Source organism: Cervus canadensis, chromosome 19 (assembly GCF_019320065.1).
Source record: "Cervus canadensis isolate Bull #8, Minnesota chromosome 19, ASM1932006v1, whole genome shotgun sequence".
NCBI lineage: Eukaryota > Metazoa > Chordata > Mammalia > Artiodactyla > Cervidae > Cervus > Cervus canadensis.
Genome location: NC_057404.1, coordinates 7,297,519 through 7,412,246, shown reverse-complemented (window position 1 = coordinate 7,412,246; position 114,728 = coordinate 7,297,519). Strand labels below are relative to the sequence as shown.

At 37.9% G+C, this 114,728-nt stretch overlaps 2 protein-coding genes and 1 non-coding gene across 6 annotated transcripts; 1 reads left to right on the top strand and 2 right to left on the bottom strand.

The window, feature by feature from the left end:
- Positions 1-8,473: 8,473 nt before the first annotated feature.
- Positions 8,474-81,956, top strand: UBE2K (ubiquitin conjugating enzyme E2 K). Of its 4 annotated transcripts, none has more exons than XM_043438203.1 (7): positions 8,474-8,740; positions 49,896-49,989; positions 54,199-54,257; positions 65,753-65,835; positions 74,439-74,538; positions 77,125-77,253; positions 77,973-81,956. In XM_043438203.1, the coding sequence occupies exons 1-7, from the start codon at positions 8,678-8,680 to the stop codon at positions 78,045-78,047; spliced, it is 603 nt and encodes a 200-aa protein (XP_043294138.1). In that variant the 5' UTR covers positions 8,474-8,677; the 3' UTR covers positions 78,048-81,956. The 4 variants fall into 4 exon arrangements, with proteins under 4 accessions (XP_043294138.1, XP_043294139.1, XP_043294140.1 ...); XM_043438201.1 differs by lacking the exon at positions 8,474-8,740 and adding an exon at positions 11,822-11,953; XM_043438205.1 differs by lacking the exon at positions 49,896-49,989 and having other exon boundaries at positions 8,611-8,740.
- LOC122422260 (40S ribosomal protein S20-like) lies at positions 32,553-32,969 on the bottom strand (the record flags this gene model as incomplete). The annotated part of the gene is made up of 1 exon (XM_043438619.1): positions 32,553-32,969. A coding segment is annotated over one exon (417 nt), but the record flags the coding sequence as incomplete, so codon positions are not given.
- Positions 57,809-57,931, bottom strand: LOC122422416. Its single transcript, XR_006263822.1, has one exon. It is a non-coding gene; the product is annotated as a U6atac minor spliceosomal RNA (small nuclear RNA).
- Positions 81,957-114,728: the final 32,772 nt, after the last annotated feature.

The window sequence follows — 114,728 nt, the reverse complement described above, 5'->3', positions numbered from 1 at the left end:
CCATCACCAACTCCTGGAGCTTGCTCAAACTCATGTCCATTGAGTCAGTGATGCCATCCAACCATCTCATCCTCTGTTGTTCCCTTCTCCTCCCACCTTCAATCTTTCCTAGCATCAGGCTTTTTCCAATGAGTCAGTTCTTCACATCAGGTGGCCAAAGTATTGGAGTTTCAGCTTCAGCATCAGTCCTTCCAATGAACATTCAGGACTGATTTCCTTTAGGATGGACTGGTTTGATCTCCCTGCAGACCAAGGGACTCTCCAAGAGTATTTTCCAACATCACAGTTCAAAAGCATCAATTCTTCTGCGCTCAGTTTTCTTTATGGTCCAACTCTTACATCCATACATGACTACAAAAAAAAACCATAGCTTTAACTAGGTGGACCTTTGTCAGCAAAGTGATGTCTCTGTTTTTTAATATGCTGTCTAGGTTGGTCACAGCTTTTCTTCCAAGGAGCAAACCTCTTTTAATTTCATGGCTGCAGTCACCATCTGCAGCAATTTTGGAGACCAAGAAAATAAAGTCTCTCACAGTTTCCATTGTTTCCCCATCTATTTGCCGTGAAGTGACCTTCGTTTTTTGAATGTTGAGTTTTAAACCAGCTTTTTCACTCTCCTCTTTTACTTTCATCAGGAGGCTCTTCAGTTCCTCTTCACTTTCTGCCGTTAGAGTGGTATCATCTGCATATCTTGACTCCAGCTTGTAACTCATCTAGCCCAGCATTTCTCACAATGTGCTCAGATATAGGTTATATAAACAGGGTGACAGCAGACAGCCCTGCCATACTCCTTTCTCGATCTTGAACCAATCACTTGTTCCATACAGGGTTCTAACTGTAGCTTCTTGACCCATATGCAGGTTTCTCAGAAGACAGGTAAGATGGTCTGGTATTCCTTTCTCTCTAAGAGCTGTGGAAACAGTTTGTCATGATCCACACAAAGGCTTTAGCATAGTCGATGAAAAGAGATAGATGTTTTTCTGAAACTCCCTTGTTTTCTCTGTAATCCAGCAAATGTTGGCAATTTGATCTCTAGTTTCTCTTCCTTTTCTAAACCCAGTTTGGATATCTGGAAGTTTTTGATTCGCATAATGCTGAAGCCTAGCATGCAAGATTTTAAGCATGACCTTACTAACACGGGAGAAGAGTGTAATTTTCTGATGGTTAGCACATTGTTTAGTACTACCCTTCTTGGGGACTGGGATGAGGATCAACCTTTTCCAGTCCTGTGGCCACTACTAGGCCTTCCAGATTTGCTGACATGCTGACTGCAAAACCCCTTCATGGATCACTGCCTTGTTGTGGTGAAGGAGCTTGTGTAATTCAATGAAGCTATGAGCCACGCTGTGCAGGGACACCCAATACTGATGGCTCATGGCAGAGCTCTGACAAAACATGATCCGCTGGAGGAGGGAAAGCAAACCACCCCAGTATACTTGCCATAAGACTGTCACGAATTGTATAAAAGGCCAAAAAGATATGACACCAAAAGATGAATCCCCCATCTCTGAAAGTGTCCAATATGTTACTGGGGAAGGTCAGAGGAGAATTACCAATAGCCCCAGAATGAATGAAGCGACTGGGCCAAAGTGGATAAGAATTCATACTACTGGCTAATACATCAAAATCATTTTAAAGAGAGTAAAATGTAGTTTTTACTGAGCACAGTGCTTTTGCTGAGATGTTTATATAATAAACATGCCTTCTGATACTTTAAATCATGATTTTCCTTATGTTTCTTTAGTGTGTCTAAGTCATGGGGCTTGCTAACTTCAGGACCCACGGGGGAATTCTTTTGCATATGCTTCCCCAAGCCTCTGGATAGAGGCTGAATTGTTAACCCTGGAAAGGAGTCACTTCTTAGGGATAGTACAGCTGAATGCTCAGCTATAGAGAGGGGAAAGCGGGTGTGAATCTCCATTCCAGGGAGCACCAATTAAGGGAAAGATACTGATCTGTTGTTCATAGGGCAATGCCTCAGCTGACCCTTCAGAGTTTCACCTTAGTGGGGAGAACTGTAACTTTGAGTTCCTTGAAATAATCCTGATTTAGAGACTGTAGAGTAGGAGAGATTGATTGGTAATTTTTCTAAATAGCAACCACATTCAGGAGAGTAGGGAATTATGGTTGTACCTTGGTCTATCAGACAGGGTCCCGGCAGGAAGTCAGTGGTTAAAGAGAAGAATTTGTTGAAGAGACTGTTTACAAAGGTTAAAAGAAGCTAGCAAAGGCTAACAACAGCAGGAGCTCTTGGTGCCTCCAGGCTTGGAAGGATAGGAGCCCATAATTCCTGGAATCTTGAAGGAACTATAGCAGTAGCTGCAGCTGTAGCTGGAGGAAAGAGCTATTGAAATCGTGGCCTTTGGGAGGGAAAGGCAGCATTGTTAACCCTTGGCCTCATCTCCTGCCAAAGCACCCCACTGGCTGCGTTCAACTGGAATCCAGAAAGTAAGAAAGCTTTGTACATGTAGTGAACTCCATGGCAGCCCATACTTCCAGCATCTAGGTGCACAGGGCAGAGAATACTGGAGAGCGGATTTGGAGGAGCAAACAAAGAATATCTGGCCAATTTAATGAGGCTTATATGATTTGTCAAAATCTGTATTCTAAATGAATGATAGGTAATTGACAATCGAGGGGCTAGGTAGGTAGAAGTTAGTTGTGGATTTTAGTTAGCAGGAAGTCCCATGTTGACTAGTTCAAGGTCTTTGAGACAACTAAAAGAAAAGGAATTTGAAGAGTGGCCTCTGGAGGATTGGGATCTTTCACTGATTCTAGTGTCTAAAAGAGAGGACTCTGGTTTAGAGGGCAGAAAGGAATTCACGAACTCAGCAAAAATAATTGGGATGATCAGCAGAGGGCAGTCTACCGGAAAGGTGGCTGGTATCTTGACTGTGAAATATGAAGGTCTTATAGCCATGTCCCGCTGTAGTTGCAAATTCCTTGGACAGAGTGGAATTATGAGGTCCTTTCCTAAAAAAGCTCCCACCTAAACAGCCTCTGTGTCCAACAGGAAGAAAAGGTAATTTAAGGCAAGGAAACATTATTCTGTGCTATTGAAACAAGCTTTCCCCGCCATGCTACAGATATTCTGAAAGCCACAATGGTGGGGGTTCTGATCTATTCTCTATCTTTGAGAATACAGTGTGCATTACAATCAATACTGTGGTGTCCACTGGCCTGGAGCTAGGTTCAGCAGTTCAACTGTGGATCTGAATGTTGGTTTCCACTCTTGCTGCTAGAGTTCCTCACCCCCGCTGGGGTGGGTAGGGGAGAGGAGCTAACAAGATGGGAAGGGTAGGACTCAGTGAAAGAGGGGGAAAAAAATGCAAACTGACCTTAGAATTATGACTGGATGTTTCAAAAGGAGAGTTAAGTGAGAGGCTTGGATAGAATAGGCAGTGGTGAGAGACAGAGGAAAAAAAGTCTCAAAAAACTGGCAAAACACAAGGTCAGGAAAGGGCTGTAGGAAAAAAAAAATTCCTCTACATATACAACAGGATATTTGAATCTGTAGAGCAGTCATAGTAACTAGTAGGCTCTACAAAAAGGAAGACTTACATGTTTCCAATGTAGGGGAGTATTATTAACGGTCAGTAAAGCACAATTATGCCTTGCCACATTTCTTTTTATGTGAATCAACGTATCAAAACACATTGTTCTGTTAGAGGCAACAGAGAGTTAGCAGATGAACTTTCCTCCATCCATCTAAAACCAATTTCACAAACTTCAAATAAATAATGTTTATATACATTATATATTCTGAAAGTGGAGAACTTTTTAGATCTAAATCTCATGCTTAAGCAGCACATTTAAACAGTTGCAGGCACCAGGTACCAAGTGGTGTGTGCTCAGTCGTGTCTAACTCCTTGTGACCCCATGGACTGTAGCCCACCAGGCTTCTCTGATCGCAGAGTTCTCCAGGCAAGAACACTGTAGTAGCTTGCCATTTCCTACTCCAGGGGATCTTCTGGACCCAGAAATCAAACCAGTGTCTCTTGGGTCTCCTGTATTGGCAGGTGGATTCTTTACCAACTGTGACACCTGGGAGGTAGTACAGTATGCTCAAATGTACTCCATTATACTCTTAAAGAATATATTGAGGATTCCAAAAAGCATTTGTTTACATGGGTTAAAGAGCATTGTGTTAGAAATTAAAAGTAAGAAATTACTGAAATATTTACTAATAAATAACTATAATAAAATCCATTATATGCTTATATAAATAGTATAACTTCAGTGAAAAATAACTATTTTCCAAAACAAAATCTCTTTAATGCTGGCTTAATGGAACGCAGCTGCATTTTAATATATGCCTTTGCATTCAATATGTTGCACATGTTGCTCTGATTGAAGTACATAAAGAAAATCTAGCCTTATGCAGATTGGAAAGGGAAGGAATATTTTAATAACCTTTTCAGATAACTGTGGATATTATTAACCCTACACTAAATCTAGACAAATAGTAGTTTCTCAAAGGTTAGCTGAAATGTTATGAATTTTTTGTACTGTTACATTAAAATCTATCAGTCTGTCTTGATCCTTGAATGTATGTTTTCCCCATGATGATTTTGTAACACTATGCATCGATATTTGGACCAATTATTACCTCTCTAATTTATGCAGCTCTTCCAAATGTTGACATACTCCACTGTATGATTTCTAGTAATCATATTTGCCAATATCACCCAATTTAATCAGAAAGGTCTTTAAGCATATTGGGAAGCTATCAAGTCACAGTGGCAGGCATGTTTTGTAAAACTTTAATTTTCAGTTGAAAGCTTGAATTTATCATGTTTAACAAATTCTGTCAGTTATTTTCCTTGATGTGATAGCTTACGTTGTTCATTTTTGATAAATCACCTGCCAAATAGCCAACTCTTAAGAAAAGTTGTTTGTCTCAATCATTAAGTGAAAATGGTGTTCCATGAAAAAAAATGATTAAGTCCAGGTTGCAGCTCAACCATTTGTACAAGTGCTTTACCATGAGCTTTGGTATACAAGTCCTTTATCTATCCTTTTCCTGTGTGTGTGTGTGAGAGAGAGTCGCTCAGCCGTATCCGACTCCTTGCCACCCCATGGACTGTAGACCGCCAGGCTCCTCTGTCGATGGAATTCTCCAGGTAAGAATACTGGAGTGGGATTCCCTTCTCCAGGGGATCTTCCCAATCCAAGGATCAAACCCAGGTCTCTTGCATTGTAGGCAGATTTTTCACTGTCATAGCCACCAGGGAAACTCCCTTTCCATGTATCATACAAAACATCAAGACTTCACTTGAAAGTTGAGGTTTAATATAATTAATAATCCCGACTGCTTCAGTGAAGACATTCTAAAGTGAAACAGTTTTTAAATAGTGAGTGGATGACTTTAGTAACATTATTACTAGCACAGTGATTTTTTTGCTCACGACTGCTTTTACAGCACCAATACACCATTTTTTTTTTTTAAAGACTTCCCTGTAGCTCAAACGGTGAAGTCTGCCTGCAATGCAGCAGACCAGGGCTCGATTCCTGAGTTGGGAAGATCCTCTGGGGGTTGCAAACAGTTGGACGAGACTAACACACACACACACTGCTTTTACATCATCAGTGCATATGTCAACACAATAAAAAGGAAAACAAATCTCTTAATTTTGGTAATAGTTCAGGCATCGCAGACCTCTCAGGGACCCCTCTTCCCAGGGGACTGCAGACTATCCCCTGAGGTGAGTATTTCCTTATCCTTGCTAGAATGTAAATCCTACGATTTGAGGGTTTTTTTTATCTTGTTCACTGGTATGCCTCCAGGGATTATTAGATCATGCTTGGCACACAGTAGGCATTCAATAATTATTCATTTAATTATTTAATGAAGTAATCAGCACTAACTTATAACAGTGAAGAGATTATAACATGCATTATGGAAATTCATTTTTAAAAATTCAGTGTTGAATGGGTAAAATATACAATACCATACATGATGAAGTCTTCCACTTTGCCTTCCCCAAGGAACTGAAGTTGCTATCTCAGAGATTACCATTGCTGTCAGTTTCTGAGGTATTTTTCCAGTGATATTTTATGGATTCACAAGCATATACACAAACATATTCCTTTCTTCCCTCACATAAATGGTGGTATACTATACATAATCCAGACAGAATCTTAATTTTTAAAAAACAGTAATTATTTATTTATTTGGCTGCACTGGGTCTTAGTTGCAGCATGCAAGATATTCAGTTGTGGCATATGAACTCTTAGTTGAGGCATGTGTGATATAGTTCCCCGACCAGGGATCGAACCTGGGCCCCCTGCATTGGGAGCACCAGGAAAGTCCCAATAATGATTTTTTAAGTAAACTTTTTCTTTTGGAATAATTTTGGATTAACAGAAATGTTTCAGAGAATCTTGTACACCCTTTACTACTATTAATGTTAGCATCTTACATAATCATAGTACCATGTCAAACTAAGAAACTAACAGTGTTACATTATTAACTAAATTATAAAATTTATTCAGATTTCACTAATTATGTCCTTTTGGTTCCAGGGTCCAATCCAGGATACCACATCCCTTTCAGCATAATGTTCTTTTTCTCCCTAAAATATATTTTGAGGATTGCCTCATGTCAGTTAATTGGCAGTTGCCTCGAATTCTGTAAATACGAAGGACTTTAATAGGACTGTAAATAGGAAGGACTGTAAAAATGTAGCGAAAGTGGAATTTCAGGGCCAGTGATTATGTGCATTTAAAAACCAAACTTCTCTTCCCCAAAGAAATTAGCATACCTTTCTAATTAGTTCTCCTGTGATTTGACTGTTTTAATTTCTTTGAAGCGCCAAGATGAATATTGGGGACCGAATGAAGTGATAAAGGTAAAGTATTCAAAAAGTTTTTACACATATTGAAATAATTATTTTTAATGTACTGGCACAAATACAGATAGCATTGCAAGACTTCTACATTATACCATATTTTATTGTGCCATGACCCACATGTATAGTTAGTTCGCCTTAGGACCACTAGGGGGCTCTGCTGGAAGGGTTTTTATAGTTCTTCCGTTCAGAGCAATGTTTCCAGATGATGCTTTAGAATTCTAAACTCTTAAAACTTGGAAGAGATCAGCTCATCCAGCTTCCTTATTTTGCAGAAGAGGAAATCAAGGTTGAGAGAGAGCTGGTATGGAAGAGGGCTGGAATTTAAAATCCCCTCTTGGTTCCTGCGGCAGTTCAGGAAATTCTTTTTTTGCCATGTGCCTCCACTGAATGACTCATACCCAGGGGCTTATTTTTTTTTACTGCCACAATTTTAGTAATTTTTGCTAAGATGGTGTATTTGTGATATCTTCCTAACAGGACGCTTTACTGATTAGTTAGGTGAAAGAAGTGCATGAAATATAAACTTCTAAATAAATATTACAAAATGTTTTCTACTCAAAGCATCCCTTAGTATCAAAACCATATTACTGGCAGCCCTAGCAATCACTTTTAAACTGCCTTTCAAACTTACTTCCCGCTTAAAACATTTACTGTTTACTCATTTATTTATTCATTCAATATTCATTGAGTGCCTACTAGCACCAGCCACTGTTGTAGACTCTAGGCGTACAGAAGTAACGCTGCCCTTCCTCCCCAAGAAGCATAGGTTTCTCTAGTTTTCCCTTTAACATAAACTATTTTCGCATATCTTAGTTCAGTGGTTCTCTGCTGTGGAATCTGAACCAGCAGAACGAGCAGCCGCACCTGAGAACTTGATAAAAATGCAAATTAGGCCCACCTTACACTCTTTTTTGTTTTTTCTTAAGCTCTCAAGGGATCCTGATGTACATTCAAATTTTAAAGCTATGGTTTTAATTCCACGGCTTGTTATTAATTATCTAAGTAGGCCAAAGATCAACATCTGGCTTCTAAACCCATCTCAGGCATCTCCACTGAGACCCGGGCTCAATTACAGCTGAGATACAACAACGACCACACTTAATTTAATGATTTGTTGTACCTGGAAAGATCCTGGGATGTCTGCAGTAACAGAACTGTAACGGCTGCAGGACAAAAACGAACCGCAGTGGCTTTTCAGAACCAAGAGAAAATGGGCCAGACCGAGTTCCCGGACAGTGTTTTCCGACACTAGACACAGCCGGATACATTAAGCCCGCGGTCTGGCTGAGTCAGGGCGACGCTCCAAGCCCAGAGGGGGCCGCGTGAACCCGTCAGGTTGGACTCGAACCTTCGGTTAGAGGCGACGGTCTGGAAGCCTCCACCGGACCACCTACGTTCGTACAGGGGCGGAGGCGCCGGAGACGACCCGTGAGGCCCGGGAAGCCCCGGCCCGCGCGGAAGCCGCACCCTCCCGGCCCCAGACGCCGGCGGGGCGGAGCCACGCGGCCGCAGCTCAGGCAGAGACGCGCCGCACGGCGCGGCGCAGGTTCGCGGCTGAGGCGTATGGGGCTACAACGGGAGCGGCTGCGCCGCCCGGCCGGGTCAGCGTCGTGCGCATGCGCGGACCCGGCGCCATTTTGGTGGCCGGGCGCGGAGGTGATTCCACACTGAGGATAGCGCGGCGGTCGGGCTGGCAGTGGCAGCGTTCGTGTGCTCGGGTGTGAATCGCCGGCGGAGGAGGCGGTGGAGGGAGAGGTGGCGGCGGTGGCGGTGGTCGTAGCGGTGGCGGAGGAGGCGGGTACGAATCAGCTGCGGGCGGAGACATGGCCAACATCGCGGTGCAGCGAATCAAGCGGGAGTTCAAGGAGGTGCTGAAGAGCGAGGAGGTCAGAAATGAACTCCCGGACGTCCCTCACATCAGCCCAGGGCGGGAGGGCCCTTCCGGTGGCAATCCCAATATCCCTGGTAACCCCCGGTTGGCCTGCTTTGCGGCCGCCCTCTGCCTGTGGGGAAGCAGCAGTCTCCCCCTCCTTCCGCCGCCTTCCCCTCCCCTCCCCGGGCCCTGGGGTGGATGGTCTCGCGGGCGGGGGGTCTGGGGAGGAATAAGGTTTAGGGGGCAGATGGAGAAAGGGCGCTTATCGGCGGGTGTGAGCTCCAGAGAGCGCCCCACGGCAGTGGCAACAGCTGGAAGTGTGACTAGGGTGGGGAGGTAGCAGGCCGAGCCTGAGAAAACCCGGGAAGTGGGTTGGGGGAAGGGGAAAGGTGGTAACTGGATCCGGAGAGCCGCGCGGCTCAAAGGCCCACACTTTTCAGGGTATTCTGGGTTATAGCCGGTCTGGCTGCCACCGTCCTTTCCTTACGGAAGGAGTGATTGATGAAAGAAGGACGTTCGGAGTTAACTCCCTCTCGGTTGGGTGTTGGGAGAAATGAGAAGACATAATGGGGTACTAGCTTATTTGAGTGGGCGATAAGGAAATTTTCACCTGAGATAGAAAATTAATTCCGTATTAGACCATTATTTCTCATTTCCACTTACTCCGACATTCTAGGCCTCTTTTTCGATTGACATCTGAAGCTTTTTGACTGGGTAAAAGCACGTTCGGTAAATTAAAGACGTTTAAATATTTTTAGCTAGGATTAGGAAAAAATTGTGGAGTGTATGAGTAGCTTATTTCAAAATACTGCTTACAAGTTACAGATGAGAGGGTCTGTCCTAAGACAATGCCTTTGTGACACTGTTGTGTTGTGCCATGAAACTTCATTATGATGTCCCCATAGTTAATTCTTACTTTTGAAAAACTGTCCTGCTTAAAAACATGAGATTTCAGATTAATACATTGTTATGTTTCCTTATTAAGTAGGTTTATTCCAACATATATCTGAAATGATTAAAAATGTTTTTGTTTCAAGCTACTCTTGAGTCCTGTAGAAATTTTAGATTCATTGATATTGGCCACATTTGTTAATGTATTTTAAATGTTCTGGTAATTTGACTCAAAATTATGAAAGTATATTACAGTTAGGTTTTCACACCCAAAATCAACAAGAATGTTAGTTTGTTTTTCCTCCTTGGACTCAACAAGGATTAAAAATACTGAATGGTTATTTTCAAGATGTCACATTATCATTATCAAATATATTATTGCTATTTGTGTTTTTCTCTTACGTTGGTACTTTAATGATCTCAAAGATTTGTGAAATTCAGCACTCTTAAGTATGTGATGAGTTATTGACAAGTCTGATAGCAAGCACTTGAACTTTATTTGTGCCACTGAATCTGAAGTGATTGTGTATCTTTACAGTTAGACGTGGAGAAGATTCTTTAAAATTATTTAAAAATGCCAAATCCTAGCAGATTTATTGAATATAATAGTATATAACTAATGATTAGTTTTACAGAGCATGTGTATGAACTCTGACCTCTGTATTTGTTCAAGTGCCAAAACTCTGAATGGAAGGATGACTTTGTGTTTTTGTGGTATAGTGCAGAAAAAGAATCATAAATACCTGCACCGTGATACATAGTGAGACAGTGATTCTAAATTTTTCTTTAGTAAGAAGATATTTTCCAGGATACTTGACATATATCTTCCTAATGAAAGTTTGCAGCTAATATTATTGCCAGTAGCCTAGAACATTTCTTCTTTAATACAGTTGTACAAGCCTGAAACTTAATATAAGACTTTAATGCTTTATTTCCTATTACTTAAAAGTGGTCACTGCTCTCATAATTTGTATAGTGTCTACATTACGTGAGGTGACTTTTCACCATGATATTCTTAGTACTTGAAGTTTAAAAGAAATCTTGTATTGCTCTAGGAATGCATATTGTTAAAATAATACAGCTTTTTATATATAAGCAATGATGAAACCTTGTTTCAAGTAAGTGGTGTAGTGTTTCAGAGGAAGAAAACAAAATCCAAACAGGAAAATTATTTTTTTAAGAACAATGCCTTTATAAATCTGGAATGAAACTTCTTCCAGAAAGAACATTTAGGAAAGGGTCAGATAATTTAATATTGGAAAATATAACCAATAAATAGCTTCATTTTCACCAATATATTTTATTTCATTGATACTTAACAAGTCCAATTCTATAGGTGGATTCTGTTGATTATTTTCAGTATATTGAAGTACAGTCCACATGTTTCCTTTTTGTGTATGTAAATACAGTATTTGAGTGGCTGGTGTAATAGTCAAGTATTTCCTCGTGTCATCTATGTAAATCTTCATTTTACCGGTTTATTTCATATTTTTGTGTTTACTAAGAATCTTGGTTGATTTTAAGGATTTCCCCTCCCCCTCTTTTAAGTGTCTTTGTAAAGATAGCTTATATCTGGTGGTAAGAAGTTGTCAATGGCCACTGTTGGAGTGTGTTGTTAATTAAAATACAGCCTCAAGATAAATTAAATGTGAAAAGTACAGGGTAGAATCAGAATAGTGAGAGGAGGCCACCATTAGTGTCAGAAGTAGGGGAGTATGTGTATTTGGATAGGTGAAAGGATGAATGAGAACTTGGTAACATTGTTTCTCTGTAGGAGAATTGGGTGTCTAGGGCAACAGGCATCAAAAGAGTCCTTTTGAATTTTGAGTCATGCTAATATGTTATTTACTAAAAATAAATAAACCATGTAGGCCTTTTTTTCCATGAGACTGTGTTTGGCAATCTATCACTTGTCTGAGATATTAATTTATTTAAATCTGTGTAAGTTAAAGTAATATTTCAAAGTTGCAAGGAATAGAAAATTGATTTAAAGTACACTTAATAGGTGTTTTTTTAGTTGAATTACATAAGTGAATTGTAGCTTATGAGGACAGAGTAAAGCTATGATCTGTACTCATAGGTTATATTGTTATTTACTATAAATTGTTACTGGTGTTAACAACCATCATTTGTAAAGGAACTAGCAGCTCCATCTGTTTATATACATTACTGCTAATTCTCAAGAACAGATTCTTGAATGAGATTTTTTATTTCTTAGATGAGAACATTGAGATTCAGAGAAGTTAAATTATTTGTCTGCAAACATGCACCGTTGGGATTTAGATCTAAGTTTGCTGGTGTTTATGTTGTACCATGCTCTTCTGACTTGTCAAGTGTAGGTATACTTTTAATTATTTAAAAATAATTGAACCTGGTTTGTATTACTGATTAAAAGATTTAAATGCAGCCTAATTTAATTGTTTAAACATTAAGCATTGCCTGTAATTAAAGGTTTGCTTGCATTTCAGTATGCAAAATATTTTTAAATTTGAAGTTCACTGAAGTAAAATGCCCGTAAATCAGTTCACATACCCTTGTTTATTCTCTTCCTGTGTGGTACCTGTAGTTTTTTTCATATTGTAACTGCATTTTGCTAAGATTTTCTAGGATTCTCATAGGGAATATTTAAATATGTGGCATTAACAAATTGGTTTTATGAAAACTACTATTGTATAAATTTCCCTTAGGATTTTTGTACCTGTTGTCATTTTCAGTTTTATATACTTGACTATTCTGTATAGGACTAGTTACAAATCTTTACTTGACTGTTCTGTATAGAACTAGTTACAGATCTTTAGCGGGAAGTCTTTTAGTTTCTGTTGACCGCGGTTTCTCAGCCTCGGCACTGTTGGCATGTAGGACAGGTGATGGCTTCGTTGCTGCGGTGGTTCTCCTGTGCGTCGTAGCACGTTCAGCACCAGCGCTGACTAAGCGCGCTGGATGCCAGTGGCACCGGCAGTCTCCTCCCACCTCCCGACCAGGTCCCTGCCATTGTATCAGCTACAAGTGTCTCCATTCTTCGTCAAATGTCGAGAACCACTGCTGTAGACAGAACTCTTTAGAAGAACATTTAAGACGGTTAACTATATAGAGCTTGTAGTATAATTCATCTAAAAGATGAATGGACAGTAACGGTACAAAAAATTAATATAGCATGACTACCACTAGCTTTGAGTGTTCTGTTTTTAAGACTTTGCCCCTGGTTTATCAATTAATTATTATCCTTTTCTTTTAAACTTTTTCCTTTCTAGTTTAAAGACAAAGGTGAAATTTCCTGCTATAAATGAATGTAACTAGAATTTGAACAATTTTTTATGAGTAGAAAAGCGATTTGTTTTTACAGCTATGTAAGTTTTTAGTTCAGTGTAGCTTAGCCTTATGAGGTTCTGGGTGTGTGTTGAGCAAGAAAAGTGTTATTGACTGAGTTAAAAAAATTAAAAGCCAAAAAAAAAAAATTAAAGGCCTGTCCAAGTAATGCTGTTTGGGGTGCATTTCTTTTTTTAATTTTTTTAAAGGCTTTGATCTATCTATCAATCATCTGGGATTCCTTTGCAGATCATCCCTTTGTAAAGAATATGTTTTTTTATTTCTCAGTAAGTATGTTGTCAGCATTTATTGAGAATATTTGCAAACAGCCCTAAAAGACTTACCTGGTTGGAGACAGATAAAAATGATGGAGAGAATCAGTGCTGTGGGAATTCTGAGGGTGTGTGTGTGTAGGAAGAGAGGTTGTTGAGCTCAGTTCCAAAGGAAAGTTAAGACTGAATTTCAGGAGACAGTCTTAAAAGAATTACAGGAATACTGTATCAGTAAATGACCTCTTCTGTAGACTCCTGAATTGGAATTAGGGAGCAGGAGTTGTAGACAAAATGAAGCTAGGAACATTTATATGTTAATAACAGAAAGGTTGCACAGGTCTAATATACACAAACGTAGTTGTGGAGTTAGAACACATAAGTTATCTTTGGGGGAAAACCACCTTTTTCAGATCAAAATAATAAATGGTAATATACAAAGCACATATGATAAAAGTGTGACCAGCACCCAAAACAATGTTAATATTACCAGCATCATCAGAATCCCCACACCCACCCCTTTCCAGTCAATTTCCTGATTTTTAATAACACGGGTTAGCTTTGGATATGTTTGAGTAAAAGGATAGACATAAGAGCATATACTATATGATTTAATTTTAAAGATTTTTAAAAGCTGCCTTTCAAAGTCTTTGTTCAGAAAATACATTAACAGTGTCTAGAGAATGTGTTGAAATGCATTGAATGTTTTAGTTGAAAGAGACCTTAGATCTAGGTGAAAAATCTCATCTGTAAGTTCAGGAAACGGAAGCCTAGAGATTGATTGTTGCTCGGTGACACATAGATTTGGTTAATGGTGAACTTCACCTGGGTTGTGGTTGTTTTTTGTTTTAGATTTTTGTTTTTTGGTTGTGAGTCTTTGTTGCTCGATGTGGGCTTTCTCTAACTGTAGCGAGCGGGGGCTCCTCTTCCTTGTGGGGCTCAGGCTTCTCATTGCCGTGGCTTGTCTTGGTGAGGAGCACAGACTCTAGGCACACAGGCTTCAGTAGTTGTGGCACATGGGCACATTGCCCCGCAGCATGTGGGATCTTCCCCGACTAGGGATCGAACCTGTGTACCCTGCATTGGCAGGCAGATACTTAACCACTGTGCCACCAGGGAAGCCCCCTCGTCCAGGTGTTTTGTATACCAGTTTTCTCCAGCTGTTATATATGGTTGCTTTATGAGATGATCTTTTTCATAAACAATACTATAAAAGTTGAATGCTAATAAGACTAAGTATCATTGCAACAGTGGATAACATGTCATTCAATATTGAGAATTGCATTAATCTTTAAACATATTCTGCTTTTCTGTCTTGGTGTGAGAACTTCAGTTTGCCAGGAGGCAGAGATACTTAGTTTTCCAAGCATAATGTAGTAAGTTTACCTTAGTGATTAAGAGTGTGGGCTTTGGAATTTCAGTCCTGGCTTTTCAGCTTAATACCGACAGCACTATTTCAGTTTTCTTCTCTGAAAATAGGAGATCAAGAGAGTCTTTTCATGCTTAGAGCAGTGCTAGGAATATTCAATAAGTGGATAGTTGTGAAGATGTCTGAATTAATTATACTTTCATATTCTACTTACTGTTGTCCTTGGATCATAAAAGTTTCCTTCAATGGTTCAGTGATAGCTCTATGTGAATGTGGTTCCAGAAAAGGTTTAAGGTGATGAGGGACTTTAGTATTGATACTTCTGATAATGTTTCTTTGTGTGTAAATAACCTATGGGGACTGGTGGTGAGGGGAATACAAAAGTATATTTGGACTTGGTTCTGAAAATGTTGGTTAGTCTTTCTTAAGGAGACAGTGGGATTATTTTGGATTTCTTCACATGACTCTGGTCTCCTTTAACTGGACCATGGAATCCAGATTCTAATCCTGTGGTGTGTAATTTTGAATTCCTTTGTAAAATCCCTATTTTAAAATTGGGTCTTGGAAGTTAGAAAGTGGTAGTCACATCCATCTGACATCAATGGTATGTTCTGCTATGTAATTCTGAAAAGGGGAGGCAAGTTCATTGCGTTCAAAACCCTTGCCATTTCCCTCCATTTAGTTATTTTCTTTTATCGCGAATTTAAAATAACGACCTATAGTTGAATGCCTGCTGTCTGGTATTTTATATCTATGACAGCCTTCTGAGATGGGTTGCTTCTGTTACAGATGAGAAAGTTGTAGCTCTGAAGAAGTTAACTTTCCACAGTGTCAGGTAACGTGGTGGTGGTGGTGGTGGTGCTGGTTCAGTTGCTGAGAGGTGGCCGGCTCTTTCTGACCCTGTGGACTGCAGAGCTCCAGGCTTTTCTGTCTGAGCAGGGGTTTAAAGCCAGGTCTCTGACTCCATTTAACTTGGTATGGTGGAAAGAATAATCTTATCTGCTGCTTGCTTCCAATCCATTATTTCTAAAGATGCTTTTAAAAATTACATTTTAGACTTAGAAGTTTAGAAATAATATATGAACCTTTATATCCATGGTCCAGATTTAATAAATCTTAATCCTCATACTGGCTTTAGCCCCTCCTCAACCCCCCAAGAAATAAAACCTACAAAGGAAACTCACTTTCTAACCTATTCTCTATTCTGTACTCTCCTTGGAAGTAACCATTATGCTGAAGTTGAGTATATCCCTCCCATACATATTTTTTACTACTGATAAACATAGTGTTTTTGAGTGTAAGGTCACTTTTGTGTTCTAAAATTTTTTTAAAAAACTTCGTAGATGGTTATAATATTCTGCATCTCCTGCAACTTTTCTTCTCAGCGTTGTTTTTTAAGGTTTATCTGTGACAGTGCATAAATTGCTCTAGTTCTTCAATTTTAAACTGCAGTTGACCAACATGGGCTTGAACTGCATGAATCTACTTACATGTGGATTTTTTTCAATAGTAAATACTGCAGTCCACAATGATTGACTGTTGGTTGAATGGGTAGATACGTGGAAACTGTATATGGAGGGCCAACCATAAGTTATACTTCGATTTTTGTCTGAGCAGAGGTTTGGCATCCCTAACCCCCTCATTGTTTAAAGGTCAACTGTATAGAGTATTTTGTGTCCCAGTTTTTAAAATTCATTCTCCCGTTGATGGCATATAGTTACAAAAAAGACACATTGAACATTATTATAAAGGTTTCCTTGGGTATTTTTTAGGAAGTAGATTTGCAGGATCTGAGTGTATTTGCATCTTTTCTGCATGATTGGATATTGCATTTTTGTTCTCCCAATGGTCGTATCAATTTACACTCCCTCTAGAAATACGTAAGAATTCTAGTGACCTGACATCTGCAAAGTTTAGATTTTTGTCAGTCTGATGGATATGAAATGGTAGCTTAATTTTCATTTCCTTTGTCAGTAGAGATATTAAGCGTGTTTTTGTGTCTATTGGCTGTGAGGCTTTCTCTTGTAAATTTAGTGTTTTCATTATTTACCTATTTTTAAGAATTTCTGTGGTTTGTATTTTTCTTACTGATTTGTAAGAGTTCTTTATAATTTTGTCTACGTCTATTATGTGGCTTAATTTCAACTTAAAGACAACTTTTGTCTTACCTTTTTTAATGCTCTTTTTAAAAATTGTGGTAAATACTCATATAAAACTTTCTACTTTGTGTATTTTTAAGTGGACAATTTCAGTGGTGTTAAGTACATTCACATTGTTGTACAATCAATACCACCATCCATCTCCAAGACTCTGCATTTTGTAAAATTGAAACTGTACCCATTAAACACTTAACTCCTTACTTCTCCTATGCCCAGCTCCTGTAGTCAGCACTCTACTTGTTGTCTCTGAATTTGACTACTGTATTATACATTATTTGTTTTACTGGCTTATTTCACTTAATGTTATCACATCTTTGATCTACTGAGTTTACCTTTAAAGTAGTCAAATTTGTCTGTCTTTTCCTATGTGGTGTGCTTTTTTTTTTTTTGTATTGGATTGGCTAAAAAGTTCTTTCGGGTTTTCCCATAGCATCTTTTTTTTTTTTTTTTTTAAGTTTTATTAAAGTATAAAGGAGATAGAGAAAGCTTCTGACATAGGCATCAGAAGGGGGAAAAAGAGTACCCCCCGTAGCATCTTTTGTAAAAACTTGAAGGAACATTTTGGCCAACCCAATATTTTGTTTAAGGAATATTTTCCTACTCTGGTTATCATAAAGATATTCTCATGTATTTGGTTCTTAAAAGTTAATTCATTTTTGTTTGTTTGTGGTTGTGCTGGGTCTTCCTTGGTGGGCACGGGCTTTCTCTAGTTGTGATGAGGGGCTGCTTTTCCTTACGGTGCTCGAGGTTCTCATTGTGGTGGCTTCTCGTTGCAGAGCACAGGTTCTAGGGTGTGGGTTTTAGTAGTTGCTGCATGCAGGTTCATTAGTTGTGGCTTGTGGGCCCTAGAGCCTGTGTGTTGTGGTGCGCAGGCTTTAGTTGCCTGCAGCATGTGGAATCTTTCGGACCAGGGATTGAACCCGAGTCCCTGCATTGGCAAGTGGATTCTTATGCACTGTACCATCAGCGAAGTTCTAATTCATTCTTTAACTTCTGTACTCAGGCTTCTTCAGTTTCTTGTCATATTGAAATTACTTTTTCAGGCATTGCTAACAACTTCTAAATTGTTAAATGCAAATATCTTTCTTCAGCATTTCCAGTTCTGTCTTAGAGCTTTCCTTTTTCAGTTGCTCTGATACTAAATTTTGGTTTTTCTTTAACTTCTGTTATTACCCTTTGTAGGTTTGATTTCATCTCCCATCCTCCATATGTCTTCTGAATCTTTGTTTCCTCTTCTGTGTTCTTTTTGTTAATTGTCTTAGATGAGGCTTTCTTAGATAAACTCTTTATATTAAAATAGTTTGCTAATTTATGTTTAGTTCTCTACCTTTAGTCTGTCCCAACTTTTAATTCAACCCCCCTGGTGCCATGCTACTGGGTTATTTATTTATTTTTTAAAAATAATTTTTAGTCCTCACCATGAAGCACGTGAAATCTTAGTTCCGTGACCACAGATTAAACCTGTGCCCCTTTGTATTGGAAACATGGAGTATAAACCTCTCTGGGCCACTGGGGAAGTCCCTGGATTTAGTTTTTAAAACGTGATCTTGTCATTTTCTTTTAGATTGTCTACCTCTTATTGCGGGAAGTCACAACCTTTTCATTTCTAGCCTACCTTTCTTGACCTCCTTCCTGTCAAGTCTCAACTCAGCTGCATGCCTAAACATACCTCAGACCCTCAGCCTCCCTCCAACCTTTAGCTAACTTAATTAATTGCTTGCTATTGAGTTGTTTTGTCTGCATGGACTAAACCCTTATCTTCTTTCTTTCAAAAAACTCATTCTAAAATGCCATTCCGAATAAGCGTTTCTTGAACACAGATTACCTCTTTTTTCTAGTATCACTTTGTCAGGATCTTTTTAGAGCAGTTACTGTATTGTTAGTGATTGTATATATGTCTTTCTGCTCCTGCCAGATCATTGAGCTCTTTGAGGGTTCTTATTATTTTTCTTTTCAGCATCCAGCATGGTGCCTGAATTGTAATAAGCTTAATGACATTTAAGTGAAATGAAGTCGCTCAGTCATGTCCGACTCTTTGCGAACCCGTGGACTGTAGCCTACTAGGCTCCTCTGTCCAGGGGATTCTCCAGGCAAGAATACTGGAGTGGGTTGCCATTTCCTTCTCCAGGGGATCTTCCTGACCCAGGGATCAAACCCAGGTCTCCCACGTTGCAGGCAGACTCTTTACCCTCTGAGCCACCAGGGAAGCCCCAGTAACATTTAAAGTATGCCCCAGATCTTCAGAAGGTGTCTAATCTTTCAGAGCTTTTGCTTAAAGTGCTCTTTGCCTAGGTTTAGAACGGATCTGTTTTACTCTGTTCATTATTTTTAGCCTTTGTGTGATTATGAATTTTTCTAGTAATTACAAATGCAGGGCTAGCTAGCATGTGTAGTCTTTTCTCTCAAGTGACTGTGGGATGCTTTACTTTTAGGTTTCTTTGTTTTATGTGAACCATCCTGTTTGGGATTGGTGTACTTAATTGTGGATTGTCTGAGACTGTTGATTTTCAGCAGCGATAGAAAATATTTTGTGCTTCATTTTTCTTAAAATATTTCTGTAGTAGTTCCTTTATTTTTAAAATGTGTGTGTGTGTGTAGTATACTACAGTTTATGCATTGGATATTTGGTTTATTTCCAGTTTCTTGCTGATGCATATGTGCAAGAGTTTAGGGTATATGGGTATTTGGATGAAATTTTTTAAGTGGGTATGTCAGACTTTTTTTAAAATATCTCTTGGCTTGGTCATATTTTGATTATATCCTCAGGTGTTTACTTAGGTGCTTTGTCTCCGTCTGCCCGACGTGAGTCATTGAGGACAGAGACCTATCTTCCTGATTTTCTATTCTCCATTGCTTAACACATTGCCTGGTAAGCAAGAGGCGTTTGTTTTCCTGAATGAGTTTAAGGATTTCATAAGCTCCAGGAAGCTAATCCCCAAGCACTAGGAAAGTAATACCTTTCATCCTACTTCTGGTACTAGGAAGAGTTGAATATACTGATAAAGATGGCCTCCACTGAAGTTGAGTTTCTTTTGATAATGTAGTTAGGTTCTGAGTTGGGGTGATACCAGGTCTAAGTCCAAAACTTGGAAATAAGATGGTGGGAAGGGAATTTTTTTTGCTATTTTTTGTAGTTCTCCTTTGATGATCTCAGGGGGCATCTATTTAGTATTATATATGACATCATCTATACTTATTGTTTAAGCTTTTTTTGGTGCACTTCCGGGCACACAGAACTTCCCCGACCAGGGATCAAACCTGTGTCCCCTGCAGTGAAAGCAGAACATCTTAACTACTGGACCACTGAGGAAGTCTGATGGTTTAAACTCTTTAGTAATTCTACATTTTCTTCATTTATTCAACAAATAATTATTAAAGGCCACTTATGTTTGTTAATAGGATAGACATGGTCCATGCCCTTTTGGAGTAAATTATGGTCCAGTAAGACAGTAAAACATTGAACAGGTAGTTGTGTGTGCTTGTTGAGTTTAAGGAGAACTGTGAGGATGAGGTAACCTAAACTCAGGGGAAGAGTTCCTTGGAGATGACCCTTAAACTGATACTTGGGAAGATAAAATTAACTTAGTCATACATTAGGATGATCAACTCTTACATGCACATAGAAAGCTAATAGTCATTATGTAGTGAAGAATGTAAACAATATAATTGCTTTTCTCTTTTAAATAAACAGTCAAATTCTGTGAATGTAAAAGTAACAAACATTAAACTTTGATAAATATGGGGAACCATATTCAAGTAAAAATAATCTGTAATTTCACTCCTAGAGATAATTCTTTTTTTTTAAACAAAGTTTGTTTTGTTTATGCAATATTTCATATATACAGAGATACATCTTAATTTTGATATTCCTTTCATTTTATCTATGTATGTACATATGTATGCATATTTTGAATTTGGTGTTGGGGGAAGTTTTGAATACAGTTCCCATGGGACTTTAAACCCAAATCTGTAATTTTTTAAATCATCTGAAGCTGTTTTTCCCTATGAGACTCCAAGCTTCTCACGGGTAGGCATCATGTCTCATCCATCTTTGTATTATCAGTACCAAGAGCTCTTTAAAAGATACTTGAGGGCTCCCTCTATGCTAGGCACCGTGATATGTGTTGGGGATATAGCAATGAATGGGGCAAGGGAAGACAAACAAGTAAGTAATAAATGCAGTGCATAGTAGTATAATAATATTGTACAGCTATAATAATAATACTGATGAAAATAAAATTGATAAAATAATACTGATGAAATTAATTCGTTGGTTTTGATTGGTTGTTCAGAAAAGACCTCTCCTAGAATTGTAAACTTAAATTGAGATATGAATGATAAAAGCATGTCTCTAGGTGAAGAACAGTCCAATTCATAGGAAACTGTTAAAGTCTGTAAAGTTGGGAATGAATTTGCAATGTCTCAGCAGCCAAAAAGGTTGTTGAGACTGGAGTATTGTGGGTAACGGTGGAGAGTGATGTAAGATGAATTTGGAGATGTAGGCAGGAGCCAGATCACATACAACTTTATAAGCCCAAAGTAAGGAGTTTGGATTTTAAGGAACTCTGAAAGCCATTTGAGGATTTAAAGCAACAGACAGAATTTTGTGTCTTTTTTTTTTTTTTAGAATTTTGTGTCTTTTTAAAGATCACTTTGGCTGCTGTGAAGAATGAATTGACACTGAAGATGTAAGGAAAGGTTTAGTATTTAAAGGTTGAGTTTTGCTGGATATAACAAAAGAAACACTAGTAGTGATTTAAATAAATAGGAGTGGGGAAAGCACACTGGAGGTTGAGGATGATAACTTTGTTTTGTTCTTGTTAGGTTTTAAGGCTAGAAAGTAACAAGCAGTTGATTATGTGAATCTGGAAGTTAGAGCTGAAGAGAGATCAGGGCATCATAGGTATAGAGATGGTATAGTTTAAAACTTAGGCTGGGTGACTTAACTCTAGTAGGAGAATTTGATTAGAAAGGAAGGGGTCTAGGACAAAGTCTGGACTTTGTCTCGGGTCCCTGGCATATGTTGAATTGATGAGAACCTACAAAGGAGAGTGTGATGTCACTGAGGCTAAGAGAAGACTGAATTCCAAGAAGAGAGTTGTCGACTTTGTAATGCTGCTGAATAGGGGAAATGACCATTGAGTTTGCAGTGTAATTGTTGGTGACCTTGACTGGAGTATTTTCATTGGAACGGTGTGCATGTCTTATTGGAGTGGATTGTGAGAGGAATGAGATGAGGAACTAATTGGCAACTATGGATGGTCAGCGTTTTTAAAGGAGTTTTGCTTTGATAGGAAAGGAGAGAAGATAGGGAGCTGGAGAAGACCATGACTTGAGAGATCTTTCAAACAATTTTCTATTAGCTTATTAGAGTATATTTGTATATTAATGAATGGGAGAAATTGATTATGCTAGAGAGAGAAGGAGTAATTGAAGGTGCAAAGTCCTGGAGAAGAACAGGGGGCAGTGTTCCAAATATAAGTGGGAGGATTAATCTTTAATATGAGCAGAGATACTTAGGGCAGTGTTAAGTTTCTACTTGGGATTTATGGTTTTCACTTGAACAGGAGACTTATTAATGCTGGTTGTTTCTTGCCCTGCCCCCAACAAAGCTGCTAGGGGTGGATGCAGGGAGTTTTGTTTGTTTGTTTTTTAGTTAATTGGGGGAATGCGTTTAATTAGCATTGGGGCTTTGCCATATGAGTACACTGAAGAAAGGAAAGTATCAAGTTTGTCAAGAGTATTTGCAAAGGATTGATTATAATGAATGTCCAAGGAATCAAAACTGGTTAAGAAAGGAAGTGAGGACAGTAAAGATGATTGATAATGAGGGAGAGTGGTTCTGTTTTGATTAAGTGAGCTAATAGCTGGGTTTGAAGTATCAAAGTGAATTTATTTAATCCACAGAAGTTGGGAATTTGAGGAACTTAAAATGAGTTTTGGAAAAGATGCAGGTTTAGGTGATGGCAGATGCAAATAGATGGGGAAACAGTGGCTGACTTTATTTTTCTGGGCTCCAAAATCACTGCAGATGATGACTGCAGCCATGAAATTAAAAGACGCTTACTCCTTGGAAGGAAAGTTATGACCAACCTAGACAGCATATTACAAAGCAGAGACATTACCTTGCCAGCAAAGATCCATCTAGTCAAAGCTATGGTTTTTCTAGTAGCCATGTGTGGGTGTGAGAGTTGGACTACGAAGAAAGCTGAGCGCCGAAGAATTGATGCTTTTGAACGGTGGTGTTGGAGAAGACTCTGGAGAGTCGCTTGGACTGCACGGAGATCCAACCAGTCCATCTTAAAGGAGATCAGTCCTGGGTGTTCATTGGAGGGACTGCTGTTGAAGCTGAAACTCCCAATATTTTGGTCACCTGATGCGAAGAGCTGACTCATTTGAAAAGACTCTGTTGCTGGGAAAGATTGAAGGCAGGAGGAGAAGGGGACGACAGAGGATGAGATGGCTGGATGGCATAACCAACTCGATGGACATGAGTTTGAGTGAACTCCGGGAGTTGGTGATGAACAGAGAGGCCTGGCATTCTGCGGTTCATGGGGTCGCAAAGACTCGGACACAACTGAGCGACTGAACTGAAATGCAAAAAGGCCAAATGGCATCTGAGGAGGCCTTACAAATAGCTAAGGAAAAAAAGAAGAGAAGCGAAAGGCAAAAAGAAAAGGAAAGATATAGCCATCTGAATGCAGAGTTCCAAAGTAAAGCGAGGAGAGATGAGAGCCTTCTTCAGTGATCAATGCAGAGAAATAGAGAAAGACAATAGAACGGGAAAGACTAGAGACCTCTTCAAGAAAATTAGAGATACCAAGGGAACACTTCATGCAAAGATGGGCACAATAAAGGACAGAAACAGTATGAACCCAACTGAAGCAGAAGATTTTAAGAAGAGGTGACAAAAAGACACAGAAGAAATATACAAAAAAGATATTAATGACCCAGATAGCCTTGATAGTGTGATCACTCACCTAGGGCCAGTGTGAAGTCAAGTGGGCCTTAGGAAGCATTGATGTGACAAAGCTAGTGGAGGTGGTGGAATTCCAGCTGAGCTCTTTAAATCCTAAAAGATGGATGCTATTAATTTGCTGCACTCAATATGCTAGGAAATTTGGAAAATTCAGCAGTGGCCACAGAACTGGAAAAGGTCAGTTTTCATTTTAACCCCAAAGAAAGGCAATGCCATGTCATTTCACATGCTAGCAAGTTCAGTTGCTCAGTTGTGTCCAGCTTCAAAGTAGTGCTCAAAATTGTCCAAGCCAGGTTTCAATGGTACGTGAACCGAGAACGTCTGGATGTTCAAGCTGGATATAGAAAAGGCAGAGGTACCAGAGAGGAAATTGGCAACATCCGTTGGCTCATAGAAAAAGTAAGAGAATTACAGAAAAACAACTACTACTGCTTCATTGACTACGCTAAAGCCTTTGTGTGGATCACAACAAACTAGAAAATTCTTAAAGAGATGGGAATACCAGACAACCTTACTTGCCTCCTGAGAAACCTGTATGTGGGTCAAGAAGCCACAGTTAGAACCAGACATGGAACAATGGACTGGTTCAAAATTGGCAAAGGAGTACATCAAGGCTGTATATTTGTCACCCTGCTTATTTAACTTCTATGCAGAGTACATCGTGAGGAATGCTGTGCTGGATGAAGCAGAAGCTGGAATCAGGATTGCTGGAGGAAATACCAATAACCTCACATATGCAGATGACACCACCCTTAGGACAGAAAGTGAAGAGGAACTAAATAGCCTCTTGATGAAGGTGAAAGAGGAGAGTGAAAAAGTTGTCTTAAAACTTGATATTGAAAAAATGAAGATCATGACATCTGGGCCTATCACTTCATGGCAAATAGATGGGGAAACAATGGAAACAGTGACAGACTTTGCTTTCTTGGGTTCTGAAATCACTACAGATGGTGACTGCAGCTATGAAATTAAGACACTTGCTCCTTGGAAGAAAAGCTATGACAAACCTGCTGCTACTAAGTCACTTCAGTCATGTCCGACTCTGTGCGACCCCATAGACGGCAGCCCACCAGGCTGTTCTGTTCCTGGGATTCTCCAGGCAAGAATACTGGAGTGGGTTGCCATTTCCTTCTCCAGTGCACGCATGCATGCTAAGTCACTACAGTTGTGTCCGACTCTGTGCGACCCTGTGGACAGCAGCCCACCAGGCTCCTCTGTCCACGGGATTCTCTAAGCAAGAATACTGGAGTGGGTTGCCATTTCCTTCTCCAATGACAAACCTAGACAGTGTTAAAAAGCAGAGACATTGCTTTGCCAACAAAGGTCCGTCTAGTCAAAGCTATGGTTTTTCCAGTAGTCATGTATGGATGTGAGAGTTGGACCATAAAGAAGGCTGAATATAAAGAATTTATGCTTTTGAACTGTGGTGTTGGAGAAGATTCTTGAGAGTCCCTGAGAGTGCCAGATCAAACTGGTCAGTCCTAAATCAATACTTAATATTCATTGGAAGGATTGATGCTGAAGCTGAGATTCTAGTATTTTGGCCACCTTATGCAAAGAACCGACTTATAGAAAAGATTGTGATGCTGGGAAAGATTGAAGGAAAAGGGGATGACAGGATGAGATAGTTGGATGGCTGAACAACAACAAAATGAAGGGTATGATTATGTGGAGATAAGAGCTTACAGTCTATCAATATTTGGAACCCAGGCAGTCCTAATCCTGTCTCCTTGCTCTTCTGTGAGAATTGAGAAGAAATGTACAAAGATGACAAAGTAGGCAACAGTCTCTTTCAACTAGAGATAGCTGTTGATGTTAACATCCTTCTTTTTTTTTTAATCAAATCAGAATCTTAGTATATTTTTTTCCTGTTAATGCATTTGTGTTTTCTTTGGGACATTAAGTACTCTTTTTAAGTATTTAATGTTTAACTTGAGCGTTAGAATTAAATAGTATTTATATGTTTAATATTTAGTACTACCTAGTGAACCATCTTTTTGTTGACCGTTTATATGTTGTTTCTGTTTTTTCCCACTGAAAGGAATATCTTTACATAATACTTTTTATATGAGATCATTTCCCTAAGATAGATTCCTGGAAAGAAATTACTAGATCATAGTATCTGAACTTAGGACCAAGGTGCTTTCTACAAAGGTGGTTGTAAATTGCTCCAGCACTGGCAGTGCATGAGGCAGCCCGTTTCATCATATTCTCAACATTTAATGCGACCTTTTTTTATAAGTCAGAAAAATTAACTGTCCAGTTTTATCTGTTTAACTTTTTTCCCCTTGGAAAAACATTGAGTTTACTTATATAAACATTTGACCAAGCCCTCATTTATCCAGTCAACTTGAGCAAGTTCTATGTACTAGACATTCTATGGACAAGTGGTGGGAAAAATTTTTTTCTAATTTTTATTTGACTTTTTATTAAAATTTTCAGTATGCTTCTGTCATTACTGCCTAGATTCAACAACTGTTAAAACTGCTGTTATGAAAACAATTCACTACTGAAAGACTACTGAAGGCTGAGCATGTAGCTCCTCTGAATGACGTTCTTTTACATAACCACAGTATTATTATTCTACCTAAGAAAATTGTTAATTCCTTAGTATCTAATGCTCATATTTTCCCATATCTCCCCAGTTGCTTAAAAAATGTCTTTTATAGCCTTTTTTTTTCTCTTTAAGTAGGACCCACTTAGGTTTACGCGTTGCATGTTGAACCTGGTAATGGCAGTGACAGCACGGAGCTCTAGCCAGGGAATGCCCTGAGGTGGTTTTTAGTCTTTTAACTTTATGATGGTTCTCCTGCAAATCCCTCCAGTTTTAATCCTGGAGATTTCCTCGTGGTGGTGTTTTAACTTGTATTTCTTATAAACTGGGAGTTAAGGTACAAAGGTTTGACTAGATTATCACATTAAACTTTTTTGTCAGGACTCCAATTGTAATGTGTAATTCATGTTTGAATCATGTTAATATATGTGTGTAATACCGGGTTTTCTCATTGTTAGTGATATTAGGTTACTTGGGTAATAACTTGATTAAGGTGGGAGCCACAAGATCTGTCTGTGAAGAGATATGTTTTATTCCTTTTACAGTTAGCAAGTAAACTGAAGTGAGTAAAGATATGATATAATAGTCACCTCCAGTGGCAACAGAGGATTTTCTTCTCTTTTTAATCAGAGTGTGGATTTGTTAGCTGGTGCTGCCAGCAAAATACCATAGACTGGGTGGCATAAACAACAGAAATTAATTTTCTCACAGTTCTAGAGGATAGGTACTTAAAGTTACAGCTTTGAAAGTAATTTGAGATTGGTGTCTGTTTGAAAATTCTTTGTGGTTAAAATACAGTTTATGCAAAATAAGTTTGTGTTTAATTTTATAAAAGAGTTTGTGTTTAGGTGGAAGGATTTTTGTAAGTGGTAGCAGTAATGGCAGATACCTCAACTTTAGATATATATTGTTTTTCAAGTTAAGACTTGTATTTGTCAAATTAAGGCATTTCCAAATACCTTTCTGATAAAAACTTTTATGGAACAAGGTTCTTGGATTCTTGGCGTGGAACTCTCTTGGTCGCAGTAAATGTTGTTCAGTTGCTCAGTCGCTTCCAACCCTGTGCGGCCCGTGGGCTTTACCTCTGTTGCGGTGTGCTAACCAGGGGTTTGCTGAGAATTGTGTGTCTTTCTATGGCTTCCCTGGTGGCTCAGATGGTAAAGAATCTGCCTGCATTGCGGAGATCCAGGCTTGATCCTTGGGTCAGGAAGATTCCCTGGACGAGGGCATGGCAATACACTCCAGTATTCTTGCCTGGAGAATTCCATGGACAGAGGAGCCCGGTGGGCTGTAGTCCATGGGGTTACAAAGAGTTGGACACGACTGAGTGACTGACATACTAGTGAGACTAGCGAATATTTGTTCAGAATTGTGCTGGCTAAGTTTGCGGGATCAAACCATTATTTGTCTTATAAAATGTGTTTGACAGAGGATGAGGTGGCCGGATGGCATCACCCACTCGATGGGCATGAGTTTAAGTAAACTCCGGGAGTTGGTGATGGACAGGGAGGCCTGGCGTGCTGTGATTCATGGGGTCGCAGAGTCGGACACGACTGAGCGACTGAACTGAACTGAAAATGTGTTTGTAATCATTCTCTTTCATTTTTTTTTGAAACAGTGTGAGATCTTTGGTTGGTTGGTTGGTTGGTTGGTTGGTTTTTTTAAGTGGGATGTATGTTTGAGGACCAGGTGGCTTTTTAGAATGTGGCTGCTAAATTTTTGTCAGTTGAGGCTTTAAAAAAAAATCTCTTATTTAAAATGTACTAGATTTCATTTATTAATTATGGTCTGTTTATAATATGTAATAGACACAGGATATGGTTTAGCTTTTTTTTTTGCTTTATCTCATTTTTTTGTTTCTTTTTTTAAAATTTTATTTTATTTTTATTTTATTTTGTTTTTGTTTCCTTTCTTTCTCCTGCCTCTAGTTCACATATTCTCTATTTTATCAGTTGAGCCTATGACTTTTGGTTTTTATTTTATTGAGTCACGGTTTCATTGTTTGTCTTCATTTTTGTTTGGTTCAGTTCTCTTCTTTAATTTTTTTACCGACAGTACTTTGAACCCTTTAAACTTTCTTCTTAAATGATACAGAAGTTTGGAAGGTTAAAAAAGAATTTTTTTTTTTATGGGTACAGAATTTCATTGTTAAAAATTTTCAATTATAGAAATATAGAGTAAAAGTTCTTGTTACCCATCCATTCTTTCCTTCCTTCCCTCTCTTTCAGAGGGACCCTTTAACAACTTTTTCTATGTGTTTACATATTCAGAAAACATAGGAACTTCTAGTTTGTCGACTGAAAGAAAAAGCACAACCTAAAAGTTGAGAATTCTATTTCCTTTGGTGGGTTTTCTGAGGATTTAAGCATGGAAGACTCTCGGATTGGTCTAAGGAACTGACTCAAAAGTACGGGAGGAGCCAGGGCTTATAGGAGTTTTGCAGATAGTCAGACATGAAAAGCTTACTATCAGTTAAAGAAAACCAGACATCGCAAGCACTTTTCTAAGTATGGGAAGATGGGAGAGTCTGGACTAAATGAAATCATTCCTTTGTTATGTACCTTAACTATTTAGGGGCTTCCCTGTGGTGGCTCAGACAGGAAAGAGTCTGCCTGAAATGCAGGAGACCAGGGGTCGACCCCTGGGTCAGGAAGATCCCCTGGAGAAGGAAATGGCAACCCACTCCAGTATTCTTGCCTAGAAAAATCCCATGGATGGTGGAGCTTGGCGGGCTACAGTCCATGGAGTTGCAGAGAGTCTGACACGACTGAGCGGCTGACACTTTGACTTTAACTATCTAGGAACTGTATCCTGCTTTTTTTATCCTGTATTTATTATTTATGAAAGTTCCTGAACTTTTATCAATACAGACAAGAGTACAGACAACATTAGAAGTTTTTTAGGGCTTCACTGGTGGCTCAGTGGTAAAGAATCTGCCTGCCAATGCGGGAGACTCAGGTTCGATACCTAGGTCGAGAAATTCCCTGGAGAAGGAAATGGCAACCCACTCCGTTGTTCTTGCTTGGGAAATCCCGTGGACAGAGGAACCTGGCAGGTTACAGTCCATGTGGGTAGGGTAGCAAAAGAGTTGGATAACAGCTTAGTGACTAAACAACAGCAGCAATATGTTTGATGAGTTTTTTTTAATTAGTTTACCTGCAAGGAAGTGTTGAGGCCTATGATTAAAATTATATTTATTTACGTTTTGTATTTCTGCTTGTTTTTTTATGCTAGCCAAATAAATATTACATTATTTTTGATGTGCTTGTTGTTTCTCAGTGCTTTTTAGATGATAGGTAATGGCTACTGGCTTTTGTTTTTAATACATATATAGTGACACATTTGAAATTTCTAGTTGTTTAGATATATTAATATGTTATTTATCAGTTAATATTCTAGTATTCTTGTCTCTCAAACTTTGTATTTGAAGCCTATTGTGTCTGCAGATATGGTAATTGTGTGATAGTTTCAGATCCTTCAGGTCTTGAAAATACTTAAGTGATTCAAGGATAATTTTCATCTTGCATTTTCTTTATTCAGGAATTTTAAAGCATATGTAGCTTTTAAATTTTAAAGCATATCTTACCTTTTTAGCCTCATGTATAAATGTCTTCCATATTCTCAGCTTATGTTAATATCTTTTTTGTTTTAATATATTTAAAAACATTTTCTTACACAGAAGTACCAGTATTACTTCTAACAAATTAACCAAAACATCTTGATATCTTGTAATAAAGTCCATATTCAGATTTCTTCAGTTGTCTCGAAAACACGCAAAGACTCTTTCATTTTTGCTATCTTTTTAGTTTTTATTCTGCAAATTTTTGTAGTTGGTAATCACAGTTCAGCTTCTGTTTTTTTTTTCTTTACATTCATGAACACTTTTGAATGTTTATTTAGTATTCATTTTTTTAACTTAAACACTTAAAAAAAATATTAGTCTTAGGTTCACACAAAATAGAAACATACAGAGATTTAGCATAAACCTCCTGCCTCCACATGTGCATAGCCTCCCTTATTATCAACATCCCCTACCAACATGTATGTACATTTGGATGAATCTACATTGATACATCATAATCACCCAAAGTTCATAGTTTACCTTCGGGTTCACTGTTAGTGGTGTTTACTCTGTTTGGACAAATGTATAATGACATGTATTTATCATTATAGTGTCATACAGTATATTTTCACTGCCCTAAAAATCCCCTGTGCTCTGCCTGTTCGTCCCTACCTCTCCCAGACCCCTTCCAGCCACTGATTTTTCAACTGTCTTCATACGTTTGATTTTCCAAAATGTTAAAGAGTTGGGATTTTACAATATATAGCCTTTTCAGATTGGCCTGTTTCAGTTAGTTTTAAGTTTTCTCCATTTACGTGTTTAAGTTTTCGCCATATCTCCTCATGGCTTGATAACGATTTTTATGCTGTATAATGTTTTATTGTCTAGTTGTAATACTTACTCATTCAGTTGCTAAAGGGCATCTCGTTGGCTTCCACGTTTTGGCAGTCATGAATAAACCTGCTATAAACATCTGCTTACAGGTTTTTGTGCGGACATAAGTTTTCAGATCCTTTTGGTAAATACCAAGTAGTGTTATTGCCAGATAACATTATGTGAAGACTATGTTTAGTTTTTTGAGAAACTGCCAAACTTGTTTCCAAAGTATCTGCATAATTTTGTATTCCTACGAGCAGTGGATAAGAGAACCTGTTGCTCCACAAGCCTTGTTAGCATTTGCTCTTGTAAGTGTGTTGGATTTGGGCCATTCTAATAAGTGTATAGTGATATCCCATTTTAGTTTGCATTTCCCTGTGACTTGACTGGCATGTCTTTTCGTATGCTTGTTGTCTGTGTGTCATCTTTGTTGAGGTGTCTGTTTAGGTCTTTGACCCATTTTTAATTTTTTTTTTTTAACTGAAGTGTAGGAGTTCTCTGTGTATTTTGGATAACAGTCCTTTCAGTCAGTTCAGTCGCTCGGTTGTGTCCGCCTCTGCGACCCCATGAACTGCAGCTCTCCAGGCTTCCCTGTCCATCACCAACTCCCAAAGCTTGCTCAAACAGTCCTTTTTACCAGATACTTTTTGTGCAGGTATTGTCTCCCAGTCTAGTCTTCACTCCCTTGATCTTCTCTTATGCAGAAAAGTTTTAGTTTTTTACTTTAATGAAGTCTTACTTATCAGTCATTTCTTTGATGAATTGTGCCTTTGGTGTTGTATCTTAAAAAAAAACCCCAGTCACTCCCATGGTTTTTAGGTTTTCTCCCATGTTATCTTTTCGGGAGCTTTTATATCTTTTATATCTTGCATTTATATTTGTGATCCATTTTGAGTTAATTTTCATGTAGGATGTAAGGTCTGTGTCTAGGGTGCTTTGTTTTGGCCACATGGCTTGCGGGATTTCAGTCCCCAGACCAGGCTTTGAACCCCAGTCTCAGCAGAGAAAGCCTGGAATCCTAACCTCTTAGCCACCAGAGATCTCCCTGTGTTTGTGTATCTAATTGTTTCAGCATTGTTATTGAAGACTGCCTTTGCTCCATTGTACTGCCTTTGCTCTTTTGTCAAAGATCAGTTGAGTATATTTACATTGGTCTATTTCTGGGTTATTCTGTTCCGTTGATTTATTTGTTAATTCATTGGTCAATACTACATTTTCTTGAGGTCTGTAGCTTTATAGTAAGTCTTGAGTAGTATCAGTCCTTCACTTTTTGGTTTTTCTTTGATATCATTCATCAGAGTTTTGTGGTTTTCCTCATACAGTTCTTTTTCATATATTATTAGTTTTATATGTATTTATTTTTATTTATTTTTGGTGTTAATATAAGTGGTATTATGTTTTTAATTTCAAATTCTGTTTGTTCACTCCCCATATATAGGACAGCTATTGACTTTTGTATGTTAACCTTGTGCCCTGCAACTTTGCTATCATCACTAACTTGTTCTAGGAATTATTTTGTCAGTTCTTTCAAATTTCCTGCATAGATGATGATTTCACCCACAAACAGTTGTATTTTTTCCTTCCCAATATGTACACTATTTATTGTCTTATTGCGCTGGATTGAGCTTCAAGGATGATGCTGACAGGTGATGAGACGGCATATCCTGATCCTAGTGGGAAAGTGTTGAGTTTCTCACCAAATCAGTATGATAGCTGTAGGTTTTTTGCAGATGTTGTTTATCAAGTTGAGAAAGTTCCACTCTATTTTTTACTTATTGAGAGTTTTTATTGTGAATGAGTGTTGTTGGTTGTTTTTTTTTTTTTTTTTTTACTGATTATTGATTTATTAAAAAGATTGATTTAGGCATCGGCAGTAGTGACTTCCACCTCCACCCCTGGCTCAATACTGATGGAAGTGATCTGCTTGACAATTTCAGAAGGGCTGTGCAGGTCAATGAGTCGCTTGTGGATCCTCATTTGGAATCGATCCCAAGTCTTAGAACCTTCACCACGAGGAGTTTTCCTTGTAGTTATTCTCAGAGTCTTGGTAGGCATCGGAACTGGTCCTTTCACTTTGAGATTCTTTTCCTTCGCGCCTCTGATCAAGTCAGCACACACCTTCTCGAGAGACGTGACGTTGCGGCTGGTGAGGGTGATCCTAATCCGGTGAATGGCCACCTCTGGCTCCACGGGAGTCTTGCCGGTGTCTTTAAAGGCCCTGGCTGCGGCGCGGCTTCCTGACCGACTTGTTCCTCGGCGAGAGCGAACAGCGGTGAGTCAGGAACAAGAGCGGGCGGCACTGAGCTCCGCTGCCGCGGCGACCGCGTCCTCTTCAAAGAGCAAGTGTTGGATTTTATCAGATGATTTTCCTGCAGCTTTTGATATGGTCATCTGGTTTTTCTTTTTTAGCCTGTTAAATGGTATGGGTTACAGTAACTGATTTTTGAATGTTGAACCAGGCTTGTATACCTGGATTAAGTCTCACTTGGTTGTATATAATTATTTTTATATATTGTTGGAGTCAGTTTGCTAATATTTTGTTGACAATTTTTACATCCTTGTTCATGAGAGATGCTGGTCTGTAGTTTTCCTTTTGTCTGTGTTTGTCTCCTTTTAGTATTAGGGTAATGCTGGCCTCACAGAATGAATTCGGAATGGTCCTTTTACCACTATTCTGTGAAAGAGATTGTAGAGAATCTCTTCCTTAAATGTTTGGTAGAATTCATCATTGACACATCTGGGCCTGGCGTTGTTTGTTTTGAAAAATTACTATTAATTCAGCCTTCTTAATTGATATAGTCCTATTCAGAGTGTCTACTTGTCTTTCCAAGTTTTAACAGATTGTCTTTTAGGGAATCAATCCACTACATCTAGGTTATCAAATTCGTGAGCATAGTCATTTGTAATACTCTTTTATTCCTTTGATGTCCATGGGATTAGTAGAGGCAGCTTCTTTCATTTCTGATATTTAATAATTTGTGTCTTGCCTTTTGCTATTTTTTAACCTGTGTAGAGACCTATCTCCAGTACTCTTACCTGGAAAATCCCATGGACGGAGGAGCCTGGTAGGCTGCAGTCCATGGGGTCGCTAAGAGTTGGACATGACTGAGTGAATTTACTTTTACTTTTCACTTTCATGCATTGGAGAAGGAAATGGCAACCCACTCCAGTGCTCTTGCCTGGAGAATCCCAGGGACGGGGGAGCCTGGTGGGCTGCCGTCTATGGCGTCTCACAGTTGGACACGACTGAAGTGACTTAGCAGCAGCAGCATTAGAGACCTATCAATTTACTTGATTTTTCAAAGGACCTGCTTTTGCTTTGGTTGGTTTTAATTTCAAAATATTTTAAAATTTCTCTTAGTTTGTCTTATTTCACCCATGTATTATTTAGAACTCTGTTTAGTATTTTGAGGTTTTCTTGCTGTCTTTCTGTCATTGATTTCTAGTTTATTTCTGTTGTGTTCTGAAAGCAATTTTTGTATAGTTTCTCTTCTTTTGAATTTGTAAGGTGTGTTTTATGGCACCAGATATGTCTGCCTGATGAATATTCTTTGTGACCTTGAGAAGAATGTGAATCTTGCCCTTTGTTGGATGAAGTAGTCTATAAATATCAATTATAACAGACCCAGTTTGATTGTTGGTGTTGATTAGTTCACCTCTGTTTTTGTTTTTCTGCCTGCTGGTTCTGTCAGATACTGATGCTGGAATGTTGAAGTCTCTGGCTATAACACTGGACTCATCTGTTTTTCCTTCTAAGGTTCTATTGCTTTTGCCCCATGTATTTTGAAATTCTCTTGTGCTCATACAGTTTAAGTTTTTTTTTATTTTATTTTTTTGCCACACCTTGAGTTTTACAGAATCTTAGTTCCCTGACCAGATTTCAAACCTGGGGCCTGGCAGTGAATACACTTAAGTCCTAACCAGTGGGCTACCAGAGAATTTCCCAATTTAAGTATTTTTAACATTATATTGGATAATTGACCTGTTCATCATTATGTGATGTCCCTCTGGTAATTTTCCTTGCTTTGAACTTATCTGAAATTAAAATGACTACAGCTTTCTTTGATTAGTGTTAACATAGTATACTTTTCTCCATTCTTTAATTTTTCTCCCCCCAAATTGTGATAAAATACACACAAAAGTTACTATCTTAACCATTCACATTGCTGTGTATCCAGTCTTCAGAATATTTTCATGGAGCAAAACTGAAACTCTGTACCCAGTGGACAATAACTCCTTTTTCCTCTCTGTCCCTAGCCTGGGCAATTACTATTTTACTTTCTGACTCTAAGTAAAGTCATACAATATTTATTTTTCTGTGATGGATTTCACTTAGCATGATGTCCTCAAGGTGCATCCATGTTGTAGCATGTGTCAGATTTCCTTCCTTTTTTTAGAGCTGGATAATATTCCATTGTATGTATAGACCACATTTTGTTTATCTGTTCATCCACCAATAGACAGGTAGCTTCTACCTTTTGGTTTTTTGAATAATGCTGTCATGAACAAGAGCATGCAGATTTTCTTATTTGAGACTCTGTCTCATTTCTCATGAGTATATACCCAGAAGTGGAATTGCTGGATCACATGGCAATTTTGTTTTCAATTTTTTGATGAACCATACTGTTTTCCATTGTGGCTGCACCATTTTATATTCCTGCCAGCAGTGCTCAGTGTTCCAATTTCTCCACATCCTTGCCAACTCTTGTTATTTCCATTTTTATTTCATAGTAGCCATCTCAGTGGATGTGAAGTGGTTATCTCGTGATTTTGATTTGCATTTTCCTAATGGTAACTACACAGTGATGTTGAGCCTCTTTATTTGCTTGATGACCATTTGTATATTGTGTGAAGAAATAATCTGTTCAAGTTCTTTGCCCATTTTTAAAATAGGTGGTTTGTTTCTGGTTGTTGAGTTCAAGAGCTCTTTGTGTATTTTGGATATTAATGACTTGTCATTTATATGATTTGCAAATATTTTCTCCCATTCCACAGTTTGCCTTTTCACTCTGTTGATTGTATCCTTTGATACACAGAAGTTTCTCATCTTGATGTAATCCATTTTATTTTTACTTTTGTTGCCTATGTTTTGGTGTCATATTCAAGAGGTCTGTGACAATTCTGTGTCGCAGAGCTTTTCTTTTGTGTTTTTTCGACTTTCAGTTTTTTTCTTCCCTTTATTGCTATTGTAGCTGTGTCTGTATTTAAAGTGCGATTTTTACGGACAACATAAAGTTGAATCTTTTTTTATCCACTTCAGTAGTATATTGTATTATTATATTTATACCATTGACATTTAAGATTATCATTTATTCTATTCGATTAGTGCCTACCGTATTTTTTAAATGGTTTTCTGCTCCTTGCCTTGTTCTTTCACCTTCCATTCTTTTCTGCCTTACCTTGCTTTACTTGATTATTTTATATGATTCTGGCTTTTTTCTTCTTAGCATAGCAATTGTGCTTTTTAAAAGAAGCTTTTCTAGTAGTTACCGTTGAATGTGCCGTATACACTTGCTTAAAAGTGTCCTCCTGGAAAATCCCTGGTGGTCCAGTGATTAGGACTCCATGCTTCCATTGCCAGGGTCCTGGGTTCCATCCCTGGTGGGGAACTTAAGATCCCACAAGCTGTGTGGCACAGCCAAAAAAAAAGTGCTCTTCCAAATAACATTACATTACTTCATAGGTAGTACATGTTTTATTTTATCTTCATTTATTCCTTTCGTAATGCTGTTCCTTTCTTTATCTACATTTAAAGTTTATGATCTATATCATTACCCTTCTTTCTGAAAAATTTCTTGTAACATTTCTTGCAAAGCAGGTCTGCTGGCAACAGATTCCCTCAATTTTTTGTTTGCCTGAAATGTCTTTATTCTTGATTTCTGAGGGATAATTTTGTTGTATATTAAAATCTAGGTTTGTGGGACTTTTTTCTTTTTAAAAATTTGTTTTTAGTTGGAGCATAATTGCTTCACAATATTGTGTTGGCCGCCTCATACATCAACATGAGCCAGTCATGTGTACACATGTGTCCCCCGCCCGTGACCTTCCCCCCACCTCCCACCCCGTGCCGCCTCCAGGTTGTTACAGAGCCCTGGTTAGACTTCCTGAGTCATAGAGCAAATTCTCATTAGCTGTCTGTTCTACATGTGGAAGTGTGTGTGCTTCCGTGTTATTATCTTCACTCATCCCACTCTCTTCTTCCTCCACTCCCCTCCTGTATCCATAGGTCTGCTTTCTGTGTCTGTGTCTCCATTGCTGCCCTGTATATGGGTTCATCAGGGCCATCTTTCTAGATTCCCTGTATGGTATTTGTTGTTTCTTTTTTTTCCCCTCTATCTTACTGCAGTCTGTATAATAGGCTCTAGGTTCATCCTCCTCATTAGAACTGACTCAGATGCGTTCTTTTTTATGACTAATATTCCATTTTACTTATGTACAACAGTTTCTTTATCCATTCATCTCATGATGGACATCTAGGTTGCTTCCATGTCCTAGCTGTTGTCCTAGTACTGCAGTGAGCACTGAGGTACATGTCCCTTTTTGAATTTTGAATTCCTTAAGGTATATGCCTGGTAGTGGGATTGCTGGGTCATATGGTACTTCTACTCCCAGTTTTTTTGAGGAGTCTACATGGTGTCTTTCATGGTGGCTGTATCAGTTGACATGCCCACCAACAGTGCAAGAGAGTTCCGTTTTCTCCACACCGTCTCCAGCGTTTATCATTTGTGAATTTTTTGATGATGGTCATTCTGACCAGGGTGAGGTAATAATATCTCATTGTAGTTTTGATCTGCATTTCTCTGAGCGATGAGCAATGAGCGATATTGAGTATCTTTTCATGTGTCTGTTAGCCATGTATATGTCTTCTTTGGAGAAATATCTCTTTAGGTCTTTTGCCTGACTTTTGATTGGGTTGTTTGTGGTATGAGCTGCTTGTATAATTTGGAAATTAATCCTTTGTCAGTTGTTTCATTTGCTATTATTTTCTGCCAGTCTGAGGGTTGTCTTTTCACCTTGTTTATAGTTTTCTTTGCTACGCAAAAGCTTTTATGTTTGGTTCTGTCCCACTTATTTTTGTTTTTATTTCCATTACTCTGTTTGGGTCATAGAGGATCTTGCTGTGGTTTATGTCATATAGTGTTCTGCCTATGTTTTCTCTAAGAGGTTTATAGTTTCTGGTCTTACATTTAGGGCTTTAGTCCATTTTGAGTGTATCTTTGTGTGTGGTGTTAGGAAGTGTTCTAGTTTCATCCTTTTACATGTGACTGTCCAGTTCTCCCAGCACCACTTATTTGAAGAGCCTATCTTTTCCCCATCATATATTCTTGCCTCCTTTGTCAAAGATAAGGTGCCCATAGGTGAATGGGTTTATGTCTGGGCTTTCTGTCTTGTTCCTTTGGTTTGTATTTCCGTTTTTGTGCCAGTACCATACTACCTGGATTGACTGTAGCTTTGTAGTATAGTCTGAAGTTAGGGACGTTGATTCCTCCAGTTCCATTCTTCTTTCTCAAAATTGCCTTGGCTATTTGGGGTCTTTTGTGTTTCCATACGAATTGTGAAATTTTTTGTTCTGGTTCTGTGAAAAGTGCCATTAGTAGTTTGATAGGGATTGCATTGAATCTGTAGGTTACATTTGGTAGTATAGTCATATTCACAGTATTGATTCTTCCTACCCAGGAACATGGAATATCTCCCCCTGTTTAAGTTATCTTTGATTTCTTTCATCAGTGTCTTATAGTTTTCTGTATACAGCACTTTTGTCTCATTAGGTAGGTTTATTCTTAGGTATTTTGTTCTTTTTGTTGTGATGGTAAATGGGATTGATTCCTTAATTTCTCTTTCTGATTGTTTATTGTTAATGTATAGAAATGCAAGTGCTTTCTGTGTATTGATTTTGTAACCTGTGACTTTACTAAAATCACTGATTAGCTCTAATAAATTTGTGATAGTATCTTTAGGGTTTTCTGTGTATAGTGTCATGTCATCTGTGTACAGTGAGAATTTTACTTGTTCTTTTCCAATCTGGATTCCTTTTAATTCTTTTTCTTCTCTGATTGCCATAGCTAGGACTTCCAAACTTATGCTGAATAATAGTGGTGAGAGTTGACACCCTTGTCTTGTTCACTGATCTTAGAGGGAATGCTTTCAGTTTTTCACTGTTGAGAATAATGTTTGCTTGCTGTGGGTTTGTTGTATAGGGCCTTTATTATGTTGAGATAGGTTCCTTCTATGCCCATGCCCATTTTTTGAAGAGTTTTTATCATAAATGGGTGCTGAATTTTAGGGGGCTTTTTTTTTTAAACATTTGAAATATATCAGTGTTTTCATGTAGTTTTCATGAATTCTAAAGAGAAGTCTAATGTAGAGCAGTCCTCTGTAGGCAAGGTGCCTTTTTCCCTTTCGCTTCTTTCAAGGTGTTTTGTTTTGATTTTCTTCAGTTTGAATGTTATTCCTGCCTTGGAAATCCCATGGACAGAGGAGCCTGGTGGGCTACAGTCCGTGGTGTCTCAAAGAGTTGGACACGACTTAGCGACTAACCAACCACAACAACACACTTTGGTATCGATTTGGGGGAGATTTAGCTTGGTTTGAACTCTTGTGTTTCCTGAATCTGTGATTTGGTGTCTATCGTTAATTTAGGGGAAATCTCAGTTATTACTGCTTCAAATATTTCTTCTTTTCTTCTCCTTCTGGTATTCCCATTACTCTTATTTCAGTTGTGGACATTTATTGACATTTCTTCTAGCTCACTGATTCTTTCTCCATGTTTAGGTACTAAAGAGTTTATCAAAAGCATTTTTTTATTGGTTAGACAATATTTTTGATTTATTTACTTTTGATCCTTAGAGTTTCCATCTGTCTCCTTACATTATCTATCTGTTTTGGATGTTGTCAACTCTTTCTCTTAGAGCACTTAGCATGTTAGTCATAGTTTTAAATTTCCAGTCTAATTCCGACACTTCTGCCATATCTGGGTCTGGTTCTGATGCTTGCTCTGCCTTTTTAAACTGTGTTTTTTTGTGTTTTAGTATGCCATGTAATTTTCTTCTTGAAAGTGAGGCATGTGTATCTGATAAAAGGAACCATGTAAGTAGGCCTTTAGAGTGAGCTTTTATGTTTATCTGGCTAGCGATTAGGCTGTATGTACTATTTGCAGTAGCTGTAGGTGTCAGGCTAGAGGGGGCTGGAGGATACTGCCCCCTCTGTCAGATGAGTTGGATCTGTTAAAACCCCAGTTGATGTTACGCTCTGGCAAAATAGTTTCTCTTGAGGAGGGCAGGCCTTGTTAGGAACAACCGAATACTCTGGGTTTATTTCTCAGTGAGAAAAATGGCTTCTTTCTCCCTTCCCTTGCCAGAATCTTGAAAGGAGTTTTCTCTGATCTTCTCTCAGAAAACCTTATAGGAATCCTGGCGGTAAAACTTCAAAAAAGTGGTAGAGTCTTCTGGAAGTTTTTCACTCTCAGACTTATCCCCACTGTGCCTCCAGCAATGTCAACTATAATTTAGGTTTTCATTCTTTGGTAACGGTTCAAGCAGAGATGCTTGTGATCTTTCGTTCTGGTTTGATTCTCTTTTTCTGCCCATTTGTCTCTATTTTGGAGCCAGTGGTTGAGCCTGTAACTTCCAGTCTCTGGATCTAAGAGTAGTTGATTTTCAGTTTGGGTATTTATTATTCTCATTCAGGAGTTCACCCATTCTAGCCAATTCTACCTTCTTCGTTACATTATCTGTCATCCTTATTTTTAATTTCTCAGCCCTCTACCGTAGCTATCCCATGAGCATTTAAACATAATGCCTAATGGCTGTGTTGTGAAGAAAATCAACCTTCTGCCCTCTTTCTCTGTCCAAACTACTGCTTTCTTTCTCACTTCCTCCTTTATGGTCAGTGTTTGGAAGAGTTCTGATCATTGCCCTTCACTCCCTCACCTTTCATGTATGATCAGGTATAATGGGTGCTTTTATCTTTTCACTGTGCAAGCACCTTCCTGCTGCTGTCCATCAGGCTTTTAAAAGTGTTCTGTATCAAAAGTTGTATGTGTGTGTCTTTAAAATATTTTTCAAACAGCACCATAGCCTCTCATTTATCTCAGATTCATAGTTCTTTAGAAGTATCCCTGCCCTAAGGCATTCCTACCCCCCCCCCCCCCCCCGCCCCATTGCCAGTTTGTTGTGTGTGTTTTCAGAATTGTGTGTATACATGTTTAGGGCTTTCACTGTGAAGAAAATAATGTTTGCTTATTTTTCTTTATGTAGTCTTAAGAGTGATGTATGTAAAATATGAAGTCTCTTTGAATTTGTGTAAAGTAAAAATTCTAAATGAGAAAAACTGTGTCATAGTGTAATTTTTTTTTTTTAATTGGCAAACAGTGTGGCATCCTGTAATTGATGATAATGAAATAGAAAGTATATGCCGTGTCTCCTACATCACTTTTGAAACCGGGCTTTGCTGATTATTAGCTTTGTGTGATCTCTTTGTGTCTTAGTTTCCTTATTGGTAGACACATGAAATTATTGTGAGGATTAAATGAATTATTACATATAAATCAGGATACAACTTATAAGGTATAGTAGCTATTATTATTATTAATCTCTCAGCAACATTAGCTACTCTTTGAAACATTTTTCTTTCTTTGGTGCCAGTGATAACAGATTATCCTGAATTTTCCTCTTGCTCACCATATCATCAGCCCAGATCACTCTGAATTTTCAGCTGTCTACTTGACATTTTGGATTTTTGTAGACATCTTTTTTCAACATGTCTAAAATGGAATTTTTTATTTTCTCTCCTCTTCTTTTATTTTCTCTTCTCTCTTTCCCTTTTTAATTTTCTCTCTGACCCTTCAATTTCAAGATTCCTCATCTTAGTTGTTTCACCATCCACCCAGTGGAAAATCAAAACCATAAGAGTGATCCTTGTTTCCCTCCTTAAGATCATACACTTGCGATATGTAATAACTGAGTCCTATATATTTTACCTCCTGCCTCTCTTAATTCAGCTACTTCTCTTCATCTCAGTGAACTTTCTAATAATTCTTGCTGGATTCCTAACCTTTTTCTGTGTATCTACTTTAATCTCTCTCCAGGCATTTCCCTCCCACTACAGACAAGTTGTTTTAAAAGACCCAAACCTTTTTGTCATGCCACAACTGTTTCTCTCACTGTTCTTCATGACCCTGCATAATCTGGCTGTTGCCTACTTTTCCTTCCTCATTTCTGCTCTTTTTTTCCCCTGCTTTTATTCTGTATATTTTAGTTACATTGGTGACTTTTCAGTTCCTAAACTTGCCAAGTCCTTCTTTGCCTCTGTTTTCTACAGGATGAACTTTCCGCCTGAAATGCTGTCATTGGCCTTACCTAAATTAATTTTAATGATGGTTTCCTCAGGGAATCTTCTTCATGACCCTCCTAGTATCCTACACTTCTTTTAAAAATTATATAATTTATTTTTTGACTGTGGATTGTGAAAACTGATAAACATCTTTTACTGTTGTGATTATGTAAAAAAAAAATTAATTTGTTGTGTAATACCTTAGAATGAAAATTTGTTTATGGCTTTAAGTTATGTTAGAGAACATTGCTGTTGATGCTTTTACCACCAGTACCTATTTGCTTTGCAGATAGTGTGTACTCAGTAAATATTCATGAAACTAATAGGTTCAGAACCTTAGTTATTCTGCATCTATATTGTGTCAAGTGTGATGACAACAGTCCAGAAAGTAAAATTTTAATGGCACACTGTTGTTGTAATTGGAGAGGCTACTGCTTCCTGGTTCTGTGGAGCTGCTCTGTCTAATACTGTACCCACTAGCTATATGTGACAATTTTTCCTTCAAATTAAAAGGGGAAAAAAAAACTACTCTTTTGTATAATTCAGTGATTTTTAGTATATTCACAGGGTTGTGCAACTATTACCAGTATCTAATTCCAGAACATTCTCATCACCCTCAAAAGAATCATTACCCATTAATAGGTTCTTCTCATTTTCCCATCCTTCCCCAGAAACCAGTATTTTACTTCCTGTTTCTGTCAATCTGCCTGTCGCATGTGGCTTTGGAATACTTGAAGTGTAGCTGTTCCAAATTGAAATGTTTTGTAATTGTAAATTAGATGCTGAATCTTGAAGACTTAGTATTATAAAATGTGAAATGTCTCTGAAATTTTAATGGCATGTGAAAATAATTTTTAATATGTTGGAAGTAAATATTAAAGTTAATTTCTCCTGTTTCCTTTTACTCTTGTTAATGTGATTACTACAAAGTTTAAAAATGCGTTTATGTAACACTCTCACACCATACACAAAAATAAACTCAAAATGGCTTAAAGACTTAAATATAAGACACGTTACTATAAAACTCCTAGAACAGAACATAGGTAAAACATTCTCTGACGTAAGTTGTATCAGTGTTTTCTTAGGTCAGTCTCCCAAAGGCAAAAGAAATAAAAGCAAAAATAAACAAGTGGAAACTGATCAAATTTAGAAGCTTGCATAGCAAAGAAAACCATAAAGAAAGCAAAAAAGCCACCTATGGACTATGAGAAAATATTTGCAAATGATGGAGCTGACAAGGGCTTAATTTCCAAAAGATACAAAGAGCTCAGTAACAAAACAAAACAAAAAAACCCAATTTTTAAAAATGGGTAGAAATCCTAAAGTAGCCATTTCTCTAAAGAAAGCATACAGATTACCAGTGGGCACATGGAATGGTCAACATGGTTAATTATTAAGAGAAATACAAACCAAAACTACACTGAAGTAAAACCTCACACCAGTTAAAACTGGCCATCATTAAAAATCTACAAATTATAAATTTGTAGGAGAGGGTGTGGAGAAAAAGGAACCCTCCTTTATATTACTAGTGTGAGTGTGAATTGATGCAGCCACAATGGAAAACAGTATGGAGGTTGCTTAAAAAATTGAGAATGGAGATGCCATATGATCTAGCAGTCCCATTCCTGGGCATGTATCCAGACAGAACTATTGTACAAAAAGATCCGTGCACCCCATGTTCATAACAGCACTGTTGGGTTGGCCAAAAATTTGGTTCAGTTTTCTGTAAGACAGCTCTAGTAGCGCTTAGCTGTCTTTAACTTAAATTTGAAACATTTTAGATTGTACTGTGACAGTTGTCATATCACTGTGCATTTAAAAAAAATCAAAATTGGTGAATTTTTGTGGAGCCATTTTAATATTGAAGATGGAAGAAAAAAGTAACATTTTCAATATATTGTGCTTTATTCAAGAAAGGTAAAAATGCAACTGAAAGAAGAAAAGATTTGTTCAGTGTATGGAGAAGGTGCTGTGACTAATTGAATGTGTTAAAAGTGGCTTGTAAAGATTCTGGCTGGAGATTTCTTGCTGGCCAGTGCTCCATGGTCAGGTAGAGCAGTTGAAGTTTGTAGCAATCAAATCAAGGTATTAATTGAGAATAACCAACGTTATGCCAGGCTGGAGATAGCCAGTATATTCAAAATACCCAAATCAAGCATTAAAAATCATTTGCACCAGCTTGGCTATGGTATTAATCACTTTGGTTTGGGGTATAGCGTAAGTTAAGCAAAAAAAAATTTCTTGACCATATTTCCACATGTAATTTTCTACTTGTAAGGAAAACATTCCGTTTTTAAAACAAATTGTGCCGGGTGGTGGAAAGGGGATACGGTACAATAATGTGAAGCAGAAACAGATTGTGGGGCAGGTGAAACGAACCACCACCAACCACATTTAAAGGCCAGTCTTCATCCAAAGAAGGTGATGTAGATGGTAGGATTGGAAAGGGAGTCTTCTATTATGAGCTCCTTCTGGAAAACCAAATGATTAATTCCAACATGTACTTCTCCCACCGAGACCAACTGAAACCAGCACTCAACAGAAGTGTCTGAAATTAGTTAACAGAAAACACACAGTCTTCCATCAGACTAACACAAGGCTGTCCGTTTCTTTGACCAGGAAAAAACTGTTACAGCTTGGCTGGAAAATCCTGATTCATCTGCCATTTTCACAAGACCTTTCACCTTCAGATTTCCATTTATTTTGGTCTTCACAAAATTCTCTTAATAAATATTATAGTTCCCTGAGACTGTAGAAAGCACCTGGAAGTTTTTGTTCAAAAAGATAAAAAGTTTTGGGAAGATGGTATTATGAAGCTGCCTGAAAAATGGCAGAAGGTAGTGAAACAAAATGATGAATGCATTGTTCAATAAAGTTCTTGGTGAAGATAAAAAATGTCTTTTATTTTTACTTAAAAACTGAAGGAACTTTTTAGCCAACCCACTGTTTACAATAGGCAAGACCTGGAAGTAGCCTTGATGTCCATCAACAGATGAATGGATAAAAGAGATGCGAGATACGTATATGTATACATACACACACATGATGGAATACTACTCAGCCATTAAAAGAATGATATAATGCCATTTGCAGCAACATGGATAGACCTAGAGATTATCATACTAAATGAAGTCAGAGAAATACCATTTGATACCACTTACAGGTGGGACCTTAAAAAAAAAAAAAGTTACAAATATTGAATTCCCTAGTGGTCAAGTGGTTAGGACTCTATGCTTTCATTGAGGAGACCCAAGTCGAATCCCTGATTGGGGAACTAAGATCCCATAACATGCATGACGTGGCCGAAAAAAAAAAGCAAATGAACTTATTTACAAAGTAAAAACAGGCTTACAAACATAGTGTACAAACTTACAGTTATCAAAAGAGGGGGTGGATAAATTGGGAGTTTGGGATTAGTAGATACAAGCTGTTGCATATAAAAAGATAAAACAAGGTCCTACCATTTAACACAGGTAATAACTATGTTAAATATCCTGTGATAAGCCACAGTGGGACAGAATATGAAAAAGAATATGTATGTACAGCTGGATGGTTTTGCTGTGTACCAGAAGCTAACACAACATTGTAAACCAGCTATATACCTCAATTTAAAAAAATACAGCCACTTATGAAAAACTGGAAAAAAGTACATTTGTGGTTTATGTTATATTTCTGTTGGACAGCCCTGGTCTAGAATTTGTTTTTTTGTAAGTACCACTAATGCATCCCCATGGCCACAGTTTCCCATTTTTCTTAGTTTCTCTGGTCTCTTAGTTTCCATATCAGCCCTGCTTTGAAAATATGACATGTCCTAAGCTTCAGGTTTTTTTTTTTTTTTTTTTTAGCTTCAGGTTTTTAATTGCTTAGAAGGTAGAAATCTTTTTTTCTTGAGCCCTGGAATAGTAGGGAAAACATAAGTTATGAGAAAATAATGGCAACTATTAAATCTTTTTAAGCCTCATTTCCAACAAATAAGGAAGCATTGAATTTTATGTTTATTTACATGATAGTAATAAGCAGTGTTCCTGAATTTTGGTAATTGTGATTTGTCTAGGGAACAAACTAACTTTTTTAAATAGCATATGAGAATTATCAGTAACTTCAGGGGTCATTTAGTATTATATTTGCTTATCTGAAATTTGGATTTAAATTGTATTTTAGAAAACTTTTCCCAGAATAAGGAGAAGAGAGACTCCTGTGATAAATTATCCCTTTAAAGTACAGTTTCAACGTTTTCTGCTCCAGCATCATCATCAAAAGTCAACATATTGTAGTGTTAAGTGACTGCTATACATTTAAACATTTACTGTTGGGCTGGCATTATTAGTACTGTATTCATTAAATTCCCCCATGAACTGTATATGGTAGGTCCTATTATAATCTGCAGTTGACTGAGGATGAAACTGAGGTTCAGAGTGGTTATTTAACTTGCTCAGAGTCAGGTAGCTAGTGAGTTTTAAGTAGGTTAGACAAAAGTAGCTCTATACTTGGTGCTTTTGTGATAAAATCTTTCAATTTTTAGTTTTTCACAGGAGACTAAGCTTCAAGTGGGCAAGGGCTTGGTTTTGTCACTTAGTTGTTTCACTGACATTTAAGATATAATATGTAGTAGATCCCAGGAAGTATTTGAAAGAATTTTGTGATTTTGATGATGTCAATTCATCAAGACACTTGGTTTTGAGAATCTACCAGAATTGCTTTAAATTCTGCCCTGTTGCTCATTAGCAGTAATGTTTGTTTATATACCACTTCCAGATTAACTTCAGTATTGTGTACTGTTTTGCATACTTCATGCATGTTATATCAATAAAATAGTTTATTGAAAAATTGTTTATTAGGAGCTGTGGCTTCTTTTCATCTCTTTTCCTTTTATGTGTTGGAAATGTATTGGAGCCACAAGGAAACATCAGAAACATCAAGACAACTAGAGGTTCCACTGGGTTTAGATGAGTTGGAAGAAGAAAGTATAGTGAAGCACCTTCCAGCTGTCCTCAGAAAAAATGTATAATGATAGCATCATTCTTGAAGGTTTTATCCAAAAGCCTCAGCCTCTCTTGGTTGTTTTGGTCATTAAAATTTAGAAACATGTTATTTTTAGAAATTGCAGTTTCCATTCTTAGTTTGAAAACAGGCCTATGAAATAATTTTTATAAAACAGGGCTTGAAATCAAAGGTTTTTGTAATTAATATTTGTAGGGGAAGGGTATGTGTGCTACTTCTATCCAGGAAATTTTCATTTAATTCTGAAGTATATTCTCATTTTATAATAAAATTGAGAGTTAGATGGTAAGTGACTTACCTGAATTAACATCACAAGTAAGTGGCAGAACTGGAAATTAACTTTCTGTCTGAATCCAAAAGTTGTAATTTTTAAAAATATTGTCTGTCATTTTGCTATTTTCTATCTTTCTCCCTTATAGTTCTGAGTCTTAAAGTGGGATTTTAAGTTGGTTTGTGTGGGCAGTGGTCTTGGAGTTTTGGATTGTGAAATACTGGATGTTTGCATTAAAGTATGAATGTAATCAAGAATAATTGGCATGATATAAAAATTAAGCTGTGAAAAATCTTCATCTTTAAATTTCCATAAAAACCGACTCTAGAACACAGAGTCCTTCTTTACAATGGGATTCTTCATGGTGGCGTGTTTTCTTGAGCTTTTGTAGTAAATTTTTATACACAAAGTTTTCTTTCCCTGGAGTGAAAAAAAAAGACCTATTTTTCTTTGAGTTATAATTTGGGGGGAAATGAGGACAGAAATAAGAACAGAGGCATGACAATAATTCTTTAGCATTTTACTGATCAGACAGTTGGGGCAATCTGCAGGGCAACTTTTCTAATTTGTGCCTGCTTTCTACCCTCCCCCCCCTCCAAAAAAAAGAGTGTCCTTTAGTATCCTGCGGTTTTAGGGTTATTTACTTCTTTGGAGGAAGCAGATAGTGTGGGGTGCTATAGAGAGCTTTGAAAGCATTCATGATTTGCAAGATCCATTTACTCTTGTTTTCCTTAGAAGTCTTAGGGCAGAAAAATAGATGTCTATAAGTTACACTTTTGGCTTCTTAAATTGGTCAGTGAACATCTAATACCTCTGATTTTCATTTTAACATTCTTCATTCCTGTGCTTACTCAACAAAGTATTTTACCATTGCTAAAGTTGTACATTTCATCCTTTTCTGCAGATATCAATGATGATAATGAATGACTTTTTTTTTAGGGCATAGGAGGAAGTTCCCTATTATGCGTATTTATAATTAAATCTAATTTGGGGGTAAGATTATCTTCAGAAAAATATGAAATACTTTAATCTCAAATGCAGAAATGGTTGTGAAGCTAATTCTAGTTAAAATGCATAAAGTAAGATTTTTAACTCTATATTCTTACTAAAAATAAGATAAAAGTCACATTAAAATCTTTAAAATTTGGATTTTAAAGTTATATTTTTTTCTGTACTTAACATTCGATAACTAAATTGTTTAGAAGAAGTGAAAATGATGGTATCTTCTTTTGGGATGGGGGCAGTTAAAGACCTTAAAATAGTAATTCTTAAATTTTTCCATCCTGTAAGCAAGATTAAGAGGTACGTTCAAAAACAAAAATTTTCTTTTGAAATCTTATGGGGCTCTCTTTTGTAAGAGTACATGTGTCAGTTAGGTATAAAGTGTAAAGTACAAAGTAAGTTGTTGTTTAGTAACTAAGTTGTAGCTGACTCTTTGTGACCCCAGGGATTGTAGCCTGTCAGGCTTCTCTGTCCATGAGATTTCCCAGGCAAGAATACTGAAGTGGGTTGCTGTTTCCTTCTCCAGGGACTCTTCCCGACCCAGGGATCGAACTTGAGTCTCCTGCTTGGCAGATGGATTCTTTACCATATGGGAAGCCCCACAAAATAACTAAATGTAGATAAATATAAAAATCCTAACCAAGAAAATGAAAACAAAACCTGTATTTTGAGGAATTATGGTTTTAAACATTGAGAAAAGGGGAGGATTATTGTGTTAGGTGAATAGACCAGTAAGATACTAGTGAAGGTTACAAAATCTAAGTAGAGAGCCCATTTGCAAGCAAGTGCATGTGACCAATGAAGTGAATCCCACTGGAGGGTTTTCTGACACAATCATTATTTACTATGAGAATGGATTGTTAAAGATCATTGAGAGATTGAAGTGATAAGATTGATATGACAGTACTTTGAGAAACGTACAAAATATCGTAGATGTAGATAAATATAAAAATCTGTTTTTAAAAGTAAGTAATTGCCACTGAAGTAAACTAAGCAGAAAAACAGATTGAGGAAGGCATTGGAAGATTCTAGTGAGACATTTAGGCTTCAGGAAATTGTGTGGAAAGGGATATTAACTAGATGCTTAGGGCTTACATCATCCTGCTTGATGGTGTAATATTTTCAGTTAATCTACACACCTAGAAATTTAAATGAGCGTGTATAGCCTAAATGAGTTATAATGACCCTGAATTTTCTTTTTGTCTCTAACCCATGTAGCCCAGGGTATCAAATGGCAGTATTCATCTATAGATGAGTAGAATTATCACTTTGGATCTAATACACATGAATTTGGCAGGTATAAAATAGGTGTTAGCTAGTTTTCTCTAAGCATTCCTATAATAAAGTCAACAGGACATTGTACTATTATTCAAAGTGGTGTAATGTCATTAAAAACATTGCAGTTAAATTTTGTTAGTGTTTTTAAGTATTCTTCAAATTGGCTCATTACGTTCTTGAAGATGACAATATTATTTTTACTAGAGTAGATAAGCTTATGAAAGAACGGGTTTCAAAAAATTTTTATAGGTAATACTTTAATAAAAATAGGTTTTTTCCTTGGTGATATAACTAACATTTATTTTCTGTTTATTTTTAAGACGAGCAAAAATCAAATTAAAGTAGATCTTGTAGATGAGAATTTTACAGAATTAAGAGGAGAAATAGCAGGACCTCCAGACACACCATATGAAGGCAAGTACTTTTTTCTGTATCAAAATATTGTGCGTATTAGAACTTATCTGAAACACTAAATCAGAATAATCTTAAGCATTTATAAACTACATGGAAGGTAACTTCATTTGGCTTAAGGATATATACAGCAGTTTTTAAATAATAAATTCAGATACTTAGCTAGACTGATTTTCTTACTGAATTTTAGCTAACTTTTTTCTTTTCCCAAAACAGATTCAGTAGAACTAAGCTACAGGTTATATTATGTTAGAATTTAACAGTGTAAAATTAAATTTACATCTAGCATGTTAAACCTTTTAACTTACATGAACTCTCAGTTACCCTTCATATGGTATCTGTAACAAACTTTGTCTTAAATTTCTGACTTAGGTTTATTTTTTAAAGCAAAGTTCCTCTTCCCTGTTTGTCATTTAGCATGTAATTCACTCATATGTCTTTATACAGGCTGTATTCCAAATATTTAATCTTCTTTATTCAGGAAAGCTTTTAAGTGGTCATTTCAAGCACATAGTAAAGAAAGGAGGCAGTTTTCCTGAACTCTGTTCACAAATTAAGTCTTTATACTTTAGACCATGGAATTGGGGTGGTAAGATACAGAAAGAAGCTTTGTAAGCTTTTTATCCACTCATTAGGCAGATCTTCAGTAGTGAATAATATTATATATTTGAGTTTATATGGCATAGCCAAGATTCTTGCATGTAGTAGGCATTCACATATTTGATAGAAGTCCTGTAATATTGTAGTCATAGCATTTATTGAGCTTTTACTTATTAGAGGTTTATGTGTCTTTGCTCATTCAGTCCTTAAAACATATCTTATGAGGTAAGTACGGTTATCACTGTTTCATAGATGAGGAAACTTAAGCTCAGGAAAGTTAGGTAACTGTTTAAGACATCTCAGCGCACAGCTGGGATTTGAGTCCCTAATAGCCTTTGACTCCAAAGCCTTTTTTCCTAATCTCTTTCTACTCTTGAATAAATCAGGATTGATTGAATGTTGGAAGTGGTGGTGATGTCTCTTTTGAATGTAGTGGTTCTATAATTCTGTAATGAACAATAAGTTAAAGTTTTTCAGAAAAATCCAGCGTCCTAGACTATTTGTTTTCATTTGAATTTTTAAAGGCCCTAAAATATCATTAGCTCATTCTACCAAATCTGAAACGGTATAATTTCATTTTTTGTTTTATAGTTCATATGAGCCATTTCTAGACTTACTTAATTTTTTATAGTGTATGCCAGGCCTCATCTGAATTCTTTCATGAATGGCTATTCAAAATATTCGTGTAGTCCTTTTGACAGTTGTTAGATGGAGAAGAGATCTTGAGTTATCTTGCAAAAATCAAGTTAGTCCTTAGTAGCAGATGTTACTTATGATATACTGGCTTCTTCTGAAGCTAACTTCTTCTGAAAGCATACATGATAAATATTCTTGAATTGCTTTTTTTAGGTTGTTTAGGTATGTTTTTAAAAGATAGTAGGGCAGTAGCATTATCACCCTGCAGCTCTTCCGGTGAATTGATATTTATAAACAAGAGAGCTCCTGAACTAAACAGAGAGTTTGTTACCTTCTTAGCAACTCTTAATAAAGGTACATGAAGTTTTTAAAAATTGGACAGTACACACCTACTTGCAGGATGATTAAGTTATAACTATACCACATTCATTAGTTAGAAACAAGCTTGGTCATTTTTAAGTGCTTATTTCTGCTGCTGCCACTGAGACATTAATGTTTGATAACATTAGTTTTAATATGCTTCTTGGATATGTATTTGAAGTAGATTAACTTAAATTGTATTCTTATAAAACTATTGAAGAGAAGTTCATTTTGTTTAAGAAAAACATCAGTTGAGCAATGGCATTAGCTTAGATACTTTTTTTTGCAACATGAATGGGATAAAATATTTTGATAATGTGTATCTCAGGGCTCTTGCTAAATTTTGAAGGGTTTTTTTTTTTTTTTTTTAATCTCAATAGCTAAAGCAAAAGTTTACATGGGAATGTTAAATTGTTAATAGCCATCATTAAGAAATCAGGCAGCTATTTTATGTAGTGTAGAAAGTAATCAGATTGAGTTAAAATGACCATGTTATTGTATATGTTACCTCAATTTTCTTTTGCCTTAATGGCTCAGTGGCAAAGGAACAATTTAGTTCTTGAGCCTTTCTCCCTAAGAGCTGTTTTAAATTTACAGAATCATTCTTGATGTTTAAAAAAAAATCTCACTGCTACCCCAGCTTCCCTTTGGACTAAGTTAAATTTAAAGATAATAGATGTTTAATATTAAAAACTATTCTTCAAGAAGTAAATATTTTATAGTGAAAGCTGTTATGATAGTAATGTAGTTATTGAATATTATAAAGCTCTCTTAGTTGTGTTGTTCTGATATATATCAAATAATGTTGCAGTTAATGCTGTATTGATTATATATTGAAGTTGTCAATAATGTGAGACAGAGCATACTAACAGCATATGGAGTAGAAATAGAATTTGGGGGACTCAAGGGTCCAGCATTATTTCTGTAGTATTTCAGGGCTCTCATACTGCTCCTAAGAGATTGTTTTGGACATTCAGGAAGGAAGAGCCTTATATGAAAAGTTATAGAGACAGTAATTTGAAATTTAATAGAAAAAAGTAAAGTTCCTAGGAAGGAAAGAGAAGACTCTACATATTACTCAGGCCAAATTTATTTTACCTATATTTGAAGCTAACATTTATAGCTCTGAACAGAAAGCTAGCTCTATATACACGAACATTTCCTGAGGTCCCGCTCTCTCACCTGTTTTTTCCTTTTGTTTCTTTGACTTCTTTGCTTCCTGTTTCACTGCTGTCATGTGCTCTGTGCCTCAGGCCTCTAGTTCTGCTTGTGTATCAGTCAGTCTGAGATTCTATTAAAAAGAATAAGCAGGAAAAGAAGAATTGGAACCAAAAAGGGCAGAGAAAGTGGTACCAAGTGAACTGCTTCTTTTATTTTCAGACCTGCACTCATTTATTCCTAAGAGTGAAAGAAGTGCAGGATATGCTGAGGACTGAGTGTATCGAGTGTGAAATCGATACTGTTCCTAGTGCACAGTTACTGCTTGTATTTTATTACTTTTTACCGTGGAAAATTTCAGATACATACAGAAGGCAAAGAGTATAAAGAAACTTCCATGTACTCATCAGCCAGTGTTAATAGCTGTCAGTTCATGGCTAGTCTTTGATCTAAGTCATCACTTCACTATTTTGAAGCAAATCCAAGGCGTAGTTTTATATATAACTATTTCACTGGCACAGTTTTGTTTGTTGTATTTTGGAATGGTAAATACTCTATGTTAATGGAACATAAAATTTTAGAATTAGAAGTTTCTTGAGAGTTATGACTCAAATCCAGTCTGAAGTCCAGTGCAAGACTCCCCCTTCAGAGTTTCCTGAGGGGCAGTTAGCCTCCCTTTTAATATCTTAGTATGGAAAGCTAGATAAACTTTTTTAAAAAAATGCCCTGTTTAGCTGCTAGTTGCTTAAGATAACTTCATACCAGTATGTTGCCTACTGTGTATATATTACTGGTTAGAACAATCTCTTTGTAAAGTTTTGCATTTTATATACCTATTTAGAGGAAGAGAGTAGGTTTTTGTCTTTGTGCCTACCTCTTGTCTTATTGTTGAATTTTGTTTTTTAAATTTTAACGAGAAGTATTGGTATTTTATGTCCCAAATAAAAGTTTGGGACAGTTTCACATTTGAGAACCAGCTCGATATAGATTTTTTTCAGCTCATGACATAATCTGTGTATCTTTATTCTCTGTACCTTCTGTGCCTTTATACTTCCCTTCCTTCTTTCCTTTTTTCTTTCCATTTTTTTGTCTTATTTAGCAGCTTTTTTTCAGTGTGGATTAAAGGAAGCAAAAGCAGATAGAACCTGTACTCTCTAATTGTTCCAGTGAATTCTTTGGTGTTGGATTGTCTATAGATTTAATGTATTCATCCATCTCTAGTCCAATTATTCACTGATAAGCTAATATCGGTTGTATAAAATGGGTATTCTGTATGTGACCTTTATATTAAAAACTAGTAATATTTTGTCTGTTTCCTTTTTGGGTTTCAACTTTAAAGTGAATCTGTTGTAATTGAATATAACATAGTATATGTTTTGAAAAGTTCTATCACTATATTTGGCTTCACATATTTGAGACAAGCAACATTCTTAACTTTCTGTTTTCCCCATTTTTTAGGAGGAAGATATCAACTAGAGATTAAAATACCAGAAACATATCCATTTAATCCCCCTAAGGTATCGTAAGCCCATTTTTATGCATGAACTATATGTCTTGGTTCGTTTAATTAATATATACTTTAGTATTTATTAAAATTACAGATTTTTTGTGTGTGTGTGTGTTTGCTGTGTAAGTTTGGTGTGGACAAGGTTTAAGGTAATGGTGATTTGCTTCTGGAATTAGAATGAAAAGCAAGCTTACTTAGAGGCAGCTAGTAGTGTATTTAGACCGGAACAAGATATGTATCAGACAATGGCTTAAATTCTAGGTCTGGAAAAACTTGCAGTGCCCCAAATTTAGAGAATCTTATATAAATTTTTATTTGCCTCAAAGAAATATATGTGTGTGTGTGTGTGTGTGTGTGTGTGTGTGTGTGTGTGTGTGTGTGTGTATATATATATATATATATATATATATATATATATATATATATATATTTTTTAGGGAATAGTGTATTCTGGATTTATTCAACATTTATTTGAATGCTTTGTGCCAGTATAACAATAAATAAAGCTTTTACTGTCCTTGCTGTCATGGAGCTCATGTTCTAGTGGGACGAAAAAAGTGAACAAATCACTGCAATTGTGATAAATATTAAAAGAGGAAACAGAATAACCTAGGATTGTGTATAACAAGTGGAACTAACCTAAACTTACATTTGACTGAACTCCTTCCTTTACGTCTTTACTTTTGCTATCATGACCATTTTAGTTCAGGCTTTCAGCTTTATTACGTCCCCTGTTTTGCCTGTTACTTAATCACCGTTTCATTTTTACCACTAATGTTCATTCTTTGTAGTGCTGTACTGTAAATCTTCCTAAAGTGCATTTTTTATCATGTTTTGTTTCTTCTCTTTCCCTGTTAATAGTCTAAACCCCTTATAGCGATGGGCATTTAAAATCTCCTATAACGTGCCTCTGTGGTCTTTTCCAGCCTAATCTTCTGCCAGTTTCACCCACAAAATCGGTTTCATTTTCCAACCTAGATTATTTGCTGTTTGTATAATGCTTATTCTTTCACGCTTTTCTGTCATTTTCACTTGAATCATTATCCCTGTCTTTGACAGTGCTGGTTTTCTTCTGAGGTCTGGGTAAAGGATCACTCTCTCCATTAAGCTGTGCCTGTCACAGTGTCCCTCCCTTTACTCTCAATGGCATTTTATGTAATTTATGTAGTACTAACACAGTTATAGTATGAATCAAGGTATTGTATTATTTGGTGATGAGTATCTTTCACTAGCTTTTGTGTTCCTGAGGTCAAAGACCATGTCTTAATACACCTTTGTATTTTCTGTGATTCCTAAAACTATAGGCTCCCTTGAGCATATGATATTAGTCTTTCCAGAATTCATTCATGCAACCTACTGGTTGTCCTCTGTTTAAGAATAGACAAGATAATGGAAGTTTCAGGGTAAAGTTGTGTCACCTGACATTGTGAGGTGCCTGTTTCTCTGTTATTTATGTTCATCTATTTTCTGATGAACCTGATTGATTTTTTTATTATGGTAAGTAAACATAAAACTTATTACCTTAACCAATTGTAAGTGTACAGTTTAGTGGCATTAAGCAGATTCACTTTGTTTTGCATCTATTACCACCATCCATTTTCAGTACCTTTTTTCATCTACTAAATAATAACTCCCTGTTTCCTCATGCTGGTAACCAGTTACACTTGATGTATTTTGGTCTACTCTAGGTACCTCATTTAAGTGGACTCATTCAATTTTTATCCTTTTGTACCTGGTGTATTTCACTTAAATTAATGTCTTTAAGGCTCATCTGTGTTATAGTTTGTATTGGAACTTCTATTAAACTTTCATTTTACATCTGTGACATAATATTCATCCTTATCTTAGTTACCCTCAACTAGGTAATCTTGATTGTCAATATTATCATTAAAATAAAATAAGTAGTAGTCTCTTTCAGTTCAGTTCAGTTCCGTCGCTCAGTCGTGTCCGACTCTTTGCGACCCCATGAATCACAGCACGCCAGGCCTCCCTGTCCATCACCAACTCCCGGAGTTTGCTCAAACCCATGTCCATCGAGTCGGTGATGCCATCCAACCATCTCATCCTCTGTCGTCCCCTTCTCCTCCTGCCCCCAATCCCTCCCAGCATCAGGGTCTTATCCAGTGAGTCAACTCTTGGCATGAGGTGGCCAAAGTACTGGAGTTTCAGCTTCAGCATCAGTCCTTCCAATGAACACCCAGGACTTAGTTTATGTTAATTGTAGAATACTATAAGTTTAAGAGAAGATTTTAAAATGTTTTGAGATAAGGATGACCTCCAAGCCTAAAAAATACTTTTTTTAATGGAAACGAGGGAAGAAAGAAAAGATCTCAAGAGAGACTGCTCTCAAACACTGTATTTTTACCATTAAGTTAAAAAAAAAAAACACTATATTTTTAATATTAAGTTAAAAAAAATAAGTTAAAAAAAACCCACTATATTTTTACTATTAAGATGTCACTTGCATTGTGCTAAGAATTTTATATGCCTTCCTAAGACAGTCTTAATGAGGGAACTGAAGGTTAGAGGTCAAATAGAAACTAGATTTGTAAGGCCTACTGTGCTCTACTTCCTTGATCCTACTGAGGAAAGAGTAAGGGCAGAATCTCTGAAACAGTGAATGTGGCTCTACCAAGAACAAGAATCAGTTCAGTTCAGTTCAGTTGCTCAGTTGTGTCTGACTCTCTGCAACCCCATGAATCGCAGCACGCCAGGCCTCCCTGTCCATCACCAGCTCCCGGAGTTCACTCAGACATGTCCATTGAGTCGGTGATGCCATCCAGCCATCTCATCCTCTGTCGCCCCCTTCTCCTCCTGCCCCCAATCCCTCCCATCAGGGTCTTTTCCAATGAGTCAACTCTTTGCATGAGGTGGCCAAAGTATTTCAGCTTCAGCATCAGTCCAATGAACACCAGGACTGACTGATCTCCTTTAGGATGGACTGGTTGGATCTCCTTGCAGTCTAACGAACTCTCAAGAGTCTTCTCCAACACCACAGTTCAAAAGCATCAATTTTTCAGCACTCAACTTTCTTCACAGTCCAACTCTCACATCCATACATGACCACTGGAAAAACCTTAGCCTTGACTAGACGGACCTTTGTTGGCAATGTAATGTCTCTGCTTTTTAATATGCTGTCTAGATGGGTCATAACTTTCCTTCTAAGGAGTAAGCGTCTTTTAATTTCATGGCTGCAATCACCATCTGCAGTGATTTTGGAGCCCATAAAAAACAAGAATAAGAGTTCAGATCTTACAGCATTTGACAGACTTTTTGATCTTAGGCAAGTTGTCTAAGGTGTTTCTTCATTTGTAAAATCATTTCAAAGGAGTAGTCCATTTAAAAAATAGTATTTCAGTAATTCTATGAGACATTTTTTAATATTTCTCAAATCAGGGTATATCTTTTAGTGGATGAGATAATTTAATTGGCCCAGTTTTTTTCTTTCTCATCGTATATAAAATAATGGTGTATTGAATACTTGATGGTACCTGCGGTTCAGTAAAATACAATACTTAGAACAGTATGCTGTAAATATTAGCCAGCATTATTTTTTACCGAAAAACATGATGGCTAGATGCAGTGAAGTAGGTGGTAGTGCCTTAACCATATGCACGTGGTCAGGCTCTAGAGCCTCTTCTGTCTTTATCAAGGGCAGTGCTCACCTTTCCTTTCGTATAGCACATAGCAGTTCTAGATATCTACTCAACAGAAATGATAATGTGTCCTTACAACAACTTGTACACAAGTGTTCATACCAGCACTAATTCATAACTGCCAAAAAGTGGAAGCTCTCTAAATGTCCATCAACTTAATGGGAAAATTAAATGTGGTTTATTTACCACATCTATTTATAAAGATGAACAGGCTGCTATGTGCTATAAGATAGATGAACTTTGAAAACATCATCCTAAATGAAAAGGCCAGGTGTAAAAAGCCACACATTGTATAATGTCATTTACAAGAACATTAGAAGAGGAAAATCATAGAGAAAAAAGGTTGCTTAAGGCTGGAGGAGTATGAAGGAATGGGGAGTGACTACTGGTGGTTACATAATTATTTTTGAGGTGTTGAAATGGTCAAAAATTATATTTTGGTGGCGGTTGCACAACTCAATATACTTATCACCAAGAAGTGCGCTTTATATGAGGATGGATTATTGTCTCAATAAAAGTGTTTATTTCCCTCTATTGTTTTCATTCAGTCGCTAAGTCATGTCTGACTCTTTGCAACCCCATGGACTGCAGCATGCCAGGCTTCCCTGTCCTTCACTATCTCCTGGAGTTTGGAGTTTGCTCAAACTCAAGTCAATTGAGTTGATGGATGCCATCCAACCATCTCATCCTCTGCTGCCCTCTTCTGCCCTCAGTCTTTCTGAGCATCAGGCTCTTTTCCATGAGTCACTTCTTTGCATCAGGTGGCCAAATATTGGAGCTTCAGCTTCAGCATCTGTCCTTCTGATGCATATTCAGCGTTGGGTTTCCTTTAGGATTGACGGGTTTGTTCTCTGTGCTGTCCTAGGGACTGCTGGAGTCTTCTCCAGCACCACAGTTCAAAAGCATTGATTCTTTGGCACTCAGCCTTCTTTATGGTCCAACTCTCACATCTGTGCATAGCTTTAACTATATGGATATGGACCTTTATTGGCAAAATATTGTCTCTGCTTTTTGATATACTGTCTAGACTTGTCCTAGCTTTTCTTCCAAGGAGCAAGAGTCTTTTAATTTCATGGCTGCAGTCAATGTCTGCAGTGATTTTGGAGCTCACAAAGATAAAAATCTGCCACTGTTTCCCCCCTTTTCACATCTATTTACATCAAATGATGGGACCAGATGCTATGATCTTAGTTTTTTGAATGCTGTTTTAAGCCAGCTTTCTCACTCTCCTCTTTCACCCTCATTAAGACGCTCTTTAGTTCCTTTTTGCTTTCTGCCAGTAGAGTCGAATTATCTGCATATCTGAGGTTGTTGATATTTCTCTTGGCAATCTTGATTCCAGCTTGATTCATCCAGTCTGACATTTTGCATGATGTGCTTTGCATGAAAGTTAAATAAGCAGGGTGGCAATCTATAGCCTTGACAAACTCCTTTCCCAATTTTGAACCAGTCCATTGTTCCATGTCCGGTTCTGCTGCTGCTTGAGCTGCATACAGGTTCCTCGGGAGGCAGGTAAGGTGGTCTGATAGTCCCATGTCTTTAAAAATTTTCCCCAGTTTGTTGTGATCCACAAAGTCAAAGGCTTTAGCATAGTCAGTGAAGCAGAGATAGGTGTTTTTCTGGAATTCCCTTTCTCTGTGATCCAGCAGATGCTGGCAATTTGATCTCCAGTTACTCTGCCTTTTCTAAATCGAGCTTGTGCATCTGGAAGTTCTTGGTTCACGTACTGCTGAAGCCTAGCTTGAAGGATTTTGAGAATTACCTTGCTAGCATGTGAGAGGAGTAGTTGTACAGTAGTTTGAACATTCTTTGGCATGCCTTTCTTTGGGATTGGAATGAAAATTGATAATTTCCAGTCCTGTGGCCATTGCTGAGTTTTCCAAATTTGCTGGTATATTGAGTGCGGCACTTTAACAGCATCACCTTTTCGCATTTGAAATAGTTCAGCTGGAATTTCATCTGCTAGCTTTGTTTGTAGTAATGCTTCCTAAGGCCCAATTGACTTCACACTCCAGGATGTCTGGCTATAGGTGAGTGACCACACCATAGTGTTTATCTAAGTCATTAAGACCTTTTTTGTGTAGTTCTTCTGTGTATTCTTGCCACCTTTTTTTAATCTCTTCTGCTTGTTAGATCCTTGTCGTTTTTGTCCTTTACTGTGCTTGTCTTTGCATGCAATGTTCCCTTGGTATCTCTGATTTTCTTGACGGGATCTCTAGTCTTCCCCTTTCTGTTGTTTCATGTATTTCTTCTCCTTGTCCAGTTAAGAACCTCGCTTTGCCGTTCTCTGGAACTCTGCCTTCAGTTGAGTATATCTTTCTCTTTCTCCTTCGCCTTTCACTTCTCTTCTTTTCTCAGCTCTTCTAAGGCCTCCTCAGACAACTGCTTTGTGTTCTTGCCTTTCTTTTTCTTTGGGATGGTTTTAGTCACTGCCTCCTGTGCAGTATTACAAACCTCTGACCATAGTTCTTCAGGCCCTCTGTCTACAGATCTAATTCCTTGAATCTATTTGTGTAATCATAAGAGGTTTGATTTAGATCATACCTGAATGGCCTAGTGGTTTTCCCTACGTTCTTCAATTTAAATCTGAATTTTGCAATAAGGAGCTCATGATCTGAGTCACATTCAGCTCCAGCGATTGTTTTTGCTAACTGTGTAGAGCTTTTCCATCTTTGACTGCAAAGAATAAAATCAATCTGATTTCAATATTGACCATCTGGTGATGTCCATGTATAGTGTATAAATCTAAATCCAGAGTGATGTCTAGTCCTAGCTCTGTTTTAGGCACTTGATACATTATTTCATTTAATCTTTGACATCACTATTTTAACCCTTCCTCTTTCCACCATTTTTTAGAAAAATAGACTAAAAACATAAGAACTGAGGTCTGTCTGATGTTTTTGCTACTGTTGATAGCTCATGTTGCTTTTCAGGCCACTACTGTCTTAATTCCAGTTATTCCATATTGAGGTAGCTTCAAGATTTAGAAAAGTCTTCCTTCAGTCAGCCCAAATTTGCTTTTCTTGGCTTCAACCAGTTGTAGTTGGAATTTAGTATCATTTTAAATGCAGTCCTCCTCTAATTTATGGTATTATGCTTTTGCAGTAAATGGTAATTAATGTATGATAAATATGTTCTGGATATTTCCTATATTAAATTTGAATTTTTACTGCTTGGTAAATATAATGGGAAGAGTGGGGAATAATTGTGTAAATTTCTTGCATAGTTAAGTTCACATATGTTTAATACATAGCCTCAGGTTTCATTTTTTTTTTAATAATCACCTTACATGTCTTGGATGCTTGCCAATCTGTTCTCCAGAAGTCTGTTTTTTAAAAAATACTTGACTTTTGGTTGTGCTGGGTCTTTGTTGCTTTGCAAGGCCTGTCTCTAGCTGGTGAGAGGGGGCTTCTCACTGCGGTGGCGTCTCTTGTGGAGCTCAGGCTTCAGTAGCTGTGGCACACAAGCTCAGCAGGCTTAGCATGTGGCGCTTGGTAGCTGCTGCTTGTGGGCTTGTTTGCTCCAGGCGTGTGGAATCTTCCTGCACCAGGGATCGAACTTGTGTCCACTGCATTAGTAGGTAGATTCTTATCCTCTGTGCCACCAAGCAAGCCCCTCAGATTTAATTTTAAACTTTATGAGATTAAAGTATTGAAACTGTTAAATTCTCAATGCTGTGCAGACAAAATTGCACCAGATTGAACGCTTACATTGATTTATTTTAACATGGTCACAGAGAATTTTCTGCTCATTTTTTTTTTTTGCAATAAACTATTGACCCTCAAGAGCAGAAGGTTTACTTCTGGACAGAGAAGATATATCTTTGAGTCAGCTGAATATAGTGTAGAAGGAGTTTGATTCAATGCATACTTAAAAGTAAATTGTAATATATACTCTATTAATGAAAAACTCATTAAATTAGGAAAACTAGTTCAGTGATTTGTCCAACTGATTATTCGAGATTAGATTGTGAATTTTCTTCTTTTTCCTTGGTGTTACAAATACACTCTTAAATGTGAAATTGAGTATAAATACCAATGGTAATAGCCTTTACTGAGTCTTCTCTTCTGCATATGTATATTTAAAATAGCATTTTCTTTTGTGCAAGTTAGTTAAAGCAGGTTTAATATTGTAACTCTCATGAGTTCCAAGCTTGAAACTGGAAATTCCTGATGGAAATAGATTTCATATCTACCATGAGGTAGAAGGTGAAACTTTTGTTGAATTAAAGACTGTAAAAACATAGGCTGCATCCTGTAGGAGGAGATAAGATTGCTGATGATGGTTTGTTACCAATATAGCGAGTGAGGAGCAGTCTCCTCCCTCCACTTCAGTCTGCTTACATTAGGTACATGGCATTAAGATTTTTGTTTCTAAATTCTTTAAGAGCTCCTCAAAATTAATGATTGTTGTCAAGTTATCCAGATGGTGCTGTTATTGGTTTCACTTGTGAAAATAAGGAAGCTTGACTTGTTATTTGTGTAAGTATTTTAGTACTGTTTGTTTTTGTTGTTGTTCAGTCGCTCAGTCATGTCAGACTCTTTGCAACCCCGTGGACTGTACCATGTCAGGCTTCCCTGTCGTTCACTCTCTCCTGGAGTTTGCTCAAACTCATGTCCATTGAGTTGGTGATGCCATCCATCCATCACATCCTCTGTCGCCCTCTTCTTCTCCTGCCCTCAATCTTTCCCAGCATCAGGCTCTTCGCATCGGGTGGCCAAAGTATTGGAGCTTCAGCTTCAGCATCAGTTCTTCCAATGAATATTCAGGACTGATTTCCTTTAGGATGGGCTGGTTTGATCTCCTTGCTGTCCGTGGCACTCTTGAGAGTCTTCTCCAGCACCAGCTCAAAGCCGTCAGTCAGTTGTTCAGCACTCAGCCTTCAGCACACGGTCCAGCTCTCAGGTTCCTACGTGACTACTGGAAAAGCCGTAGCGTTCGTTATACGGATCTTTGTCAGCAAAATAATGTCTTTACTTTTTAAAACGCTGTCTAGGTTTGTCCTAGCTTTTCTTACAAGAAACAAGAGTCTTTTAATTTTGTGGCTGCAGACACAGGGAGCTCTGCCTGGTGCTCTGTAAAGACCTAGAGGGGTGGGGTGGGAGGGTGAGTCAAGAGGGAGAGGATATGTGTATACTTATGGCTGATTCACGTTGTTGTACGGCAGAAATCAACACAGCATTGTAAAGCAGTTATCCTCCAATTAAAAAAAAAAGTGTGGAAGACCACACAGAGAACTACTTACAGGACAGTTATATCTGTACTAGTAGATAATGGAGCAACTTTGAAAATTATTCTCTTTATTATTATCTCCAAATTCAGAGTTCCTTGTTCCTAATTGTAGATTGTAGTACAAAGAAATAAAGTTTAATAATTTCACATATTAATAATAATGTGCATATTAGTTTTCATGTAGAGTCTACTGAGAATCATTTACTGAAGATTCTTTAAAAAGCAATATACAATTTACACATCCTTAGATCATCAGCCGAAATCATAAGCCTTTTGACATCTTCAGTAGTAGATGTTTAAAATTCTGTTTTCCTTGGGACTTCCCTGGTGCTCCAGTGCTTAAGACTTCGCGCTCCCACTGCGTGGGGCACAGGTTTGTTCCCTGGTAAGGGAACTAAAATCCTGCATGCCTTGTGGGTGTGACCAAAAAAGAAATTTTCTTTTTTTTCTAATCTTGTTGAAAATACTGAAACTCAAAACACTTTGCTGTCCTTGTGTCACTGAAATTGTGGCTTATTGTTATCTCATATCATCATAAAGCTTTGAACTCAAATGGTAAAAATTGCGATGTGAAAATCATGGTGATATCCGTTACCAAGAAATGTTTTTTGTACATGAGCCCTATATGCCGGTCTTATTTGATCTTCACTATATTTGAGAAGGATAATGTTTAGCTTTTTAGTAACAAGTTTGTCTTAATGTTAATTGTATATTTATTCAGTGTGAGGCACCTCAGATGCTTGGAGTGCTCTACTAAGCAAATAGGCACCATGCATTTGAGGGAAGACTAGGCTAATGTGGGAGAGGTTGTAGAAGTGTGATCGGTGCTGTGACACAGACAAGTGTAGCGTGCTGTGGGATCAGGTCAAGGAGAGGGGTTGTGGAAGTTGAAACTTGGAGAATCAGTATGTGTTAGCCAGAAGAGGATATTAAGGTGTGTTATTGGAAGAAATGTATGAAGGCCCTGAGGCAAATAGGACTTATTGAGCACTTGCTTTGAATGTGGGGTGATAGTGAGGTTTGAGAGGTAGACTAGAGCCAGTTTAAGAGTGTGGGCTTACATAAAGGAAATGAGAAGTCCTTAAGAGGCCTTACGTGAGTAGTGTCATGAATCTGGTTTGTTTTAAAGAGCTCTTTGGTTTCATTGTAGAAAATGGATTAGAGGGAACAAAACTGAAAACAGTAAAGTCAGTAAACTGTTGAGTAAGCCAGGAGCATAATGATAGTCTCCTTTAAGGAAATGGTGTTCTGTGGGTGGAAAGAAGTAGGTATCAGTGAAAGCAGTAAGTGTAATTTTTTAAGAATTATAAAAGAACTAGGAGTGGAAAGTCTCCATTAGTTTTAGGTATTTTGAAGTCATTGGTGACCTACAGTGCTTTTTCAGATGGTACATATGTTAGTGAGTATGTGCGGAAATAGGGATAGATAGCATAGTATTCTTGCCTGGAGAATCCCAGGGATGGGGGAGCCTGATGGGCTACCATCTATGGGGTCGCACAGAGTCGGACATGACTGACGCGACTTAGCAGCAGCAGCAGCAGCAGCATAGACAAGGAGAAGGAAATGGCAGCCCACTCCAGTATTCTTGTCTGGAGAATCCCAGGAACAGAGGAGCCTGGTGGGCTTCTGTCCGTAGGGTCGCACAGAGTCGGACTCAATTGAAGCGACGTAGCAGCCGCAGCATAGACAGATCACGAGAAGCAGAAGCATAAATATTTTAGCTACTTTGCGTAAATAGCTTAGTTTTGGAGCATACATTGATGAATAATTGTTGTAAGGTACTTTTAGTTTGGCTTGTAGTAATCTATTAAGTGTTAAAGAATTTTGACTTAGGTGACTATCATATACATGTCAAATAAAACCCTCCTCCGTCTTCTCCTATTCCTCCTCCAGAAGCTCATAAGTAAGAGCTGATGAACTCGATTTCATTTCAAAGTTAGCATTTTCACTTGTTGATTTCTTGCTCTTTCATGTTAAGACAAACAGGTACATTTAGAATCTGAGATTGTGTGAGTTTGTATTTTCTATTGCTAACTAGTGATTTGATATTGGGTAAATTTCTTAGACTTTAAGCCTCAGTGCCTGGCAAATAATAGTAGACCTTTAAGTGTTAATTTTTCTAAAGTATTTGAGAAAAAACTGTTACAGAAAATCAGAAGCAATCTTTCAATCACTTACTACATCTGTTTTCACATATTGATTTTGCTTTTTCCTTCAAACCTATTCTACACCCTTTGTTGCACTAAAAAATCATCATTTGCTATCTGTATTGACTTTATGTACTACCTAAATAGATCTTAATTCATGTTACATTTCTCATAACATCTAACACTATGCTAGGTAAGTTATAAACACCTTAGTTATAATTAATTGGTGGGTTTCTTTGAGCATTTATTAAAACGAATGTATGTCATTGACAGCATTCAACTTACTGAATGCTTTGTCTTCTACATCCATCCCTTGACCTAGGCAAAATGATGTAATGTTAAGTATGGGCTTTTTTTTAAAAAAAAAAAAAAAACTTGAGGATTTCTTTTTTTTTGAAGTTTTACTTAAATTATATGGTTGTGTTTTTTTTTGCTGTTACTTAAAAACTCAAATGTGCTTTATATTCTAGGTCCGGTTTATCACTAAAATATGGCATCCTAATATTAGTTCCGTCACAGGGGCTATTTGTTTGGATATCCTGAAAGATCAATGGTAAGAGATTTTGAATTCATGTTCAAGCCTCATATGATTCTAAGTCTGTTAGAGTGTTAAATGTGTACTTGGCCTCAAAGCATAAGCATAAGCATATTATACTTTCTCTTATTTGGGAAGTAATTTTAAAACTTGATGAAATCTCTCAAGTACATTAGAGAAAATATGTTATAATTGAAATTGTAATCTATATTTAAACAGTGATTTATTAGGAAATGTCAGATGCTAACTTTACATCTTGAAAAATCTTGTATTTTGTTTGTTGTTTTGGTAATTTTCATCTTTTGCTATCTTTGAAAGATTTTTCTGAAAGACAAAATTGAAGTATTGAAGTAATCAGCTCTGACTTGGGTGGAGTGTAGGCACCAAAATGTTAGAGGTTGTGCTAATTGAACACAAGGTTCTAAGAGTCTATGAAGCACCACCTTTGTAGGTGGTGTCTTCATTTGCACAGTGCTTTCACATATTTTGTCTGATTCCCTAGCAGCATAGTGTTTAACCGTTAGGTTAAAATTGTGGCCCTGCCGTTTACTGACTTGTGTGGTCTGGAGTGAATTACCTGGTCTTTGTGCCTTTATTTCCTTATCTGAAAAAAAAAGAGGTTAATGCCTATTTCATAGGGCTATTGAGAAGCTTAAATGAGTTGTTTTATGTATTTCTCTTAGAGTAAAGCCTGGATTGAAAAATTCAGACAAGAGATAAAAAGTCATTGGAGTGGAAGAAAACAAGTTATGTGTTTGATTTGTCAAGAAAGGGACAGGATGGAAGCTGAATAAGATAAAACAGGAATGACAGCATTTAGCACATGGGTCAGTTGGTGTATTTGGAAACTGGATGAACGGCAAGAGTTGCTGGTCTTGTTTTTCCGTTCTGATAGAGCACACCTGAATGAAGCCTCTTCCTCGGTGGTCATCTCCTGAGACCCAGCTCCTTGATCTGTGTTCCACACACTTAAACACTGAGCATTATGGAACAGACCTGACTATTTTCTGGGTGTCTTCTGATTTGTGACTTTATAATTTGTTGAATTTCTATGCCTCCATGTTTTTATCTTTAAAGTCATCTCAAAGGTCCCTTGTAGCTCTTATTGTTCAGTAATCTTAATGAAAACTTGCAGTGTTAGAGACGTTGTCCTTTTTTCCAGGTGGTTGCCAGGACATCATTTCTTTTGTTCTCCCCTTCCTTTTCCCTCTCCCAGACTTAACTCATTCCTGCCTGATCTCCTGAGCTTTTGCACATGATGATATCTCAGGGTTAAGTCGTGGCCTCTGCTTCTTTCCATCTGTACTCACTTTCTTGGTGAGCTCATCTGATTTCATAACTTCAGCGTTTATATACCAGCAACTCACAAATTTATCTGTTCTGAACTCCAGGCATAGCACCTATACTTGACTATGTAATAGACATCTCCAATTTAAAACATGTTGAAACTGAACTGTTGATAATATTTCCCTAACCCAAAACTTATTTCTGCTCCATCTTAAGTTTTGGCAGCTACATCCTTAGTTGTTAAGGCCAGACCTCACCGTGATGCTTCTTTCTTTCTTTGGTACCTTTACACTCCATCTGCAAATCCTGTTACTGAAACCAACAGCGTTTTGTTAGTAGTCTCTTACTACTGGCCTGGTCCAAGTTGCATTGCCTCTTGCCTGATGATTGCAGTAGCCTGTCCCTCTGCTTTTAACTTCAGTCAGGCTATTCTTAGCAGATAGAATGAAACCTCAGCCTCTTTGAAAACAAAACTGCACACTAAAATTTTTCACTGTCTTCTCTTTTTGCTGAGTTAGCCAGCAGTACTACCGCTTCTGATTATCTTTCTATAAATAGTTGAAAGATTATGGTGTATATAGAGACAGAAAACTTGAAGTTTTGTATCAGAACACTTTTGTCAGCTATTGTCATTTTCTAAGGCAGGTCAAATAGCTGAATTTGGTCTTTTTTCATATCTATATCGTTCAAATAATAAAAGGTATCAGAGACATCAGATAAAATAGGTGAGATTGGATATCCGTGGATTTACGGGCCCTCCCCCTGTCCCACCAGCTTTGTTGAGGTAATAGACCTTCAGTGTATTTGTAGATGTCAATTTTTAGGCTAATTTGAAATAGTTATATTAGAAAACTGTTTGTTAATCTAAATTTTTTATTAGTACATGTGGATGGTGATTTACCTTTAATATTTGATGACTTGTATGTTAGTATGGTTTATTTCTTAACTTCATAACATAACCCTACATGCAAACTATTTTCTGATGTTTTTCCCCTGACACCTCTTAAGACTGAAGGTGTCTGTTTACCTGGGGAAGAAAATGGCAACACGTAAAAAATACTCATTGATACTGCTCTTTCAAAAGACATGAACAGGCAGAGAGTATTTGGATGGTTGGCAAGTTGTGCTGAGCACCATTAGTCATCAGGGAAGTGCAAATTAAAATCATAGTTAGATACCAGTGTAGTGGTTGTGGTTTAGTCACTAAGTCACATCTGACTCTTCGCAACCCCATGGACTATAGCCCACCTGGCTTCTCTGTCCGTGGGATTTTCCAGGCAAGAATACTGGAGTGAATTGCCATTTCCTTCTCCAGAGGAACTTCCAGACCCAGGGATCGAACCCAGGTCTCCTGTGCTGCAGACGATCTCCTGCATTGCAGGTGGATTCTTTATGGACTGAGCCACCAAGGAAGCCCATGATAGCACTACACACTTGTAAATGGTTCTTGTGCATTGCTGGTAATAATGTGGTTCAGCCACTCAACCAGCTGTACCTGCCAAAGCGTATACCTTCATATGGCATAACAGTTCTACTCCTCAGTATTACATGCAGGAGAAATCTGAGAGGAATGAGTGCGTATGTCCACCCGAAGACAAGAATATTCATAGCAGATTTATTCAAACTTCAAGTAACCCAAATGTCTATAAGCAAGAGAATGGCTATATAATGGATTAATCGTACACTGAAATAGTACATAGCAGTAAGAAAAAAAAAAAGACATGTTGACACAGTAACATGAATGATTCTCATAGACATGTTCAGTGACAAAAGCTAGACACAAAGAAGTACATACTGTATGATTTCATTTTATGAAATTCAGGATGAGTCAAAACTAATTTTGGGTGATAGAAACTATGACAGCAGTGGGGATAGGTAAGGGTCGTGAATAAGGGGCAAGAGGGAGGCTTTTTGAGTACTGGAAGTACTCTATATTTTTATCTAGGTGGTGATTGCTATAATGTATACATACATAAAAATTCATCTAGCTGTCAGGCAGTTTACTCTTAGTATACCTTAACAAAAAATTATAACAAAAAAGCTGCCATTCTCTTTAAGTAGATGCTCTTTAGGTAGCATTCAGTGTTTTGAATGAAAATAGATTATTTATTGATGATCTTTTGGAAGATCCTTGACAGACAAGTTAGTCAATAATACAAAAATTCAATGCTTTTTATTGTACATATTAAAGACCCCACCTAGTCCATATGATGGAGAAGGCAATGGCAACTCACTCCAGTACTCTTTTTTTTTTTTCCCAGATTTATTTATTTATTTATTTTTTAAATTTATTTTTTTTATATTAGTTGGAGGCTAATTACTTCACAACATTTCAGTGGGTTTTGTCATACATTGATATGAATCAGCCATAGATTTACACGTATTCCCCATCCCGATCCCCCCTCCCACCTCCCTCTCCACCCGATTCCTCTGGGTCTTCCCAGTGCACCAGGCCAGAACACTTGTCTCATGCATCCCACCTGGGCTGGTGATCTGTTTCACCATAGATAGTATACATGCTGTTCTTTTGAAATATCCCACCCTCACATTCTCCCACAGAGTTCAAAAGTCTGTTCTGTACATCTGTGTCTCTTTTTCTGTTTTGCATATAGGGTTATCGTTACCATCTTTCTAAATTCCATATATATGTGTTAGTATGCTGTAATGTTCTTTATCTTTCTGGCTTACTTCACTCTGTATAAGGGGCTCCAGTTTCATCCATCTCATTAGGACTGGTTCAAATGAATTCTTTTTAACGGCTGAGTAATATTCCATGGTGTATATGTACCACAGCTTCCTTATCCATTCATCTGCTGATGGGCATCTAGGTTGCTTCCATGTCCTGGCTATTATAAACAGTGCTGCGATGAACATTGGGGTGCACGTGTCTCTTTCAGATCTGGTTTCCTCAGTGTGTATGCCCAGAAGTGGGATTGCTGGGTCATATGGCAGTTCTATTTCCAGTTTTTTAAGAAATCTCCACACTGTTTTCCATAGCGGCTGTACTAGTTTGCATTCCCACCAACAGTGTAAGAGGGTTCCCTTTTCTCCACACCCTCTCCAGCATTTATTGCTTGTAGACTTTTGGATAGCAGCCATCCTGACTGGCGTGTAATGGTACCTCATTGTGGTTTTGATTTGCATTTCTCTATAATGAGTGATGTTGAGCATCTTTTCATGTGTTTGTTAGCCATCTGTATGTCTTCTTTCACTCCAGTACTCTTGCCTGAAAATACCATGGACAGAGGAGGCCTGGTGGGCTGCAGTCCATGGGGTCTCAAAGAGTCGGACACGACTGAGCGACTTCACTTTCACTTTTCACTTTCATGCATTGGAGAAGGACATGGCAACCCACTCCAGTGTTCTTGCCTGGAGAATCCCAGGGATGGGGGAGCCTGGTGGGCTACCGTCTATGGGGTCGCACAGAGTCGGACATGACTGACGCGACTCAGCAGCAGCAGCAGCAGTCCATATGAATGAATATTCAATTAGCCATATTAACTGTGCTTATTGAAGTTTGAGATCTGAGCAAAGTTAATTTACTGAAGATAGTTTTATAAGGTACTCACTCATCAGTCATCAGTTCAGTTGCTCAGTTGTGTCTGACTCTTTTTGACCCCATGGACTGCAGCACACCAGGCTTCCCTGTCCATCACCAACTCCCAAAGCTTGCTCAAACTCATGTCCATCGAGTCAGTGATGCCATCTAACCATTTCATCCTCTGTCGTCCCCTACTTCTGCCTTCAGTCTTTCCCAGCATCCGGTCTTTTGCAATGAATCAGTTCTTTGCATCAGGTGACTGAAGTATTGGAGTTTCAGCTCACTCATATCCACTGATTAAAATTAGCTAACACATTTTGAAATTTCATACTCCTGCTTGGCTGTTAGGATTGGTTTTTAATAGATTTATGTTAATGTTACACATTATATGCTAAAAATCTCAGTTATCAGTAGTATGAATTTAATCAGTACTTTGTGAAAAGAAAAATAAATGAAAACTAAAGATTGTATTTTTATTTGTATATTTTTTTCACATTACCAAGTTTAGATTCAAAATTTCATGTAGAGCAGTCAAAAAATGTACACATATCTTTATACCATCAAAGATGTTATAGTTTCTATCGTATTTAGGGCCAGAAGAATAAGTTTTGTTTTAATGTTAATTTTATTACAACTAATTTTGAAAAAATTGTTGTTTATGTTGATTTTGTGTTCAAATTTTAAGAACTTTGCATTTAAGTTTCTTTTTAAACCAATTCTTAATGGTTTATGAATACCTCCCCAACATTTATTGTGAAAGTTTTCAAGCATACAGGAGACTTAAAAACTTTTCTCATCGAGATTGTTATGAATTAAATCCAGTTAAAACTCTAGATTTTCCTTCAGTTTTGAGAACAGACTGTCCCTTTGCATTCCTACCAACAGTGTACAGAATTCCAATTGCTCCACATCCTCGCCAACAAATGTTATTTTCTGTTTTTTTCATAGTAAACCAGCCAAATGGATGTGAGGTAGTGTGTGAGGTTCATTTTTTTTGTTGTTAACAAGTTGTAGGAGTTCTTATATATATAATTCTTGTATAGTTGTATATATAGTTCCTGTATATAATTCCCTTGTCAGATGTATGATTTTGTAAATATTTTCTCCCCATTGTGTGAGTTGCCTTTCACTATTGATTATACTCACTGCAAAGGAAGATTTATTTCAAAACTTTTTTTTTTCTTTACATAGGAGTTCTTAATTTTGATATAGTTGTAGACCAGTTTTTCTATTTATTATTTTGTTACCTGTGCTTTTGCTTGTCCTTTGATATGCTAGAAATCATGGCATGCTGCACTGTCATGGAGCTTTCACCCTATGTTTCACCTTCTAAGAGTTTTATAATAAGTTTTAGTCTTGGGAATTCCCTGGCAGTCCACTAGTTAGAACTCACTGTTTTACTGCGGGGTGTGGGGTTTGATCCCCAGTTGGGGAATTAAGATCCCACAAGCCAGGCATAGCAGCCAAAAATAGTTTTAGTCTTAGGTTTAGGACTTTGATCCATTTTGAACTGATTTTTTTCTTTTTTTTCCCCTGATTTTTCAAAAATTGAAGAATGGTTAACATGTTGTTAGTTTCACATGTCCAGTAAAGTGATTCAGTTGTACATATATATTCTTTTTCTGATTCTTTTCCATTGTAGATTATTACAAGATATTGAGCATGGTTCTCTGTGTTAATTTTGATATAGGATGTAAGGCAAGGTGGAAGCTTTTATTTTACTTTATTATTTTTTTTAAGGTGGAAGCTTTTAAAACACAACTTTTAAAAACTTTATTGAAGTGTAATTTACCTTAAATTACACACATTAAAAATATAGTTTGATAAGTTTAGACACATACATCCATGAAGCTGTCACACATCAAGATAGAGAACATACTCCAGAGTTTTCTAGTGGGTTCCTTTGTAATTGCTTCTTCCAGACTTTCTGCTCCCCCATCTCCCAGCAACCATTTATCTGCTGTCACTATAGATTAGTTTGCATTTTATGGAGTTCAATATAAATGACAGTTCCAATAGCATTTAGATAAAGAACTATTTGTATTGTAATTTTTCTCTAATAGATAAAATATAGACCTATGTTTGTGACACTGATTTTATTTTAGTTTAGAACAGCCTTTCTCAATTAGCTTTAAGTTGTATGCACTGAAGCAGTATTTCTCAGAAATTAACTTGCATCAGAATCACTTGGAGTATCTGTTAAACCACCCAAGAGGTTCTAATTCAGTAGATCCGGGATAAGGCTAAGAATTTTCATTTCTTACAAGTTCCCACGTGATAACTGATGCTGCTGTTTGAAGAAACGCGAGACACATTTCGTTAAGAAATTTGTTGCTGATAGTAAATTAACTTTCCTAAACATCTGAGATGGCACTATTTATATAACCATTCTTAGGGAAATTGAGACAATACTTAATTTTCTCCCTTCTCTTATGGGGAACCCAGTTGAAAAAGACTGGTTTGGAATTATCTAATGTGTGGTGAAAATGGATATGTTGTTTAATAATCTTCTACATTTAAAAAAGTTCACTATTATGTTATTTCACTATTGTATTCATAAATATTTTTTATAGTAACTGGTCAAATAATTTTTTAACAGAAATGCTCAGAATCCTTTCTGGTTAGGTAGGCAGCATTTTCTAGATAAATATTTGCTTTATAAACATTTAGAAGCATGAATATTAAGCCAAAAGCTTTCTTTTTTCAGAATATTATGGAGTGATTTATTTTCTTTCTCTTCATTTAAAATTTTTCATTGTAGTTGCTAAGTTACAGGTGTACAATATAGTGATTTGCAGGTTTTAAAGGTTGTACTCCGTTTGTAGTTACAAAATATCGGCTGCATTTCTGTTGAGTGCTTAGTTGTGTCCGACGCTTTGCGACCCCATGGACTTTAGCCTGCCAGGCTCCTCTGTCGTGGAATTTGTTGTACAATAGATCCATGTAGCTTATTTTATACTTAATAATTTGTACTCCTTACATCCCTGGACTTCCCTGGTGGCTCAGATGATCAAGCATCGTGCAGTGCAGGAGACCCAGGTTTAATCCTGGGGTCAGGAAGAGACCCTGGAGAGGGGAATGGCTACTCATTCCAGTATTCCTGCCTGGAGAATTCCATGGACAGAGGAGCCTAGTGGGCTCACAGAGAGTCAGACACGGCTGAGAAACTAACACTAACCATCCCTACCCCTACATTGTCCCTCCCTTCTCCTCTCTCCCACTGCTGACCACTAGTTTTTATTTGTTTGTTATATCACTGGTTTGTTTTATTTTTTAGATTACACATTAAAGTGCTACTATATATTTTTTTTCTGACATACACTTAAGCATAAAGCCCTCCAAGTAATTTTATACTTTTTTGAAAGTAAAGGATATCTGCTTGATGGTATCTTGTTTTTAGAGTTACACAGAAAGGAAGTTACTTTGTCACTGTAATAATGTCTAGAGAAATGGATAGAAAGTTAAGTCAGTAGATAAAGCTGACCAGAATATTGGTAACAATAACATAGGGTGGGTGGGTGGGGTGGAGCTAAGCCGATTAAAGGCAATTTGAGGTATCTTAAGAAACGGAAAGATTTACTTGTTTTAAAATATATATATATTTGTACATTATATATATTGTTTTAATATATATATGGTAGGCAGATATGTAATTATAAATTTCTAAGACTTAATTATATGATTGAGATAAAAATCTTTTTTAGCTCCAGTACTTTTCGTATTTATTCAGAAAACATCTACTTTGTCATGCAAACTGTTTTCAACCTGGATGTCTTCCTGTTTTGAATTTTAGGGCAGCAGCGATGACTCTGCGCACGGTATTGTTGTCATTACAAGCCCTGCTGGCAGCTGCAGAACCGGATGATCCACAAGATGCAGTCGTAGCAAATCAGGTAAGATCGTTCCTTTTGAAAGACTTCCTTATCTATGAGTCTTTAGTGGTTTGCAGTGTTAGAACATAAGCATATGTCTATTGAAACTAAATCTAGAAATGGTTTCCTTTCTTGCTGTGAGATTATTATATTACATATAATAGTGAAAACCTAATTTAGTGATTTTTTTAAACATAGTAATTTAACTGGGTGTATTAAATAAACCCAGTGCAGCCAGTTGCTTTTTTCAAATATATTGTGCCATTTTCAAGAATTACACAGTGAACACCCATTTATCTGCCTGCTGTCTTGATTCTGTGATTAACGTTTTACTTCATGTGTGTGTCCATTTGTCTTTTAATTCAGTGATGATCTTTCCCTGATGATACTGTTAATCAGCTCCAGCTGTGGCACTGAAATGGCATGGTGAAGGTCATCACGGACTTTGTAGTTGCCAAATGGAATAAATATTTTTCAGTTCTGATCTTTGATTTCCAAGGCAGAGGTTAGCAAATTACAGCCAGACTGGCTGTTTTTGTAAATAATGTTTTATTGGAACACCCCCATTTGTTTACAGCTACAAGTGGCAGAATTGAATAATTATAACAGGGACCACACGGTCTGAAAGCCTGAATAATTATTATGAGAAAGTTTACCAGCTCCTACTCTAAACCATTAGGATTTATTGAGCCTTGTAGAGTTTTTTTTTTTTTAAGCCAGAAGTTTTTTTCATCTCTTGACTTCTCTTCCTATCTTTGTAGTTGTGGTTGTTCCCTCTTAGTTCCTACCATTACTCCCTCACCCCCCCTTGTTTTTGGCCATGTTGCCCGCCCTCTAAAATCTTAGTTCCCCAACCAGGAATGGAACCCTTGCCCCTGCAGTGGAAGTGTGGAGTCCTACTTACTGGGCTGCCAGGGAATTCCCTCTCCTCCCTTTTAAATACACTTCCTCAGTTCTTATCACATCCTTTCTTTTACTTTCCATTCTATACTCTCATTTGGATGATCATATCCACACTGATGTTGCCACCTGTATGTTGGTAACAATAGTCAGGCTTGACCTTTCTCCTAAACCCAAAAACCTGTTTGGAACCAGAGAGCTGTATATGAATATCCCATGGGTACCTTAGTACAACATTCCATAACTGAAGGCAGACTCTTAAACCTTGTGAACCTGTCCATCCTTCTATAGACAGCTTGTATATATATCCAAGTCACAGATACAGAGTACTTCTGTGTGTCTCCTTTTCTCTAATATCTCAATATCTCTATCATAATACTTCTCTAACTGCTTTAGTTCACATGTTTAAAAATTCTCGTTTGACTGCTCTGATGGAATTTCCTACCTCAACCTCTTCTCTTTACCTTCTACGCTGATAGCAGTTAGCTTTATAAAAGTTCAAATCCTGTTTCATTTTACTATTAAAAACCTGTTAATAGCTCTCCTGTCACCTACTTGGTAAGAACAAATTGTTTAGTTTGAAAAGTTCCTCCATGATTTGAACTATCTCCTAAATTCTTACTGTTCTCAAACTCCGGCTATTCAAGATTATCATTCCTGCATGTCATTTCACCCAGTCTGTCATGTTTGCTGCCTAAGAAAACTTTGCCTCTTACAAGCTTCTTTCTTTCCTTTGAAAAACTGTTCACTCCTTATTTTATGTATATTGTTAATATGTCCTACTATTATTTGCTGTAGAGTGCTTAGAATTATGGTTTAATGTGTTATATATGTCCTATTGATTTCAATTTTGATAGAAGCATGGTTTGAGCCTCAGCTTTGATTTCCTGTTGAGTTCTGAGTCTCAAAGTTTGAGATTGGATTCAGTTTTCTTTTGACTCTGTTGGGTCGTCTGACTTATTTCCTTGTTAATAATGGTAGAAACTAGATTTATTATTTTAATGTATAGAAATACTCAATGTGTATAAAACATCTTAAATATTATAAAGTGAATTTAATATTTTAAATTTTTATAATTTGCTTTATTAAGTAATCGTAGTCTCTGAATACTTGAGAATAAATTTACCTCTTCCAATGCATATGAAGACTCTTACATTTTAAAAAGTGTTCTGTTGTGAGTTCATAATCATCTCAAAACATGTGCTGTAAGTTAGGACTGCACATGGGGTTTCCTTAAATCACTACAGTAATACAACTCTAACAAAACAGCCAACTCTCCTTGTATTCTAGCCCAGGCTGTGATTAATACAAAAATTGGTCACATTTATTAGTTACTGTTCACTTAATTTTAGAAGCTAGTAATTCTGTTTATCTGTGTAATGTTTGCCACTTCACGATGATTAGAGGCATCTCTAATAAGTCCATTTAGTGTTAGTTTTCTACTACTTTGTTGAAATTGGAGATTAAAGTTGATATTATATATCTTTGTTTTTCTTTCATCAGTGCAACTTGTGAATTGCAGGTTCATGTTAAACAGTCTTTTCTTCAGTGACATAGTTTGTTTGCTATGGAAAGTGAATCAGTCACATTTTAACAATCTAATCTACATTTATTTAGAAAAAACAGGTTTTTAAGCAATTAGGAGATGAGTTCCTATTTTGAATACTATAACTGCATTGTAAATCAATCAATTTTTCCCCCATGTAGTACAAACAAAATCCTGAAATGTTCAAACAGACAGCTCGACTTTGGGCACATGTGTATGCTGGAGCACCAGTTTCTAGTCCAGAGTACACCAAAAAAATAGAAAACCTATGTGCTATGGGCTTTGATAGGGTAAGTACATAAAGGCATGTTGATTTTTATTTATTTGTTAAATTATTGTTGCAAATCCTTGGCTGACAAAAGTGGTTCAGCAGTACTCTAAATCTAATTTTGATAAGCAAACTTTGTTATTAAAACTAGTGATTTTTTTTTAACTTTGGTTGGTTCCGGTCATTTATTTTATTTTGAAAAATAATTTTATTGCTTTATTTTTGGCTGTGCTGGGTCTTCAGTGTTGCTCGGGCTTTTTCTCTAGCTGTAGCGAGCTGGGACCACTCTCTCGTGTGACATGCAGGCTTCTTACTGTGATGGCTTTTCTTGTTGCGGCACGGGGCTCAGCCGTCGTGACTCCTGGCTTGTAGAGCACAGGTTCAGTAATGGTGGCACACGGGCTGAGTTGCTTCGCTGCATGTGGGATCTTCCCAGACCAGGAATCAAACCTGTGTCTTCTGCATTGGCAGGCGGATTCTTTACTTCTTTTTTTTTTTTTTTTTGGTTTTTTTTTTTTGGATTCTTTACTTCTGAGCCACCAAAGAAGCTCTAGTCATTGGTTTTAGAGTTTTTAATGCAGTACAAGTGCAAAGTAACTTAAAAATGAAAAAACAGGGTGTGGTTTCTTTAAAGACAGTGAGTGATACGGTATTTTTATTTTTATTTATTTATTTTTTTTGATACGGTATTTTTAAAATATTTCCTTGAGATTTTATTTTGTCCCCTTTTCTTTTCTACAGAATGCGGTAATAGTGGCCTTGTCTTCAAAATCATGGGATGTAGAGACTGCAACAGAATTGCTTCTGAGTAACTGAAACATAAAGAGAGATGCTGATATAGTCAAGCTTGCCCCTTCTTGGAGGAGCATCAACATCTGTTATTTTTAGGATTCTGCATAGATTTCTTTTAAACTGGCATTCTTGCCTAATGATGTTATCTAGGCACCATTGGAGACTGAAAAAAATCCCTGCTCTGTAAATAAAGCTAATTAAACGTCTGTGTAAATTTAAAAAGGGGAAATACTTTAATTTTTTTCTTACTTAATAGTGTAAAAATTCTTTTGAGCTAAGCTAAAACCATGGAAAAAACATGCTACTTTAGTGTTTAGCAGTATACCAAGACTAGCAAGAGTTTGCTTCAGGATTTTGTTGAATAATTAAGATAATATTTTGAGTGTGTCAGGGCCATTCAAATTGTTGGTGTTGCATCACAGCTACCTTAACTGTTTTTAACATGGATCCTCTGTGCCTGTGAATTTACTTGCATGCTTGTACTTGACTTCTTAGGATGGGTAGCTGAAAAGACCACCATTTTAAGCATTTGAGAATTCTTCAATATGAGATTTATCCAGAAATGAAGATGGTGACCTAGTCAGAGCCTTTTTTGTCCTTGTCAACAGACTGGGACAACTTATCTGTTTTTCCCCTCTTTCCACACACAGCTAATATTCTAATATTAAATTTCTTTATATTTGGTGGGGAAATGTGCTGAAGGACAGTATCCCTTGCTCCATTTTAGGTCATCCATTTGGAATGTTTTGTCACAGTTCTCCACTCTTAAAACTTTCCTATTACTTATATAGGAATATATACAATATATATATACAATAATAATATTGTAAAAATGGAGCTGCCAATTTTGTTTCATTTTTTTTGTAAAAACAGTAAATACTTGATGTTGCAGTATTCCCAGATTAAATGAAAAGAACCCAGCTTAATTTTTCGGTGAATTTAACGTCTTTTGATTTTTAAACTGATGGAATTTTTCTTTAAGAACTTGCAAGGATGAAATCAACTGTTTGCAGTTTTTTTAGCCTGATTTTGGCTTTATAGAGATTGCTTGCACTTTCCCCTATTAACACATGAAAGCTGTGTTGGTGTTTTACTGTACATACTTCAGATGCACATAGGAATAGAAGTGTGTTATAAATCTAGCTTTCTTTATGATGTTTCTGATAATACGAGAATTGAAAACTTTACCTTCTCTTGTACATAGTCAGACTTTCTATACGTATTAAAGTTACACTTCACTCTAAGTTCAAAGTTTGAAAATTACTAGTTTTGCAAGCTCTAACACTAATGTGAACATTTTATGAAGGGTGAAATGGATTTGTGTAGGCAGTTCTATACATAGAAACACAGTTCTTATTAAATATTCAGGACCAATGCAAAAATAACAAAAATGTAATGGAATCTGAATGAATTAAAGTAAGGCTGTATATGGAAAGTCATATTATGAAAGGTTTGCTTTCTTCAAGTGTTATTTATCCTAAATTATAATGGTTACATGTTTGGAAAATAGTTTTGAACCATAAATTCAGCATAATTTCATTTGACTTCTCAATAATCTTAGAAGCAATAAAAAGAACCATTATTAAATATATTGTAATGTTAAGATGTGAAGGTTCTTCCAGAAACTTGTAAGGCTTTCCTAATCAGTAGTGAAACTCTTGTAGTTGATTATTGCATACTAAACACAAGTTGCTGTTTTTTCCCCTGTGTTTGCCTAAGTATAAATTTCTTTATACAATCACCTCCTTTAATTGTAATTTAGTTACTTTCTAAAGATGCCAAAGGAAAAAAGATTTTCTTTATTTATTTTAAATAGCTAAAAACCATGTACTTTTCTTTATATTTTGAGGTAAGGTTGGAATTGTGTGAAAATGTGGACAGTTTTGTTCCATCGTTGTTTAGAATTAATTTTTTTTGTTGTTTAGTGGAGGGTGGCTTGGTAATGTTAGTAATATTTGCATTATTTTAAATATCAAACACCTCTACCCAGTTTACTATTTGCCTGTATTATCAGGGTATATTTAATTGTCCTGTGGTTTGACAAATGAGAGAGAGAACTCAGAAGTTACTAAGGGTCAAGCATTGTATACTTTGCTCTTGGAGGCAGCTGTAACTTGCCTATGACTTTTATGCACATTAGCCCCTTAGGGTATACTCATCTAACTGCAGTTCAACATCCCCAGTGCCCAGGAAATGGAAAACTACAATATTTGGTATGAGAGGTTCTCCATAATGGATTTTCATTTCAAAAATTTACCTCATTTACATTTAATGTGATTATCTGTTTTCTGGTACATTTCCCACTATCACCTTCTTACTGGGTGTTTTTTTTTTTTTTTTCCTATTTTCTACAGGTAGATTTATTTCCCCAAACATAGAAATAAAGGCAGTTGCTTTTTTTCTCTTGTCTTATGTATGTTTAGAAAAAGAGCAGTAAAAGTGCAGGTCTAGGGGAAGCATACCCTGTTGGAAATTATTTATATAATTCTCAATGGTTTGTGATTTGTTAGTTGTAAAGGCTTCAAAAATTGTAGTTAAATGTATGTGTAGTTTTATCCCATCTGGGCAGACAATTTGCTACAAGTCACTGATACTCAAATAGTCTTCTGTGATGATCAGGTCTGTTTCCTGAGTGTGTGTCTGACTTTTAAAAGAACAAACAATTAGTTGTGTTAGTGTGTCCGTACAGACTGAATGAATAAATAGCAGTTTGTGATCCAAATAAGTATACGGTAAGGTATATAAATATTTGAGGAACTTGGTACTAAATTAGATGCTCCGTGCTGGCTCCCCCAAATGTTTGGAATTGTGGCTGTGATTTACATAAACACATAATGCATTCAAGTATATATATATGTGTATTTATATTCTGACCATTTTGCTTTTGAGAAGCATTTTCTGTGAAATGAAAGGCAGGTTTTTTTCCTTTTTGGGGGGAAGTGTTTCACATTTGTGATTGCTGATAGTGCATAAAACTATGCAAAATAATTTTAAAGTATGAGAAAGAATTGGCAGATAAAGTGCATATTGCTTATTTATGCCATACAGAATGCAGCATGTTGTGTTACTGCTGCTTAACAAGTTTATCAGTGTGAAAAGCAATTCTTAGCTCTAAGTGTATGCTTGATTTGAGCTTTTAAAACTCTGCAATAGGGGTGTAATAATGTGTCCACGATCCTTGTTAGTAACAGGAAACAGAAGCTATGTTTATTTTTGTTTTTGTTTTAGAGATAGATTTGGGCATGGGACAGTTGGAGCCATGTATACTTTCTTGTACATAGATGGAAACAAGTGTTTGGATAGGAAAGAGGAAGCTGTTTACAGTTGACTTTATTTCATGGATTTTTACAAAATAATGTATGAATCACTTTTTTCTTGTACAAACCATTGATTTTGAAAATTTGCATTTCCATTCTTTTAGTACTAGTTAAAAATAAATGCTTAACATCAGCTGTTTACTATCACTGGGGAAGAAGTTGACTTGAAATATTTACTGATAAATAGCCTTTTCTTCAAGTGTGACTTTTCTGCCTTGTCTGCATACTATGTCACATGTTCTATTTGCACTGTTGCAATATGGGTCAAAAATTTTGTGGCATAGAGCTAGGGAAATGTCAGTATCTCACTTGTCCCATTTGTTCTGTTACTGTTCTGTTGGACTGATCTACCCTCATAAACCTGTGATCATCACCTAAATATTAAGTTGTGAATGTGTCACCTTTTGCTTGGTTATTCCAACCAGGCATTGAATATATATGTATATGTATATATTCAGTGCTGCTTATATAATGAGATGAGGCACAGTTTATCAGTTTGGTCCTGGGGGTGAGTGGACTCAGAAATCATTTGCACTGTGCTGTTAAATGACCCTCGTGTGCTTGCTGTTACCTGCTTTTTACAGACATCGTAATAAAAGCTAGACTATTTCTTTGGGGGGAAAGAGACTTATTTAATGTAATTTAAAGACTTTTCCAATAGAAAATGGAATACTATTGAAAATAATATCTATTTTTTAGCTTTCAGCAATTGATGGTGCTTTGTCGTGGTGTCTGCTGGAAGTCTACTGCCATTATAGGGATACTCATTAACCTCACCGAGAAAGAATCTTGCTTGTTAGCTTCTCTAGATCTCTATTCTAAACAATCTGTTAGTGATGATAAATTCTATAGGAGGATCTATTTCTGAGCCGTTAACTTCCTGTAAGGGGAAAATGGGTGGGTTGCCAGAAAGACCATTGAAGCAGGGTGGGCCGGGGGTGGAGGGCTGGGTATTTGTCTTAGAATTAAAAACTACGGAACACTTTTGTACACAACTGATTTTTTAAAAAATAAACACATTTTTAAAGATGTTGAATTTTTTTCCCCCCTTACTGGGAATTCTTAAAAAATAAATGCATGCGTGTTTTCCCCTGAAAACGGTTTATATCTTCTTTCTGGGTACTCAGCAATGGATAGGCAATTAAGCCTCCACATTATTTTAAACAAGAAAAGGAACCAGGTGGATAGTTTTACTAGATAGATTTATAGTAATGAGTGTATGTTGATAAGTGCAGTAAATTATATTTGTGCTTTGAATTGGAGTTAATTGATTAATTTACTTGAAAATATAACAGTATTTGGCTAGATTCTGATCCAAAAATTTAGAATAATCCAGAGGTAGTTGATACTGAAAGTAGTATTTTTAATTTTCATATAAGCACAAAAATCTTCTGAAAAGGGTGCCTGTTACAGTGGAAAGGACTGAATTGTTTCAGAAGTGGGTTATTATGTTCGTGGATTACTCCTGCCTCTATGGATCCTCATCATTAGAAGAGGCTATGTTGTTAGGATTTGTATTAATTATTTCACACGATAAACTGATTGTTACTTTGTGTCTCTAGGACATTTATAACCAGCTTTCAGCAGGCCTGTGAGTTACTATAGCCTGGAGATGGAATTGCTTCTCACTGGAGTAACAGGATGAAGGGCTAAGGAATGGTACAAGCTATATCTTTATGTGTTAAAAATCAAGGAAAACAAATGGAATTCAAGACCACTCATGATATCCCCTAGAACAGAATGGTCATCTATTACAGTAAATTACGTTTTGGTAGGATATTGACCAAAGTCAAGAAGGCCAAGCTGTTTTAAAATCAGTTAACGATACTTGATGCTTGTAGATTCTTTTTTCAAGAACACAGATAAAACAGGGTAAACACTAAAAACTGGGCAAAATTTCAGAAACCCAAGTATTTTTTATTTCTTGCTGAGTTAATATACTTAGTACTTTGTTTCTTCCTTACAGCATGTAGAGAATATACCTAATTTTTATTTAAGGGTGACAGACAGTGCCTTTTGTTTACATAGCTAAATTCTAATTATTGTATTTAATTCTCAGCTCTCCACTTTTAATATGTGAGATATATATTCCATTGCTATATGCGTTCATTATTTATATTATATTGGTTAATACTGAGGAATAGGACTAATGACATTCTACTGGTATCTCCTAACCATGTTCATAGGATTGCAGGATTTTAAGGATAAGGATACCTGTCATCTCCTTTTTAAAAATAGATCAATTAAAGTAAGTAGGATACCCAGTGAAAGTGAAAGTCGCTCAGTCTTGTCTGACTCTTTGTGACCCCATGGACAGTCCATGGAATTCTCCAGGCCAGAATACTGGAGTGGCTAGCCTTTCCCTTTTCCAAAGGATCTTCCCAACCCAGGGATCGAACCCGGGTCTCCCGCACTGCAGGTGGATTCTTCACGAACTGAGCCACAAGGGAAGCCCAAGAATACAGGAGTGGGTAGCCCATCCCTTTTCCTGCGGATCTTCCCAACCCAGGTATCGAACCGGGGTCTCCTGCATTGCAATCGGATTCTTTACCAACTGAGCTATCAGGGAACCTAGTCTTAGGTTATTTTGCGGGGAAATCCCCTAATACTATTATGTTCGCCTACTAAACCTGGTAGGTCTTTGAGACCTGAAATGCTATTCTTGTTTTCCTTAAAAATAGGAAATGTGGAGGGATCATTTGCAAGCATGAAAAGGAAAAAGGGAGTTCAGGTGAGAGGTCTTCAAGGAAAGTCTATACAAACCAGTTCTTACGGTGAGAATTGAATAGCATGTTTTGGTGAGCTAGGTTCAACTGCAGGGTATCCTGACTTCTACTAAATTCACTTTTCATGCACAAAACACTTTTCTGATATTTGGAAGAATAGAATAAATACCATTGTTTTTGGTTTATGGGATCCATAGAAAATGATGATCTAAATAGCACAGTTTAATTGGCCCTAAAAGTCATTATATTCCATTACAGATACTTTAGTTCTTAGTTTCATAATGTCATATTTCTGTGTATGTGAGGAGAAGAGGTAGTTCCTCTTGGTTTAACCTTAAGATGTCATGTATGACCTGGAGGTAAAATTAAAGGGCAAAAATTTAATAAACATTCAGGAGAATCATCTGCTGATGTGATTATTAGAGGGTTGATTTTCTCCATTAAAAATGTTTTTTTCAAATAATAAAGAGGTATTTTTGAAAATTTGTAATAGTGAAGAGTCTGCAGTGTAAAATGTATGATCCTCTTCCTACCTTTACTGCTAATCCATAGAGACAGTAGCCTCTAAATACCTCTGCTTAGGTTTTTAGTTTTGTTTTTTTTTTAAGTTAATTACCTCCAGGTGACTATAAACAGTATGCTTACTCCTCTTAACTCTTGGTTTTGTTTATAACAGTAAGTTAATTACATTTCTGTAGCATTACTTATAACTACTATCTCTTAACTCCCTATATCCCTAACCTTTATCTTCATTTAGTAATGGAATTTATGTTGAGGGAGGGCTGTTGCATGCACAAAAGCGTTGAGAAGGTAGTGTGATTTTGGGGGCAGGGAATGTACAGGTAAGGATTTACTCACTGAAACAAAGTGCTTTGGATATGAGGTAGAGGTAAGATTCAAAAGTAAACTGAAAGGAAAGCTGATGGCTAGATTGGGGTGATAATTAACAGATGAAGAGATGGGGAGAGATGATGAAAGAAAGGCAAGATGCAATAAAAGATCAAGGTTGTGAACCTCTGGAAAGGGAGGGTAGGAAGGGGAACGAACGCCTGTGTGGGAAGACATATGTGGGGAGTTTAGGCAAAGACCTTGGTCCTAAAGGGATCTTTTAGTTTGTTCAAGTTACAGCCCTTTCAGCTCAATTCAATAGAGTGATGATATTCTCTTCACTGGTCCTATGAGTAAGCTTGTCTTCCCAAGGGTACCTCCTTACACTGTTTATTCCTTTCTAAAAGTCTTCTAGAAGATTTTTTGACACTATCCCTTTTTATAAAGTTATTCATACTTTTATTTCTTTTTCCTACTCCACATCCTATTACATTTACAAAATGCTGCTTCCTGAATAGTTTGCACCTTTTCTTTACTTAATAACTCTATTTGGGCCTGGCCATCATCAAAATACTTAATTTGGTCTGAAAATCCTACAGCTCTTCACTTCCAATTAGATACAAAAAAATGAGGCCTTGACTTGCCCAGAAATGATAAGAAATTTGTCTGACTGAGAACTTGGGTTTTCTATACACCTATTTCTTGTTTTAGACTCCAAAAAGTTTTAACCCTGCATCCTAGAAGTAAGTATTTTGGGATATTCTCTCCTTGCTGTATGGTTTTACACAGGTTAATCCTCTATGATAGTCAGTGTTTTGACTTTAAAACTGATAATCACAGTTTTTAAAAAATTCCTTGGCAATCCAGTGATTAGGATGTGGCTCTTTCACTGTTGGGGCCTGAGTTCAGTCCTTGGTTGCAGAACTGAGATACCCACAAGCCACATGGTGAAGCCAAAATTTAAAAAAATCCCTTGTGTAATTATTTTAAATAGCTGTAAATAAGTCATTGAGTTGGGCTACCATATTTTACATATCGGTTACCCTATTAGCTGTGTGGATAGTTTTCCACTTTTATCTATTACAAATTATGCTACCTGGACTTTGATTTAACATAATGGATACCACAAATGCGTTAGTACTAGCTGCCTCCTAGATAGAACTCCACTGAAATGACATGTTTCTGAAGGTATAAATCTGTGGAGCCTGAGAATGGAAGCTGGACAGTGGACCAAGGAGTAGAAACTGATTTGAGTATGGCAGAGGAAGTGTAAACCTAATTAACTACAGAAGGAATTCTTATTTAGAAGCAAGCTGATTTGCTCCATAAAATTCAGAATAACCTAGAAATTGGAGGGGGAAAAAATTGCTGCTGAATGTGGAGATCAGATTTTGAGCTGGAAATAGGGGTGATTGAAAGTTTATTTAATTCAATGCAGTTAGGTAGCTAGATAGTTTACCTTTTACTGTGGAATGAAAATTGGTGTCTTGTGAATTTTAAACAAGTCTTCAGACTGAGAGATAATCAGACATGGATTGAAAATGAAGATAAAATTCTATTTGGACGGCATATTCATCATTTCTAGAATGGTGACAGTTAAGTCTTAGGGAAAAAGAGGGAGGATCATTTTCTGTAGAAACTCAGTGGTCCTAGACAAAATACCTGGAAAGAGATTTGGACATTTGAAGATTTTCCAATGGGAAAGGTGAGTTCCCACCAAGTGAATTTTAAAATGTGAATAAACTAAAAAATCAGCAGATTTTTGAAGATTGTCCCAGCACTAATAGCAAAAACCAAAACAGAATCAATATAGAGATGAAAACCTGAAAATGAATGTTTTCAAAGATAAGAAATTGTATCTATGAAAAAACTACAGAATGCCTTAGAAAATAGATTTTGTAAAATACAGTACAAATTAATATGTTTAAAACAGATGTTTAAGGAGTATGAAAAAGAATAAAAATACAAAAAGATGGATTTTTTTTTAGAAGATCACTCCAGAAGGTCTAAAAACATCTAACAAATTTCTTAAAGTATCAAAATAATTAAGGACACTTGACACTGCCACTTTGAGAGCACTTAGCAAAATGAATCCAATGAATGGAAAAAGATCCACGATAAGGCATGATGTTTCAGAACATAAGGCGAAATGAGAAAGTCCCAAAAAATGGGGTTGGAATGTGGAGACTGGGCCGCTAAAATGAATTGGGAATAAGAATGGCATCAAGTTTCTCATCAGTGAAATGGAAAGCAATGGCTTCTAAGTTTTGAGTGAAAGTTATTTCTAACAATTCTATTTCAAGCTGAGGTGTCAAGTGTAGAATGCTTTCATATATTAAAGGTGTCAAGAACTTTTTGTCTTCCATTGCCTCTTTCTTGGTAAGTACTTGAATGATACACTCCACCAAAACAGAGGATCAAGCCATGCAAGAGAAAGGCGAGGTACAACATCAGCTGGTTATTTCTGGGAGGAAGAAGAGAGGTCCAGAACGCCAGCTGTGTTGCAGCCTTGAGCAGCCGTTTCAGTACCGACAGAACTGGAAGGATGAAATAATCGGGGAAAAGATTAATGAAATGAAGTTGAGGAACTGGTAGATGATCTGATGGTAGCTAATAAACTAGTCATAGTACTCTTAATCACAGTCTTTCAGTGCTTCACCCTTAACCATATGCAAAAGCTAAGATTAAAAGTTTGAGAAACTACAACGTAAAAGAAACTTGTGGAAACAATGTAAGGAACAGAAGAGCAGTTTAAAAGCCTAGTTAAGAGGACATTGAAGAATTCTTTGGATCCATACGATACAAGCTGCTGTGAAAAAAGAATCTTTAAGAAATCAGAGCTTTTAAAAAGTTAAAATGACCCATTCTTTCAGATTTATTTCTGTCCTGACAGGATTTACGGGAGATCCAGAGTAATGCCCTGTAATACTTATAAGACTACCATGACCTGTCACACACTTTATCACCACAAACTACCTAAGGGATCCATCCTGAGAAGGAAGGTATAATCATAGCTAAATGTAACTTTTAGAGCTTTTTCAAAACTAATTTCATCATGCTTTCATCTGTTTTATCTTCCTCATCTTTTTCAAGACTCAAAGATTGACAGCACATAGATTTTTAACCCTAAGAAACTATTTCCTAATCTGACTCAGTAATTGACCCTTCTTCACATCCTTCCACCATGCCTAATTCTTGGAATTGCCATAATGAAATTGAAACTTTACTCCATGAAGCCACTTTCTCTGAGTCTTCTCAATTGGTGGTGGTGGTCATAGTGGTTTAGTTGCTAAGTCGTGTCTGACCCTTATAACCTCCCGAACTGTAGCCAGTAGGGCTCCTCTGTCCATGGGATTTCTCAGGCAAGAAGACTGGAGTGGGTTGCCATTTCACTCTCCAGGGGATCTTCCCAACGCAGAGATTGAAGCTGAGTCTCCTGCATTGCAGGAGGAGTCTTGACTGTTGGGCCACCAGGGAAGTCCCCCACCCCCACCCCCGATTGGTACCTGTACTTTTTTTATGTTGACAATAATGTAATCTGCGACTAGAGACAGTTTTACTTCATTTTCAACCTGTTAAATGTGATGTTGAGTATGGGTGGTGACAGAGGCCATCCTTGAATTGTTCCCAATTTTAGGGGGAAAGCCTTTAGCCTCTAACCATTATGTTAACTGTAGATTTTTTAGGTGTTCTTTATTTAGAAAAGTTTCTTTCTAATCTTAATGGATGTTGACTTTTGTCATATTATTCTTCTACATTTATTGATCACGTGGTTTTTCTTAGTCTGTTTAAACGATGATTAATTTTCAAATGTTGAACCAGCTTTGCGTTCTTAAAATGAACCCAGTTGGTCATGATGTATTATCATTTTTATATGATGCCGAATTCAGTTTGCTAATATTTTGTTGAGAATTTTTCGTCTATGATCATAAGGGATATTGGTTTGTATTTTTCTTATTATGTCTTTGGTTTTGTTATTAGTGGTCTCATAAAATGAATTGAAAGTGTTTCATTTTTTTCCATTTTCTTGAAGACATTGTGTATTTACTATTTTTCCTTAAATATTTCTAGTTTTTCTGTTTTCACTTTCATTAATTTTCCTTTAGTCTTTATTGTTCTTCCTGTTTGCTTTAGATTTAATGTGCTTTTTTCTTAAAGTAGACGTGTAAGTTCCTGATTTTAGAGCTTTCTTTTTTTTCTTATATAAGCACTTAATGCTTATATTACAAAAAAGTATAAAGTATTCCTTTAGGTGCATCTCACAAATTTCACTGTTACATTTTCATTTTTTTCAGACTAAATTATTTTTTAAATTCTCTTGAGACTTCCTGTTTGATTCAAGGGTTACCTAGATAGTAGGTGTTTGGGGGTTTTCCAGATATTTGTGCTGTTGATTTCTAGTTTAATTCTATTAGAATCTGATAACATATTTCAGATTTCTTATTATTAAGTTTATTAAGATTTGGTCTATAGCATGGAACATATGGTCTGTTTTGGTGAGTGGTTACATGTGTACTTGAAGTGTAACTTGACATTGTTGAGTGGAATATTCTGAATGTCAATTAATCAAGGTGGTTAATGGTGTTGCTCTGGTCATCAATGTCCTTATTAATTTCCTGCCTACTTGTATTAATTACTGAGAGGAATGTTGACGTCTCCAACTATATTTATGGACATAATATATTTTTCTTTTCATATCTATTCTGTGCCTCATGTATCTTGAAGCTCACTGTTTCAGGTGCATTCACATTTAGTGTTGCTGTATCTTGGGGACTTGGCGTCTGTTATTTTCTGTTCCTCTTTATCTCTGATAGTATTTGCAGTTTTGAAACTTTGTATGAAATTAACACGAACGCTCCAGCTTTGTTCTGGATAATGTTTGCATGGTGTACCTTTATCCCTTTACCTTAAAAAATACATTTTCATTGGTTGGTTGTGCTGGGTGTTTGTTGTTGCATACAGGACCTCTGTTGTGGCGTGTGGGATCTAGTTCCCTGACCAGGGATGGAACCCAGTGCCCCTGCCCTGGGAGGGAGGAGTCCTAGCCGCTGGACCCCCAGGGAAGTCTCTGTCCCTTTGCTCTTAATATATTTATTTTTTAAAGTAGACTTCTTATCACTAGCATATATACAGTTTGATCTTACTTTTTAATCCACTCTGACAGTCCCTTTTTAATTGGTGTGTTTAGATCATTTACATCTAAAGTGATAATTTATGTAGTTGATTAAAAATCTTCAGTAACTATTCTTTTGGTTGTGCTGCAAGCATCCTAGTTGCCCCACAGGGATTGAATCCATGCCCTCAGCAGTGGAAGCTTGGAGTCAACCACTGGACCGCCAGGGAAATGCCTTCAGTGACTATTTTTAATCCCACATCCCATATTCCTTCAGGTGAGACTGATACACTGATAACAAATTTGTTGAAATCTAAACAATCCTGTTTAAAAAAAAAAATCCAGTTTAGATTTCATGGACCATCAGTAAAACCATCCCCTTATTGTTTGCTTGCAGTATCTCATCTCTGAATAATCAGCTCCTACGTATATCTGCATGGCTATTTTTCCCTGGAGAAAGACACAGTTGTGCTGATTGTTCTCCCTGTCAACTGATAACCACTGTTTTGAAGTGGGCCTTTAGCACTTAGCTAAAATCTTGTATCTCTGATCACTTCAGTCTTCCACTCTCTGAGGTGACTTTTGCACAACTTAATACTTGCCTCAAATTTCCAACAGCTTCTAATCGCTCATAACTAATCAGCTAATTTTTGTATTATTGAGAGAAGCCAGGAGCATTACATCTTTTCATTATCAAATGTATCTGCCTACCTGCCTCTGGATGAAGCACAAGCTGGAATCAAGATTGCCGGGAGAAATGTCAATAACCTCAGATATGCAGATGACACCACCCTATTGCAGAAAGTGAAGAAGAACTATAGAGCCTCTTGATAAAAGTGAAAGAGGAAGAAAAAAAAAAAAGTGAAAGAGGAGAGTGAAAAAGTTGGCTTAAAACTTAACATTCAGAAAACTAAGATGGCATCTGGTCCCATCACTTCATAGCAAATAGATGGGGAAACAATGGAAACACTGGCTGACTTTATTTTTCTGGGCTCCAAAATCACTTCTCACAGATCCTTACATATTTTGCATAATCATTTCATTTACATTGCTGTTCAAATGTCAGGCCTTCCCTGATCCTCCTACTTTAAACAGCTTTTACTTCCATTCATATCTCCTCCTGACTGCTTAATTTTTCTTATGGTACTTTATGGCACTGTTAACCTACTTTTCAATTTTGTCCAACCTAAGGGTTGGGATTATCTCACGTATTACTTTATCTCCAGTTGCCAGAACATTGCCTAGGACGTAGAAGAATGTAGTAGGTTAGTCATCAGTAAATACTTGTTGAGTGAGTGAATGAATGAATAGAAAGGTAATAGAGGATGTGTCCATGGAAAAAACAAAACCAAAATGGAGAAGATAGGAGCAAAAATACGAGGAATAGACCAAACCAGAAATTTCAACAACTGCTTCCAGAAAGAGAGTAGACACCAAGAGAGAACAGAGAAATGAGGGGTTCCATTACCAAGGAAATAGTACAAGAAAAATGTAGAGCTGAGGGACACACATTTCCAGGCTGAAAGATACAGTAGCTTAGTGTAATCAATAAAAAAAGACATCCCTTTGTCAGACTTCGGAGCACTGGGCAGAAGACAGGATCCTAAAAGCCCCTTGAAAGAGAAAAGGATCAATATCATCCAGTTTCTTTAAAACTACACTGTATTCAAGGAGTCAGTGGAGCGGTTTTTAACTGCTGATAAAAACTGTTTTCATCTAAATTTTCATTTAGTTGTCAGTCACTTCTTAGGCTGGAATAAATCTGTTTTTGAAACAAAAACTCGGGAATTTTACTTATATACACCATTGTTAGAAGTTGCTTGTAGGACTTCTTTGCTGATCCAGTGGTTAAGAATCTGCCTGCCCACTCAGGGGACACAGGTTTGATGCCTGGTCTGGAAAGATTCCACATGCTGCAGTGTGCCGCAACTGCTGAGTCTGCACTCTAGCGGCCGTGTTCCACAGAAGCAACCCCAGAGAGAAGCCTGCAAACTGCTGACGCATGCCCCACAAGAGAAACCACTCCAGGGAGAAGCCTGCAAACCCACACAGCGTACTAGAATCCTCCACAGGCGGTAATGAAGACCCAGCATGCCGAAAAATAAATGAAATTGTAAAATGTGGTATAGTAATATATGTTTTAAAAAGGAAGTTACTTGTAGATAAGCTGTAGCAAACTGGAGTATATCATGAAATAAGGATACTTGGGGTCAAAGAAGCTGACTCTAATCCAGAAGAGTAATACAGGAAAGACCCATGATGACAACACACACACACACAAACTATTGGGGCAGGACAAGGGTTTGGGAGGGAGGACTCTTAGAAGAAAAGACTTGATAAAATATTAAGATATGGAGACATTGCCTTATAACCACATTTACTGTTTCCATGTGAGTGGGGCCCCATGGTGTACAGTTCCACTTGGATGGAGCCACTGGAAAAGCAGAGGGGAAAGATAATGTAAACTCCAGCACAAAACCCACAGTAATAGGACTCGCTAACACTTTCTGGCTATACACTAAGTACCAGCCATTGTTCTACATGCTTTTACATGTACTGACTCATTTAATCTAATTTTATCACCACCCTGTAGGTCCTGGGCTCATTTTGCACATGAGGATATGGCCGAGGGATTAAATAAATAGCTTTGCTCAAACTTAATACAACTAAGAACTGCCTTATTCAGGGCTTGAACGCCAGTATGGCTGCAAAGCTGCATTACTGTTAACTCATAATCCTTTTGAGAGGAGAAATACAGCAATTCAACTATACAGCTTGGTATTTCATGAACAACATTTGCAAGACCATAAACACTGATAATCGATCTAACCAAATGCAGTGATAAGTCTGAGTTGTAAGACGAGGTGGTGCTGCTTTTGTGTGTGCTGAGTTGCCAAGTCATGTCCAACTTTTTGTGACCCTGTGGACTGAAGCCCGCCAGGCTCCTCTGTACGTGGGATTTGCCAGTCAAGAATATTGGAATGGGTTGCCATTTCCTCCTCCAAGGGATCTTCCTGACCACAGTGTTGAACCCACATCTCCTGTCTTGGCAGCCTGGTTCCTTATTACTAGTGCCCTCTGGGAAGCCCCAAGTAAAATGTCAGGTTTTCATCTCAGAGCAGATTGTAGATATATCCAGAATTTATGAACTAAAACAGTATTCAAAGTACATTATTTTAAAATATGATGGCCAATGTCTGAAGAAACGGTTCAGAAAGCTTATCTATAAAAAGTAGGATCAGAGACTGAAAATGCTGGGCAGAGGACTATTATTTTCACTCTAAGTCTTTGACTATCATTTATTTTTTTCTTTCCATAAAATGTTTATATTAAGAGCTTCTATTTTCACTGTATAGTAAAATGTTTCTCCACGTACACATTGTACTTTCTGTCACTGTGCATTTAAAATTAATGTTGCTTCTCTTTGGATATGATTCGCTTCCATTTCCATAAATTGAAATATTTTCCTCCAAGTCTGCCCCCAAATGCTACCACCTCAGATCTCTGAAAGCACTCTGTAAATGTTCCAGTACTTGTCTACGTTCTACCTTATTTCCTTGTGAGTTTACCCAGTTGATTTTAAACTCCTTTTTGTTGTTGTTGGTCTCACTGCATTGCCTGCAAGATCTTATTTCCCTTGTGTATGTTCAGTCAGTCAGTCGCATTTGACTCTTTGTGACCCCATGGACTGTAGCCTGCTAGGCTCCTGTCTCTATGGATTTTTCAGGCAAAAATACTGGAGTGGGTTGCCATTTCCTCCACCAGGGGATCTTCCTGACCCAAGAATCAAACCTGCATCTCCTGTGTCTCCTGCATTGCAGGTGAATTCTTTCCTGCTGAGCCACTGGGAAAGCCCTACCAGGAACTGAACCTGGGGCCCCAGCAGTGAAAGTGCTGAGTCTTAACCACTGGACCGCCAGGGAATTCCGTGTAAACTCCCTTTTTTAAAAAAGTTGCAAATGCCTTAGATACAATCTTGTTACTCTCATGACCTAAACTAGGTACTTAATAAATGTCAGATGAATTGAATTATGTGTGTACTGAAAAAAGTATCAAAGGAGGGCAGACGAAATAGGAACCAGAGATTAAATTGCCAACATCACTGGATCATAGAAAAAGCAAGAGAATTCCAGAAAAACATCTACCTCTACTTTATTGATTACGCCAAAGCCTTTGATTGTGTAGATCACAACAAACTGGAAAATTCTTCCAGAGATGGGAATACTAGACCTGCCTCCTGAGAAATCTGTACACAGGTCAAGAAGCAACAGAACCAGACATGGAACAACAGACTGGTTCCAAATCGGGAAAGGAGTATGTCAAGGCTGTATATTGTCACCCTGCTTATTTAACTTAAATGCAGAGTACATCATGTGAAATGCTGGGCTGGATGAAACACAAGCTAGAATCAAGATTGCCAGGAGAAAGGGAGAAATAACAACCTCAGATATGCAGACAACACCACCCTTATGGCAGAAAGTGAAGAATTAAAGAGCCTCTTGATGAAAGTGAAAGAGGAGAGTGAAAAAGTTGGCTTAAAGCTCAACATTCAGAAAACAAAGATCATGGCATCTGGTCCCATCACTTCTTGGCAAATAGATGGAGAAACAAAACAGTGAGAAACTATTTTGTGGGGCTCCAGAAACACTGCAGATGGTGACTGCAGCCATGAAATCAAAAGATGCTTGTTCCTTGGAAGAAAAGCTATGACCAACCTAGACAGCATATTAAAAAGCACAGACATTACTTTGCTGACAAAGGTTCGTCTGGTCAAAGTTATGGTTTTTCCAGTAGTCATGAATGGATATGAGAGTTGGAATATAAAGAAAGCTGAGTAAAAGAAACAGAAAGAAAGCTGAGTGCCAAAGAATTGATGCTTTTGAACTGTGGTGTTGGAGAAGACTCTTGAGAGTCCCTTGGACTGCAAGGAGATCCAACCAGGCCATCCTAAAGGAAATCAGTCCTGAAGATTCATTGGAAGGATTAATTCTGAAGCTGAAACACCAATACTTTGGCCACCTAATGCGAAAAACTGACTCTTTGGAAAAGACCCTGATGCTGGGAAAGATTGAGAGCGGGAAGAGAACAGTGACGACAGAGGATGAAATGGTTGGATGGCATTTCATGAGTTTAAGCAAGCTCTGGGAGTTGGTGATGGACAGGGAAGCCTGGCGTGCTTGTTTCAAAGATCGGACACAACTGAGCGACTGAGCTGAATGGGACTGAGGAGGCACCACCAGCAACATTAATGGCATCAGAAAGATGAAACTGATTTGAGCTGGTTGTTTCATAGGGAAAATATTTTCAGCATTTTGTTAGTTGTTTTCTTCCAGTCTGAGCAGTTTTGATCACATGATAGGATTAACAGCTAGTCTAGAAGTTACAGTGGTGAGCTGAAACTTGAGAAGTTGGGCTGTTGAAAGTAATTACCAAGTAGAATCAGGTGAAGGTTTGCTTTCTTTCTAAGGTATGATAAACTCGTACCCAGACTCTTTTTGTGACTAAAGGAGAAATGCCATAGGGAGAGAGGAATTGAAGATGTTAGGGAGATGGAAGATAATTATCTTTTGGTGGGAAGAGAAACCAAGAAATACATTGTTGTTATTTAGTTGCCGGGTTGTGTGTGACCCTTTGTGACTCCGGTCTGTAGCCCGCCAGGCTCCTCTGTCCATGAAATTTCCCAGGCAGGAATATTGGAGTGGGTTGCCACTTCCTTCTCCAGGGGATCTTCCTGACTCAGGGATCGAACCCCCATCTTCTGGATCTCCCACATTGCAAATTCTTTACTGCTGAGCCCCCAGGGAAGCCTAGAGTGCAGGTGGCTGTAAATATATCCTGTAGGAAGTACGTACAGCCATAGCGATGTTTCAGGCGATCTCTCTTGTTTTTACTGATGAGAAACTCACATTGAGACGTGACTTGCCTAAAAGTCATGTATACGTTCGGAGAAGACAACGGCAACCCACTCCAGTGCTCTTGCCTGGAAAATCCCATGGATGGAGGAGCCTGGTGGGCTGCAGTCCTGGGGTTGCTAAGAGTAGGACACAGCTGAGCAACTTCACTTTCACTTTTCACTTTTCATGCATTAGAGAAGGAAATGGCAACCCACTCCAGTGTTCTTGCCTGGAGAATCCCAGGGACGGGGGAGCCTGGTGGGCTGCCGTCTGTGGGGTCGCACAGAGTCGGACACGACTGAGGCGACTTAGCAGCAGCAGCAGCAGCATGTATGTATACAGTGTTAATCATGCAGCTGGAATTCAGACTATCTCGAAATCCATGTACTTCACATCTTCCAACCCAGTCTGAAATATCCTGTCTCCCTGCTAATTAAATCCCTTTTTAACTAAATGTCACTTTGCTGAATCTTTCCCTCTTAAAGTTCTCTGAAGTCCCTCTCTTTCATACACAATAAATTTTACCGGACATAACTTCTTTGTGTAAAGGTTTTATTATAGCAGGCTTATAATCACACTGTGTTAGCAGAGTTTGTTTTCATGTCAGTCTTTTACTCCCTAAGGGTTGGAGGCACATCTTTTTTACCTTTAACCCCAGCACAGAGACTGGCAGAGTACTAATGCTCAATAAAAAGGCAATGCCAAAGAGTGCTCAAACTACCGCACAATGGCACTCATCTCACATGCAAGTAAAGTAATGCTCAAAATTCTCCGAGCCAGGCTTTAACAGTATGTGAACTGTGAACTTCCAAATGTTCAAGCTGAATTTAGAAAAGGCAGAGGAACCAGAGATCAAATTGCCAACATCCTCTGGATCTCTGAAAAAGCAAGAGAGTTCCAGAAAAACATCTATCTATGCTTTCTTGACTATGCCAAAGCCTTTGACTGTGTGGATCACCACAAACTGTGGAAAATTCTGAAAGAGATGGGAATACCAGACCACCTGACCTGCCTCTTGAGAAACATGTATGCAGGTCAGGAAGCAACAGTTAGAACTGGACATGGAACAACAGACTGGTTCCAAATAGGAAAAGGAGTACGTCAAGGCTGTATATTGTCACCCTGCTTATTTAACTTATATGCAAAAATACATCATGAGAAACGCTGGGGTGGAAGAAGCACAAGCTGGAATCAAGATTGCTGGGAGAAATATCAATAACCTCAGACATGCAAATGACACCACCCTTATTGCAGAAAGTGAAGAAGAACTAAAGAGCCTCTTCATGAAAGTGAAAGAGAAGAGTGAAAAAGTTGGCTTAAAACTCAGCATTCGGAAAACTAAGATCATGGCATCTGGTCCCATCACTTCATAGCAAATAGATGGGGAAACAGTGGAAACACTGGCTGGCTTTATTTTGTGGGGCTCCAAAATCACTGCAGATGGTGACTGCAGCCATGAAATTAAAAGATGCTTGCTTGGAAGAAAAGTTATGAACAACGTAGACAGCATATTAAAAATCAGAGACAAAAAAATGATAAAATAAAAAGCAGAGACATTACTTGGCCAACAAAGGTCCGTCTGGTCAAGGCTATAGTTTTTCCAGTAGTCATGTGTGGATGTGAGAGATGGACTGTGAAGAAGGCTGAGTGCCGAAAAATTGATGCTTTTGAACTGTGGTGTTGGAGAAGACTCTGGAGAGTCCCTTGGACCTCAAGGGGATCCAACCAGTCCATCCTAAAGGAGATCAGTTCTGGGTGTTCATTGGAAGGACTGATGCTGAAGCTGAAACTCCAATACTGTGGCCACCTGATGTGAAGAACTGACTCATTGGAAAAGACCCTGATGCTGGGAAAGATTGAGGGCAGGAGGAGAAGGGGACGACAGAGGATGAGATGACATCCTTTCATGGATGATAGGTTGGATGGCATCACCGACTCAATGGACATGAGTTTGAGTGAACTCCAGGAGTTGGTGATGGACAGGGAAGCCTGGGATGCTGCAGTCCATGGGGTCACAAAGAGTCAGACACGACCAAGCAACTGAACTGAATGCTCAATAATGTTTTCAGATGGAAATTATTATTATGAACCATTTTAACCTGTGGAAATGGTCCCAAAGGTGTTATTTATATGCCATGCCAAAGATATGCATGCAGGTTATGTTTGTGGACAAAATTTTGGAAATAAGAGGCATCTAAATAGCCATCAGAAGTCTCAGCTGATAAAAGCCCCTAAGGACTTTGGTATTTTAGGTCTTAGTGCTCAGATTCTAGGCCACTACGAAAATCAGGCAAAGCATTATTCTAAGAAATGATTTAGGAAAAAGGGAAAGTGGATTGAGTGTAAAATAGCTCTGTTGAAAAGGCCCTATATTATGTTTGTTTTTCTTTACAGTTTGCTCATTTATTTTTGGCTGCGCTGGGTCTTTGTTGCTGCACGTGGCCTTCTGTAGTCATGTGAGCAGGGGCTGCTGTGTGTCTCTTCTCTTTGTTCTGGTTTCTCTTGTGGTGCATGAGCTTAGCTGCCCCAAGGCATATGGACTTTTCCCAAACCAGGGATTGGACCTGTGTCTCCTGCATTGGCAGGCGGATTCTTAACCCTTGGGCCACTAGGAAAGTCCTGTGTTTTTCTTGTAAAGGTCTGTTTCTGTTCTAGCTCCTTCCCAAACTTCTTTTCATTTATCCCTTGACAAGTATTAGAATAGATTTGAGGCAAGTTTTATTTTATTTTTATTTTTTTGAGGCAAGTTTTAAAAACAAGAAGAATAGTGGTAAAATAATTGTATTATGGTCAAGAAGAAGAGAATAGAGTCAAGAGCAAAGACTCTTGAGTCCCTTGGACAGCGAGGAGATCAAACCAGTCAATCCTAAAGGAAATCAGCCCTGAATATACATCGGAAGGACTGGTGCTGAAGCTGAACCTCCAATACTTTGGCCACCTGATGCAAAGAGCCAACTCATTGGAAAAGACCCGGACGCTAGGAAAGAATGAGGGCAGGAGGAGAAGAGGGTGACAGAGGATGAGATGGTTGGATGGCATCACTGATGCAATGGACATGAACTTGGGCAAACTCCAGGAGATAGTGAGAGACAGGCCTGGCGTGCTGCAATCCATGGGGTAACAAAGAGCCAGACAAGACTGAGCAACTGAACAATAACAACTCATTTACCTATTTGATATAATAATAATACTGTTTCTTTTTTATTTTTATCAATAACATACCCAGTCTATTCAGCACCTGTAGTGGATCATTTTTTAACACCCTTTATGCTACAGAATTATTTGCAGGAATCATTGAAATAATAATAAAATACAGTGAAATTTTTCTTTTATTGAACTTCATGTATGTAAAATCATTTAAAATCTCAGTGCAAATGAGGAAAATAAATAGTTTTAATTTATATTAATATATTTTTTGAGAAAGAGGATAACCATATTAGAATGATATACAATGAATATTGCAATTTTTGAATCTTCTCTAAATTTAGTAATATTATCAAAATTAATCTTTCTATATTGATGTTCAAAAAAGATTATACCCAGATTTTCACTTATCCTTACTATACAGTCCATAGAATTCTCCAGTCCAGAATACAGGAGTGGGTAGCCGTTCCCTTCTCCAGGGGATCCTCCCAACCCACGGATTGAACCTAGGTCTCCCACATTGCAGGTGGATTCTTTACCAGCTGAGCCACAAGGGAAGCCCAAGAATACAGGAGTGGGTAGCCTATCCCTTCTCCAGGGGATCTTCCCGACCCAGGAATTGAACCAGGGTCTCCTGTATCGCAGGCAGATTCTTTACCAACTGAGATATCAGGGAAGCCCATATTAATGTTCAAAAAAGATTATACTCATTTTAACTTATCCTTACTCATAGTTGAATAAATAGCTTTTTGTTTTTTGAAAACAAAAATTTTGAAAAATATTGCATAAAGCAATAGATTACCAGTTATAGGAAAAGTATTTAAGGATAGTGTCAAAAATTCATAAAGTCCCATATCACAGAATATTCCAGATTGCAATGCTGTCAACATTTTGCTTTTCGGGATTGATTCTAGCAACTTGACCAGAAAAAAAAAAAACCTGAACACAAAAATTCCAAGTTGTAGAGTGGCATGTTTGCTGTGATTGAAGTTTACTTTCTTTATTTCATTATTTTAAATCCAGGTGCTTCAGGCATCTGCCTTCTGGCTAGAATGTAGAAAGCTGTAAAGAGGGTGATTCCCACTCTGATAAGAAAAGGCAGATCATCCACAAAGTCATAACTTTTCTTGAATCTGTCAGAGAACTGAAGTAATCCAGTGGCCTAAAATTTACAGACCGGTGCCTGAGGGACACAGGGGGGTCATGCCTACAGGCGGGGGCTTCTGCGTGGTCCTCGGTCAGCACTCACGAGGAACACGCGATCCTGGGGGAGAACTGAGGTGAGACTCGGTGGTCCAGGCTCAGGGGAGGTGAGAAACTGCTGCTGCGGGAAAAGCCAAGCCCCGCCCAGGTTCATCTCTGCTAGGTGAGAGGAGCAGTGTCTGCTTGAGAGAGACCAGCCTTTCACCCCAGACCACAGCTGCAGATCACATGAGGCTGGAGAAAGACAAAGGAAAATCCTTGTCCCACGGGGAAGAGGAGGACAACCATCCTGGAACCAGGCCATTGGAGTCTCCTACTGCTGAGAGGGTTCAGGGTCATGAGGAAGCCCCACCCCTCAAATGTGTCGCTGCCAGCCGACCGCTTCTGGTGAGGCTTCCTCCTGGACGGGAGACGGCCACCTTCCTGCTCTGTCCCACGTGGCTTTTCCTCGGAGGGCGGGTGGGGAGAGAGTGTACAAGTTCTCCGGTTTCTCATAAGGACCCTGATTCTATTGCATCAGGGCTCCACCCTATTTTAACCTTAATTAACCTTAATGACCTAATTAACCTTAATTAACTCCTAAAAGGCCTCTTCCAAATACAGCCATATTGTGGGTTAGGGCTTCAGTGTAAGAATGTTAGTGGGTGTGGGGAGGGGGACTCAGTTCTGTCCACAACTTTTCACTATGATATTCATAATAAGGTACCATCCCTTCATACCTGCTGGATTTTCACTGCTTTCTGCCCTTCCTGGACCCAGGAGCTAATATCTAGATTACCCCCTATTTTCCTGAGGGTCTGCTGCCAGCAACTACTTCCAGTACAAATTTATTAGTAAGAAATCAACTCTAGCTTATTCAAGAAGAAAAGAAATTTGTTAGTGAGGACTCTCTGGGAGGACCAGAAGATTGAACTCAGAGGTTCTAGAGCCAGAAGCAATGCCCAAAATAATATAGAACTGGTCCTGTGAAGGTCCAGCCTCCGCCGCCAATGCCTGGGCACCCAGCCAGCCCGCGGCTCTGATACCGCGAGGTCCGAATGCTGGACACCGCTGCCCCCCGCTTCCAGCGTGGAGTGGCCCCTGCGCGGTGGCGTCACAGTCCACATCTCAGAGTAGGTGTCGGCGTTTGGTTGACAGCATCCAGGTCATGGGTCTGAGCACTTGGTGCAAGGAAGACTGGGAAGGTTGTGTTGGTGTTCATAGTGCCTATAGGGGGAAACGGCTCTGTCTCATGGGGTGTCCGTTGGAGGGGTGTTCCCCAAACCCCAAAAGGGCATTCAGAATACTGGCTGTCCAAAAACTGATTAAAGTTTTACTTACAGATATGGCCTCTTTGGGGTTGAACTATATGGGAATGTGAGGAAGTGGAAACTTTCTACCTGGCTCAAGAAAGACTAATTAACAGCGGTGGGGTGGTTGGCTCAGAGCCTGGAAAACAGATTCAGCCAGCAAGAGCAGAAGTATCTGAGTGTCTCTGATCACTGCCTGAGGATGTTCTGGTGGGCTGCCAGTCTGCCTGAATGGTGGCAGTAGCTGTGAGCAGGTGAGAACTCACTAGATGGCCAGGCATTCTGTGAGGGGTTTCCCATATTTCACCCGCATGACTAGGAAGCACTCATTATTTTACAGGTGAGAAACCTGAGTTGTGAAAGGTCCTATAAGATTTCCAAAATCTCACAGTGCCAGGTGTAATCAGGATTCTGCAGGCAACTGCAGCTTCGGGAAGGTGACATGAAGATGACCCAGTGAGCTCTTCCTGTAGAGTCTGCACTTCCCAGACCACATCCAGCTCAGCTTCCCACAGACTTCCCAAGCAGAGAGAAGGAACTGGTAGGTCACTGTGAACATGCTGGTCTCTGGTTTACACATAGTCCTTTGGGTCTGGTTAATAAGGCCAGTCCCATGGAAGAACGTTTTCCTGACACCACCCCCTTCCCCCAGCGGAGGACAAGACTGACCCCAGCGAGAAACCCTCTGAAAAGTGGAGCTCAGTGACGGGAAGCTGGTGTGCCTATGTAATCAATTATTGTTAACAGTGGTGCTTTTGACATAATGTAGATTCAGTCATTTGTTTCTTAAGTAGGTGCAGTTTTGTATAGGTAGACTTACTTTTTTTGAGATGTCTCATTTATCTGAAACTTTAAGGTACAAAATTACATAAAACATACCCCTCCTTAAGTGTTTAATTAATTCAGTGATTTTCAGTCAATTTACTGAACTGTGTTACTACCACTATGATCCAGTTTTGGAGCATTTCCATCACTTCAGTAAGATCCCACAAGCCAATTTACAGTTAATTGTTGCTCTCAGCCTTAGTCCCAGGCAATCACTAATCTACTTTCCATCTCTGTAGATTTGCCTTCTCTGGTTAGTTCATATAAATGGAAGCATACAATATGTACTTCTCTGCATATGGCCACTTCCACTTTGCAGAATGTTTCTGAGCTTCATCTTTGTTGTAGCTTGATCAGTATTTCCTTCCTTTTTATTTCTTGAAGTGAAGTGAAAGTCGCTCAGTCGTGTCTGACTCTGTGACCCTCTCTGGAATTCTCCAGGCCAGAATACTAGAGTGAGTAGCCTTTTCCTTCTCCAGGGGATCTTCCCAACCCAGAGATTGAACCCTGGTCTCCTGCATTGCAGGTGAAGCCCTTTAATTGCTTAGTGGTATTCTATTGTATATACATATTTTGTTTATATATTTGTTATATATGGATAGGTCATATTTTGTTCATGCATTCACTAGTTGATGGATTCTTGTTTAATTTCACCTTGATTTCCTTAGATTATTGTTTGCAGACATGGAGGCAGCAGAAAACAGCAGGTGGTGTCACCCCAGTTTCCCCCTACCATCTTGTGTTCCTAATCGTTTTTCCCGCTCTCATATCACACTCACCATCAAGTCCTAGAGAGGTTGTGGGCCTCTCAGAAAGCTGGTTGGAAAGGTTGAAACAGGAAGCACTGAGGTGTACAGTCAGACTACGTGGGTTTAAACTTCTTCCTTCTTCCTGAGACGTGGGCTTATGGTTTTAAATACGTCTCTGAGCTTCCCTGATAGCTCGGTTGGTAAAGAATCGGCCTGCAGTGCAGGAGATCCTGGTTTGATTCCTGGGTCGGCACGATCCGCTGGAGAAGGGATAGCACCCACTCCAGCATTCTGGCCTGGAGAGTCCCATGGACTGTACCGTCCGCGGGGTCGCAAAGAGTCGGACACGACTGAGCGACCTTTGCTTCACTGAGCTTCCATGGCCTGTGTAAGTGGAGATGAATGTAGTAGTTATGAGATGATTGTGATGATTAAATGGCCAGTGTATGTAAAGTGCAAAGCTTTTGATAAGTTAGTAATTTTTATTAGCTTTGGGTGTAGGACTAAAGGTTAGGCAGAACAAACAGCCTTTTCTCTGTTTCACTTTCTTTTAGTTAAAACAGAGCCAGGACAGACTAGGCCATCAAGGACGGGTACACTCTGATCTGATGGTCAGGGCGGGAGAGGTACTAACTGGCCCGTCTCCAAGGTGGCTGACCGAATCTTGCGCCATGAAAGGAAGGGGCTCTGTGGAATAAGGAAAAGGGAAAGCATCTCAGGGCTGCTGGGCTGTATGCGGCCCAAGGAAGCAACTCTTCATCTGAATTCCTAAGTAGGAAAATATTCTGGCCTTCTCTACCTGATCATCCTGTCCCAACACAAGTGAAGGCCTTTGTGTCAGACGCTAATCCTGCAGTGTGAGACCCTCCACCGCCTTTAGAATTCCCCAGCTGGGCTTCTCTTGAGGCACTTGCCCTTCTGAGTATCCAGGAGAGATGGTAAGGCCTCCCAGGCCTGCTGGGCTTTGCAGTTATTCTAAGGCACGTTATCATCATCACCTGTTTCCTGCCACTTGCTTGATACTGTGCGATACTCAACCCAGGCCTTCAAGGGTTCCTGCCTCAATTCGCAGAGCAAAAGTGTCTTTGCATCGGATGACTGCGCTGTCACGATTCAGCTTTTCTAAGGGGTGACAAGCTGGTTGCGATGCCAGCCCTTTCTGGGCTTCTCTGTTCAACTATTATCGTTAAAAAGTATTCATTGTAAGCAGGGGTATTAAAATGAAAGGGAACACAGTGAGAAATGTTTGTGATCCGCTTCTTCCTACTTTCACAATTCTGTTCTCCCCAAAGCCAAATGGTAGTGAAGGCCATGGGTTTGTTCAGGGGCTTTCTTCTTTTTTAGAAATTTTATTGAAGTATAGTTGATTTACAATATTGTATTAATTTTGCTGTACAAAGAGTGATTCAGTTATATATATATAATTTTCATACTCTTTTCCATTATGTTTTATCACAGGATGTTGAATATATTTCCTGTGTTATACGGTAGGACCTTGTTTATCTGTAATAATAATTTGCATCTGCCAATCCCAGACTCCTTATCCTTCCTTCCCCAGTTCACCTCCCCTTGGCAACCACAAGTTTTTCCTCTATATTTGTGGGTGGGTCTGTTTCATAGATATGTTCATTTGGGTCACAGTTTAGATTCCACATGTAAGTGATACGGTATTTATCTTTCTTTTTATGACTTACTTTATATGGTATGTAATCTCTAGATCCATCTGTGTTGCCGCAAGTGGCATTATTTTGTTCTTTATGGCTGAGTAATATTCCGTTGTGTGTATACCACATCTTATTTATCCTTCCATCTGTTGATGTACATTTAGGTTGTGTCCATGTCTTGCTACTGTAAATAGTGTTGCTGTGAATATAGGGGTGCATGTATCTTTTCAAATTAAGAGTTTTCTTCTGATATATGCCCAGGAGTGGGATTGCTGGATCATACGTTAACACCACTTTAAGTTTTTTTAGGAACAACCACACCGTTCTCTATAGTGGCCGCACCAATTTACATTCCTACCTACAGTATAGCAGAGTTCGCTTTTCTTCACACCTTCTTCAGCATTAATAAATTCATAGACTTTGTAATGATGGCCATTCTGCCTGGTATGATGTGATATCTAATTGTAGTTTTGATTTGCATTTCTCTAATAATTTGCTATGTTGGGCATATTTTCATGTGCCTGTTGGTCTCTTTGGCTATGTATGTCTCCTTTGGATAAATGTCTATTTAGGTCTTCAGCCCATTTTTCATCTGGGTTGTTTCTTTTGTGTTATTGAGTTGTGTGTGTTTGTATATTTTGGAAATTAATCCTTTGTCAGTTGCATCATTTGCAAATGTTTCCTCCCAGCCCATAGGTTGTCTTTTCATTTTGTTCATGGTCTCCATTGCTGTGCAAAAGCTTGTAAGTTTGATTCGATCCCATGCATTTATTTTTGCTTTTATTTCTATTGCTTTGGCTGACCTAAGAAAATGCTGGTATGATTATGTCAGAGAAATTTTCATTAATTTTTTGCTGTGCTAGGCCTTCACAGCTGCACGCAGGCTTTCTCTCGTTGCAGTGAGCAGACACTAGTTTTGGCGTGTGGGCCTCTTGTTGCCTGGCTGCTCCTGTTGCAGAGCGTGAGCTCTAGGGCAGCGGGCTTCAGTAGTCGCAGCACACGGCTTATTTGGTCCGTGGCGTGTGGGGTCTTAGTTCCTGGACCAAGAATCAAATCTGTGTTCCCTGCGTTGGCAGGTAGATTCTTAACCACTGGACCACCAAGCAAGAACCATAGAATGTTTTGCCTATGTTCTCTTGTAGTTTTATGGTGTCATATCTTATATCTAAGTCTTTGAGCCAGTTTGAACCTATTTTTGTGTATAATGTGAGGGGTGTATTCTAACTTCATTGATTTCCATGCAGCTGTCCAACCTTCCCAGCACCACCTGCTGAAGAGACTGTCTTTTCCCCGCTGTATATTCTTGCTTCCTTTGTGGAAGATTAACCCATTGTGTGCGGGTTTATTTCCGGGCTCTCTCTTCTGTTGTTCTATATGTCTGTTTTTGTAGAATACCATGTTGTTTTGATTAACATAGATTTGTAGTATTGTCTAAAGTCTAGGAAGTTTATGCCTCCCGATTTGTTGTTTTTCTTCAGGATTGCTTTGGCAATTATGGGATTTTTATGTTTCCATATAAATTTTAGGATTGCTTTTTTCAGTTCTGTGAAAAATGTCATGGGTAATTTGATAGGAAACTCACATTAGATTGCTTTCAGTGGTATGGCCATTTTAACAAGGTTAAATCCAAGTCCAAGAGCATGGGATATCTTTCCATATCTTTGAATCATCTTCAGTTTCCTTTACTAATGTTTGTAGTTCTCAGCATGTAGGTCTTTTAGCTACTTGGTGAGGTTTATTCCTTTTATTTTTTGTATGTGATTTTAAAAGGGATTATTTGTTCACATCCCCTTTCTGATATTTCATTGCTTGTGTAAAGAAATGTAACCCCAATTTTTGTATGTTAATCTTATATCCTGTTACCTTGCTGAATTTGTTCATCAATTCTAGTTTTTGTGTGGAGTCTTTAGAGTTTTCTATATATACTATGTCATCTGTATCAAATGACAATTTTACCTCTTCCTTACCAATCTGAATACTTATTTCTTTTTCTTGCCTGATTGCTTTGTGGCTTTCTTCTTTTTTCCACTTAATTTTTATGGAATGCTTGTAATTTCCTTCATTCTTCCATAGGAACTATAAAATTTAGGTGGCTCTGATCTTCAAAACATGACACCAGAATTATCAGTAAGAGAGAAAATACATGTTAGTGAAGATCAGGCCTTTGGATACACTTCATTGCCATTTATGTTACCATTGTGATGACAAAGTGGAATTAGCAGGAGGCTGGAATTGATGTAATAGACTTCCGGAAAGAGGCAGGCCCTGCTGCACATAATTCTAAGCTTCCCTTGGCAGGCCAAGCTTCCAAATGGTCAGTTGGAAGCTTAGGCCAATTCTATGTACAGCAATTAAAAGAACCTCCTTGTAAAATGTTCACAAGTAAGGTAGTTTTAAGGGTATCAGCCTTCTACCTTTCAGCTCTTAACCTGAGGTGGGTGGTGAAGGGCCAGGTTACTTGTCTCCGCAGCTGACCTTTCTCTTAAGTACATGACTCCACTGCAGGCAGGTAAAGCCAGATGGTGAAACTGCGACTTTTCTGGGAGGGAAGGGTTTCAGGAGATTTTTGGGGTTTGGGGTAGGTGGCATTGGGGTGATCTCTCTCAAAAACTGAGTCTTTGAAGCGTTGCTGCCTGGGTCCCCATTAAAATTTGCTTGTTGGAGCTCACTAAATCCCTAGTTTGTCCAAAGAAGCCACAGTATTTGTGCTTTAGATGGGGGTGCATTCAGGATGGTGGGCAACCAAGGCTTGGGGGCTGGGACCAGGTGCTCCAGGCTTCCCAGGTGGCGCTGGTGGTGAAGAATCCGCCTGCCAATGCAGGAGATGCAAGAGATGTGGATTTGATCCCGGGTTGGGAAGATGCCCGGGAGTCGGAAATGGCAACCCACTCCAGTGTTCTTGCCTGGAGAATCCCGTGGACAGAGGAGCCTGGTTGGTTATAGTCTGACAGTCAGGTACAGCTGAGTGACTAAACGTGCACACCAGGCGCGCGAGTCTGAGCGCGTTCGCTCAAGGCAAGCGCGCCGCTGGTGTCCATGCTGTTGAACAGACATCTCGTCTGCCCCTAGTCCACTTGCACGGTTACTTCCTGCCAGGCCGCCCTGAATCTGGAGAGCCGACTCCTGCATCAGGTTCAGCTCAATCTCTTTTAGGGACCTACGTGCTCAAACAGTTCTCAGAATAGCACTTCTCTAGAGAAGGTGAGGCTTTCCTGCTTCTCCTCCATCCATGGTCTCACATCCAGGCATGTGTCGCCTGGACAGCCACATATGCCCGTGTTGTGCTGTTAGCTCTATATTGCTAGTCCTCCTAAGGCATGATCTTGGTGTTTCTAATGCCAGCCCCCACCACCGAGCCGTCCGCACAGAATGGTTACCTCCAACCCTTACTTTTTTTTTTTTTTTTGTGGCTTCCACAGATCTGAACTTTGCACTAAGGTGCTCCTGTGTATAACTGACCTCCAGGTGATTGCTTTTCAAGCTTCTGGAAGAATGAATAGTGTTGTTTCTTAGACGGATGCATGGTCTTTGCTAGAGAAAGGAGTAACTAGAGAATGAAGGGGAGGAAAGTGCCCTAAGTTGGAATCAGCATTGATTATAGTGTTATTTGAGAAATACCTCCAAAATTCAAGTCCTGATCACCCGCTTGCCTGACTCATGTTCCTGTTGGACTCTAAAATGAGCACAAGTGGAGGATATTATTACTCTTAAATGGAAATGAAAGACTGGAGCTCTGGTTTACAGACCTGAGTGTCTGATTATACTCATTTCCACTGTTGCTGGCTTGTAGCAAACTTTTAGCTTCTTGTAGGCAAAGCTATCATTATTATTTAGGCAGGCTGCAAAGATTCTTGTCAGACTGCTGGAGACTTGGTTACTAGTGGTTTCTACTGAGTTATTTAGGTGAATGAAAAGTATCCAAGTGTGGAATAACCACCCCAGTGAGGGTAAAGTACAGAAACCAGTCATGATAGCTTCTCTTACTTCTCATTTTGTTCACCTCTCATTCCAGATACATGCATGTAATCTGCCTGTTCTCTATGAACTACTTTTTGAAGTAAATGTTCAGAATTTGCAATAAAAAGGCATATCAACGGGTTAGTTTAAATGGAAGGCCACTTTGAAGTTCTTAAAAGACAATTTCTAAAGTTTCCCAGATACCCATAAGAATTCATCCTGTTATTATATTCTCCCTCAGTCACTGTAAGCCATGTAGTCAGAAGTTTGAAGGTGGCCTTTGATTCCTTATGGGGATGTGCAAAGTCCAGAATCTAAACAGAAAATATGCAAAGACATTTTATCAGCTTGTGACATACCAAGAGGGTACATGAATATTCAGGGTTCCACACTACTATATAATGCTGCATTTCTTGGTTTTATTTGAAACAATGCATATTTTTTAGCATTTTATGGTAGGATTTTACACTTGTCATTTACACAAATTACAAGGTTCTCTTCAAGTCTTTAAAAAATTTTTTTAAAAATTCAGCCCATGTGCAGCACAAGAATATGCAAAACTACTTTACATTATACACACGTTTTATCAAAGGAGATACAAAATTCTGGCTTGTAGTTTTAGACAAATACAAGAAGCTTCAAACTAGACACAAAGGGTTAACATTAATTCTCAAATATAAGTCTGCACTTTGTGTTGTATTTCTCTGAGATGTGAATACCAAATTCCTAAGAGATTTTACTTTCTCCTTTTTCAAAGGAAAAATGACAATTTCCCTTAAACAAGTCCCTCCCCATCAGCTCCGCCTACCATCCTACTCTCCCAGCCCTTAGTGCCAGACACTTGCTTCATATTAAAAAAGGATTTTCCATTTACATTTTGTATGTGGACCAGATCCTTTTAGCTAACTCCTCTCTTGCAAAAATCTAAGCAGCCGTAACTGATGGGAATGGCTGCTACACTATGTTAAATATGACCTCACGCTAGGTTATCTAGTCAGCTATGATGCTGAATGATTAGTAAAAGGAGATGAGACAGAGGCGGCCTCTACCAGTGTGCTTTTTATTGGTGGCAAATTGGTGGCCTTAAGAATCAAGCTGTCTGATGCTAAGAGAACTTCAAAATCTAAACAGAATGTGCCCACTGATGGCTTGAGGAACTTCTCTGATGCTTATGCATAGATAATCTTTTTCAGCATGTTGGAGGCAGTATTTTATCTGTCTAAAGGGTTATAAAGAGGCAATAAGGAAGAGTAGAACTTTTTCTGCCCTTTTAAAAGGTAATATCTGGTATCCATTGTTCCTTAGCCATCATCTAATATCTAAATGTGTGTATATGCATATTTAAAAGACTTATCCATCTTTCAGTCAGTATACAGCCAACTCTTGATTACCTATGAGAACATTAAGTGACATTTACTACCAACAAATTTTACATTTAACATTACCATCTTTTTGGACACAGGTCATGTTCACTCTTTACGTCTCATGTAGACTATAGCCTGTCAAGACCAAGTTATCACACAGCGTTTATGTCCTCAAACCCACGCGAGGTGTGTGCAAGGACCCTGTGCAGGTTCAGACAGGGCTTCGGGGAAAGGGCTGAGGTGGAGAGTGGGGGCAGGTGAGAAAGGACCGATCTCAGTTCCTCCTGAATTAGCTCTTATGGTGTGCTCTGTTATTTTATTTTTATGATTAATTACATGATTCTATGCAAAATCCAAAACCTGAGGCATAGTCACTATTTTGTATAGATAATGGAGAGTTGACTGTAATCACGTTGTTTCTTTGTAACTTTAGCCCTTTCACATACAAACTTCACAGGAAAACATAATATGATAAAAAGATTAAAAAAGACTACCATATGACATCTAGAAGCATTTATTTTATGCAAAAAACTTAAATATGAATATGTGTACACAAAAAGTGCACACATTACCTATGCTGAACAATGCCAAGAAACAATATACTGATGCAACAGTTGTCTTCAAAAATAAACATAAAAACGGAGCCCAGACTGGCAGACAAAAGCAAAACACTTAATTCCCAATAGCACAAAGCTGAAATTGATAGCAATCCTAAGCACCTCCCACTTTCCTTACAAAGCTGCCAAAGTCCAACTATTTAAAAAGAACTGACTTTTTTTTACATCAATAATAAAAATCTGGTGACAAACATTATAAAACCAAATGCTGGATAGTTTTTACTCCTTTTAAAATTTCAAATATTCCAACATATCACAGGAGTAAAAACCACTTTAAAGTGATATGCTTTATGAAACAGACAACAATATGTACATTTATTGCAAATTATATTAAACTAAAATGGAGGGGAAATCAAAATATGAAGTGATATGAAATCAATAATAATTTTAATTATTTTCTCACTCTGATAAAAATCAGAAAGCAACATTTATAAAATTGCCACCACATCACTTTTCATAGCAGGGAACTGAAATCTGTACATCTCATTTTGCAGAAAAGTAGGCAGGCAGAAAGAATTATACATAAAAGTTTCCAAAAGGAAAAAAAAAGACATATTTAATCTGATTTCTCTTCCTCTAAAAAATTAATTCAGTAGACTTCTATTTTTTTTTCTTGTGTAACACGGGAAATTCCTGGCTCTAAAATTGATGAATTTTCATTGTCAGTGTAAGGACATCCTGTTACTTTCTTTAAAATAAAGACTGCAGCATGGAAATTAATGGTGTATTATGCCGTTAAACTCCAGATATGCAGGAACTGGAACCAAGTGTTAAGCAATTTGCTTAATTATTGACTTTTCATAAGAAAAGTCTGGGGGGAGGGTGGAAAAGAGTTGCTTTTAGCCTCTCTCTCAGAGTTTTTGCTGTACATTTCCATCAAAGGAGTTGTGGTCATGTGAAAAAAGGAAGTAATAGCTTTTTTCAGTTTTCAAGGCAGAAAGTGTGTTCTGAAGTTAACTTCATTTTCTGTTCAGGGTCATTCTGAATCCAAGTTTTTGCAGAAGCTAGAGCCTGCTTCTGTTTGGCCTTCATTTTCTCCCTTTGCAAATAAATTTTCTTTTTACCTTGGGGATAGGAGTAGAAGAAAGCAATGTTAGTAAGATAAAAACAGGAAAACAAACCATACATAGATTATTTCTTTTCTATCATTATCTAAAATCTGAAAACATTTTTTTCATTTTTCACATGAGACTTAACTTGATTTAGGAATCTTTCCATAAACTATATAAAAACAAAATACCAATTAAGAAGTTTTTATAAGCATTGCTACCCAATGGCCAATTTGCTTATTACTACAATAAGACACTAAAAGCTATTTGAAATAATTTTTAATTAATACTTCCAAAATTATATAGTAGAAAAATTATTAGACAACTATAGCAAAATGAATTTAAAAAGGAGCAAAAGTATTCTTTAGTGTACTAAAAAAGGAGGAAAATTTAGCTTAATTCTGCTATGAAGAATCCCCCATTGATTCTATTTCCCGAATAGGGAGGGAAAATTATGACCCCTGGAAGGATGAAGTAGTGGGATAGGGTCTCTTCTTCTTCTCCCTTCACCTATTCCTCTCTGGGAGGAGAAAGCAGCCATCTAAGGGGTGAGGGAGTGGTGGGTGGGGAAACTGGGCATGCTGGAGTTCTGGTCTGTGTGAGGTTATTTGTTCAATTTAGGGACAAAGTACTAGCCTATGTCATTTCACATTTGGGGGTGGGGTGGAACCCATGGCTCGCAGGATCTCAGTTCCTGGACCAGGGACTGAACCTGGGCCAGGGCAGTGGAAACGGAATCGTAATCACTAGGCCACCAGGAATCTCCCTGTCATTCCACATTTTTAATCAGCCGTTAAGACTGTGTCTCCCTGACGATTCCAAACTTGGGCAAGAAAGATAAGGGGGATGTTTACTTATATTCCCAAACCCCAATGTTATATATACCTTTTATAAAGATAACAATGCTAACAACAAAAAAAGTTAATTAATTAAGATTCTTATGGAGTATTAAATTGTTATAATAGAATTTAATAACATGATGTCAAAGAATCCTCTACAAGCTGCCTGCTGCGCCTTCAGGAAGCTTCCCTTTACTAGCTCTGAGCCCTCAGGATCTTCCTGGCTGCTCTCACAGACTTTTAAACGATCCAGGTCACTGGAAGGGTTTCCTGGACTTGATTCTATGTCCCAAAGTGAATCGCCATCACTTCTGAGCACTTGGCTTCTGAAAAATTTCATATTATTTTGATAAAAATTCACTTGTTACTGAAGAATATTTGTATTAAACTAATATATGGTTGTTTAATACATAAGGAAACATACTTAGGGGATACTTCTAAAACATAAATTTGTGATGTGAGGAAACCTTCTCACTATACAAATGGGCACAGGAAATCAGTAAATTCTTCGCTTAATAAAATAAAAATTCCAAGATTCTCGAACGCTCTAATACTAAGCATACTACACAAAACACACTAATCCAAAGCTGCCGTCAGCCTATCGATGAGCTACTTAAGTTCAGTTTCCCGTGTGTTCCCAGTTCAAGGACTGTATCTCCACAGGTGTTTATTGGTATTTTCTTTTTCATGGAAGGATTTGGCCTTAAAGGTAAATAAAACATACTCAACAATCAGCACACCTATAAAAACACATTCTCAAAAAAAAAAAAAAAAACACATTCTCAGTGCAAAACGTTTGGGATTGCTTGCCATTTGGATAGTAGTTTAAAAACAAAGGAAAAACAAGTGAACTAATGAACAACTGAAAAGATGGTGAATCCTCCATTCTCTAACTTGGGAGGCCAACATGAAGTGTCCAGCCGTACAGACACTATTTCCCAACTACAGTGTACAAATGGCTGAGTTTTATAAACCCACAGAGTAAATTCAAGGAATTTTCTCAAAAGAAGTAACAATTTCAAATGCAGCCCAAAATATAAACAGGAACATTTGTTGGAACACACACACATAGAAGCTGACGGAATACATTTATTGCAAAAATCCAAATGGATCTAAGAAATCCTACAGCTAAGTTTACAAGTCAAAATCCTAAATTAATAAATGAATTATGTTAAGTAGAAATCATACTAAAAATTATTATTTACTCAATGTTGTCAGTGAGAGGATCTAATAAGAGGAATTCCAGAGGGGTCTGCACGTGCTGCACTGTGTAAGTGGCGGCCGTGGTATTTAAATGGCTGCAGAGGCTGCCTTAAATGGGGCTGAAGCATTAATGGGGTTACAAACTATCTAGACTGAGGCTGAAATATACTAGGGCCTCAAAAATGGTTTTCATTAATTAGTTAATAATAAAGTTTAAATAATCATGAAATATGGTAGGAGTATAAACATCAAATAATAAAACTGGGCAAGTTTTCTGGAGGTGATGCATAGACTGAGTGACCTCGAGACCTGACACTCAGCTCTAAGAGCAGCGAGGTAAGTAACGCCAGGAAAGGCTCTTTTCAGGTGGTAACATAAAGACAGCTGTGACCAGAGCAGGAACGGACCATCAGTGAAGTGAGAAATTAAGTAAGTAAATGTGTGAAGAGTAATGCAAGGCAAAGAAAGACTGATGAAATAGCGTCTGGAGTTAGATACTAGGGTCACAGAGAGGCACAAGTTTGGCCGGCCTTGTTTCTCAAAGGCTTACATTCAAGCTTAAAATATGGGGGCAAATTAAATCACTTTTAGCAGCACAGTGATCCAGACCCAGATCTGGTTCCACAATGCAAGGACCCTAGGCTACACTTCAAGTTGCCAGGGCAGTTAAGTGACCTGATCCTACCACTCTGGGTTCATCAGAAATGCAGTGCTTGATTTGCTATCAGTGTTGGCGACCTGTTTCTTTTTATTAATTACATGGTTGAAAGTGTACTGATAACCTTAACAGGCTGATTCAAGGTGTGTATATTAGCTCTGTATTCTGAATTGTTCAGTCATGTGGCTTTAACTTGTATCTGATTCTCACTGAGTCTCAGGAAAATACAGGTGAGCTGTCAAATCAGAAAATACAGGTAAGATGTC

Bases quoted from the DNA above. Each gene is read 5' to 3' on its own strand.
- UBE2K (XM_043438201.1), top strand. From the start codon at position 11,837: ATGAGAACATTGAGATTCAGAGAAGTTAAATTATTTGTCTGCAAACAT. The intron at 54,258-65,752 runs GTATCGTAAGCC...TTTATATTCTAG, and splicing joins ATCCATTTAATCCCCCTAAG to GTCCGGTTTATCACTAAAAT. The intron at 65,836-74,438 runs GTAAGAGATTTT...TTTGAATTTTAG, and splicing joins GATATCCTGAAAGATCAATG to GGCAGCAGCGATGACTCTGC.